A 144,179-nucleotide genomic window follows, 5' to 3' on the forward strand; every position below is an offset into this window, starting at 1 on the left:
TGGCCTTCATAGCGAGAGGGATTGAATATAAAAGTAGGGAGGTCTTGCTGCGGCTGTATAGGGCATTGGTGAGGCCGCAGCTGGAGTACTGTGTGCAGTTTTGGGCGCCGTACTTACGCAAGGATATTTTGGCCTTGGAGGGAGTGCAGAGGAGGTTTACTAGGCTAATGCCAGAGTTGAGGGGGTTGAGCTATGAGGAGAGGCTAAATAAACTAGGCTTGTACTCGTTAGAGTTTAGAAGAATGAGGGGAGATCTCATTGAGACGTATAAGATGATGAATGGGATGGATAGAAGTGGAGAGACTCTTCCCGCTCAGAAAGGACAGTAGGACTAGGGGGCACAGCCTCAAGATAAAGGGGGGGCGGTTTAGAACGGAGTTGAGGAGGAACTTCTTCACTCAAAGGGTGGTGAATCTCTGGAATTCTCTGCCCGTTGAAGTAGTGGAGGCTACCTCGCTAAATATTTTTAAGACGCGGGTTGATGGGTTTTTGATAAGCGAGGGGATTAAGGGTTATGGGGAGAGGGCGGGAATGTGGAACTGAGCCACGACAGATCAGCCATGATCTTCCTGAATGGCGGGGCAGGCTCGAAGGGCTAGATGGCCTACTCCTGCTCCTATTTCTTATGTTCTTATGTTCTTAAAGCATTTGAACTAGCCAAGTTACATAAGAATCAACGCTGCATCAGTGGACTCTTAAAATTGGAGTAAACACTGCTTAAAGTAAATAGCAAAGTCCAAATGGACATCAGCTGAAATTTATTCCAGGCACAATAACATCCACCTTGTTACATATTGTAGCTGAATGGAGTTTTAACTTTTAACATGCTGCAAGATCTTTAATCAAGCAAACCTGATTTTTTGGTTAAAGTTGTTTTTTCACTAAACTAGGATTTCTTGTGGCCAGTGGCCCAGAATTATCAAAGGATAGAAGGAATCAGATTTTAACAGCTTGTCCTTGGCAGAGATGAGTTCTGTACAGTCTCTTGGAGCTAATGATTTCTTATCTGTGCATTGTAATGTAAACAATATGCACTTAAGAGGCCGAGATATGATGAGGCCTAAAGTGATCACTGCCACTGTTCTACCTGCATTTGATTGACCTAATCAAACGATGCATTTAAGCATTTCTGATCAATTCATTGGCTAGATGACAGAGAATCTTCCAGAAGCGAGTGGATAATTATGGATAAAGAGACATGTGAGCCTTTGTTTGGCAACAATAACTCCAAGAGACCAACCTTCGCAAGAAGACTTGTATCCTGAAGGATGCTTCAGAGAAGAAGATAGGTTCTACTTTGAGGATATTACTTGGCCACGTTTTCCTAAACTTGGAGTATTTATTTATTAATAGTATTAATAGTATTTATTTTCAGTTAAATAGTTGAAGTTGATGTTTATTTAAATTTGATGCTGAGTTAAAGTTAATATGCAGTTCAAGAGTTAAAGTTCAGTTGAAAGTCAATGTTCAGTTAGAGTTAAAATTCAGTACAGAGTTAATGAGTTGCAACTGTTTATGTTTGTGTTGGTATTAGAAGTGTTAAATGAAAAAAAATTGAATTACTGTCCTTGTTTATCTCATTAAACTGAAGTGTTTAAATTATAGCTATATAACGATATGAACATTTTTTAAATGGAATTAGTTGTCATGACAAAGTTGTAAAATATTTTAAAAACCTTTCTTTCACTTTCTGTATATTACATACATGTTAAACATCTTTGTAAAACATTTACAAAAATAATTAACCCATCCAAAGAATGTTTGCTGCTTCTACTTGCTGCAGCTAGACCAAAATATTAGGGCAAAAGCTCACCTATCATCAGCGCAAGTGGTGGAAGTTTGGCCAAAATTGCAGTTCAGTACTTCAATACTGACAACTTTCCAAACCCAAATCAGAAGTTCAAACTTGGCACTCTTTCAGCATGCATGCAGATGTGCTGGAACTTCCATGTTGTCCTGAAGGGGCACAATCAGCTTAAGTCAGCATTCGGTCCAGAGATAACCGTCCATAATTTCCTTCAAACTGCATGTTGGACAAGCAACCTGACAAAGAGGTGTTGGGCAATAGAGAGCACCAAGCACAGGTCCTGGTGTGAGTAGGAGGGAAAGCGCTGTTAGAGATGAGCAAACAATGATTATAGGTGATAAAACTGAAACCAAATAAAGGTAATCCCACCCAGCTGAACAACAAAGGAAAGGCATTAGAGAAGGGTGTTATAGGTGACAATATCATAGGTTGCAGAGATGTCAAGGAAGATGAGGGTGAGTCATGTATCATTGTCACAGAAAGGCTTATGAGAAGGGTGAACTGTTCACAGCTAACTAGGGGAATTAAAGATGGTATCAAATTGAAAGAAAAGTTGTTCAACATTGCAAAGATTATTTGCAGGCCAGAAGATTGGGAAGAGCGTGGTTAGACAGATTTTTTATGACAAAGGAGTCAAGGGTTATGGGGGGGGCAGGCAGGAAAATGGCATTAATGCCACAATCAGATCAGCTGCAAACTTATTAAAAGGCAGAGCAGGTTTGACGGGCCAAATGGCCTACTCCTCTTAAATTTCTCATGATTTTAGTCACAGAAATGTGACAAAAAGCTTTTGTCTTTCTAGGTGGTAGAGGTTGTGGGTTTGGAAGGTGCTGTTAAAGGAGCCTTAGCTAGTTACCATAGTGCATCTTGTAAATAGTTATCTCATTGTCACTATGGACTGGTGGTAGAGAGACTGAATGTTTAGGATGGTGGATGGGGTGCCAATGAAACAGGCTGGTTTGACCTGGATAACGTCAAGCTTCTCAAGTGTTGTTGGAGCTGCACTCATCCAGGCAAGTGGACAAATTGTATCAACAAATTATCAAGAGACTGGGGTGCAAAACAATAACACTTCATATTTGCCCTCAGTATACGAGGTATAAAAATTACAAGTGAAATTATATATATATATAATCTGTATATAATAAAACTTCTATGGTGTTCCTACTATAGGTAAGTCAATTTTAGCAGAAAGTTCTTTACGGTTTACTGTTAATTTTTCTGTAGGAGGAAAAAGCAGGTTGATTAGACTTCTAAACAATGGCAGTCAATGTGAAAAGATTTGTTACCTTAAAATTCAATAAATGTAAACACAAGAGTCTGATATGGATCACCTTTGATGGAATTGAGTCTGGTATGATGAGATTGGCTCTGATACGTTGTAAGTTTTTGTTTTATTCATTCATGGAATGTGGGCATCACTGGCTCAGCAAGCGTTTATTGCCTATCCCTGTCTTGAGAATGTAGTGGTGAGCTGCCTTCTTGAGCCACTACAGTATATGGTGTAGTCACACCTACAGTGCTGTTAGGAAGGGTGATCCAGGGTTTTGACCCAGCGACAGTGAAGAGTGGTGATATATTTCCAAGTCAGGACGATAAGTAACTTCCACCTTGTGGTGCTCCCACACATCTGTTCCCTTGTCCTAGATGGTAACGTTCACGGGTCTGGATCTAGAATGCGGTTTATGTTGGAATTACATCTGGTGCAATGGAATATTAAATAAGTGGAGCCTTTGGAAGGAACTTGACTATCTGGGTCAAACATGAATTCATAATGGGAAGCTTCTGAAACATCAAGACCGTGACCTTAATGGCTTGCCACACCAGTCGACCAGCATGATGAGCTGGTAAGATAGGACGAGGAGCGAAAAATTGAGTTCATGCCCAGTTTCTTGTCTCTCACAAGCTTGCCAGCCCCATTTTGCTGGTGAAATCAGTTTTATGTCCAGAAAGGGCACGAGGCTGATTTCAACCTTAATGACATGATTAACAAGCCCCAGGTGTTATTGCCTAGGCTCACTTACCTATCCTGGCACCCTGGCAGTGCCAAGGGGGCAGGACATGCAGGGGGCAGGGCCTTATGAGGGTGGACCCTGACCGGGAGGAGAGAAGGGGGGAAGAGTTGATTGGTGGGGTGATGATTGGGCTGGTAGGGGAGGCAGCAATAGGGGTTGGCGATCAGGAATGGGGGCAGTGATCAGGTGGGTGGAGGGCAATGTCTGGGACAGCAATGTCCAAAGTGACAATCAGAGAGTGTTGTTGTCCAGGGCAGTGATTGAAGGGGTGGCAATGGGTGGAGGGAGTGATAGGAAGTCTCCCAGTGCACTGTGTCCTGGGTGATCGGGGCGCCTGCACAATAGTGCCCCTAGAGCTCAGTAGCCAGCTTCACAGGTTCTACTGGCAAGATTTGCATAATGGTTTCTGTTTTGCACAGAGTGCTGTAAATTCACATTACTTACCTCGCTGAAAAAAAGTGAGAAAATCTACCATTTTCTCACGCGTTTGACACTTAGAATTTTTTTGAGAAAATTCTGCCCCAAGTTTGTAGAATTCATTTTGGAGTGAACTATCTGTGCTTGTGCATCACTTGAAATTCAATACTACATGGAGAACTTCACAATATTATAAAATCCTCATCTAAAAACCCTCTGTACCAAATGTTATAGACATGTATTTTGAATCATTGAATATCACAGTACAAGAGGCTCAGTTTGATATGGCTATGCCTATGCCAACTCTTTGAAGGGACTGTCATTTAGTTCTCCTTAAGTACATGTCCAATTGCTGTTGAAAATTCCTATGAAATCCGATTCTCCCACCCTCTCAGATATTGCCTTCCAGACTTTAATGGCCTTTCATGGGAAAAGGTTTCTCCCAATTTCTGCCCTTATTATTTTGTCAATATTTTAAATCTAAGATCTACGATGGTTACCAATCCACTTGCCAGAGGAAACACATTGGTCCTAATATTTCTATCAAAACCTTCAAGAAGAACAGTCCTAGTTTCTCTAATCTTCCCATAGAACTGATGTTTCTCATGCCAGCTATCATCCTGGTAATCTCTTCTCTATTGTTTCCAATGCTTTGACATCTTTTTTGAACCATGGTAACAGGAATTGTACATAAGACTCCAGCATAGACCAGTGACTTGTAAAGATCTAGCATGCCTTTCATCTCTTTCAATGCCTCATCCACGAAGCCAGATATCCCATTAACTTTCTTAACTACTTTATCAACTTGATAGCATCTTCAAAGATCTGTGAATGTACACCTGCAGACCCCTTTACTTGTGGCCAGTTCTCAAAGTTAATGATATATATATATATGAAATATGTATATATTATATATTGTCCAAAAGTGCATCATTTCACATGTGTTGCCATTAAGTTTTATATGCTGGGCATCTACTTTTCTTATTATCCGCTGAAGCCCTTTTGAAGTCTGAGCCAAACTGCTCCCTATGTAGTACACTGCGAAGTTTTATATAATTTACAAACTTCAAAATTGTACTCCAAATACCCAAGCCCTGACTATTGGTATGTGATGTGGAGATGCTGGCGTTGGACTGGGGTAAACACAGTCAGAAATCTCACACCAGGTTAACACCGTACTGGTATGTAACAGGAAAAACAAAATATGAAATAAGACATGTCCTGCGTGTCCACACAATCTGATTCAAGCCCAGGCCGATTTGAGAATGAGTGGCCAGCTATAATTTTATAGGAACAGATTTCCCCTCAGGGCAGATGCATAATTAGGAAGATTTCCATTTAGTAGATGTGGACAGTACTTGTCATAGGGAGATCATGAAGATTAATACCTGAAAGAAAGTAAGCCTTACCAATCAAACAAGGGCCAGAATTTTATGTTGCTCCGGTGAATGGGTGCCTGACCTGAATTGGGTGAAACAGTACGAGAAGATGTCAGGCACATGTCCCAACATCATTGTGCACTTGTGTAATACTTTGGTTGGGCGCAAGAGTCAGAAGTGCACCCGCGATGATCCAGCAGGTAATTTATTCCATTAAGGGACCAATTGAAAGCAATTTTACATGGCTCATCTAGTTTTACAGTTGGCAGGCAAGCCAACTGGCCATGCAGCCTTTATGCTTTAGCTGCAACCTGGATCCACGGCAGGATGAAATGTTAGGGCTGAAATATGATTGATAAAGGTGAATAGGGACTGAAATTTGTGCTTGAATATGCTGCCTAAATACGGTTTGCAATTTTATACATCAAAATTTATTTTGTACAAGTCTGCAGCTTCCTGAGTCAGCTCCGCAGTGGCTGCCTGAGGAAATGCCAACCTCATCCTCCCTTTTCACAGTGCCCACTCTACCCAGCAGTGCTGAGTCTTGTGTGCATTTCATGCTGGCTGTCCATTAATTGGCCAACCAGTGTGGAAATGCATTCTTTCTAGGGCTGATCAAGGCCGGAAACACATTTCATGCTGGCTTCCAGGCCTGCCGAGTGTGCACCTGGTGGGGAAAAAAATTCAGGCTAGTAATCAAATACCATGCAGCAGCACTGGTTGTTTTAAGTTTCATAAAGTTCCCTCAATGCCCAGCATCAGATAAAATATTCATCTGAGTGCTAGTTAGCCTAACCCTTGCCCTCTAAAAGGAGATAGAAATAAATTTTCAAACTCTCTCTCTGTAATTAGTTTCCTCCTTTTTAAGCTGTAATTAAGCTTGTTTTGTTGTAAAAATTAAGTGACTGGATCTTTATACCATCATCATTTTAATTTGATTTGAATTGTATTATGCTGCAAAAAGATACATTTCATGGAATCTGATTGAGAAAATAGAGTAGAATTTGCTGGACTAGGGCTCATCTCTTCATGTGCCTTAATGTGACTTTTCCCTGCACCCCCAACTGAAAATAAAACTTTTCTCACAAATTTGTTGCAGGTGTGAGCTTACAAGAGTATCGTAAAGACGATAGGGTATCTGGGACCTTGGTAACCCAGACCAATACTGTCTCATATTAACCAATGAGACTTGAGGGTTAAGAAATACACAGAGGAAACAGTGAAGAGGGTGAATTAAAGCAGATGAGTTCAATGTTGAATCAGGTCCACAGAGAAAGAAAGAGAGGGAAATAAAAACTGGATTAAGAGTGACAGAAGCGCTAGACAGAAAGGAAAACTTACACTTTAAAACTTCATATTCTGAGTATCTCCAGCTCAGAAGCAGTAAGGCTCCACACTTTTAATTGTTTACTTACAGGGCTAGGGAAGTTGATTGGCAATCATTAACAACGATCATGTTGATAAAAAGGTTCTGACTATTAATATTGGTGTTGAGTTTAATGAGCAATTAATGTGCAATTGCAGTGACTTCATGACAGTCATGACTAAGTGAAGTGCAAAACGCAGTTTTTGCAAAGTGAACAGAGGGGCCTCAGCAAGTTGTGGTGATTTGTAATTCATGGGCTATCTTTTCCTTGCCAGAAGTCGCTCATTAATTTGCACATTAATCATGAAATGCATTGTTCGCAGGCTGATTTTTTTCAACAAATTCAGGCCTATTCTAATTTTCAATCTATTTTCATAAATTTCAATATCTCACCCTGCTGCTGAGGTGAATAAAGAATGACATCATCACATTCCAATTCCCAGCTATATTGCTAATTAGCAATAACACTAAGTTATTAAAAAAAATCTTTTTTATTACTGATTACAAGAAACACACAAATTCTGAATAGAATGCAGCAGAGAGCGACTCTACAATAAGTTTACCTACACCTGTGAGGTCTGACCATTTTCTAGTGGTGCAGGCCTCCTTGAAGCAACCTTTTATACATAATCATCCCTTTGTCCATACAGAGCACACTATTGAGCACTATCCTCTCAGCAATTTGCATTAATATACAGTATTGAGAAGTAATAAACAGACAACTTGTTAAACAAGGACTCAATTGCCGAAAAGACTGCATTGTACACTGGCTGCTTACAATTCTGTGGGAGTGGGTAATAGAATAACACATTCATCTCAAAATCAAATTGAAGGGATTGTGATCAGTGGCTATGCACTATCCTGTTGGGGATCATTCTGTGTGAGTAGACTACAATGGCCCAATGTAATGAGTAATTAGGGCATATTTCATACATGTGGCATGTACATGCCTGAATGTACACTGGTAATAACTTTCTGTTGCCTTGCAGGCTGTTCTGCTATATACTGTGCAGTCATAAAACAGACAAGATAGGGCATCTGGACTCGAAGGATGATGCCACATTTCAAAGAGAAAGGTGAGGATTTGAACCATGTCTGGTACAATCCCTCACATTGGTCTCAATGTGGCTGGTCCAGTTGAATGCACTAGGCTGCACCTTTGGAGGCAGCCAGAAGGAAACTCTCCATTCCTCTGAGTGGTGGCTCCAGCTGTATAATAAAAGATTATGACCTAGCAAGCTTTTTCAGTGGTTTTTATATTTCTGACAAATGTACAAATGATGTCTGTCACATCAAAAAAAAAGTCGCTCAGAAATATCTTAAAGTGCTTTCCACACGAGATAGTATTGTTGATTTTGACTAAAATTGTATCAGCTGCCTGTCAGATATCTCTTTCAATTTACGTGTTCAATGAAGAGAAGTGAAGACTCTTTTATACTATTGACCAAAGTCAAAATCACTCCCAAAGAATTACTTGCAAGCACACTGGTTGTTTTCGCTTATCAAACAGGGATGCCATCAAGATCCCTTAAAAAAGCAATAAATCTGTTGGTGTATTGGTTGAAGGACAAGAGTAGGTCAAGATTACAGACTGGTTTGGGAGATAAGTGATTATATAAGGGAATATACCCCTGTAGGAGGTCTTGGAGTGGTGCAACCTCTTGTTGAACGCCCAGAAATGGTAGGACTGCTACCTCTGCGTTCTTGAGGGTTTATATCGCATAATCTCCACGTGGTGTGCCTCTACACTCTCCACATTGGTCGTCTAATCTGTCAATTCTCATGCTGCCAGCCTTTCCAAGTCAATCGGTAAGTGAGCAGTGTCTTTTTCACCCAAATGGATGATACCAACTATTTGCTTTCCCAATTCCCACATTTTAAAAACTGATTAAGAGAAGTGTTGAAAGAAAATGATTTGTTTCTTTCATGTCCCTTTTGTTTTTTCTCCTGGTATGTCCCAGAGATTAACCTTCAAGAAACTACAGAACAAACCTGGAAGGTTGACAATCCAAAATGATGGTAAAATTCTACCTTGTAGGAGTTTTCTGGGCAATCACTCATTGGCCAACAAATCTACTTCAGGCACTGTTAAAGGGATGAAAGGAGGTGCTTCTCATACCATCAGAACAATATGGTTATCGGAAACAGGAATCAACAAAAAAATCTTAGATGTGTGTATAAATCAAACACATCTTGGCCAGTAGCAAGATACAATAAATAATGGCTCAGTGAGGTTATTTGGGATACACTTTACAGTCTGGTTCTCCATTCAAGACCTCATCTCTGTGAACAATTTTTATCTCTTGCTCCACACAACTGAGTTGTCCTGCAGATCCAGCACAGAGATAGCAGCGGTGTCCAGTGATTAAAAAGTTTCCTCATTCATTCAGCAGTTTCCGATTTCAATAGTCATTAGGTTGACTCGTAAAAAAAATTGTTTAAATCCTATGTGAGAATCCAAGGACTTCAATACGAAAAAGTGGGGAAAGCCAGTTGGAAAAAATTCAGGAGTATCTGGAAGACAAACAGTTTAAGAAGGAAGACCAATGTTATTGTGCAACAAAGCAGACCGTTGTTCTCTGGTGTGTCTCTGTAGTTTGTTTTACACCAAATCTCCCTGAAAGTCACAATTTATCTCAATTGGTGCCACCCAGACCCTGAGGTGCCAATGTTGTGTGGGGATTGTTAAAGAAATCTCTCCATCTCTGGGTGAAAAGGCAGAGACCACTACCGATATGCCAATTGCGGAGAGACTCTCACAGCTGTTAAACTAAGGCCAGAGTTGAAGAATTAATTTAGGACTTACACTACGAAATAATTAAGTCGTAAAGTCAGGCCAGGTAAGGAACACTTGGTGAGATATTAACAAGTCACAACCCTTCATAATTATGAAAATTAAGGCATAAAGTAAGTGTTTAAGTTGTAAAAGCTGATCCATTCTGCCTGCAGTTCATTGCTTCAACACTGACTTTTAAAGATAATTTATACTGGAAATATAGTGGGCCATAGCAGTACATGAGTCAGCTAAAAGTAGAGTTTTCTTTCTCTTTTTCTGTCTCAGCCTCTGCATTAATTAAAAGAAGACCTCCATACATCTTCTCCAATAACTTTTACTAAAATGCTGTATAACTTATCCTTACAATTACATTGTTCAGGTTAGAAGCTGAATTTGATATAATTCAGTAAGAGGTAGTGCTAAGAGCAGTCTGAGATTGAGAAGTGTGAGAGGGAAGTCAGTTTAGCAATGTTATTTCTTGTGTTAGGTGGAATCAGTTGGAACTGAATATCCAAGCAGAACAGTTAATCCTGTCACAAAGGGTTTCCTCAATTTAACATTCTGGAAGCTAATGCTTGCTTTCCAGTTAAGAAAGAAGATTGATCCAACCAAACCATTTGTGAGGATGAAGTTGTTTAAACTTTGAATACAGTTAATTATAGTTGATTAGTTCAGCTATTTGATTGACTTGCTATTTAAAGCTGTTACTTCAACAGCTATTTAAGGAATTAGGTTTAAGTAACCTCACCAGTTTATAGCCTCAGACTCTGGTCATTGTTATAATTAATATTCAACATTCATTAGCAATGATTTATAGTGGTATATGGTAATATCTGTGAAGTTTATGATGCTTGTTTTGTTAAACAATCTTATATCATTGCCACTCAACTATTAGTTAACTTTGACATGCATGCACACTAAATATGTGTACCCAATTTTAATGTTGTTACAATTTGATACTAATAAAGTATTTAATGTGCAATTTATAGCCTGTCTGGTTCCTTGATAATTTGACCAAAAAGAGCTAACTAACTCTCTTAGCAGCTTAATGGTAGCCTAACCAACAGTAATAAATTTGAGTATTACTGAAACAAAGAGATTTTATGTTGAAGCTTTTCATCAGCTCATCAGGTATTCTGGTGAACTCATCAGGACAGTTCACCAGAATACCAATGTCAGGGAAAACAACAAATTTATATTTGAGAAGAGTGTTGATTAACTGGAAAGTATAATCTGATTGATAGAGACATTGCCATAGAGTGCAACAATTGATGCTGACTGACAGTTAACTGCTAAGCACTATTGACCAAGCTGACAACCAATTTAAGATTGTCAGTCGGGTTTGTATTTGTGTGTACTGGGATGTATGTATGTTAATACATAGGGCCCTGTTCTTTGCAGACAGAAATAATGTGTACACACATAATGCCTATTTCAGCTACAAAAAAATAAGTGACAGCCATTCGCTGGTTCAGTCTTCAGGGCAATGTCTTGACTAATCAGTGTCAAGCTGCCTGACTTAAATTTCAAACAAAGCTTGGTAGCTCACTGTTGATAACCATCAACTGGTGCACTCACCATGGCAACGTCTCTATCAATCAAATTCCATTTGCCAACCAAGCAACACTCTCTTTTCATACAGTATAAATTTATTATTTTGCCTGACATTTGTATTCTTACCTGATGAATGCAAGGTGAAAAGTTTCAACAAAAAATGTCTCTCTTTTCAGTAATGCTCAAGTTCTAATGAAGTTCGAATGACTCGTTAATAAATTCATTTAATTTTGATTCAAACTGAAAATATGGGAAAGCTATATGTCTCTTTAATCTTGATGCCTCAATCACTTAAAACTGTCTATTCTCATTTACCTAGTTCCATCTCTTCATAATTTTAAATATCAAGTTGTGGGTTGAAAATTAATGTGTCAATTTTACTGTTGTTCTGAGATAAAAAGGTTTTTGTTCAATCAGCCCAAGATGGGTTTAACTTCAAGTTACAGAGATGCAATAAAAGTGTGCAAACTCCAATACACCATCCAGTCGCCAATCAGCCAGGGGCCAGATTCTTTACATTCATTATTGAATTCTGGTGCAAACTTACCTAAATCTTGCTTACTTCACCAAGGTCCATTAGCACTGGGAGGCTCGCTAAACCGCCCCCCTCTCCCTGGAGGAGGGGAGTCATCTCTGTTTGAGTTTTCCCTTTTAGAAAAAAAACAGGAATGTCATCTTAAGCAAACACACAATGGTTGATAATTTTTTCAGAGTTGCTTCCACTCTACTGCTCTAGCATCGGTGAAGTACAGTAGAAACGGCATTTATACTGTATATACAGCAAACTACTGGCTGAAGAACAGGAAATTCCAGGTCAATATGTGGTTTATAACATTTATAAGAATGTTGTACTTCAGCAAGTAACACTGCATTATTATTTCACTTATGAACAGAAACATTACACCCAATAACATAGCATATCACAATAATAACAGTAGGCCTGCCATAGCACTGCTCTCGCGTTTTGTTACTTAGAGGTAGCTTCTATTGCTTGTAGCCTGAATAGCTTGCCCATCTTTGTAATACTGCTTATTTACTAATGCAATGCATCACTTACCTTGCACAAGGTCAGAAAATAACAATTTGCTGACAATAAGGCTAATTAACATTTCCATTGGAAGGAAAGCGAGTTCAATGATTTTATATTTATTCATTTAGCAGTTCTGGTCACTGGGGGGTGAGCTTTGTACTTTGGATCCATAGGTCAACATTTATAATATTTGTCAGCTGATTAGCAGACTCCACTAAACTTTGTGGGGCCAGGATTCTATAGCTGGAATATAGTCATAGATTTTACCATCAAAATACATGAAGTCAAGGGACAGATCTGTTCCCCTATTCACTTGTTGCTCCCCATGGTGGCACAGAGGCCCAGTGGCTAGCACTGCTACCTCACAACGCCAGTGATCTGGATTTGATTCCAGCTTGGGTAACTGTCAGTGTGGAGTTTGCACTTTCTCCCCATGTCTGCGTGGGCTTCCTCTGGGTGCTCTGGTTTTCTCCCACACTCCAAAGATGTGTGGGTTAGACGATTGGCCATGCTAAATTTTCCTCAGTATCCAAAGATGTTAAGATTAGGGGGATTAGCCATGGTAAATGAGTGGAGTTACAAGGATAGGGTGGGGGATGGGCCTGGGTAAGTGGCACTGTTGGAGAGTCGATGCAAACCTGGTGGGTTAAATAGCACTATAGGGATTCTATGCTTCTATCACAAGAACTGCAAAAACACCAAATATCATAGCATGCTTTGTCGTAGACAGCAACCTGATGACAACATCAAGGCTCAGGACCAGGTCTTCTGTCTACAGATCATCTACATGAAAATGCCATCAGTAGCACTTCTTTCCTATCAGTATGAATCATTCCAGCAGCATGAAGCCATATAAAGAAGATGGAAATAACATTAAAATGACAATGTTTCAGCATTTAATCATCTAGACACTAAAAGTGTTTTTTTTTCCTTGTCTTTAGATGAATATTTGGTGGGGAAATCATTTTCCATACTTTATCATTTTAATTTGTAGATATTGAGTCAAATTAAATTCACCATCATAAAAATGGATTGCAAATTATGAAATCTGTGTTGTTATATATGTGCTTATTTTTATGTGAACATGAGGTTGAGTACATCGGGCTTATATTCGCTGCAGGGAAAAAAGTGAGTTAATTAAACTTTACAGAACTCTGAATTGGGTCAATGCTGGTCACAGAATCTAAAACACGGGGCACAGTCTCAGCATAAAGGGCTGATCATTTAGCACTGAGATGAGCAGAAATGATTTTAGTCAAAGGATTGTGAACCTTTGGAATTCTCTACTATAGAAGGTTGTGGAAGCTCTATTGTTGAATACATTTAAGGCTGAATGGATAAGGTTTTTGGTCTCACAAGGGAACAAGAGATATGGGAAATGGGTGAGAAAATGGTGTTAAAGCCCAAGATCTGCCATGAACATCTTCAATGGTGGAAAAGGCCCAATGGGCCATATCGTCTATTATGTTCTTGGGCAACATGATGATACAAAGTTGGGTGGGAGAGTGAGCTGTGAGGAGGATGCGGAGATGCTTCATCATGTTTTGGACAGGCTGAGTGTGTGGGCATATGCATGGCAGATGCAGTGTAATGTGAATAAATGTGAGGTTATCTACTTTGGTAGCAATAATAGGAAGACCGATTATTACTTGAATGGGTGTAAATTGAGAGAGGTGGATACTCAGCGAGACCTTGGTGTTCTTGTGCATCAGTCACTGAAAGTAAGCATGCAGGTACAGCAGGGAGTAAAAAAGGCAAATGGTATGTCGGCCTTCATAACGAGAGGATTTGAGTATAGGGATGGCGATGTTTTATTACAATTGTATAGGGTTTTGGTGAATCCACAGCTGGCATATTGTGTGCAGTTTTGGTGTCCTTATCTGAGGAAGGATGTCCTTGCTATAGGGAGAATACAGCAAAGGTTTACAGGCTGATTCCTGGGATGGCAGATCTGCCATATGAGGAGAGACTAAGTCAGTTAAGATTACATTCATTGGAGTTTAGAAGAATGAGAAGGGATTGCATAGGAACTTATAAAATTCTAACAGGTTTAGACAGTGTGGATTCAGAAAGAATGTTCCCAAAGTGAGGAAGTCCAGAACTAGGGGGTCATAGTTTGAGGATAGGCAGTAAGCCTTTTAGAATAGAGGTGGAGAAATTTCTTCACCCATGTGTGGAATTCACTACCACAGAATGTAGTTGAGGCCAAAACATTGATTTCAAGAAGAAATTAGATATAGCTGTAGGGACCAGAGGGATCAAGAGATATGGGCGGGAAGGGGAATCAGAATATTGAATTCGATGTTCAATCATGATCAAAATAATTGGCGGAGCAGGCTTGAAGGGCCGAATGGCCTACTCTTGCTTCTAATTTCTATGTAACATGCGATGTTATTTTATGCATAGTTAATGAAAAAATTAGGTGTAGCGTAATGTATAAACTACTCAGTAATTGTAATGGTGCAATTGTGTGCTATACTTTTAATAATAAGACACTTGCCTCTTTAAAAGTGATTGGTGTTGTTTTGTAGAAAGAGGTTGGGAGCTGATCACAATATTAAAAAAAAGTCAGAGACAGCTCTGGGACCAAAAACCAAATCATGGATCAGCAATTAGAGCCAACAGCCCAGTTCCAACCTGGCTCCCCAAGCAACAATTAAAAGAAAACAAAGCTAGCGGCTTGTTTTCATTTCAATTCTAACCCAGTGAAAAGAAGCAAAGATTGCACTGGAGTCATTGACTGGTTGCAGGAACACGCAGGACACGTTGGCAGATTCTGGGCTGGATGATGGTGGTCGGGTGTAGTTTTTGGGTGGGAGAAAAAGTAATTTGAGACATTGTTTTTATCTTGCGGGGGAAGATATAGAGGTGAGATTTAATTGAAGATACTGCAACTGAAGACAGTATCAGAAAGAGCACAAAAGTTCACCCTTGAGGGCCATTTTGGAAAGAAGATGAGCTCCCGACTCTGGATGCTGTTGAGGAGGATTTCTGTGCATGTGGGAGTGTACCAGCACTGCCTCTTATAGATTGGCAAGTGGGTGGCATTCCAATTCCAAGGATGCACCACAGCACAGGAGTTTTTTTGGGTTTACAGACAGTAAATGGAGCATGATGAAAAGGGGAGGTGAGAGGAAAAGCTGATGTTGTACAAAAGGGTGAAGTCCTGATGGAAATCTCTGATATGATTCATGTAAGACGTTTGGGCAAACAATTCAGACACCAGGATGTTTAACAAAAAACTGAGACCTCTGGCCACCATAGCAAATTTGGCATGGCTGGTTCTCAGTAGCAAGTCCCCAACACTTAGAAACTGCACTGAACTGCTTGTCTCTGAATTTCCACAAAGAATGGCAGGGAAATGTCAGTCACCACAAAGGACTAACCTGAGTAACAAGTTTATTATTTGGTACAGTCATTCACTGAATTAAGCAGCAATAGCAGATGTTGATGTATTCAAATAATACAACAGCTCTGAACCAGTTCAAAGAAAGGTTCAATGATAGAGCAGTCGGTTGAGTTTCTATAACTTTCTTTATAGAATTTTGAAACAAACATGGAATTCTTTAGAATTACAACAGTATGCTACCCACTGCATCATGTCTTGCCTCCACAACTTTTGCAATTCAATCAATAGTGTAACTATTAGTGACTGCACTTCAAAAGTATTTCATTGGCTGCAAAATGCTTTTGGATAAAGTAAAGTTTATTTATTAGTCACAAGTAGCACTGCAATGAAATTACTATGAAAATCCCCTAATCGCCACACTCCAGCACCTGTTCGGGTACACTGAGGGAGAATTTCGCATGGCCAACTCACTTAACCTGCACATCTTTGGACTGTGGGGGGAAACTGGAGAACCTGGAGAAAACTTACGCAGACACAGGGAGAATGTGCAAACTCCACGCAGACAGTGACTCAAGCCGGCAATCAAACCTGGATCCCTGACACTGTGAGGCAGCAATGCTAACGACTGTGTCACTGAGGCACTCTGATGTTCTGATCTGCATGCCTTTCCTATCTCATTATAATTCCTGTTGCTGCACAGAAACATTATTCATGCCCACTCAGCACCCACTCCATCTGCCAGCACATGCATTGCGTCCCGGCCCCTTGCAAACCCCCTCTCACTCTGTTCCAGCACCTAGCTACACTGATTGTCTGATGCAGCAAGAGGCCAGGAGCGAGGCGTTGAGCAGGGCAGTATTGGATAAAAGTCAAAATTTCATTCATCATGTTGATTTTTTTGTAACGCTTTCTGTAATGAATTTTTTTTGTCCTTAGCTTTTACAAGAATACAACATAAGAACTAGAAGCAGGAGTAGGCCATCTGGCCCCTCAAGCCTGCTCCACCATTCAATACGATCATGGCTGATCTTTTTATGGACTCAGCTCCCCTTACCCATCTCCTCACCATAACCTTTAATTCCTTTACTGTTCAAAAATTTATCTATCCTCGCCTCAAAAATATTCAATGAGGTAGCCTCAGCTGCTTCGCTAGGCAGAGAATTCCACTGATTCACAACCCTTTGGGTGAAGAAGTTCCTCCTCAACACAGTCCTAAATCTGCTTCCCCTTATTTTGAGGCCATGCCCCCTAGTTCTAATTTCACCTGCCAGTGGAAACAACTTCCCTGCTTCTATCTTATCTATTCCTTTCATAATCTTATATGTTCCTATAAGATCTCCCCTCATTCTTCTGAATTCTAATGAAAATAGCCCCAGTCTACTCAGTCTCTCCTCATAAGCCAACCCTCTCAACTCTGGAATCAACCTAGTGAATCTCCTCTGCACTCCCTCTAGTGCCAGTATATCAATACTCAAGTAAGGAGACCAAAACTGTACACAGTATTCCAGGTGTGGCCTCACCAACACCTTATACAGCTGCAACATAAGCTCCAACCCTCTAGCAATGAAGGATAAAATTCCATTTGCCTTCTTAATTACCTACTGCACCTACAAGCCAACTCCTTGAGATCCCTACACAAGGACACTCAGGTCCCTCTGCACTGCAGCATGCTGCAATTTTTTACCATTTAAACAAGTCTATTTTACTGTTATTCTGACCAAAATAGATGATCTCATGTTTACCAACATCGTACTCCATCTGCCAGACCCTTGCCCACTCACTTAGATTATCTATATCCCTTTGCAGACTTTCAGTGTCCTCTGCACACTTTGCTCTTTCACCTATCTTAGTGTCATCTAAGCACAGGAATGTTCAGTTTCCTTTTCTTCACAATCCCTGGTCTCCTATCACTAAGAGGGGATTTATAAGAATGTTGCCAGGGCTTGAAAAATGTAGCTTTGAGGTGAAATTGGATAGGCTGGGCTTGGTATTCTTAGAACAGAGGAGGCTAAGAGGTGACTTATTTAAGGTGTACAAAATTGTGAGGGTAGATAGGGTAGACAGAAAAGCCTTGTTTCCCCTAGTTAAGGGGTCAACTACTGAGACATAGATTTAAGGTGATTTGCAGAAGGATTAAAGGTGTCATGAAGGAAATCCACTGCCTAAATTGGTGATTGAGGCTGAAATACTCAACTAATTTAAAAGGTACCTGGATCTAAAGTGCTGTAACCTGCAAGGCTACAGGCCAGGGCTGGAAAATTAGATTAAAATGCATGGCTATTTTATTTTCTCTTTTTTTGGCCAGTGCAGACACAATGGGCTGAATGGCCTCTTTCTGCACGATATTTTTTCTATGGTTCTATTTGAAGTTGTCTTTCTCACATTCAAATTGGATGATCTCACACTTCCTGACTTTTTCATCCCCCGGTGTGCCTCATTTGCTGGTGTCTTTGCTGGTCTCGTGTTCCTACCATGTGCTACCCCAGTGGCTGCTGCCACATGCTTGGTGGAAGCCTTCTGACTTTCACTGGGGGTGCCTACAGATTGCCTTGCAGGAGCTCCTCAAACAACTCCCTGACTTGACATCCCAGCTGTTGACTGCATCACCTTGGAAAAAGTGGCAGTAATATGACTAGCTGACTGATTGGCAATCGTGGAAGCATAAATGTGGGTCATCTTAAGAGATGATAGCAGATTCATGTTCCACAGAGTTACTGGCACTCTGGGGTCAGTGCCTCAACAATCCTCGCAATCTGCTGGAGCACAGATAGGTGGATTGCTGTGAGATCCTGAATGCCGCTTTAAGCACTGAAGCCCACGAGGACAGTACTCACATGGCAGTAAGTATGGATCTACATCTTCCCTCTGTAGCACTGAGATGTTTTGAAGATCTTGCCCTTTTTAATTCATTCATGGGATGTGGGTGTCACTGCAATAGCAGCATCTGTTGTCCATCCCTGGCTGCCTTTGGACTGAGTGGTCTGCTATCCCATTTCAGAACAGTTACAAGTCAACCACATCTTTTTGGGCCTGGAGTCACATGTAGTCCAGTCCAGGTAAGGATGCCAGATTTACTTCCATAAACGGAATTAGTATGGATTTTTAGGGCAATCAACAATGGTTTCATGGTCATTATTAGACCTTTAATTTCAGATTTTTATTGTATTCTGCCATGGTGGGATTTTAACCAGGTCCCCAGAGCATTACCCTGGGTTTTTGCATTACTAGTCCAGTGACAACACTACTGTGCCACTGCCTCCTATACACTGCAGTGAAAGTTAAAACAACAGCCAGTAGACACTACATCATGGTTGGTCGAGCAGCACTGTGTGAACACTTCATGTCAGAAAGGATGACTCCAACCTCTGCTCTTGACCTCTGCACTGGAACTGAGATCCTCAAAGCTCCATGACAGTGACAGGAGGATATCTGGCAGGTCTGTCAATGCCCCAAACAACTTGGTGTGCATCATCAGTAACTTTCTCCTGTTCACTGTCTCATCAATGCTCGAGTCCCCTGCAACATAACTCTTCTGTGTCCTTGGCTCTGGGGAGCTGGCACATGAGACACCTTTTGTCTGGCCTGGCTACAGCCATTAGAGCCACATTAGTGCTTTGTGTCTCCCAGACTGTGTGAAAATTAAAATCTTCAATTGCAACTACAATGCACAGCTCTCTGAGCATCCAGAATTCAAAAGATTCACATCTCTGATAGAAAAAATTTCTCAACTCAGTCCAAAATGGCCTTTTTCTGAGACTCTAACCTTGTGTTCTGGATTCCTCAGTGAAAGGAAAACAGTATTTGTCCTGAGGCCCCTTAATAATTGTATATGTTTCACTTATATCATCTCTCATTCTTTGAAATTTCAGGAAATAAAGGTTCAGTCTACTCAATCGCTCCTCATAATACAATTCGCTCATCCCAATAAACCTTTGTTGCACTGCCTTTAGGGAATGTATATCCTTCCTTTCCAAGGAGACCAAACTACATGCAGTACATTAGGCTTGGTCTCACCAATGCTCTGTGTAATTGTAGTAAGACTTGTTTACTCTTACACTCCAATCCTTTCATGACAAAAACTAACATGTCACTTAGGACTAGGGGGCACAGCCTCAAGATAAAGGGGGGGCGGTTTAGAACGGAGTTGAGGAGGAACTTCTTCACTCAAAGGGTGGTGAATCTCTGGAATTCTCTGCCTGTTGAGGTGGTGGAGGCTGCCTCGCTAAATATTTTTAAGACGCGGGTTGATGGGTTTTTGTTAAGTGAGGGGATTAAGGGTTATGGGGAGAGGGCGGGAATGTGGAACTGAGCCACGACAGATCAGCCATGATCTTATTGAATGGCAGGGCAGGCTCGAAGGGCTAGATGGCCTACTCCTGCTCCTATTTCTTATGTTCTTATGTTACCTTCCTAATTTCTTGCTGTACCTGCATATTGACTTTCTGTAGTTCATGTTCAAGGACACTGCTGAATACATGTCTTTTCAGTCTCTCATCATTTGAAAAATGCTCTGCATTTTAATTTTTTTCTACAAAAGTGGATAACTTCACCATATTCTGTTTCATTTATCATATTTTTGTCCACTCACTCAATCTATCTATATCCCTCGGCAGCCTCTTTGCTTCCTTGTCAGCACTAACTCCCCATCTAATTTGATCTTGTAAGCAAATCTGGATATGTCAATCCACTCATCTAAGTCATTGATATGGATTGTAAATAGCTAAAGCCCAGGTATTGACCTTTGCAGTATCTCACTAATTACAATGTCCTGTTTATTCCTATTTTCTCTATTTTGTCCATTAACCAATCCTCAATTCATGTTAAATAGCACTCCATAAAATATTTTATGTTACAACCTCTTCTGCAGCACCTTATTGAATACTTTTTTGAAAATGCAAGTAAACTATATAAGGGTTTCCCCCTTATTCAACTTATTGATCATATACTGAATTGTAATGGATTTAGAATCCATAAAATCCCTACAGTGTTTAAGAAGGCCATTTGGCCCATCGAGTCTGTACCAACTCTCCAAAGGAGCATCTGAAGGAGGGAGGCAGCAGTGCTAGCCACTCTGCTGCCCGTTTGTCAAAAATGCTTTCTGTTTCATAATCTGTGAGACTTTGTAATCACATTGTGATTTTTTAAGTATCCCACTGCCACGCCTCTAATGATTGATTCTCACCTTTGCCATCTCCTGATATTAGGCTAACTATCCAATAGTTCAGTTTTCTTCTTTCCCTTTGTAAAAGAAAAGGTGAAGGTAAATCTTAAACAGCTGGGTTTTGTTTGTTACCTTTCATTCCTTGGGAACTGTTCTGGGACCTAATGAATTGTGCATCCTTTGCTATTCATAATTCTACCCAGAGTGTTTCCACTCTCTGATCATTCATATTATAACTTTTTGTTTTACTGTAGGGGGCATTTTATCAGAAGTTGTATCCCTTTCTCTTTCTCTATTTCCCTTACCTTTGTAGATCCCAAAGATTGAACTACTTAACACACATTCATACCCAGTTTATTGCTAAGTCTCTGCAATCATTAATGTACTATATTTTAAGCTAGGTATGTTTCTAATTTTCTATAACGAATTTGCTTCCAACACATGTACACAAAGGCATGCCAATAATATCCTGTTGTTTCTAACAAGGACTGCCTATGTCAATGCCACCCTGATTAGATAATGACATTACTTAATAGCTTGGTGAGGCACATTAATTGTTTCTGGCATTTGTGCGTGTTTGGTGATTGTTTTTCCAGACATGTACATATGTTGGTAATCAACAATATTGGTGGGGAACATGCCCAGGGATGATCAGTAGTGGTCTAATTGGGTACGTGAGAAAAGATGTAGCTCTATCTTTGGATGGTTTATTTATTTTCTGGGCACAGAGAGGCTGAGGTTTAAATGAGTCCACAATTCATCTTCATTTAACAACATGTGATCTCATTTATATTCGAGAGGAGTGTCGTCACCTCATGGGCTGCAAAAATATCCATGATGCTGTGAAATTATAAGCTTGTGTGCTGTAACTTGTGAAATATGGTTGGCTTAAGATATACATGTCAACTGAACTCGGAGTCTCTTTTAATGTCATCTGTGAGATTACTTAAAGGACCTTACAGGTACAATACAGCTACAATTTATATGTCTTGTATCACACATTGAGAACAAGAAAGTATCAGTGTAATCTGGGTGGCACAGTGGGTTACTAACATTGCACGCTCAGTCCAGAATAATAGGACGAAAGTCTACAAGTCGATAAGACAGTCCTCATCTACTGGAATATTTTTATCAATATTTTGCTCATAAAATAAGCCTAATTGCGATAATAATAAATAAATTTAAAGTTAAATATGAGTACTGAACCAGGCACACCTAAATCCCACCACTGTTTGGGTCAGATTTGTTGTCCAAAAGTGGGCTTTTATTCAACCACAGGATAGCAACCTCTGCACTAATAAAAAGATCTTTCATGCTTGTATTGCATGTCATTTGATGAGGATGATCATTCAGTGCCATCTTTCAGAAATTTAGACAAGTCTGGTATGGATTACTTAGTCATGATGTGGAGATGCCGGTGTTGGACTGGGGTAAACACAGTAAGAAGTCTCACAACACCAGGTTACAGTCCAACAGGTTTAGTGGGTAGCAAAAGCACTTTTGGAGTGCTGCTCTTTTATCAGGTAAGTGGGAGTTCTGTTTTTGGGAGCCTTTAACCCACTCTTAGAGAATTGGCAAGGATTGACTGCCTTCTGCTGTGTTGTAGCAACTACACTGAAGATTCCTCAGGTAACTGCTTGCTGTAAATTCCCACTTACCTGACCAAATAAACCTGTTGGACTTTAACCTGGTGTTGTGAGACTTTTTAATGGATTACTTAGAACAGACGTGATCGAAGACCTGTTCCACGGTTATTATGGCTGCTCATTGATAGGCGGAAGGGAGAGGAGACACTCATTGCTGAAAACTTCATGGAATTCAACTGCATCTTTGTGACAAAGTATGTTAGGGCGTCAGGTATCTGAAACCATCTGTCTTCCAAGAGAGAAAGGAGAGATCCCATTCCACAGCAAGCTCAATCAACTAAAATAAGACCAAAATACTCTGGATACTGGAAATCTGAAATTAAAACAGAAGATGCTGGAAAATCTCAAGAGATTTGGCAGTACCTGTGGGGTGAGAAGCAAAGTTAATGTTTCAAGTCCGTATGATAGTTCTTCAGAGCTATGACTGTTTCTCCCTCTTCGTTGATGCTTTCTAGAACTTTCTGTTTTTATTAACTGCAATCGACTGTCAGTTGGCCCATCAATTAAAGAGCCAGAAATGTCATGGAGCAATGGGGAAACCTCTCACCATCTGGACCAAAACTTTTTCATTACAATAATATACACCAATTGAGGTGGTTTAGGACCTGCAATTATTCAGGAAAATACGGTATTTCATCAGCCTTTCAGAGGTGCCACACATGAAAAAATAAAACATGACAGGACCATGAATCTTTCCCATTTTCAGCTCTAAAGCATTTCACGCCTCACTGCATACGACACCGTCTCCATGGCAATGGGTATAATTTACAGCAAGCAATTACTGCGGAATCTTCAGCGTAGTTGCTGCAACACAGCAGAAGGCAGTTAATCCTTGCCAATTCTCCAAGATTGGGTTAAAGGCTCCCCAAAACAGTTTAATGACATTTATACCTGCTGTTAATTCAAAAATAAATGATCTTTTTTCATCTTTGTTCCCATCCTGAAGACACTGACTCTTATTGTATCTTGGATGCAGGCTATTCTCAGGGCATCAAGACCAAGTGACCATTCTGCATCTGTTCACTGAGGCAGTGAGAGCCAACCAAACCTGAGCCTCTCCTCACCCTGATCTTAACTTGCCTTCACGCCCACTGGGTCAAAACCCTGGAACTCCCTAACAAGCAGCCATGTGTTAGCATTTCCACCACATGGACTTCAATGATTTAGAACAGTGACCCATGACTGAGGTCTCATGGGTAACTGCGGCAGGCACATAATGTTGGCCTTCCCATTGATGCTCACATGCCGAAGAATGATGATTAAAGAATTGCTTGCCAGTATGACTCACTAGATTGAGACCAAGAACAGGAATTTCATGTGAATCTTCCCCAGGCAAAGGGCACAATGCACTCACCACCACCAATCTCTGTCATTCCGCCTGTGTCACATGTTAAACATAGCACAGACCATGGATTGAAACCGGGAGTGTTCTGATCTGCACAGTTCAGCTACTCACTGGCTCAACTACTCACTGAGATCTCAGCAGAGGGGCTAGTGATGGCTTGTCAGTACGGTGGTGTTCACTGCCCCGAAGTGGGAGCACCACTGCTTCAGAAACTGCCTCCAAATTTCCTCAGACTCTCTGGTGATGTGTAGCTGTAACTTTGTCAGTAGTGAAAGGGGAACACTACGACAGCAGAAAGTCTGAGGGTCATACAGCTTTGCAGCACAGGGGCACAAACCAGTTCCCTGCATCTATCCTCCCTCTGAAGGATACTCTCCGTTTAATCCCATTAGCTTGCAATTTTTTCCAAATTCTTTGAACTTTCTTTCAGGTATTTATGCCCTTCCCTTTTACAAGTAACCATGAATCTGCTTCCTTCATTATTTCTGGTCATAACACATCCCAGCAGCACTCTTGTGCACAAAAAAAAGTTAATCTCTCCATTCATATAATAACACTTCTTCACTGAGTCACCAACCACTGGAAGTGCGATTCTTTTACTTACTTTAACAAAAATCATCATCCTCATCACTGACAGTGAACTAGATGCAGCATTACACACTGACTGAATGAGACCAAACACAGGTAATCACCTTGAACTGGTTAGAAATATGGGATAAATAAAGATTTAGCACAACAAATCTTCAGAGGTGAAAAGTTAAAGCAGTATTGCTACCTTGCTAATGATCTTCCTGACATTTCCATTACATTGTAAAAATAATCAACATCTTCAGAATGAGATTAGAAATGTAATTTTTAAACTGCCAAAACTTTAATCACCTCTCTTTGTTTTAATTCCATTTGCTTTACCTCAGAGGGCAGCCATGACCCTCTTAGTTTGATCAACTCTGCAGTTTATAGAGGGTCTGACTAAGGTTGATGGTATGTTCCTGGCAGATTCCCTGCACACATTGCAGAGTTCCTACTAGAGGCTATGTCATGTCAGGAGAGGCCCTGGATTAGAAGCAGAATGAGTAGTCTCACAGAGTGCAGTAGTGGCTGTTTTCCAAATTGGATAGTCAGATCTCTCTGAGGTGGTGGCCAAACAAACGCTAGGCTTGGTGTGGCAAAATAATGGCTGTTTTTAACTCAGACTCTGATATTTACCATAAAAAAGATAACATTTGTTAGCAAGATAAAATAACGAAATCTAATTGCTACATCTTGCGTATGATCCACTGATTCAAACTCTACAGCCGTCAAGGACCTTGACAATGCTATATTCCACTGTTAAAAGACCACATTATTCTGAAGTGGGGGGATTGGATGGAAGTCACCCTCTCTTTCAGCTCTCCATTGCAGAAGTCTAGGTATGACACATTTAAAAAAACACTGAAATTACAACACAAAAACAGGCCATTCTGCCCAACTAATTGGGTCAGTAATAAAAACAGAAAATTCTGCAAATATGCAGCAGGTGAGGTGACATTAATGGAGAGAGAAACAGATTGAACAACAGCCCAGGTCTTCCAGTCTCCAAGTCATCAGAAACTATGCTCAAGATATACATTAGATCCCAATGGAACTCTGATGCACTGATTTCTGTGGGAATTGCCTTGGAGGTTTCAACTAGAAGTTTCAATGGGCAATTTCCCTCCTTCCCTGGATTCTCCAAAAACAGACTGACTCCGTTGCAGGCTTCAGGTGAATCTGATTTACTTACCCAAATAGTTACTGAGGAAGCATTAGACAAAAATTTCCTAGTCTAACTCCTGGGTGACTGTAGAACTTACCGCCACAAGCACCAATACCAGTACAGGAAGCTAACCTTCCTGACCTCCAGCAATTACCTTCCAACCCGACCTGACTACCTCTCCTATCTGATCAGCATTGGACACAGTGGTCCCCACACTGATCAGAAGATTTGGGTCAACATTACAGTTCTATGATCCCTCATCAAAAACATTAATTCTGTTTCTCTCTCTACAGATGCTGCCTGACCTGCTGGGTATTTTCAGCACTTTCTGCTTTTACTTCCAGAATCTGCAGTATTTTCCTTCTGCCTACAAACAGATCTTGACAGGGAACAGGATTACAGTTGTTGCAGCAAACACTGCTTATGGTCAACAAAGATCTCTTTCCATACATATTCTGGCATAGGAAACCCTTCACTACAGTTGCAATAAGGCTTACAGCCCCCTTCAACAACAACTTACATTTATGAAGCACCTATAATGTAGTAAAACATCCCAAAGCACAGAGCATAAATCAAGTAAAAATTGACACCAAATCAAACGAGACATTAGGACAGGTGATCTAAGTTTTAAGGAGTGTCTTGAAGGAGAAGATAAAGGAAGAGAGACAGAGAAGTTTACATACTACAGTGAGAACAAAGACACACTGATTGAATATTACAGTGCCTGTAAATCACTCACAAGTTCAGGTATTGAGGTTGCATTTCATAATGATTCTAACAACAAGATATGTGGTGCCAAGCTGCCATTGGAGTTACTTGCTAAAACTTTACTTGAGTACCACCCAATGGCTGCAATTGAGTTTGGGCAAAGTAAGGTGTCCTCATAACACTTGCTGCAGGAAAAACTGACCTCTCCTGCTGAATGATTTAACATGAGCTTGTCTATTCTCTTCAGTATAGTCTGATCCTGTTGCTTAGGGTTCTTAGTTTTGCACAGATGTAGCTGCTACTCTGTCTAGGATAGATAATCAGTATCATAGGGAGGCAGAAATAAAGACTTGAGGCCTAATTTTACCATTGTGTAAAATGTGGTAAAGTCGGGTGTGAGGCCATTAACGCAATCCGCGTCCATGCAGATGGCCACGTTACAGAGGCCAGGAATGGCCATGATCCAATTCGTGCCCGAAACGGGTGCAACAGTGATTTAAATGCATTTGCATGTATTTCAATTGAATTAATGAATTGCCCGCCCAACTTTATTAGCATTTCCCCCTTTACCATCGCATTTGTGCGTCCAGGTTGGGCGCAAAACAGACATGCTTGGCAAAATTCTATTTTGGACACTCCAACTGCTGAAGAGGTGATTCAGCACTTCCAATGACTCTCTGATTAAGATTGGTGTGGGGTGTGGGGGGTGTGGGGGAGTGGAAGGGAGGTGGGCCAGATCATTCTATGGTGAGGGGGATGAGGGAGGAGGCAGGCCTGATCATTGTCTGGTGTGGGGGGCAGAGGAGGTGGGTCAGATGTATCTCTGGTGGGGCGTGGGTAAGGGAGGCCCAATCGTTGTCTGGTGAGGGGTGGAGTGAGGGGGGAGGGAGGCGGGCCAGATCATCCTCTGGTGAGGGGGTGGGGAGGGAGGAGGATGTACCGCTACAGAAGGGAGAGAGATGGGAGGCCAGATCATTCTCTGGTTTGGAGTGGTGGAGGAGGGTAAGATGTATCTCTGCTGTTGGGGGAGGGCGGGGGAGGGACCAGGGAGGCCTGATTATTGTCTGGTGGTGGCGTGGGGGGGGGGGGGGGGGGGGGGGGCGGGGGGTGGTGTGATGTGGGTGAGGCAGGCCAGATCATTCTCTGGTGAGGGGGTGGGAAGGGATGAGGATGTACCTACGGGGAGGGAGGCCAGATCATTCTTTGGTTTTGTGGGGGAGGAGGAGGGAGGCTGGTAAGATGTACCTCTGGTGGGTGGGGGGGTGATCGCTCACTGGTGGGGCGGGGGAGGCCAGATGAATCTCTGGTAGGGGAGCAAGGGGGTCCACTGTTACTCTGCAGGTGATTGGTGTGGGGGAAGGGGGCAGGGGTCACAATCGGTCTGGGAAGAGGTGGAGTGGGGAGTGGTGGATAAGGGGGACAGTGATGTCTATGGGGGCCATCGCTCCCGCTTTTCATTCCTGGGCCGCTTTATCTGCTTTTTGCGGCCCGGGAACAATGTGACACGGGCGCACTTTTTCAAATTCTTTTCTTCAGTGTGTATGCGCAGTTCAGAGCTCCAACTGTTTCAGGTGTGCTAAGCCCTGCCTGCAGCGCAATTCGGACGTTGCGGTTTTTTTCAAGCTAAGTGCGTATGAGAGCTCCTGAAAGCAGATTTCCAAGTCAGATCTGAATTGCACCCAGATTCAGCACTTAAAATGAAAATAGTAAAATCAGGCCCTTAGAGTCCTATAGCACCTTTCATGACACAGGGTATCCCAAGGAACTTTCCAATCAATGAAGTGCTTGTAAAATGTAGTCTCTGTTGTAACTTCAGAAATGCAGCAGCCAATTTGTATACAGCAACTTCCCACAAGTAGTAATGCTGAGGGATGAATATTAGGAAGAATACCCTTGTTCTTCTAGTGCTATGGTGCATTTTATTTCCAGCCAATAAGGAAGATTTGGCCTCAGTTTAACCTCTCTTCTGAAACAGGCATCTCCAACAGTGCCACACTCCCTCAGTCCCTGGAGAAGCTTTAAATGGATGGCAATGGGTTAATGCATTGAAAAATGAATTGTGTGTCTGCACTAAACTCCCATAACTGCCTTCATGAAAAGAGTTATGTTACTCCAGAGACACACTGCAGTAATTTGCACGTGTTCTCCATCTGGTATGTCCACCAATTTTGAAAGCCGAAGAGAAAATTCACTATTTTTACAGGCTTGAATCCAAGCTAAGAGCAATATTTACACATGTGTTTTGTAAGGATTGTCATGAAGCATCTGCCCTGGTTATGAAGTTTCTGCACTGTCTCCCATGGGGATTTGTGCTAAGTGAGAACCTTTGGAGAAGGTAAGACCTGCCTTGTCTCCCTGGGATGATTGGTGCTGGTAAGTATCTCTGTGGAGAGTAATTTGGATGTTAAACAGTGTGTTACCTCTTAATTAGACAACATCAATTGGAGAAATCTATGCTTTGGCAATCCAGTATCAATCTTTAAACAGGGTATTTGGCCAATGCACCCAATAAACTTACTGGGAATTGAGTGTGACCATTACTTTGTTAACTTGCCTTTGTGGAATTAGCTTTTGTGCCCATTTCCTATGAATGGTGGCCAGCCCTATTTCTGAACTAAATAAACAAACAAAAAAGCCCCACCAGATGCTGAAAATCTTGAACTAAAACTGAAAAATGCTGAAAATACTCAGGTCAGGCAACGGGCCACAAGTCTAATTAACTGTGTCATCCTAAAATCTCCAAAATTGTTGTTGTGAGATTCCTCTTGACTCTGCAAAAGACAATGGTCACCATCAGGGAGAGCACCATCCACCTTCTATTCTGGCCCCCAGAGTGTAAAAAGAGTACAGTACTCTTTCCTAAACTCATAGGATGAAGATGGGCACATATTGTTTTTCTCTGAGAATGGCCCAAGTCACAGAGGTTTACAGCATGGAAACAGGCCCTTTGGCCCAATTTGTCCATGTCGACCGTTTTTTTAACCATTAAGCTAGTCTCAATTGCCTGTGTTTGGCCATATCCCTCTATACCTATCTCACCCATGTAACTGTCTAAATGCTTTCTAAAAGGCAAAATTGTACCTGCCTCTACAGCTTGTTCCAGACATTCACCACCCTCTGTGTGGAAAAAAATTGTCCCTCTGGAGCCTTTTGTATCTCTCCCCTCTCACTTTAAACCTATGCCCTCTAGTTTTAGACTCCCCTACCTTTGGGAAAAGATACTGACTATCTCGCTGATCTATGCCCTTCATTATTTTATAGACCTCTATTGTCCCTGAGATGAAGAATCTAACATAGCCACTCATTAAATATAGTGCAGTGGCCTGAACTATGTTGACAGGATTGAACAGAAACAGAGTGAAACTCTTATAGGGGTCAAAATCCCTTTGCCTGTAATCAGCACTGATAATTGTCATCCAGCGATTAAAATGATTTGGTTAGATTGAGCATTCCAGTGTATTTGAGCTAAGCTGAATGGATATGACCAGGGTCTCCATGATGATGCTTTAATCTTGATTTGCTCATTCAATTCCCGGTTATATCCAGGGTTTTGAAAGCTATCTGGAAATAAAAGAGGCATCAAAGAGAAAAACGGCACTGGTCCAATTCCTTTAGGACTTGACAAGAGTACCAAACAGTTACAGGTAATCACAACAAGTGATTTGATTGGCTGAGAGAAATGTAACCATTCAATAACATCCTTTACAACAGAAAGCAGTCTCATGCTGTGTTTTATATAGCTGTATGCTCAATAAATATTTCAATGGTTATGTGGAAATATGGGACCTATATCTGACAAAAGCAATCAGCTTGACGGTCTCACTTCTGGCATCAAACACACTGGAATGCTTACTCTAACCATAATACTTTAATCATTGGGTGATAGTTGTCAGTGGTGAGAGTGCTGCTTACAGGCAAAGGCACTGTGGCCTCTTGGATCTTTTGTTCTATTTCTGTTCAATCTGGCAGCATACAATCTGCTGCAGTACATCCTCACTCATCCTGAAGGCTCTTCTCAAAGATGGTCATGAAACATCTTCACTGTCATACATTAGCTCTGCTCATTAACTCAAGTGTGAGTTCATTTTCAAAAATATATAAATTGGTGTCAAATTTTACATCTGCCAAAGTTCATTCTGTCTGCACCTATATACACATTTACCATATCCTCCATTATATCTATCCATTTATTGATATGATCATCTACCTCCTTTTGTCACTTTAGTTTTCAGATGGTCTATCTGCCTTTTCTATGACGTATATTTATGTCTTTTCTCTGACTGAGAATCAATCTGTATGAATAGGTACTTTCTAACTACCTTTTGCTCTTCCTGTTTGTCTCTTTTTAAGTATTTCTGACTCCCTATTTGTCTGTCTCCCACTTGCACATAGGGAATACACCAATAGAGTAAATCAAAGAGCCCTTAATGTTTTTTTTTCATGTCCTGACTATTTCTCCAGCCCCTTCCCTCTTTAACAGCTCTTGAACCAAGGTACCATTCCTGCAATATAACAGTCTTTTATACTATTGCTTGCTTTGTGAATTATCATCATGAGGGGGGACTTAAAACATTGGAAGCAGAGTAGGCTATGAGGAGACTTAATCAGGGCTTCTAACAAAATCATGAAGTGTTTACTGAGAGTGGGAAGGAAGTGAGTACCTCCTCTGCTAAGGAGGTCAGTGACAAGCTGGTCAGCGATTGAAAATGATCACTGAGAATAAAGAAAGGGGTTAGGAAAAACTGCATAATGTCTGTTTGAGACAGAGATCATTGCACTTAAGGAGAAACTGAAGTAATATTTGAAACAGAGCAAGACACAAAGCTATGCACTGACACAGAGTAAGGAAGTGGGACTAGTTTAAGAGGTGGCTCAGACCTAGAAAGCCTTGCGTTGCATTGTGTGTTACGGCCTGTAGATATGTGAAAAGCAGCACTAATTCACTTGCTTCCCTCTCTTTTGGAAAGTACTTGATCTGAGTCTTATACTACCTGAAGTAAATATGGTTTGGGCAAATGCAAATGTGATTCTGTGACTTGTTAGCCTTGGAAGAAGTGTTCATGTCGTATTCAGTGGCTGATAATCAGTTTGAAAGTCCTTCCACCATTTTCTTATTATTCCTCAAAGGGGAAAAAAATGCACGTGTGAAGATTTGCCAAAAGAAAACTGGAATCTTGTTTTGATCAGTAACCTTCAGCCTTCTGAAGATTGAATATCCTACACAATTCATGTAGTCAATAAAATCAGGCCCATGAATGCAGCAACAATATATATAACAGAGTTTGTTAAATATGTAGAGTCCAGAAACAGTTTCTATTTCACACCTGACACACTGGAAACCTTATACATTTGCTCACAGTGCTGTTCAAATGTGAAGGGCCTTTTAGTGTGTAGTTAGAACTTACCTTGTAGAACTGTTTAAATTATTTAAAAGCATTTTCGCGGGCTTTTTGTATTTACCGCTTTAAGAATTCAAAGGGAGTGGAGAGCAGGGATTTGTGGGGAAGCAGGCTTTTAAACAGTGCCAGGTTTAAAAGGAGGCCTGGTGTAGACAGCGGGCAGTGGAGTGAGAGGGAAGCAGAGTGAGCTACTAGGGCTTAGGTTCAAAGGGCTAGGGAGAAAAGGGCCAGGTAAGTTTGCGTTGCATTCGTTCAATATTACTACAGGGAATAATGGAGGGGCATGTAAACTGCAGCAGGCGACGGTGCAGAGGGACCTCGGGGTCCTTGTGCATGAGTCGCAAAAACCCAGCCTGCAGGTGGTCAGGAAGGCAAATGGGATGCTGGCCTTCATAGCAAGGGGGATTGAATATAAAAATAGGGAGGTCTTGCTGCGGCTGTATAGGGCATTGGTGAGGCCGCAGCTGGAGTACTGTGTGCAGTTTTGGTCGCCGTACTTACGCAAGGATATTTTGGCCTTGGAGGGAGTGCAGAGGAGGTTTACTAGGCTGATACCGGAGTTGAGGGGGTTGAGCTATGAGGAGAGGCTGAATAAACTAGGCTTGTACTCGTTAGAGTTTAGAAGAACGAGGGGAGATCTCATTGAGACATATAAGATGATGAATGGGATGGATAGGATAGAGGTGGAGAGACTCTTCCCGCTCAGAAAGGACAGTAGGACTAGGGGGCACAGCCTCAAGATAAAGGGGGGGCGGTTTAGAATGGAGTTGAGGAGGAACTTCTTCACTCAAAGGGTGGTGAATCTCTGGAATTCTCTGCCCATTGAGGTGGTGGAGGCTGCCTCGCTAAATATTTTTAAGACACGGGTTGATGGGTTTTTGATAAGCGAGGGGATTAAGGGTTATGGGGAGAGGGCAGGAATATGGAACTGAGCCACGACAGATTAGCCATGATCTTATTGAATGGCGGGGCAGGCTCGAAGGGCTAGGTGGCCTACTCCTGCTCCAATTTTTCATGTTCTTATATTCTTACGTGATGTGCTGGTTCTGTATGTGCTGGTGGACCCCAGGGTCCTTCCCAGTGACCATGTCTGCAGTAAGTGCTGGTTGCTGGAGGAGCTCCAGCTCAAAGTAGATGAGCTGGCCTCTGAGCTACAGACACTGAGGCTCATCAGGGGGAGGGAGGGTGCCATTGATAATGGGGTGCAAGAGACATCCACCCCCCCTAGACTGGCTAACTCTAAGGTTCAGGAACAGGAGGGGGCTGCGGAGAGGGAGGAAGGTGGGGACCGGAGGAAGGAGGGTGGGGGCCAAATGCCTCGGCCTCTCAATCTGCATAACAGGTTTGAGGTTCTTGCTTCCAGTGTGGACAAGAACAAGGGCGGTGAGCTTGGTGAGCAAACTGCACACGGTACAGTGATGCAGACACAAGTCATAGGCAAAGAGAAGGTGAAAAGGAACATAGTAGTAATTGGGGATAGTGTGGTTAAGGGTATTGACATTATCCTTTGTCACAATGACAAAGTGCACAGAAGGGTGTGTTGTCTGCCTGGTGCTCGGGTCCAGGATGTCACATCTGGGCTGCAGAGGAACCTGGAGTGGGAGGGTGAGAATCCGGTCGTTGTAGTACATGTGGGTGCCAACGACGTAGGCAAAATGCGAACTGAGGATCTGGGGAGGAAGTTTGAAAAGCTGGGAATGGAATTAAAAAGTAGAACTGACAAGGTGGTTATCTCCGGACTACTGCCTGGACCGAGCGCAGACGGGCGTAGGGTTGATAAGATAAAGGAAGTGAATGGGTGGCTCAGGGATTGGTGTGGGAGGAATGGGTTTGAATTTATGGGGCATTGGCATCAGTATTGGGGTAGGTGGGACCTGTTCAGGTGGGATGGGGTTGGTCTGAACCATGCTGGGACCAGAGTCCTGCTAATCGTGTAAATAGGACTGTGGATAGGGCTTTAAACTAATTAGGCGGGGGAGGGTGTGAGGGTAGGTGACATTACGGGGTCTAAAGTAAAGGAGAGGGTGCAGGTAAGGGGGGAGGCCAAGGATGTCCCAATAATAAAAGGAGTAGGGGGCGTGAGTATGGTTGGTGGCATTCTGGCAAATAGGGTACAGGTGAAGGCTGGGATGAACGCACTTTATCTGAATGCACGAAGCATTCGGAATGAAGTGGATGAGCTGGTGGCGCAGATCAGCACAAATGGATATGATCTGGTGGCCATTACAGAGACGTGGCTGCAAGGTGACAGGGACTGGGAGCTGAATGTCCAGGGGTATCAAGTGTTTAGGAAGGATAGGAAGGAGGAAAAAGGGGCGGGCGTAGCTCTGCTGATTATGGATAGCATCAGGGTGGTAGTAAGGGATGATATAGGAACCAAAGAGCAGAACGTGGAATCGTTGTGGGTGGAGATTAGGAACAGTAAAGGGAGGAAGACGCTGGTGGGTGTCGTTTATAGGCCCCCGAATAATGAGCGGGCTGTTAACGTGCAAATAATGCGGCGTGCAGGAATGGGACGGTGGTAATTATGGGGGATTTCAATCTACATATTGATTGGTCGACCCATGTTGGACGCGGTGGGCTTGAGGAGGAGTTCTTGGAATGCTGCCGGGATAGTTTCCTCGAACAGTGTGTGTTGGAGCCGACGAGGAAGCGAGCTATCTTGGATCTGGTGTTATGTAATGAGGCGGGTAGAATTAGGGACCTTGTGGTGAAGGATCCTCTTGGGAAGAGTGATCATTGTATGGTGGAGTTTCTGATGCAAATGGAGGAGGAGAAAGTGGGTTCCCAGACATGTGTGCTTTGTTTGAACAGAGGGGAGTATGGTAGGATGAGAGAGGAATTGGCAAATGTTGATTGGGGGAGTGTGTTGGAAGGTAGGTCTGCTGAGGAACAGTGGAGGACCTTTAAGGAGATCTTTCTTGGTGCTCAGCAGAAATTTATTCCGATGGTTAAAAAGGATCGGAGGAGGAGAGGTAATCAGCCGTGGATAACGAAGGAGGTGAAGGAAAGCGTTAAATTAAAAGCGGATGTGTTTAGAGTTGCTAAGAGTAGTGGGTGAGAAGAGGATTGGGAGAGGTTTAAATGTCAACAAAGAATGACAAAGAAATTGATAAAGAAGGGTAGGATAAACTATGAAGCTGGGCTAGTGCTTAATATAAAAAAAGATAGCAAGAGTTTTTATAAATACATAAAAAGAGGCTGGCTAGGGTGAACGTTGGACCCTCAGAGGATGAGAGGGGGGACTTAGTGGTAGGGGATGGGGAGATGGCTGAGGCCCTGAATAACTTTTTTGTTTCGGTCTTCACGGAGGAGGACGTGAATAATTTGCCGGGTGTTAGCGATGGAAAGATGGTAGGAGTGGAGGGCCTGAATGACATTATTGTTACTAGAGAGGTGGTGCTCGACAGACTGGAGGGACTGATAGTGGACAAGTCCCCAGGACCGGATGGAATGCATCCAAGGGATCTGAAGGAAATGGTGGAGGTGATAGTGGATGCCTTGGTGTTTATTTTCCAAACATCGCTGGATTCCGGGGAAGTGCTGGAAGATTGGAAAACGGCTAATGTTACGCCGTTGTTTAAGAAGGGTGCCAGGCAAAAGGCGGGGAATTATAGGCCGGTTAGTTTAATGTCTGTTGTAGGTAAAATGTTAGAATCCGTGATCAAGGAGAAAATAGCGAGACATCTTAAGGAGAATTGTTTGGTAGAGCAGACACAGCACGGTTTTGTTAAGGGGAAGTTGTGTCTGACGAATTTATTGGAGTTCTATGAGGATGTGTCTAGGGCGGTGGACAGAGGAGAGCCGGTGGATGTGGTCTTTCTTGATTTTCAGATGGCATTTGACAAGGTGCCTCACAAGAGGTTATTGCAGAAGGTCAGGGGGCATGGAGTTGGGGGTAGGGTGTTAGCGTGGATAGAGGATTGGCTGTCAAATAGGAGGCAGAGAGTGGGGGTCAATGGGTGCTATTTGGATTGGCGGTTGGTGACTAGTGGAGTGCCCCAGGGGTCGGTGCTGGGGCCTCAGCTATTCACCATTTATATAGACGATCTGGAGGAGGGAACCAAGTGTATGGTGTCGAAATTTGCTGATGACACCAAGATTGGTGGAATGGCAAATTGTGCGGAGGGGGTGGAGAGTCTGCAGAAGGATCTAGATAGGCTGCGCGAATGGGCCAGGAAATGGCAAATGGAATTTACTGTTGGCAAATGTGAGGTTGTCCACTTTGGTAGGAATAATGGTAGGAAGGACTATTACTTACGTGGCAAAAACCTGCAGCATGCGACGGTGCAGAGGGACCTCGGGGTCCTTGTGCATGAGTCGCAAAAACCCAGCCTGCAGGTACAGCAGGTGGTCAGGAAGGCGAATGGGATGCTGGCCTTCATGGCGAGGGGGATTGAATATAAAAGTAGGGAGGTCTTGCTGCAGCTGTATAGGGCGCTAGTGAGGCTGCAGCTGGAGTACTGTGTGCAGTTTTGGTCGCCGCACTTACGCAAGGATATTTTGGCCTTGGAGGGAGTGCAGAGGAGGTTTACTAGGCTGATTCCGGAGTTGAGGGGGTTGAACTATGAGGAGAGGCTGAATAAACTAGGCTTGTACTCGTTAGAGTTTAGAAAAATGAGGGGAGATCTCATTGAGACGTATAAGATGTTGAATGGGATGGATAGGATAGAGGTGGAGAGGCTCTTCCTGCTCAGAAAGGACAGTAGGACTGGAGAGCACAGCCTCAGGATAAAGGGGAGGCGGTTTAGAACGGAGTTGAGGAGGAACTTCTTCACTCAAAGGGTGGTGAATCTCTGGAATTCTCTGCCCGTTGAAGTGGTGGAGGCTGCCTCGCTCAATATTTTTAAGACGCGGGTTGATAGGTTTTTGATAGGCAAGGGGATTAAGGGTTATGGGGAGTGGGCAGGAATGTGAAACTGAGCCACGACAGATCAGCCATAAGAAATAAGAACATAAGAAATAGGAGCAGGAGTAGGCCATCTAGCCCCTTGAGCCCGCCCCGCCATTCAATAAGATCATGGCTGATCTGTCGCTGCTCAGTTCCACTTTCCCGCCCTCTCCCCATAACCCTTAATTCCCTCTCTTATCAAAAACCCATCAACCCGCGTCTTAAAAATATTTAGCGAGGCAGCCTCCACCACTTCAACGGGCAGAGAATTCCAGAGATTCACCACCCTTTGAGTGAAGTAGTTCCTCCTCAACTCCGTTCTAAACCGTCCCCCTTTTATCTTGAGGCTGTGCCCCCTTAGTCCTACTGTCTTTTTTGAGCGGGAAGAGTCTCTCCACCTCTATCCTATCCATCCCATTCATCATCTTATACGTCTCAATGAGATCTCCCCTCATTCATCTAAACTCTAACGAGTACAAGCCCAGTTTATTCAGCCTCTCCTCATAGCTCAACCCCCTCAACTCCGGTATCAGCCTAGTAAACCCCCTCAACTCCGGTATCAGCCTAGTAAACCTGCTCTGCACTCCCTCCAAGGCCAAAATATCTTTGCGCAGGTGCGGCAAACAAAACTGCACACAGTACTCCAGCTGCGGCCTCACCAATGCCCTATACAGCTGCAGCAAGACCTCCCTACTTTTATATTCAATCCCCCTCGCTATGAAGGCCAGCATCCCATTCGCTTTCCTGACCACCTGCTGCACCTGCAAGCTGGGTTTTTGCAACTCATGCACAAGGACCCCGAGGTCCCTCTGCACCGTCGCCTGCTGCAGTTTTTCGCCCCGTAAGTAATAGTCCTTCCTACCATTCTTCCTACCAAAGTGGGCCACCTCACACTTGCCAACATCAAATTCCATTTGCCATTTCCTGGCCCATTCGCCCAGCCTATCTAGACCCTTCTGCAGACTCTCCACACCCTCCGCACAATTTGCCGTTCCCCCAATCTTGGTGTCATCAGCAAATTTCGACACCCTACACTCGGTTCCCTCCTCCAGATCATCTATATAAATGGTAAAAAGCTGAGGCCCCAGCACCGACCCCTGGGGCACTCCACTAGTCACCATCCGCCAATCCGAATAGCACCCGTTGACCCCCACTCTCTGCCTCCTATTTGACAACCAATCCTCTATCCATGCTAACACCCTACCCCCAACTCCATGTCCCTCGACCTTCTGCAATAACCTCTTGTGAGGTACTTTGTCAAACACCTTCTGAAAATCTAGAAAGACCACATCCACCGGCTCTCCTCTATCCACCGCCCTAGACACATCCTCATAGAACTCCAGTAAATTTGTCAGACACGACTTCCCTTTAATGAAACCGTGCTGCGTCTGCTCTATCAAGCAATTCCCTTCAAGATGCCTCGCAATTTCCTCCTTAATGACAGATTCTAACATTTTACCTACCACAGACGTTAAGCTAACCGGCCTATAATTCTCCACCTTTTGCCTGGCACCCTTCTTAAACAACGGCGTAACATTAGCCGTTTTCCAATCATCCGGCACTTCCCCGGAATCCAGCGACGTCTGGAAAATAACCACCAAGGCATCCACTATCACCTCCACCATTTCTTTCAGAACCCTCGGATGCATTCCATCCGGTCCTGGGGACTTGTCCACAATCAGCCCCTCCAGTCTGTCGAGCACTGATCTTACTGAATGTCGGGGCGGGCTCAAGGGGCTAGATGGCCTACTCCTGCTCCTATTTCTTATGTTCTTATGATTTAAATGCCTTAGTGAACAGTTTTACAGTCAAATTAATGAGGGGAGATATTTTAGTTTTGCTGTCAGGACAAACTAAACAAGTCATGTAATTAGTTAGCCTTTCTGTTTCTGTTTTTTTCTTTAATGCATTGGGTATCAACTTCCGCAGATTGGCAGCGTGATACCACTCTGCTTCTAGTTGCTTACCTCAAACTTCTTTCAATCCTTTCTATTCTGACCTCGTGATTCAGGCTGGGTGAGACTTGTGTAGCGCAGCAGGCTCTTGAGGCCTTCTGCTGATGGCTGCAGATTTGAATGGAGGGAGGCCATGCTTCCTTTTTTATGGCACTAGCTGTAGCGGGTGCAGTTGAGCTGGGTTGAGATTGGTTTGTTGGTCTGGTGGGGTGCACAGAACCCTGTTTGTTGTTTGCATTGGCAGGGAATGGGGGGAGGGGAGGCAGCAGAGTTGATTGGTTTGGAGGAGGGGGGGTGCAGTCAGTGGGGAGGGCGACATGGGGCAGTCTGGGGAGTTATGCAGTTGGGTTGGGTGGAGAGTTGTTGATTAGTCTGGTGGGCTATTCAGTCACTGGTTGGTTGGGGAGAGATGCGTTTGATTGGTCGGGGGTGCTGTGCAGTGCAGGTAGTGGGATCAGTTTGTCCGGTGGAGATGTGCAGTTGGGAGTGGTTACTGTCGGAGGAAATGGGGGCCGAGTCAGGATTTCTGGAATGGCTTGAGGGGTGTCAATACAGTAGTTACTCAGGAGGTAGAAATAGTTATTCTAAATAACTATTGACATAAGACAGTCAGAACCATCCAATGTATGCATTTTAAATCACATTTTCAGATGGTTCTGTGCCATACTGGTTAACAGCCTAAGCAACTAGGCCCAACATAAATTGGACACTTTAAATTAATACACAGCTAAACTGCTTCTACAAGCAAGGCCAGGTGCAACGTGGACAAGGTTACCACACGTCAAAAGCAAACAGGAGCTGGCCCAGAACTGCCCTGCATATTGAAGGAGATGCTCAATCTTAACAATGGGAGAGTTATGACGACCCGAAACCCAACAAAAGGCACTCAGCCAGAACAATAGAAAAATACATTACATTTGTGAATTCTCCAGTTTCAGATGGACTCTTTGGTATTAACCATATCTTGAAAGGGGCTATGTGCACCTAGGACACCTAGGATGACCTGGCCTAAACTCATTGGATGCTGTGACCCCTACCCTGTGACCCCATTGGCTGAAAGCCGGAGAACATTCCAAAACGGCTTGGAGAGGGGGTAAAAACAAACACATGGAGATGACACCTGGTGAAGATTCGACCAGACTGCTGCAACCTATAACCTGTGATGAAGAATAGGCGTGAGTTATCCACCTTTGAACCAAGAAAACCCTGAGTTTATATGTCGATGTGAGGTCAGTAAATTAGATACAACAGCCCAGTCAACTTCACCAGAACGGGTAGTATATGTGTTTTTCAGGCAGTCCGCCTGGTTCAGGGAAAAGTTAATTTATTATGTAAGAGCTGTTTCTTTAACTTGTAAGTGTTTTAGTAAAGTGAACCAAAGTCCTTTGTCTGCCTCATAAAGTAAGTAAAGTGGGTGGCATGGCGGAGCAGGGAAGTTCTTCAGTGCATCTTGATACATTGTCTTGGAGCTGGGAATTTTTGAGCCATCATCTCAAAAACATTCTCCCTTATTGTTATCTGTTGCATTTTCTCTTTCTCTCTTGCCATCTTGCCTTATCCCCTCAGTTTGTGCTTCATGACTCTTTGGTTTTGCCTGAACCACTCTTATTTTTCTTTCTGTGAGTGAAATTTATGCTGTCTTCCAAGATGGGTTGGTGGCAGGATAGGTTACATTTAATCAGGTTGGAAGATGATCGGTAGGAACTACGCCATAACTGTTGCTGACTCCAAAACCTTTCCTGACTCTGAGTCATAATATAAACTAATATGGTCTTGGTATCTGCAAACAACTCTTCTGTGTTGCAGTCTTACATAAGAACATAAGAAATAGGAGCAGGAGTAGGCCATCTAGCCCCTTGAGCCCGCCCCGCCATTCAATAAGATCATGGCTGATCTGTCGTGGCTCAGTTCCACATTCCCGCCCTCTCCCCATAACCCTTAATCCCCTTGCCTATCAAAAACCTATCAACCCGCGTCTTAAAAATATTGAGCGAGGCAGCCTCCACCACTTCAACGGGCAGAGAATTCCAGAGATTCACCACCCTTTGAGTGAAGAAGTTCCTCCTCAACTCCGTTCTAAACCGCCCCCCCTTTATCTTGAGGCTGTGCCCTCTAGTCCTACTGTCCTTTCTGAGCGGGAAGAGCCTCTCCACCTTTATCCTATCCATCCCATTCAACATCTTATACGTCTCAATGAGATCTTACAACCCAAGATACTGGACCACTTTGGTTTAAAATTATTCTCAACAACCACCTTTGGTTAAAACCAAAGTTCTTGATGTAAACATGGTTATCCAGTTTGAACTGCCTCTGTTTGGTATGGTAGTCATGTGGTTCCTTCTGCTTCTCTTGTCGCCTGCTCACTTTTACTCTTGAGATCTAGATGAAGCAAATCTTGATGAGATTTTGGTCTTCTACCTCACAACAGATTTGCTAGAGAGAGCCGGATTGTAGATTATAACATGATGCGATACTGGAATCGAAATCTTCACAACTTTGTACTCAAAAGTATCACCTGCCATTCTCTTCAATCCCACATTCAGAGCTTGAACAGCTCACTCCGTCAAACCATTCAAAGCTGGATGAAACAGCACAGTGTGAACATGGCGGACATCATTCTTTTGCAAGAATTCTTGAGGTAATTCACTGGTAAATGTAGTGCTGTTATCCGAAAAAAGCATATCTGGTGGACCGATTTGCAAAAATTTGATGTAATTTCTCAATTGTTACAGAAGCTGTAATATTACTTATGACATTTGATTTTTGAGTGCGCATCTACGCCAATTAAAAACACGCAGTTCATGACATTTCCCACAAAGTCCACATGAAGTCTGTACCATGGACAATCAGGCCATTGCCAAGGATGAAGTGGCGCTAGTTTATTTGACATTGTCCAACAGGTTTTCATCTTGTTTGGTCTCCAAGCCCAGATCTATATTAGGCCACCAACATATGACCTACCTAGATTTTTAATTCCAGAAGCAGCTGGATGTGGCTCATGAATTTTATCCATGACTTGAGAACAACCAATGAAGAAAATGGTCTAAGGAGGACACATATTTTGGATGGCAAATCCAGTAAAGAGAGATGACTCAATGCATCCACATTTGTGTGGTCTTTCCCTGCTCTGTACACGATAAGCTGACAATGTAAGTGCCTAGCACTGATTGTATTCTTGCTGATGCCATAGGAAGAATATATTTCGACCGACAGAAATTCAATGACTTGTGGTGAACAAACAACCTAGAGGTACGGATGGAATCTTTCATTGAAAAAAAAGCTAGATCTTCTTTGTCCAATTGTGAACATCTTTTTTAAGCCTTTGTCAGTGTCCTAGATTTAAAACTGATGGTTTTTTCCAGACTGTTTCTCATTAAATGAGAAAGTACCACTCCCATACAAGAAGGCGAGGCTTTGCATGACAGAATAGGTTCTCTGTTTGGGTCAAAATGGACTAGCAGAATAGGCAATTGCAACACCACTTGTACATCTTTGAAAGCCTTCTTTTGTGCTGACTCCCCACTTCCATTTAGTTTCTTTGTGCAGAAGTAGATACAGTGTTGTCAGGTCTGGCAAAAACTTTCCATAATCATTTAGTAAATCCAAAAATGACTTGAGCTTGAACACATTCCTGGGCTCTGGAGCTTCCTTAATTGGTCCAATTTTCCCTTCCAAGATACTCTACACTTTGTACTTGCTTTTCTTCAGACGCAGTCCTGCCTCTGAAAACCTTGATCCAGATTGCTGAGGTACTCTTCTTCGCTCTTCCCTATAATTAAGGTGTCATGCAAAAGATTGTCCACTGTCTTATGAAAAATCGCTAGACTGGAGGATACATCAAAAAACTCCTTGTGCGCGTTGATGGTCATGTACTGCTTCAAGTCTTCCTCTAGTAAGAGTTATTGATATACCTGGCTCATGTCCAAGTTTGAAAACATTCTGACTCCTTGCAAGAGTTGAAAACAAATCTTCCACTCTAAATAATGGATAAGCATCTAACTTGGAAACCTGTTTAATAGTGAGTTTGTAGTCACCAAATGTGTGGACTGTACCATAATTTTTAAGGACAGGAATGATTGGAGTTGTCCAATAAGAAAACCATATAGGCTCAATGATTCCAAGCTTTTGCAGCCATTCCGACTCCTATTCCACTTTTGTTCTAATGGCACACTGTAGTGCTTGAAAAACCACAGAGTAACCTGAGGATTTACATATAATTTCATGGTAATACTATGCAATGTATCCAAACCAACCTTGAACAGATCCGGATACTTCTTAACAACACCCTCTTTGTATGCTTGATCAAGACCCAGTTCAATGGAATTTTGCTGGGCCAGTCATGCCTTAGAAAACTCAGCCCCTACCCTTTGATCACAAGGAGGTGTGCCCTTGCTTCTTGATGATTATACATAGTACGGATTTCCAACACCCGAGCAAAAGTATGCAGTCTCCCGTGTATATCCAGAGTGAGGACTGGCCCTCAGCTAGCGTCCCAAGTTGACTTGTAGGTCTCTTCATTAATTAATTACATCCTGTGTCCATCTCCATCTTGATTTGTTTACCATCAACCACTGCTGTAGTAAAAATAGGCTCTGCTTGTGCCTCATTCACATTAAACATGCTGTAAGCTTGCTCCTCTGCCTGCTCTGAGCTGTCCAGATGATGTGTAACTGATTGAGGCTTCTTCAAACTTAAATTTTCTTGCTCACCTTTGCCTTGCTCTTCATGGCCTTGCACCTCTTCGCCAAATGTCCCTTCTTGTTGCACCAGTGACAAAATAACATCCATAAATTTGCAATGATTTACACAGTGTGGCTCACCATACCTAAAACACTCCACTACTTTCACCTTATTGATTGCCACTTCTTTATTTATTTGATGCAGCCTGGGCATCAACATTAGCTTTCTGAATAGTATTACTGGCAGCCATTGCCATGAGCTGCAAGATTTCCAAAGCCTTCTTAAAACTCACTGTGGCTTTCCCCAACAACTGCAGGTTATGGTGATTCTGGAGCAGAGCAACTAAATCTGCAAATGACATTTCCCCTGGTTTCTGTGGCATGACCAGATTTCTCATTTCTCATAAGTCTCCTCCCCACACACTCACGAGAATCCAGCATTGCTTCACCTCATCTTCTATTCTATTTGCTAAAAAGAAATTTTGCACCCTTTCCACGTATTCAGCCCAGTTTTCACTTCTCTCGTTGAACCCATTGACAGCCCCAAACATAGCAATGGTGCTGCTAAGTCGAAATTCCATCAGATAAGCCGATAATGAAAACTAGCTAATCACTGTATGCAATCTCATGTTGCCATGCTGAACATTGGACTAACTTTGTTTTCTTTCCTTGCCACTTTCTCCTTATCACTGAAGAGATGATAACTTAAATTCACAATAAAAGGCGGTCGAATACATTGTCAAAAGAACCATCTTCTTTAAATACTAAAATAACAAAGTTTACAAACAGCAATAACTAATCAACAGTAATTGTAGAATAGGCCTCGCTGGCAGAACACTCTCTGCAGACTGAAAAGCTTCCAAAACCTGCACATGCTCAGAACTCTCAACAAAAGCCAGGGGATTTTCACAGTAACTTCATTGCAGTGTACTTGTGATTCATAAATAAACTTTAAGCCAGTAGAACAATTATACAGGAGAAAAGGTTTTATAGGAACATTCAGTACTCAAAATGGCATTCTGTAACAATGGGAGATTTAATTGCCTTGCCATCTGATTATCTCCCTTGACAGCTCAACTGCGTTTATCCACTTTTGATGCACATTTATGTCTATTTTAAACAATCCTAAAGGGCATTTGACTTCCCAAAGGGCAGCTTATCTCTTCCAAAGATTTCCAGGACCATATACATAAGGTACCTTTCTCTACAAAAGGATACCCTACCTCTCCAAAGGTTGGAGCTAATGTGCACAAATTATGTTTTGGACATTTCACTACTGAAAGTTGGTTCTGAGAAAGTGGAGTCACCTCCATGTAACCCCACCCAACCCAATCTACCTCAACCCCCTCCTACAAAATGGTGGGGGTCAGGGTCAGGGCAGAACTTCTGCATTTGGAATTCTGGCGCCATTTTAACTACAATGGAAAGCCTCTGTCTGCATGGGAAATCAGGCCTAAGTGATCAAGGTTGATTGTTAAATAATCTACAACTCCATTATCATTGTATCATGCAGCTGCCAAGGCGGTAGAAGTTGGTCTATAGATGGATTCTGGTTTTTACTTCTTTAGCAATTCCTATCTTCCTGTTATCTCTCTGCAACTTTCTCTGACTCTCTGGAAATTTGATAATGCCTCTCATGAAAAAGGGCTGCTTGGTCTCAAAGAATGACCAAAGGCTTGTCATTTATTTCCAAATGAATGATAAGGAATTTTCCCCAGGTTTGTTCCTCCCCTGCTGCCAAACAAGAGTAAATAAAAGGTGACACCAATGTAAATACTGTACAGGATTAGCAAAGAGAAAGGAAATCACTGTAGTTAGTCTAGTAGATGCCTTTTGTCTGACTAGAGAAATGGAGAAGGGCTGAGTGGCCTCCTTCACTGATGCATGATGAATAAAAAGCAAGTACTTTGCTGTTAATTCAAATCACACAAGCAATCTTCACAGGAACAGTACTGATGAGGCCCTTGGATCATTGCCAATATAGCCTTTGGTCCTGCGGTAATGCCGGATGACCTCATCTGCAGCTGTGGATAAGGATGGAAGTGACAGACACGGTCAGCTAAAGGACCAGTCCCGCACTGGCAATGACACTAACGCATTCACTGATGCACTTCGGGGCTTAATCCTTTGTCTCTTGTCCATGACGGGTTGGAATTCAGCTTTCATTAGGTAAAAGCTAGTCCTGAAAGGGTTAATTCTTATTGCAATTGCTCTGCACCTTGAAAAAAGCAGCTCACAGCGTTCTGCCTTTTAAACCCTTCTGATTTATCAGTGGTGAGAGAAAAAAAACAATCCCCTTTAACTAGTAATCTACCCTGACCTTTAGCAGCCTAATTAGAGAGGGATTAATACCACTACCAGACCATTACACAGGCAGTAAAAATGAGCTCTCTCTAATGTATTTACAAGTGTAATGCAAAACTCAAGAGTGAGAAAATGATGTGCTATTGTAACCAAGATACCTGGGCTGAGCAGCATACTAATCAGTATGGTGGGAGCAGCCTCCCTCCAACCAGCACTCTCCATAGTTGTCACCCTATCCTGTACATTGCTGGATTTATTGCTCAGCAATACTTAATCCTTTCTGCCATTTGCAAGACATATATTTTTTCTGTTCCCCCCTCAATCCTCCATTGCAAATTCCTTGCTCACTTGTAAATATTTTTTGTTAAAGTCAAACTGACCCCCCGCCCCCCCCCCCCCCCCCCCCCCCATCTAAACCTAACCGGCACTGTTTCCATTTCTGCCAATGGATCTTATATTAAAATCACATTTGGAAACCTATTTTTTAATAAGTTTATAATTTTGTTTTTAAAATCTGTTCAGTTCTATTTCCTCTGTGAGATCTGTACACATGGCTGTTCTGTAACTTGCATGTGAGCCTTGAGAATGAGGACAAGCGAATCTATTGTGGAGACAGCACCACGTGGGGGTGATTCTGTCTTCACTTTGCATTCAGTTTTCACAAAGGTCATAAGAAAGTAAAGCAGTATCACAAACCAGTTCCTCCATCACCCAATTCAACCCAACCAAGCCACACCGAGATCATTTCTTACTTAAACACTGTTCCTCAGAGCTCAGCTGATTCAGCATACATGGGAGACTGACCTTCATGGTTTGTTTGGCTTAGCAATCGTTTTAAAAACTTGAAAAGACATTGGGGGAAAATAAAATTGCTTAACCATCCCTGGCTGGTATTTCTAACCAAGACTACACTAAAGGAAGGATCCTATAAATTTACATTGCCAGTGGTAGATTCATTTACTAAAAACACGTATTACAGAAACACGGTTGTGTTGCTCACATTGACCACAATGAGAATCATGGAAAACACGGCCATCACTTCCCATCGGCACTCACAGTGGACAAGATTCTTGCTGGAAGGATGATTTCACACAACTGTCCCTCCAGTTTATGTTAAAGCGCAGTAAAGCACCTTGGGATGTTTTTCCATGTTTTTTTAAATTCATTTGTGGGATGTGGGCACTGTTGGCTGTGCCAGCATTTATTGCCCATCCCTAATTGCCCTTGAGAAGGTAATGTTGAGCTGCATTCTTGAACTGTTGCAATTCATGTGATGTACGTACACCCACAGTGCTGTTAGGAAGAGAGATCCAGAATTTTAACCTAGCAACTGTGAAGGGACGGTGATATATTTCCAAGTCAGGGTGGTGAGTGACTTAGAGGGGAACCCTCAGGTGGTGTATTCCCATGCATCCGCCCTTCTCAATGGTGGTGCCATGGGTTTGGATGGTGCTGCCTAAAAAACCTCAGTAAATTCCTGCAATGTATCTCATTGACGGTAAACACTGCAGCCTCTGTTCTTTGGTGGTGGAAGGAGTGGATGTTTGTAGATTTGGTGCCAAGCAAATGGGCTGCTGTGTCTTGGAGGGTATCGTGCTTCTTGAGTGTTGTTGAAGCTGCACTCTTCCCACAGGTGAGGGTATTCCATTACACTCCTGACTTCTGCCTTGTTGATTGTGGACTTTGGGGAGTGAGGAAGTAAGTTACATGCCACAGAATTCCTAGCCTTTGACCTGTTCTTGTAGCTACAGTTAAGCTTCTGGTCAACGATGACCGTCATTGCTGGGTAGATTCCAGTATTATAGTTAAAGGTGAAATAAAAATACAAGTTGTTACTGAATACAATTGCTGTCACAATAACACACAAAGTCCCAGCCAATGCAACTTGGACATCTCTTAAATTGTTAGTCAGAGTGACACACACAGACACTGGTATCCTCTCCTCCATATATTCTCCACCCACCTGTTCTCACTTACCACTTTTCTTAGCTCTATCTCTTCTTCGATCTTACTCTCTCTATCTCCATGACCCTATTATCAGCCTCCTGTTTCCCTGACTCCATTTTTAAAATATTATATATATTTAATATATATTATAATAAACCTGTCCGACAAAATCAGGCTGAGTAAATTAGACGAACACCCTCTGGAGTTGAAAAGAATAAGAGGTGATCTCACTGAAGCAGAGAAGACTTTGAAGGTGCTTAAACAGTAGACACTACAAAGTAGTTTACCTTGGCTGGGATATCTAGAATATGAGGCTACAGTCTCAAAATAAAGAATCAATCAGTCACGGCTGAGATAGGAATAAATTTCTTAATAAGAGTGTTGTGACTTTGGAATTCTGTATCCCAGAGAGTTGTGGATGCTCCAGCATTTATATTTATGGCTGGGATGAAAGTTCTCCAGCACTTCTCACTCAATTCTCATTTTCCCTTTCTCTCCAGCTCCACTTTTTATCTCTCTTCTTATGCGGGTTTTACTTTTCCTTCCCTCACTATGTTTTCTCTCTCTTCTCCCTCTGGCTATATTCCTTCCTCTCTCTGGGTATGTCCTCTTCTCCTTCCCGCTGACTATTTCCTCTCTCTTTCTTTCCCTCTTGCATGCTGTTATCTGTCTTTTGCCATTGATCTGTTCTGTGTGTTTCCCTTTACCCTCCTGCTTGGCTCTTTTGTGAATGCTGCTCTCAGATTCTCAGAACTCTTTTTGTCCTCAAACTCATCTCTTTTTCAGTGGATCTTGCAGTATCTCTTCATCATATTGCAATTATCGTCCAGTACAACCTGTGTGCCTGAATGAACACATCTATTTCCATAAAAAGGTGATGCTGTTCCTATATTAAAACAGTGATTTCACCACAAAAGTTGTTGATTGAAAGGGATGCCCTGGGGTCATGAAAGACATCACAGAAATACACATCTTTCTTCCATATGCTCTCTTGCCCTTGATACTCAAGGCAAATTGTAATCGCTCAGTAATATGTGTCCATGTAACCAATTTACATCTGAATCTTAAGATTAAGTGCCACAAATCATTAATATTCTGTTCCGAACAATACTGTTCAAGAACCATTTAGCTAGAACATATTTTGAGTCCGATTCAATATTAATGCAATTTGCATTTGGAAATGGTGACTAATTTACATATTTAATGGTTATGTTGTTGCTAACAGCATAATAGGATAATAATGACACTCCCTGCAATTAAAAATGATTAGACATTTTGATTTAACTTATTCATGAAATGGTAACATCCTTGGCTGCACTTCACTGCCTCCCCAAATCATTCTTGGTGACAGAAGGCTAAGAGGAAATGATAGAAAAATCACAGAAATTAGAATTGCAACTTGAACACACCTTACACACTCAACCCACAACCAGCGCGCTCAGTGCACTCTCAACCCGCAACCAGCGCGCTCAGTGCACACTCAACCCGCAACCAGCGCGCTCAGTGCACACTCAACCCGCAACCAGCGCGCTCAGTGCACACTCAACCCGCAACCAGCGCGCTCAGTGCACACTCAACCCGCAACCAGCGCGCTCAGTGCACACTCAACCCACAACCAGCGCGCTCAGTGCACACTCAACCCGCAACCAGCGCGCTCAGTGCACACTCAACCCGCAACCAGCGCGCTCAGTGCACACTCAACCCGCAACCAGCGCGCTCAGTGCACACTCAACCCGCAACCAGCGCGCTCAGTGCACACTCAACCCGCAACCAGCGCGCTCAGTGCACACTCAATCCACAACCAGCACGCTCAGTGCACACTCAACCCGCAAGCAGCGCATTCAGTGCACACTCAATCCACAACCAGCACGCTCAGTGCACACTCAACTCACAACCAGCGCGCTCAGTGCACACTCAACCCGCAACCAGCACGCTCAGTGCACACTCCGTCCCTGCGCCCCGCATACTCCGTCCCCGCACATTCCTTACAGTATTTGTTGTGGCAGGGGGCACAGCCTCAAGATAAAGGGGGGGCGGTTTAGAACAGAGTTGAGGAGGAACTTCTTCACTCAAAGGGTGGTGAATCTCTGGAATTCTCTGCCCGTTGAAGTGGTGGAGGCTACCTCGCTAAATATTTTTAAGACGCGGGTTGATGGGTTTTTGATAGGCAAGGGGATTAAGGGTTATGGGCAGAGGGCGGGAATGTGGAACTGAGCCATGACAGATCAGCCATGATCTTATTGAATGGCGGGGCAGGCTTGAAGGGCTAGATGGCCTACTCCTGCTCCTATTTTTTATGTTCTTATTTCTTACAGTAAAAAGTCTGACAACACCAGGTTTTAGTCCAACCTATTTATTTGATAATATACTCACAAGCTTTCGGGGTTAGTCCCTTCGTCAGGTGAATGGAGAGTTCTGGCCTCAGACAGAGCATATAAAGCACAGACAGTTTACAGATTACTGATTAGAATGCGAATCCTTACACCTAACCTGCTGTTCAAGACCTGAAGTGGCTGATAATGTGAGTGGAAGGAGCACTGATCACAGTTTAAAGAGATGTGTATTGTCTCCAGACAGTACAGTAAGTGAGGTTTTGCAAACCCAGGCAAGTCACGGGGGTTACAGATAGTCGCACTATCTGTAACCCCCGTGACTTGCCTGGGTTTGCAAAACCTCACTTACTGTACTGTCTGGAGACAATACACATCTCTTTAAACTGTGATCAGTGCTCCTTCCACTCACATTATCAGCCACTTCAGGTCTTGAACAGCAGGTTAGGTGTAAGGATTCGCATTCTAATCAGTAATCTCTAAACTGTCTGTGCTTTATATGCTCTGTCTGAGGCCAGAACTCTCCATTCACCTGACGAAGGGACTAACCCCGAAAGCTTGTGAGTATATTATCAAATAAATAGGTTGGACTAAAACCTGGTGTTGTCAGACTTTTTACTGTGTTTACGCCAGTCCAACACCGGCATACCCACATCATGACTACTTATGTTCTTATGCAGCATTTAAAACAAAAATCTTGGCCCTGTCTTATCAAGCCACCACATCCCGAGATAACTCCTGGCAGCCTTTACCGGAATAACTGCTGCCTTGTCAAGGCTGCTTCATCTGAGCCCACGAGCCAAAGGAAACTACCAGTTCGCCCATCACCTGTCAGGGTGAGAGGGCTTTACAAGTCAGAAAGTGGCCCAGATCTTCCTCTGAGAGGGAGGGTGGGTGTCTGCACTTCCTCTCCTTTCATTGTAGGTAGTACATTATTCTTCATTCTAGACCTGTTGAGCTCAATATGGGACAGCCACTGAGATATAAAGATCAGTCTAAAAATACTTGAGCGATGGTGCATTGGTCAATTATGTCTCGATGCTGGATTGTTTAGAAGAGACAACCCTGACTGAGTTTCTCAACCAAATAGATACAAGTAGCTAAATCAACAGTTGTTACTATATCTGCCTTTACATTATCCTGTCTGTTAACATTAAGGCAAATAAAAGTTTAAACTTTAAAGCTTGAAAGTTTATTTATTAGTGTCACAAGTAAGCTTACATTTACATTGTGCAGAGTCTACACACTCTCCCCACGTCTGCATGGATTTCGTCTGGGTGCTCCAGTTTCCTCCCACAATCCGAAAGACATGCTGGTCAGATGCATTGGCTATGCTAAATTCTCCGTCAGTGTACCCGAACAGCGCTGGAGTGTGGCTACCAAAGGATTTTCACAGTAACTTCATTGTAGTGTTAATGTAAGCCTACTTGTGACACTAATAGACTTTAAACTTTAAAACAAAGTTTTCACAAAACTGAAAATTCTCGAAACGCCACATTCTGGCACCCGTTTGGGTACGAGGGAGAATTTTGCATGACTGATGCACCTAACCAGCACAGCTTTCAGAAGAAACCAGAGCTCCTGGACAGGGGGGCTATGTGCAGACTCTGCATAGATAGTAACCCAAGCTGGGAATCAAATTTAGATCCCTGGCACAGTGAGGCAGCAGTGCTAACCACTGTATCATTGTGCTGCCCAATATTTCACTGTGTCAGTAAAATCTCAGTCATCATTTGACTCGAGTCTCTTCTCTCCCCTTATTGACTCTGACAGATCCATTGCTTTCTTTCTACTTCAGGTCACTTCCTTCAGGTTCTTCTCCCTCCCACATCTTCATTCCTCACTTAGCACTTCACTTAGCTCCCTCTCCTCCCTCAGTTAACTCTTCAGTCAGATTCGTCCTCTTCCCTCCTCACCTCTATTCCTCAGTTTGCACCTCTTACTCCCCCTTCCCTTAGTTTCTGTGGGGACATTGCTCTGTGAAAAGACACAGCATGATTTGGGATTTCATTCTTTCATCTCTGTATGACTAGGCCAGAGCTCTGCCTGGCTACATGCAGTTGAGGAATTCACCAGGTGGGTTTTCAGGTTTACTATGCCTTGCCTTACCAGATCACCAAGTAATTTGATTTTCACAAGAACACAGGAATTATTGGATGAAAAGAAACAAAGCTCCCTCTAGTTTGTCTTCTACTTTCCCAGTAGTTGCATGTTATTATTGTGTCAATATTGTGTCTACAAGAAAAATAACCTGTGTCATATTTCTTGTGAAGAGACTGTTTTATAACTCAACTCTGTTTAAATGGTGCCAATTTGTCCACAACCAGCAGCCCATATCCTAATAATGCAGAACAATAATTGCTCTTAGTTATTACAGTTTTTGTTTTAATCTGAGCTGATGCAATTTAGTTATTATTGGGATTGTCCCCTGGCTTTTCAACGTCTGATTAATTTAATTGACAAGAGAAAATCATATGAATTGGTAGAGCTAAGCTTACAGAGAGAAAAACAGGCAGTTGTTGTTTGAATTTGAAAGGAGCAGCTCTTTCTCTCTCTGGAAATTGAAATCTGGAACGAGAGGCATAGTTTCAAAATAAAGGGGATCAGATTTAAGACTGCACTGAGGAAAAACTTCTTCATTCAAAGGTTTGTGTATCTGTGGAATTCCCTGCCCAGTGAAGCAGTTGAGGCTATTGCGTCAAATGTTTTTAAAGCAATAATAGATAAATTTTTAAACTGTAAGAGTTAAGGGTTATGGCTAGCAGGCGGGAAAATGGAGTGAGTCCATGAAAAGATCAGCCATGATCTTATTGAATGGCAGAGCAGGCTTGGAGGGCCAGATGGTCTACTCAATTATGTGAGTGATGTTCTTATGGTCCCTCACATGATGACAATAGAGTGTTGACTAATGATAGCAATAAATCTCTATCAAATTAATTAACAACAGACCTGGGAAAGGTGAGACATATTCCAGCATTGGACCACTTTGGAAACCATAGGTTCTAAAATCAGCTGCTCCTCTCAAGAATGATTCTTGAACACTACCACTGATTGTACTGTTTCTGGGCACTGTGAAAAAAGGGAAGACATTCAAAACCAAGACATGGTTCAGGGAAGAGCCAGGAGACTGATCCATAACATCACAGCTCTGAGCTATGAGGAAAGGCTGGAGGAAATTGGGTTTGGAAAGGAAGCAACTGACCTGGCAGAGTTATGAGGTGAATCATTCACCGTGCATTTGTGGAAGCAAAGGAAATAATTTTACTCTTTATCTCTGTGCATTGTACAATCTGAGGCCTCTGTTACTTATTGTTATTATGACACGAAGATGAGTGGAAAAGCAAATTGCTTGGAGGGTGTGGAAAGTCTTCAGAAGGATCTGGATAGGCTAAGCGAGTGGGCGAGGACCTGGCAGATGGAGTATAATGATGGCAAGTGTGAGGTTATCCACTTTGGCAGAAATAATAGTAGGAGGGATTATTATTTAAAAGGCGAAAAGCTGCAGCATGCTACGGTGCAGAGGGACCTGGGGGTCCTTGTGCACGAATCGCAAAAACCCAGTCTGCAGGTGCAGCAGGTGATCAAGAAGGCTAATGGAATGTTGGCCTTTATAGCGAGGGGGATAGAATATAAAAGTAGGGAAGTCTTGCTGCAACTGTACAGGATAATGGTGAGGACGCAACTGGAGTAGTGTGTGCAGTTTTGGTCGTCGCACTTGAGGAAGGATATATTGGCCTTGGACGGAGTGCAGAGGAGGTTCACTAGGCTGATACCAGAGATGAGGGGGTTGGACTATGAAGAGAGACTAAATAGACTGGGTCTGTACTCGTTGGAGTTTAGAAGGATGAGGGGGGACCTTATAGAGACGTATAAGATAATGAAGGGGATGGATAGGGTAGACGTAGAGAGATTCTTCCCGCTTAGAAAGGATAGCAGAACAAGAGGGCACAGCCTCAAGATAAGTGGGGGGGGAGGGAGGGGTGCAGTTTAGGTCAGGGTTGAGGAGGAACTTCTTCACTCAAAGGGTGGTGAATCCCTGGAATTCTCTGCCCGTTGAAGTGGTGGAGGCTACCTCGCTAAATATATTTAAGTCACGGGTAGTTAGGTTTTTGATAGACAAGGGAATTAAGGGTTATGGGGAGAGAGTGGGAAAGTGGAACTGGTCCACTTCAGATCAGCCGTGATCTTACTGAATGGCGGGGCAGGCTCGAAGGGCTAGATGGCCTACTCCTGCTCCTATTTCTTATGTTCTTATTGGCAAAGATGGAAATGGAAAATCCAAGATATGCAGCTGCTGGGACTTCTCTTTATTTTGTATTTGTGTTCAAACTGCTTTCGTTCCAATTAAAAGTCAGGTTTTCTGACACATTTCAGTAAAGCCCACTTCCTATTGGCTATGGGAGGCAAGCAGTCCTGTGGTAAACCATTGGTGCTTTTAGTTGACCGAGCTGCAGAACTGAGTTTCACCACCTTCAGATGATTTGTCTTTTATGTATCTTCAAACTCTCTGTTTTCAACAGGTTCAAAGGATAAAAAGAGCTACAGAGAAGATTTCCTTTGTACTGCCTCCTTAACTCTTGATAGCTCAGTTCCCAAATGGCACTGGAAAATGAGTTGTTACTGAACTTTTCTACAACCTGCTCCCTTCTCATTAATAAGGAGACACATCAGGTCAATTAATTAGGCAGTGTAATGGGAAAGGGAGTAGAAGAAAAAAATTACTTAATTGCCCACATTCAATTGAATTGCTTGCAGAAGAGAAAACATTATTTACACAAGGTATATTTCAATCTATATCTTACTGTGTTAATGCTCCCTGGTCTCATACTTCAGTAATCAAAATAATTAATGATAATTTTTAGAATTAAGGAAAATTGAGTCAATTTGGCTGGTCATTATGGAAACTGTGTATTCCCCTGCTCCTGGTGCACAAAGAAAGAGGCACAAGTTAAACCATGCAGCTAATCCACCAGGCAATTGAAGTCAAAATGAATGAAGCCTATAATCTTCAACCTAAACAGCCTGCAGTGGCACCAATTAGTCTCTGCCAAGGTCTGTTATCTTGAATTCTTCCTTGAAACTCTCAGGTACAATTGTAGCCATGTGCCAGGTTCTAAACCAGCTGCAGGTTGTCCCTGAATGAAATGTGGTCAGGAAAATGCAGGAGGCAAATCACTAAACCAAGGGGTGCACTTTATCTGGACAATGTAAACAGTGTAAACTGAAAAGTACATTTCTTCTTTATGATACAACTGAATACAGTGTCCATAAGATTGCAAACTTTCCTTTCAAAGGGGATGGATCAGAGCAGGGAATAAAATCTTCTATTTTGTTTTTCTCTGTAAAATGTAACAGGCTGATTGGCCAAGCCATAAGAATATATGAAGCAGCAGCAGGAAATGCTGAGAAAGAAACAACAAAGTGCTTTGGGTTTTTGTCTCTCATTCTACCTTGCAGCTTTATGCTCGACTTGCGCTGACTGCTGTGCGATGTCTGTGCAGAGAACTAATTGGACGCCAAAGGTCCTTTAAACAAGGTGGAAATGAGCAATATTCGCACAGCTCTGCTAGTCTGTGAAGTAAAGCCACAGGCAGATTTTTGCCTTCCCCATTTCCTTCAGCCTTCTGCCTATCAGAATATCTTTGGTTTAATTCTTTTATCCTTCAGGGAAAATTAATTCCCATAACGGCACTGCTAAGTTCAGCCTGGTGAATCCATTCCTGTGTATTTCACATACACAGTAACACCTACCCCCAAATTGAAAACACAGTAAACAGAATTAAGTGGATCACCTTCATTTCCTTTTTATTAGGTTAACTTTATGATTGCCATTTTATAAAGACTCTGACAAAATTGCATTCTCCCAAGGCTGGAAAACATTAGTGTCTAGACAACAGAAGTCAACTATAATCAAATCTAAGGTATGTATAGTTCATGCGTGTGAGTGTTTCAAGGGTCGATTGCATTACTGTATATGAATAAAAGAAAGAAACCTAATATCAAATAAAATGTGCACTGAGGTTGTGGTTTATGTTAAGCAAGAGAAGCAGATTGAGAGGAAAATAGTGGGACTGAATCTAGCAGGTACAGAAAAATAGAAGAAAGATAGAGCAAAAGGGGTTGGGTACACAAACTGAGAAAGGCAGTTGGGACAGGGTTCGAGGGTGGTAGTGTGAATGACGCAGAGAATGAATGAAGTAGAGAGAGAGCAATAAGTTATCAACAGAGGCAAAGTAAACAATCATGTCAGAATGAGTGAAGAGAAGAGACCATGGCTAGGAATATATAATGGTGATGCACTGAATTTCCTGTTAACTGGTTTCTGTGCTGTCATGGCCATCCTTCAGGGTTTTGACCTGAAGAGCCAATATTCTTTCACAATGGTCTCCAGTTTTGCCCAAGTCCCTGCTCTGTTTGTGATTCTTCTACACTGCCAGTTGTAAGTTGGGGTGGGGTAAGGTTGCAGTCCACTGCCCTGGCATTTTATTTGAGGGATGCTGAAACACTGTCTTGTTGAAGTTCCAATCCAACTCGCACACTATCCTCACTTAAGCATATATCACCAGCAAGAAACTGTAATATTCCACTTCATACCACTGTGGGAGCAAAATTACTACAACTACAGAGGTTTCATGAACAAGTCTTCCTCCATTTTCTGATGTAAACTAAGCTGGGCAGAAAATGCAGCTTTCACAACTAGCTTTTCAGCAGAGATTCTGTCATTCCTCTTGGCTGTCTTGACCTCTCTCTCTAATTTATCACATCTTGCTTCACTTGATCCCTTGCCTTCACTATTTAGTTTAGAAAATAATGGAGAAAAGGGATTAAATTAGGGAAGATGTGATAAACTTAAGGAAGAGGATAAGACAAGGGAACAAGGCTCACAAAATGGGTTGCAGACCACCAGAGTGTGACAGAAAGGGACAGAACTTACAAACTTAATTCTGTGCCAGCAGATAAGGCTAGTGGTTTGAAAAATAGTACAAAGATGGAACTAAAGGCTATGAATACGCACAACATTTTTATAGCATTTAAAAGAGAACCTGAAGGTCTCCTATAAAGCATACAAATAATAAAAGGGTGATAAAAGAAAGAGTAGGGCCGATTAGGGATAAAAGAGTGGGGACTTACATGTGGAGACAGGAGATGTAGCAGAGATATTAGACAAGTATTTTGCATTTATCTTTCCAAAGGAAGCAGTCTGAGGTGGGAGAGGAGGTACACTCAAAGAATTTACAATTGAAAAGAAGGAGGTATCAAAAAGTCTGGGACTGGATAAGATGCATCCAAGGATACAAAAGGAAGTGAGAGTGGAAACTGTAAAGACACTGGTAATGCTGGCCCATAACTTCCTCAGAGTGGCAATCATCAGGCTGAGCTAGGCCCAGGGTGGAGGGTGTTCGGTTTGGGCAGGCGTGGTGGCAGGGATGGGTGTCTGGTGGGGTTTCATGGGCAGAGGTGGGGACCAGACTGAGGGAGGCGAAGGGAGTGGAGTTTTGGACTGGGGCTGTCTAGTGACAGGCTGAGCCAGGGTCAGGGGTGTGAGGGTTGTTCCATGCAGGACTCAGTCTACATCTTTAAAATATTTATTCTGCAGTTAGAAGTGTCCCTTTCCTTTCAACTCCTTCAGAGTAACTATGAAGTTAAAACTGACAGAGTCATCTGAAGTTAGTGATTTAAATTGCTTTGTCAGATAGTTCCCAACCCAGCGCAATTGCCCAAGGGAAGTTAGTCCTTCTGGACAATTGCCAACTAAACCCTGCCAATGACCTCAGAATTTTTTTTTGATTTTGATTTGGTTTTGATCAAGTCCCTTCTTGCTCTTTTAAACTCTAATGGATAAAAACTTGACCTCTCCAATCTTTCTTCATAAGACAACGCGCGCATTTCTGGTCTTGGTCCAGTAACCTTTAACTGAACTGCCTCTGCGCATTTACAACTTTCCTTAAATAAGGAGACTAATACCATTCAAAATACTCCAGATGGGGTCTCACCAATGCACTATATATTTGAATCATTACCTGCCTATTTTTGCATTCAATTCCTATCGCAATAAATTATAACATTCTATTAGCTTTCCAAATTACTTGCTGTATCTGCATATTAACTCTTTGCAATTCATGCACTCAGCCACCCAAATCCTCTGCACCTCAGAGCTCTGCAATCTCTCGTCATTTAGATAATGTGTCTTTTTTATTCTTTGGACAATTTCACATTTGCCCACATTATATTCCATTTAACACATTTTTGTCCCCTCACTTTATATATATATATATATATATCGCTCTGCAGCCTCCTTACATCCTCTTCATTATTTACTTTCCTATTGATATTTGCATTGTCAGTAAATTTAGCAACCATGCCTTCAGTCAGTTGTACAAGATTGAGGTCCCAGCACTAATCCCTGTTACACCACCCATCATATCCTGCCAAACAGAAAAAGACCCATTTATGCCTACTCTGTTTCCTGTTAGCTAGCCAATTTTCAATTCCTGCAAATATATTCCCCCATACACCACGATCTTTTATTTTCCACATATTGCATCTTAGGCATCATTAAAAGGGCACTGAGTACAAGAGTACATGTTGAACTGTTTAAGAAACTAGTTAGGTTTCATCTGGAATTCTGTGTCCAGTTCTGGACACCATATTTGAGCAATGATGTGAAGGCATTGGAAGAATAGAGGATACTTACTATAATAATTCCAGGGATGAAGAACTGTAATTATGAGGAAAGATTGGAGCAGTTGAGACTGTTTCACTTGGAGAAAAAGAAGGGTGAGAGGCGACTTTGTAGAGGTATTCAAGACCTTGAGAGGTATGGGCAGAGTAAATAGTGAGATGCTATTCCCAGTCAAGACAGCATCAAGTATCAAAGTGCACAAATGGAAAGTAATTGGCAAAAGGAGTAATAGTGATGTGAGGAAAGGTTTTATGGTTGGAATCTAGAATGAACTTCCTCACAGGCTGGTGGGGGCAGGTTTGGTTGAGTTGTTCAAAAGGGTTGCTATCTGAAAAGAAAGGATGTACAAGGATAAGGCAGAGGAGTGGGACTAAGTAGAATGCTCTTTCGGAGAGCCAGAGCAGGTTTGATGGGCCTCCTTCTGCACTGTAAAATTTCTGTTGTTCTGTACAAAATAGATAGATTATCAGCTCAAATGGAACCAAATATGCATGATATGATTGTCATGTCCCCGTAATGCCGAATGCTGGTAACTGACTATTCAAAGATACATGACAATTCGAAAGACAAGAAGCAAGAACAAAGTGGTGGGGTAGCTCTGTTAATGACAGTGCTAAAAATCAAGGTGTAAAATTAGTTTGAGTAGGGATATGAAATAGCGAAGGCAAGAAGTCACTTGTATGAGAGGCTTCTAGTCCCACTAACAGTAGTCACATTGTAGAATGGGGTATATAGAATGAAATAATGGAGACCTGAAAAAGATGCAATAATTACATGTGATTTTAATCTACATATTGATTGAACAAAACAAATTGACCAAGGGAGCCTGGAAGATGAGTTTATAGCTTCTCACTATTTACTCTGTCCATACCTCCCAAGGTCTCAGGACAATTTCTTAGAGCAGCACGAGAGCCAACCAGAGAGCAGGCTAGTCTACAACAGGTATATTATGAGATAGGATTAATGAATGGCCTCACAGTAAAAGCCATCCTAGGTGGCATGTGATTATAACATAATTGACTTGCAATCAGTTTGAGGGAGAGAGCAGTGGGACTAAGATTAGTGTTTTAAATTTAAATAAAGGTAATCTAAATGTGGATGGTACTGCAGCAGCATAGCACCAGGGACCCGGGGTCAATTCCGGCCTTGGGTGACTGTCTTTGTGGAGTTTGCACATTCTCTTGTCTCAGCATGTGCTTCCTCTGAGTGTTCCAGTTTCCTCCCACAGTCCAAAGATGTGTAGAAGGATTAACCATTTTAAATACGTGGGGTCTCAGGAATAGGATAGAGGGTGGGATGCTCTTTTGGAGTGTAGGTGCAGACCTGATGGGCCAACTAGTCTCTTCCTGTACTGTAGGGATTCTATGACTCTAATTATAAGCATATGAAGACAGAGTTAGCTAAAGTGAACTCTAAAATTAGGTTAAGCGTTATGTAGTCACAGATGCAGCAAAAAGATATTTAAGGAGACATTTCATAACACTCAGCAGATATATTCCAGCGAGAAAGACTAAGTATTACTTGTGTTTACCAACAGAAGTTAAAGATAGTATCAAATTGAAAGAAAAAGCGTACAATTCTGCCAACATTAGTGGTAAGTCAGAAGATTGGACAGAATATAAAAAAAGTGATGAAATACCTAAAAAAACAAGCGAGAAATTACAGCATATGATAAAGCTAGCTATAAATATAAAAACAGATAATAAGAGTTTCTACAGGTGTTCAAAGAAAAAAAGAGTAACTGAAATGGCCCTCCAGTGAGTGAGTCATGGGAAATAATCCTGGAAAATATGGAACTGGAAGATGAATTGAATAGATATTTTGTGTTTATCGTCACTGTAGAAGACAAAAATAGCATTGCAGAAATAATTAGAACACAACAGGTGAAAAGAGAGGGAAGAACATCGAACAATTAAAATTACCAGAGAAAGGCTTGTGAGTTTGTTCTGCCATTCAATCAGATCATGGCTGATCTGCATCTCAGCCCCTTGTACCTGCCATTGCTCCATGTCTTCTGATGCTCTCATAGAACAATAAATAACTAATCTGACTTGAAAATATAACTGGCCCAGTGCTTACAACCTTCTAAAGGCATCTGTATGAAAACGTGCTATCTGATTTCACTTGTAAATGACTCTAATTGTAAGATTATGTGCTATTTCCTTACAGGAAATATTTTATAGCTGGAACTGTGCAATGGATATCCTTAACCACTTTAAATATCTATATTAGATCACTCCTCAATGTTCTAAACTTGGAAGGAATACAAGCCAAGTTTTTATAAGCTGTCCTGCTAATTTAAGCCTTTTAAACTTGGTATAATACTAGTGAAAATCTGATGTATGCTTACCTAGACGTTACCAGAGATCCAAAGCCCAGATCTGAATACAATACTCCAAATGCCACCTAACCAAACATTATACAGCTGCAGAATAACATACATTCATTGTTTCCAGCCCCCTTGAGTTAAAGGCCAATATCCCAGTCGTTTTTTTAAATTACTTTCTGTACTTATTCACAGGGGAGCTCGTTAACTCAGTCGGCTCAATGGCTAGCTTGTGGTTCAGAATAACAGTAACAGTGTTGATTCAATTCCTGTTCTGGTTGAGGTAGACTTGGGACTTGCCACCTTGCCCTGCCGTTGAGAGTAAAAGACAATGGCAACACAATACTGACAAAAACTGGCAAGAAAACAACTCAGGCTTAAGCATCACTGGACAATAAGCCCAGAATCTGACTTTGGACAGAATACAATGGTTTGCTGACAAACTTCAGTGATTTATGTACATGGAACACTAGATTTCTCTGATCCACCAAAATTCCTACTTACCATTTAGAAAACATCTGATAGATCTTTCTTTGGTTCAAGTTGGATGACTCACATTGAACTCCATCTGCCACAGTTTTTCTCACTCTCAATTTATTAATATACCTTTGCAACTCTCTCATTCTACCTATAATAGTTACTCTGCCAACCAACTTAATACCATCATAAAACTTTGATATACAGACCTCCACTATTTCATCCCCAAGGTATTAGGGATGCAATCTTACCAGCTTGCTATACCGGTCGATCGGTATGGTGAGCCAGGAAGATTGCACTGCAGTAGCGGAGCATAGGTGCCATGGCCATGCCAGGGTATCAGAGGCTATTGAAGTCCCCGGGTGGTCGGGAGCATGGCAGTGCCCATCAGTTGGGCACCATAAGTGTGCCAATGACAGTGCCAAAGGAGCGTGGCCTATGTGGGGGTGTGACCTGAGTGGGAAAAACACGGGGAGTGGCACTTGCATAACGAAAGGGGGGGCCGATGCAAGGGGGAACTCTGCCATGGGCATGGTCGTGCAAGGGGGACATGCAGGGGGTGGATATGCAAGGGAGAAGTGCGTGTAAGGGTGGGCCACAGAGGAGATCATGACGGGGGCTAGGGGCATGTCCAGGATCTGCCGGGGACTCATTGGGAAGTCCTGATGTCCCAGTGCCAGCGGCTTATGTGGCATGAGGGGGATAGCAATGCTGATGATGGGCTGTGGAATGGGAGGAAATACTGTCCCCCACCAGCACAAAGCTCCCAGTTGTGAAAATAACTGACAGAGTGTAGGAAGACTACAGTTCTGCACTCGTCCAAATAACCAATGTGGAACTCCTGTTTTCAAACACTTAGGATTTGTTTGGGAAGATTGTAGATTGTGCCCGTAGGGTGGGATTTTACTGCCTTGCTCAGGTGACACCGGAAATTCCCGCCTGAGGTCATCAGAAATTTTTGTTGTTGGGCACTCACCCGCTCCAATTCCATGGCAGATGAGGTGGTAGAGTTCTGGCCAAAGTGTCCCAGTACAGTTTGCTGGAGGACATTGATTGGCACATCCAGCCAATGGACTGTATATCCTGTCTCCAATCTTCTGACTCATTCTATACTCATGTCATATAGGTTGCCTTCAATTCCAAATGTCTTTATCTTTGCCAACCATCACCTGTGTGGAATCTTACTGAATGCCTGAATTAGTAACATTCCTTGATATACCAATGTTATTTATTTCCACATAAAAGAAAATCAACTTTAGTTGGACATGACTTATGCTTTACAATCCCATGTTGGCCTTCTCTGTTAAGTGTTCATCACTCTGTTCTTAATAACAGATTCTAGTGATTTTGCCAGAACTAATGTTAGAGTTATATGCCTATAGTTTCCTGTTTCGCTCTCCCATTTTTAACTAATGGAGTGTCACTAGCAATTTCTAATCCAAAAGGGGAATTCCAGAATCAAAAGGATTTCCAGCGATCACAACTAAATTAACTACAATTTTCTTGCTTATTTTTGGGTGTGGAAATCATTCGCTCTTGGGAATTTGTCAATCGCCATTATTTTCTCCTTTACCAATATTTTACTGACATTAAATCCAGCAAGTTCTTCTACTTGATTCAATTTTCATTTTCCTCATATCTCTGGAACTCTGCCATATCCTTTAGTGTGAAGACCTATGCAAAAGAGATTATTTAACATCAGCAGTTTAAGACGTTGGCTCACCACCAACTCCTCAGGGAATTAGTGAAGATAAATAAATGCTGGCTTTGTCAGCGATGATGTGGAGATGCCTGCGTTGGACTGGGGTAAATACAGTAAGAAGTCTCACAACACCAGGTTAAAGTTCAACAGGTTTATTTGGTAGAAAACTTCAGTATAAGGCAGTGGCCTGTCCAGCTGTAATTCATTACCTGTTCTGAAAGCTAGTGGAACTCCCCACACATCTGACGAAGGAACAGCGTTCCGAAAGCTAGTGGTGTTTACTACCAAATAAACCTGTTGGACTTTAACCTGGTGTTGTGAGACTTCTTACTTCGTCAACGATGCCCAATGAAAGAATAAAAAATTGTGGCATGTCCTGATTTTCAATGACAGTACCACCCATGAGTGTTAAGTGGTTCATATTCCTTTTAGTCAGTCACTTCTTATTAATTTACTTGTAAAAACATTGAGTATTATTCTTGATATTGCTTCTTGCAGCTTTAACTACTTTCTTTGAATTTCTTTGCTGTTCTTTATATTTCTCCCTGTTCTCAAGATCTCTACTGTTCTCTGCATTTGGATAGCTATGTTCTTTAGTTTGTATTATATAGCATTTTCCTTGTTTGCCATGCATGGTTATTATACAATCGGCACTCTTGCCCTCATGATAACCCTCAGGAGGTCCATGGGGAATTACTGTGGGGCTTGTTGAATCTGAGTTCCTTTAGTATCGTGGCCTGTCCAGCTGTAATTCATTACCTGAGCCTTTTATAAGTCAGGCCCAGGACTGGGCCTGCTGAACAGTTGTCCCGGGCAGGGATTAGTGTGTGTACACCATGGTAATGGTTTTACTATGTATTCTGTAATAAACTATGGGGGTGATTTCCACCCCCACCCCCCCCCCCCCCCCTGCAAAATGTTAAGTGTCAAAGTCACATAAAACTTTTTTCAGCAGGAGTTTCAGAATGAATCTCCCACATTCTGTGCACTACAGACTGCCTCAGTGTAAATCACATGAAAAATCTGTGGGCAGGGCCTATTCCTGCTGGAGAGGCTGGCAGCATAGCGCAGAGTGGGCCACTGCGCATGCGCAGATCTGTCAGTGCCGAGATCAGTGTATGCACAGTAGCTTCGCACTGCTGGCCTCTCAATCTCTTGCAATTCCAAGGTGCCCCCTGGACACTGGCACTTTGCACCTTGGGCAGTGCCAGGGAGCCAAGCTGGGAAAGACCAGGGGCACCCCCCCCTTACCCCCAATCCTCTGGGGGGGCCTGAATTGCCCCTCTTCACTCCAGAGGTCCGGCCGCTAGCTCTCCATTAGTGGGGAGCTATAGTAAACCCCTCTGAAGTGAACCCTCCTGGCATATATTCTCTCAAATACTTTTCTTCAACATCTCCCACTGCAGATAATCAATTTGATCAGCTAATAGCTCTTCAAAGTTTGCTGCGGTCAATCCCTCTCTCAGGTTTCCAAGATTATCCTTAACCACCTTTGGAACTTTGGCTTATGACTCATCCTTCTCCCTATCAACTTAATATTGAATTTAAAAATGTTTTATCACAAAAATGTTGGAAAATCTCAGTAGGTCTGGCAGCATCTGTGGAGGTACTGTGATCCAGACACGAAACATTGGTTCTATTCTCTCTCCACAGATGCTGTCAGATCTGCTGAGATTTTTCAGCATTTTCTGTTTTTGTTTCGGATTCCAGAATCCACAGTAATCTGTCTTTATCTTTTTATCACTATTCGATGTTCTCTCAGTGTAAGATTGTTGTCGAATTCTGGCTATATACTCAAGATTAAGCCTATTTTCAATATATTTTTGTTCCAGGAACATCCTCTATAATGCTCAAGAAATTTATCATCCTTGGAACTTGAGATGTTCTACTTTCTCCAGTCTCTGTGAAAGTTAAAGTTTTCCATTGCTTTTTTGCAACAAGTTTCTCCAGACTCCCTATTCATATATTCTGCTGTTTGAGACATCACTTATCAAAGTCTTGCAACTATTTATTTTCTTCAATTTTACCCTATTTCTTGTTAACCCTTATTGCATCCTTGCCAATGTTGTCACTTCCCCTCCTTTGCCAATTTCTCTGTCTAGTCAAAGACCTTATAACTTGGAATATTTATTCCCAATCATGCCTAGCTTGTAGACAGCACTCAGTTACAGCCACAAGCTCATACTTTTAAGATGAATTTGCCTTTTTATTTCACTTGTTTTATTCCATATACAATATATTCCACTGGGAAATGGGGTGGGGGGGGGATGGGGGAAGAGATGTTAATATTGAATAAGAATGTAACAGATTGCAAACCTCAGACTGTAGGCAATCAGGTCCCCCAGAGAGCCTAAAATTCAGCTGATTCTTCCAAGCTATCTTTTCACACACTCCAGGCTCTTTTAATGGCTTCAGCATGTAATGATTTTTGATTTCCACTACAAGAAAATATTTTTGACAAGAGCTGAAAGAACAAATAGGCCAGAAATTACTATTGACAGGAAAAGTGAGGATTGCTGAATGCATTCGACAGATGCTCCTCTGCCCATTGTATTGAATGGTTTCCACCTCCACTGAACAGTGAACAAAGAATGTTCTATTAATGTGCCAAATGTCTGTCCATTATTATACTACCAGTAATGATGAGCTTGGTATTCTAAAATTTTACAGTCAATCTGCTCACAGCTAATTCCCACAAATAACTATGAAATAATGACCAGATTGTTAATTTTGGTGCTGCTGTTGAGGGATAAATATTGGCCAGGGCACCAAGAGGAAATTCCCTGCTTTTCTTTGAAATAATGCCAATGGGATTGTATAAATCCTCTTGAGTAAGCAGTCAGGATCTGGGTTTAATAGCTCATTCAAAAGATGTCATCTTTGACAGTTTCCTTGGTGTCAGTCTATATTTTGTGCTCATATCTTTGAAGTGGAGCTTGAATCCACAACCTTCTCAAATCACAGCTGACATAATTGCATTGACATAAAAGCAGCATTGCCTGAACTTTGGCCTCATAGATAATTCTGCTCACATCATTTTCACAGCACCAGATTCATCAGTATCTAATTGGGTTCCACCAATTTGGAGCTACAGAGACATGGTGAGGCGATGCTGGGCTACATAGTAGAATATACACATGTGCAGTCACCTTCTCCCCATTTGTGAAATGAACAAGCAGCAAGTCCACGTGATTGCATAGAAAACATGAATTTCCCACATCATTACCTGATTATTGCAAAAGCCACAATGAGTGGGAAAAGTCTGTGAACATATTTTTAAATATACTTTGTGCTCTGTGCACAATTGGGCATAGAGCTGGAAGTAGAGCATGGTCATACACCAAGCAGTCAGCATGAATGCTCCCATCAAATGGCACATATATCTGTGGACTTGAAAGGTCAGATGTTGCTGCACATTGCAAAGTAATGCTGTGAGGATGCAGCAAGAGGCAAGACATTGTCCTACATTGAATTTCACAATGGATACTCGTCATTCAGCCCAATTTAGTATGCTGGTGTTTCTGCTCTCCACGAACTTCCTCCCACTTCTCTGCATCTAACCCTATTAACTTATCCTTTTATTCCTTCCTCCCTCATGTACGAAGATAGCAGTCTCTTAAATGCATTAATGCTATTCACCTTAACTACTCCATGTTGTAGCGAATTCCACATTCTAATAACTCTCCTGGTCCAGAAATTTCTTCTAAATTTTTTATTAGATAAATCAATGACTATCTTGTGATAATTGACCCTAGTTTTGGATTTACCTCTATGTGAACACATTTTCTCTATGTCCACCCTATTGATACTCTTCATAATCTTAAAGGTCATCTATTAGTTTTCATTTTCCTGCAGAAAAGTGCTCAGCCTGTTCAATCTAAGTGTTTTATTCTGGTACCATAATTGCAATTTTTCTTTGCATTTTCTCCAGTGCTTCTGTCCTTTTTGAAATATGGAGACCACAATTGTGCACAATTCTCTGTGCGGCTTGGTATAAGTTGTCGACTAATTTAACATAATTTCCTTTTTGAAATTCAATTCATGCAGAAATTAACCCCAGTGCTTTGTTTCCATTTTTAAGGCTTTGTTGACTTACCACTCTGTGCCGGTTCCTGCTTGGGATACTCATGTAGTAGTGAACCATCTTCCTACATCTCCTTCAGATCACTGTGTAATAATTTTTCATTTATCCTGACATTTTTGAGACATGTGGTATTGATTTTTGACGCATTCCTTTCAAACTAACCTTCAATAAAGGTTTACCGTGTGTTTACCGCATCAGCTAACCCAACAATACTATCTACCCAAGAGAGGCATGAGGCAATAAAATGTTCACACATGCAGCATACCTGGGAGAAGTTAAGAGAAATTGCAGTACACACATTTAAACTGTACACATATACTCTATACTGGAGAGAGGTAGAATTACAATATGTATGACAAGAACACCTATAGTCCCAAGTTGAACAGCACACTGCAAGTGTGATGTGCTCACAGCTGCTATGTATTTACCACAGCGATAGCTCGTGCTGTTAACTGAGAAGAACATCCCAAAGTGCTGCAGAGGCATAATAAAAATATAGTAGCCAAAGGTTCAAGGAGTCCTTTTAGCACACTCTAATTAAAGCTACAGTGCCGGCCACACTCAAATAATCCTTTTAAGAGTTTAACCACATCAACCATAACTTGCTGAATTTAAAATAAGCTTTAACACTAGCTGTGTTTGTTGTTGAAGATTTTCATACAACAAATGCTGTCTCACCCTGAACTTAGCATTTTGAAATTGATTCCTCTGAATGAAGCAGGCTGATAACGTTAACAAGTCTTACTTTAAGAACACACGGCTCTTAAAGTATCCAGCTGATGTCATTTTTAAATCCCAGTGTTCCATGGAACCCAACATCATTGTGGAAATCTCTGAAATTTGGCACAGGCTCCAAGCAAAGAAAGGTGAAATTACAAACAATAATTGCAAACTTTCATGGGAACAGGAGGAAATTGCAACTCACTAGATGCCATCACAATCTGAAGCAGCCTTCCCTGGAGTATTCTGGAACATACAAATGCTCTGATGTTCATGATGATTACATTTTGGTAACTAAAAGCCAGGGGAACACTGAAGTGGAATACTTGTCATCAAGTAAGAATTGGGAAGTTTTAGTAATAAGGGCTCAGTCTTCTTTTGGAAATGAAAAAAATCAAAAAGCAATAAACATATACAATCCTTACAATCCTCCATAGAGCATCATTGCTTTATCTAGGTGAGAAAAGAGTGATATTCAACTTTGTAAAATATTCTGGAGAGATTCAGAATCAAAGCATTCAAACAGTTTCTACATAAATATTACGCGCAGTGGCCATGTCATCACTGAACAGTGATCATCTCTGTCTCAATGTGCTACACAGTCCTCAATTAATGAACATTAGTAAAATTAGAAAATTAGTGAGTATGAAAGGCAGGGAAAACAAAGGCTAGAAAAGAGACAGTGAAGAATTGTTTAGTGATTAGTGATAAAGACTTAACGCAAGGAGTCCAGTGAATAAGACAGATACATTCAGGGCAGAGATAGACACTGGGAAGTATGATATCATACTGAACCATGTCTGAAAGAAAGGTAGGAATAGCAACTCAATATTCCTTGTTACATGACTCTCAGACAAAAAATCTGGGGTTAAGGAAGGGGTGTGCTACACTGTTAAAAGAAACAACCACAACTATGTGGAGGGATGATGTAATCAAAGGATCATCAAATGAGTTGTACAAACTTAATTGTAGAATAAAACAGAGGCAATCATATGCTGCAAGTATGCTATAAAAGAGGGAGATAGAAGAGCAAATATTTATGTAGACAAATTGGGGAGGGGAGAAGTGCAGAGGTATAGAAAAGATGGGAGCCATTTTCCTAAAAGTGCTGAATTGGTGGGAAAATTGTTCTAGATCATGACAGATTTTTCAGTGCAGCTTCTCACTCGAATCTGCCCACTCTGTGCAATGCAGAGGTCAGAATCGTGAATATAATTAAAAACTGTGTCAGCCCCTGTATAACACGCAGTGACCGTGTCAGCCCCTGTATAACACGCAGTGACCGTGTCAGCCCCTGTATAACACGCAGTGACCATGTCAGCCCCTGTATAACACGCAGTGACCGTGTCAGCCCCTGTATAACACGCAGTGACCGTGTCAGCCTCTGTTTAATATACAATGACCAGCTTAGTCTCAATACAACATACAGTGACCGTGTCAGTTTCTATATAAACACAATGTGACTATGTCATTCGGTAAAATGCTGTAAGCATGTGGGAATTAGAGTTCTAAGTAGCTGTGCTTCTTGTTGCAAACAGTAAAATGTTACATTAAAAATGAGAATCACACTAATCACCTACCTGGGTTTATCTTCAATGACCTGCAAAGAAACAATACAAAGAATTAGGTTGCGTTATCTCATTGATTCCAATCACACTGAATATCGTTCTATAAGTTTACACAATGGGACTATGTGCTATCTATCTACTGGGCAAAAAAGGTTTACATTTTTGGAGCTTGGTGTGAATTGGACTGCCATTTGTCACAACTGTCAGTACTCTCTCCCACCCTCTTTCAAATACCATGTCCTTCCAGAGAAGCACAAGTCCCTCAGCAATGAAGGTTCAAATGCATTGGCTCACCCAGCATACTATATCAGCAGAACATGGAAGTCAGTATTGGAGCCATGTCCATAAATGTGAGATAGGTCAATGCATTTCAAACTGGCAGCCAGGATGTTCAAAATACAAGCAAAGTTTTTTGTGTAACTGTATAATTTTAAAATATTAATTGGAATTTCCTTGTAGCGTTAACAGAGTATTTGATGTTAAGCAAGATTTTCAATCTGACCTTTCACCTGAGCAGAAGTTGGTGCTGCTCTCAGTGTTGGTATGGTTCAATAGCTTTGGAGTGGGAGCTTTAATTCAAATAGGATATTCAGCACTATCCTAATGGGTTTTGCTCATTCACTGTTTGCACCTATACCTGCAGTTAGGTAAGTGGGCATCACTTACCTTTGGTTTCAGCAGTGCCAGCTGGTTGAAGGCATTCAGTTGCCTGGTGATCTCTTGCATCTCCTCTGTAAGCTTTTCCATGGTGACATTAATCTCAGCTATTAGCTCAGCTACATGTGCTGTAGCCACTGCCTCCTGCAGGTCTACCAGGTGAAGGGCCTTGCGCTCTTCCTCAGTCACCAGCTGCCTCATTTTAGCAAATTCTTGCTTAATGCAGTCCTCCATCTGTCCCTGAGTCACCTGCACCAAAAAGGGTCAATGAAAAAGCACATGTAAAAGACAATGTGGCAATGAATGAAGATACAATAGATTGGAGAGTAATGCAGCAGGGGAAGGATGTAGAGTATCTAACATTGTTCAGTGAATAAGGGCTGTTACAAAATGGGTGGTACGCTAAATCAGTCAGTATTACACAGAATAAGGGCCATGTTATCTCAAATAAAACTGAATGGGGGTGTGATACGAAATGTGTGCTATATCAGACAGTATTAGACAGTATTAGATCGTTTGAGGGGTGTGCCACAACAGATAATAGCACACTGAATAAGGGGTGTGTTGTATCACAGGAACCCCTTGAGTTTTAAAGGGGCCATGGGAAATAATCATTTTATACATCATCTCAGTCTGCTGTCCTCCTGACCAATAACCTAGTTTAATTCATACTTTTGGGTTAGATGTGAACAGTCTGATTGTTTAATTTATTCGGCATTTTAGACAGGCAACACAAAGCCAAGCAGTGCAGACATTACAGATGGGGTTGGGTTGAGGGACATATTTAAATATGGTGAGACAGAGTGATCCTATGCAGACAGAGATACACCAATAGTCAGACAATAGGGAGAACACCAATGGTTATGATTATCACCAATGGCATCAAAAAGATAGGGATTTCCTCAATTCATTTGATAAGGAACAGCAGCAGCTGAAAAATAAGAAAACATCTATAACACTGGAATCACCAAAGGAGAGCTTCCGCTTTACATCTGCTCACTTCAATGAGCACCAGTAATGCGAGGACTGATACAGGTTATACTCTGTGGTCATTTGTCTCTGACGTGATGATAATAAAAAAGTAAAATTACATCTCATTTTTAGCTATTGTTGAAAGAGGTTATTATTATGATTTAAATTATCTAATAAATGGATTTAATGACCAATACACTCAAGCAGTTCTTAAACTTGCGAAAGATCTTGTTGAATCATAAAATATTGATGAATTATCTAACGTTAGTTTCTGAATTGCCTCCTATCTTAAGTTAATAAGGCCCTAACACTGAAATCACCAACTGAGTAAATATAATGAAGAGCCTGATATATCAGATAATATTGTACTGAATGGGGTTTGGAATGGTAAACATGATGAGTTGTGACATAACAGGCAGCAGTAGCCGGGAGAATTACAATGAATGTGAAATCTAATATATCAGAGTGGTGCAACAGGTTAAAGGCTTCTATGAGGCTTCTAAAGGCTTCTGAGGGACAAGATTTATGAGCATTTGGAGAAGTTTAGAATGATCAGAAATAGTCAACATGGTTTTGTCAAGGGCAGGTCATGCCTTACGAGCCTAGTTGAGTTCTTTGAGAACGTGACTGAACACATTGACGAAGGAAGAGCGGTAGACGTGGTTTACATGGACTTCAGCAAGGCGTTTGATAAGGTCCCCCGTGCAAGACTTCTTGAGAAGGTGAGAGGGCATGGGATCCAAGGGGCTTTGGCCTTGTGGATCCAGAACTGGCTTGCCTGCAGAAGGCAGAAAGTGGTTGTGGATGGGTCTTTTTCTGCATGGAGGTTGGTCACCAGTGGAGTGCCCCAGGGATCTGTTCTAGGACCCTTGCTGCTTGTCATTTTCATAAATGACCTGGATGAGGAAGTGGAGGGATGGGTTAGTAAGTTCGCCGACGATACAAAGGTTGGTGGTGTTGTGGATGGTCTGGAGGGATGTCAGAAGTTGCAGCGGGACACAGATAGGATGCAAGACTGGGCGGAGAAGTGGCAGATGGACTTCAACGCAGATAAATGTGTAGTGGTCCATTTTGGCAGGATCAATGGGATGAAGGAATACAATATCAAGGGTAGGAGTCTTAGCTGTGTTGAAGAGCAGAAGGATCTTGGGGTCCGGGTCCATAGGACTCTTAAATCGGCCTCGCAGGTGGAAGATGTGGTCAAGAAGGCGTATGGTGTACTGGCCTTCATTAATCGAGGGATTGAGTTTAGGAGTCAGGAGGTAATGCTTCAACTTTATAAGACCCTTGTCAGACCCCACTTGGAGTATTGTGCGCAGTTCTGGTCGCCTCACTATAGGAAGGACGTGGAAGCTATTGAAAGGGTGCAGACAAGATTTACAAGGATGATGCCTGGATTGGGAGGCATGCCTTATGAAGATAGGTTGAGGGAGCTGGGACTCTTCGCCCTGGAGAGACGAAGGTTGAGAGGCGACCTGATAGAGGTTTATAAGATGTTGAGAGGAATAGATAGGGTGGATTCTCAGAGGCTGTTTCCCCGGGCTGAAATGGTCGCTACGAGAGGACACAGATTTAAGGTGCAGGGAAGCAAGTACAGAGGAGATGTTAGGGGTAAGTTTTTCACTCAGAGGGTGGTGAGTGAATGGAATTGGCTGCCGTCGGTGGTGGTGGAGGCGAACTCGCTGGGGTGTTTTAAAAGACTTCTGGATGAGTATATGGGATCTAATGGGATTGGGGGTTATAGATAGGTCTATGGCTTAGTGGGTATAGATGTGATCGGCGCAACTTGTGGGCCGAAGGGCCTGTTTGTGCTGTAGTGTTCTATGTTCTATAACTTGGTTTTTTGTTAATATAAATTGGCACTTTCAAGATCGAAGCAGTCAGTGGACGTGCAATCCAAATACGGATACAGAACTGTGGGGGTTCACAATGAGAGATATACTGACTGGCTTACCCCTCTCTTTGACCTCATTCTCTGCTGAAGTTAAATGACTACAGGGACATTGTCGTCTGTACAATAAATATTCTTACATCATCTGACAAACCCCATTCATTATCTTCAGCGATTTCATTATATTCCAAGGATTTTTCAAGGGGAACAGATTTTTGAATTTGAAAGTGATTCTGTATATTTTGATTTTTTTTTAAACAAGCATCTGTAGAAATTTTACAATTATTACAGAGACTGGATTTTGTGAATGAAAAGAATGACCGGGAGCAGACCAGCAAAAAAAATGTAATGAACCGTGAGAGGCTGTCAAGGCTGACAGTCTCTGGAAGAAAAGCTTTAATTGAATGCCATGTAGCGCTTTCTGTTAATCAGACAGTAGCTTTCAGATGACATAATTATACAAAGGCCTTGCTTGCCTCCAAGTTCCTTGCTGCTGTCAAACACAACCGTGTCAAGGGCAAGAGGTGGCCCAGTAAAACCTGAAGCGGGTGGTTGCAGGACCTGAATTAAATACACCGGATGCAGGTGCAGTCAGCTTCACTGGAGCTGACTGCTGATGAGGTAAGAGTGAATGAAGTCAGATTGAAATTTGATGTGCCCTCTGCCAGATGAGCCAATACAAATCAGTGCAACAACTGGGGCACTGACAATGCTTTCTGAAAGATAACTGCATTTCAAAACACTAAACAATACTGTTAGCATGCTCTCCCTCCTGCAAGTTTTCTTCTTTTATATTCTATTTGTTTTCAAAAGACTAGATGGTACTTCCCTTGCCAGTAATTTTAAGGGTCTTCGACCAAGGTGTTATATTCCAGAAAGTCAGTTAATGAAGGATATAACTGGAGCCAATCTTTGCACGCTTTAATGAGCATTTGCTTAGAGTTACAGATTGTGAGCATGCACACTAACTAACAGAAAACAAGGAGTGGGGATAAATGGGTGTTTTTCTGGTTGGAAAACAGTGACTAGTGGTGTGCCTCAGGGATCAGTATTGGGATAGCAATTATTTACAATTTACATAGATGATTTGGAGTTGGAGACCAAGTGTAATGTGTCAAAAATCGCAGATGACACTAAGATGAGTGGCAGAGCAAAGTGTGCTGAGGATGCTGAAAGTCCGCAAAGGGATATAGATAGTCTAAGTGAGTGGGCAACGGTCTGGCAGATGGAATACAATGTTGGTAAATGTGATGCCATTCATTTTGGTAGGAATAACAGCAAAATGGATTATTATTTAAATGATAAAAATTGCAGCATGCTGCTATGCAGGGGGACCTGGGTGTCCTTGTGCATGAATCCCAAAAAGTTGGTTTGCAGCAGGTAATTAAGACAAATGGAATTTTGTCCTTCATTGCTGGAGGGATAGAGTTTAAAAACAGAGAGATTATGTTGCAACTGTAAAAGGTGCAGGGGAGGCCACATGTCTACATTTTTGTTTCTTTACTTAAGGATACACTGGTACTAGAGGGGGGCAGAAGAGAGTCACTTGGTTGATTCCGGAGTTGAGAGAGTTGGCTTAGGAGGAGGGATTGAACAGACTGGGACAGAAGAATGAGGGGAGACCTTATAGAAACATACAAGATTATGAAGAGAATAGACAAGATAGAAGCAGGGAAGTCATTTCCACTGGCGGGTGAAACTAGAACTAGGGGGCATAGCCTCAAAATAAGGGGGAGCAGATTTAGGACTGAGTTGAGGAGGAAGTTCTTCACCCAGATTGTGAATTTGTGGAATTCCCTGCCCAGTGAAGCAGGTTATCTCATCGAATGTTTTCAAGGCATGGATAGATAAATGTTTGAACAATAAAGGAATTAAGGGTTATGGTGAGCACGCAGGTAAATGGAGCTGAGTCCAAAGAAAGATCAGCCATGATCTTATTGAATGGCAGAGCAAACTTGAAGGGCCAGATGGCCTACTCCTGCTCCTAGTTCTTATGTTCTTATGTTCACCCACTAACCCCACAACCACACTTTCAATTGATATCTACTTATAAAGGACTCAGGTGAATCCCCAGGGAATGCCCGACCTACAATTAAACACAATCATCAGAATTACTGAGTGGAACTCTCTGGCTATGCTGGTCTAAAAGCTGGAAATCCCTGCCTGACATCAATGGCGTTTTGCATTCTCTGCAACCTTCCTGCTAAAATTCCAGTGGTGGGCAGGATGAGAGAATTCTGGTCACTATCTTTAAATAAAATTTAGATTTGAGATGTGCAGCCAAAATTGCAAAATAGATTATATCAAAAGCTTCCAAAATCCGCACAAAGCATTAAATTGTGAGAATTCTCCTTCAGACCACCGTACAATTTCCTCATGCGTGCTATTCTTTTTGTAAATAATCAAACAATTGATGACTTGCCTCCACCCATTTAATTTGAGAGATTTATTTTCTTTCTAGCATTTGCTTCAAGTCAGCAAGGTCAATCATTAAAGATTCTCATTCACAGGGCAAATTTAATGCCCTCTGCCCCGAGCTTATTTGGTGGTGAGGACCATTTAATCAGGTGAGAGAATGACAGGTGAGCACCCCACCACACTCCCACCTCCAATCCAATTAAGGCCATGGTGAGAAGGCCCATCGCTGGCCTTCCTGCCACAGTACCAATTGATTTGAATTATTGTCACATGCACTGGGATACAGTGAAAAGTATTGTTTCTTGGGCGCTATACAGACAAAGCATACCATTTATAAAGTACATTGGGGGGAAAAGGATAGGACGCGGTGTTGCAGTTACAGGTAGGGTGAAGAGAAAGATCAGCTTAACAAATGATATGACCATTCAAAAGTCTGATGACAGCAAGGAACAGGCTGTTCTTCAATAAACTAATGCCCACTTACGGGTCTCATCCTGCTGCTACCGGTATTAGAATCAGAATCCCTACAGTGCAGAACGAAGTCATTCGGCCCATCGAGCCTACACCGACAACAATCCTACCCAGACCCTATCCCCATAACCCTCTGTATTTGCCATGCTAATCCCCCAGCTCAAAGGGGCAATTTAGCATGACCAATTCACCTGACCCGCACATCTTTGGACTGTGGGTGAAAACTGAAGCACCCATAGAAACCCACGCAGACACAGAAGAATGTGCAAACTCCAAACAGATAGTCACTCAAGACCAGAATTGAACACAAGTCCCTGGTGCTCTGAGGCAGCGATGCTAACTACTATGCCACCTTTAAAAAACTAGGATTGACTTACATGTGGAGGCAGGGTATAAGGGTATATTAGAAAGTGAGAGTGGAAATTGCTAGCTCATAACTTTCTTAGAATGGCAATCACCAGGCTGAGCTGGACCCATGGGTGGAGGGTGTCTAGTTTGGGCAGGCTTGGTTTTGGCGGGGGCAGGGGGGGGTTGGTTGGTGGTGGTGGTGGGTGGGTGGGTGGGGGGGGTGGGAGGAAATGGTGGTGGTGGTGGTGTCTGGTTAGACTGTGTGGACAGAGGTGGGGGGCAGGCTGAGAGATGTTTTAGACCAGGGGGCTGTCCAGTATTGGGTCAGGCCAGGATCAGATGGGCTGGACTGAGGAGGTGGGGGGGGGTGGTCAGTGTTGTGAGGGGATTTCTGTGCAGGGCTCAGTCTGGGTCTTTAAAACAGTTACTCTGGAGTTCAAAGTGCATTCTTTCCTTCCAACTCTTTCAGAGTAACTATGAAGTTAAAACTGGCAGAACCTTCTGAAGTTAGTGATTTAAATCACTTTGTCAAATGGTGTCCAGCCCAGCGTAATTATCCAGGGGAAGTTAGCCCTTCTGGGCAATTGCCAACTAAACCTTTACATGGGAACTTCATGGAGGAATTCCCCAGTGCTTTATTTACCAGGCAGTGGACAGATGGCTCTCCATGCGGCAAGCAGATAAAAATTGGTGTAGCATTGCCTGCTACTAGGGTCCTTCGTTCAAGGATTCCTAGTGCTTGATCATGGAACAGGGCATTGGGTAGGGGATGGGGGGGCCTGCTGAGACCTACACCTACCTTTGCTGCTGGCCCTGCTCTCTCACAACTCCCTACACTCTCCTGCGGTCTGGGACCCAGAGATGATCCTAGAATTAGGGGGTGTCTTACCAGCAGCAGCAACCACATCCCTAGTGATATTGCCATATGTTACAGCAGCCAGCTGCTGATTGGCTGGTAGCTCTCAGTGGGTGGGACGTACTTCCCTTGGGGTCCTAGATCCTAAGGCCTGCACTGCCAGTTAAATGCTCGAGTGGCACTTAAATTGGAAAGCTTTCCCTAAAACAAATGATATGGAGCTCTTGCCACCTATCAAGACCCATGACCCTCATAAAATTCCACCCACGTTTCATAGAATGTACCTTACCCCACGATGAGACATTATCTTTATAACATTCAATGGTACACAATCTTCAGTATACCTCTGTACAGAATCTTATTTAAATTATTTGACAAGTAGAATCCTACATCCACTGCTAAAACCCTGACTCTTGTGGGGATGCAAAGCACTTACAAGAACCCTTTTTAATTTCTAAGCTTCCCAAGCTAAGGAACACCATTTCCCATTTCCCGGCCATCACACACGGCATGAAAGTAGCTGCATTATGACACCCATCAAAAAGATTAGCACTGCTTCCTTCAGATCAATGACTAGCTTCATGTTCTTTGGGTCATCCAAGGATGAGAATTTAACAACAATTTTTTCTGATATATTTTTATCATGCTTTATTTGCCCTTTAAACATTCTTGACTTTAGTGTTTTTCATCATAGTACTCAATGCCAATTCATTAAAGCTAACGTCTGGTCTAGTCTGAGTGCACAATATTTCAATTGACCAATCAAGCTTCACAATTGCTCTCTCTCTTTTGACATACAGCAACAACATTTTTCTGTGAAGACATATAATTGACCAGGATGAGAATACATTCTCCAAATCGGATTGTTGATTCTAAAGTTATTCCATACCTATTCTGCTTATGTCTAAAGTAACATATTTAAAAGCTTGACTCCAGATTTTGCTATAGCTGAGATGATTTGTGTTCCGTCTGCAATGTGGAATTCATGATCTTCCTTCTTGTCATAGGTTGACAGCCCAATCAAATTTGTCCCTTCAGTATAAGTCTTATGCCATCATATAGCCTTGATCTTACTTTTGAGGGCTTCATTTTTAGGTCGTCATGTTGAACCACTTCCACAAATCTGTAAAGTTCATTATGTTGCTTGATGTACCAGTGTCTATCGGATACTTCTTACTTTCTTAATATTTTTGTTCTGCAGTCCTCATTGTAACAATCAGAAACCAATTGTTGTCATGAATGTAAATGTTTCAATAGGGTAGCAGTTCGGGAACAATGACCACAATTCAATAAGCTTTAAGGTACTGATGATTGAAGATAAGTGTAGTCCTCAAGTTAAGGTGCTAAATTGGGGGAAGGCTAATTACAACAATATTAGGCAGGAACTGAAGAATGTAGATTTGGAGCAGATGTTTGAGGGCAAATCAACATTGGGCATGTGGGAGGCTTTCAAGTGTAAGTTGACAGGGATTCAGAACAGCACCTTTCTGTAAGGATGAAGGATAAGTATGGCAAGTTTTGGGAAACTTGGATAATGAGAGATATTGTGAACCTCGTCAAAGAGAAAAAGGAAGCACTGGTCAAAGCTAGGAGGCTGGGAACACGTGAAGCAAGTGTGGAATACAAGGCAAGTAGAAAGAAACTTAAGCAAGTAGTAAGAAGGACTAAAAGGGGTCATGAAAAAGCATTGGCCAGCAGGATTAAGGAAAATCCCAAGGCTTTTATCACATATATAAAGAACAAGAGAGTAGCCAGGGAGAGGGTTGGCCCACTCAAGGACAAGGGAAGGAATCTTTGCGTGGAAATAGAGGAAATGGGAGAGATATTAAAATGAGCTCTTTGTGTCAATATTTATCAAAGAGAAGGACTTGATGAATCTGGGAAAGGATGTGTAGATAGTTTGAGTCATGTTGAGATCAAAAAGGAGGAGGTATTGGGGAACATTAATGAGAAACATTAAGGTAGACAAGTCTCCAGGGCCTGATGGGATACACCCCAGAATACTGAGAGAGGCAAAGGAGGAAATTTTGTATCCTCACTGGCTACAAGGGAGGTCCCAGAGGATTGGAGAATAGCCAGTGTTGTTCCTTTGTTTAAGAAGGGTAACAAGAATAATCTAGGTAATTACAGGCTGGTGTGCCTTACGTTAGTGGTAGGGAAATTATTGGAGACGATTCTTCAAGACAGGCTTTATTCTCACTTAGAAATAAGTGAACGTATTAGTGAGAGGCAACATGGTTTTGTGAAGGGGAGGTCGGGTCTCATGAACTTGATCGAGTTTTTCGAGGAAGTGATGAAGATGATTGATGAGGGTAGGGTAGCGGATGTTGTCTACATGGACTTCAGTAAGACATTTGACACGGTCCCTCATGGCAGACTGGTGCAGAAGGTGAAGTTGCATGGGATCAGAAGTGAGCTGACAAGGTGGATACAAAAGTGGCTTGGTCAAAGAAGACAGAGGGTAGCAGTGGAAGGGTGCGTTTCTGGATGGAGGGCTGTGACAAATCTAAGCTATGTGACAACAGCATAGATCAATGCTGGGATCTTTGCTGTTTGTAATATATATAAATGATTTGGAAGAAAATGTAACTTGATTAGTAAATTTGCGGACAACACAAAGGTTGGTGGATTTGCAGATAGCGACGAGGACCATCAGAGGATACAGCAGGATCTAGATCAGTTGGAGACTTGAGCAGAAGATGGCAGATGGAGGTTAATCCGGACAAATGTGAGGTGATGCATTTTGGAAGGTCGAATACAGATAGGAAATATACAGTAAATGGCAGAATGCTTAAGAGTATTGATAGGCAAAAGGATCTGCGTGTGCAGGTATACAGGCCACTGAAAGTGGCAATGCAGGTGGAGAGTGTAGTCAAGAAGACACATGGCATGCTTGCCTTCATCGGCCGGGATATTGAGTTTAAAAATTGGCAAGTCATGTTGCAGCTTTATAGAACGTTAGTTATGCTGCACTTGGGAATATAGTGTTCAATTCTGGTCGCCACGCTACCAGAAAGATGTGGAGGTTTTGGAGAGGGTATAGAAAAGATTTACCAGGATGTATGGAGGGCATTAGCTATGAAGAGAAGTTGGAAAAACTTGGTTTGTTCTCAGTGGAGTGACTGAGGTTGAGGGGAGACCTGATAGAAGTCTACAAGATTATGAGAGGTATGGACAGAGTGGATAGTCAGAAGCTTTTTCCCAGGGTGGAAGAGTCAATTACTAGGAAGCATCGGTTAAGGTGCGAGGGACAAAGTTTAAGGGAGATGTATGAGATAGATTTTTTACACAGAGAGTAATGGGCGCCTGGAACTCGTTGCTGGGGGAGGTAGTGGAAACGGATATGGTGGTGACTTTTAAGGGGCGAGTTGACAAGTACATGAATAGGATGGGAATAGAGGGATATGATCCCCAGAAGGGTTGGGGTTTTCAGTTAATTCAGGCAGCATGGTTGGTGCAGACTTGGAGGACCGAAAGGCCTGTTCCTGTGCTGTAATTTTCTTTGTTCTTTGTACCAACCTGTTGTTTTGTGCACGGATTTCCATCAGATCCATTCACTCCAGAGGCTGTCTGTAGAGACTTCTCATGCCTTTTCCTGATCAAGCATGTGTATGCAAAATGATACTGCTTCTTGTAGTTAAAATACTGCTTTTCCCGTTCTAGGCAATCATTCTTTTTCTGTGCACATTGTTCTCCGCAGTACTTGTATCCTGCCCTGTGTCTGCAATTACTCAGCTCCTTTGGTTTGTCTCTCAGCATATTGTGTCTCCTGTTCTGCTGCGCCATGTATATATGCTCCAGCTGACATTTCACAACTTTGTTTTTTGACAGACTCCAACACTTCCTTTCGCATCAGTTCCTCATTTTTCAGCAGACTTGCTTTTATTGAGAGGTCTCTCGTGCCTAAGACCAGTCTTTCTTTAATCAGGCCATTTTTTAGCTTGTCCAAATTCACATGATTCTGCTAGTTCCATTATTACCAACCTGTATTGTTTATTGGTCTTATTTTTTCTCTGAACTCTAGTGCTGAGTACATTTCGTTGACATGTAACATTCATTTGGGGAGAAAAATATGTGTTCAAGGCTTCGAAAATCTGTTCTTTTTTTCACTTATCTGTAGGATAGAAGGTGGTATATGCTTTGCAACTGTCCCCATCCCAATGGCCAGCCCTAATCGGCCCTTCCCCTCTTCTTTCACTGATCAAAAATGCAGAGTGACAGCAGAAACCCCCACCCCATCAACCCTTCCCCCCCCCCAGAAGCCCCACCCCCAATAGGCTCACTCCTTGGCACTGCCTGATGCCTGAAAGGTGTCCTTTGAGCTTTGGTTTGCCCCTTGGGCAGTGCCAGGGGCCAGGCTGGCATTGCCAAGCCAACAATGCGCAGGGAAGACCCCTCTTACTCCCGACCTCCATGGCCTCCCTTCACTCCAGCAGGGTCAGGCTGCCAGCTCCCTGTTAGTGGGGAGCGGTTGTAAACTCCGCTGGAGTGAAACAATTACTAGGGGGCATAGGTTTAAGGTGCAGGGGAGAAAGAGGGCAAGTGGAGTGGAAGAGGCCATTAATAAGATTTAAATTAGAATTTAAATATTCTAATCAGCTCTGCACCGATTTCTGGTGCGGAGCTAACAACACTGGAAATCCGGCAGCCGGAGATGCGCAGAGACTGTGGTGTCAATAGGAAGCCCACTATGTGGTCTCCACTTATGCCTCCCAGCCCACTGTGCTGCTAGAGCAGCTTAGGGGCTGGGACAATCGCCCCTCATATCTTTCGGTCCCAATGTAATTAATTATGCATCTGGGGATTTTACTTCTGTGGTAGGACAGCCCTTGGTGGCATATGTCCCACATTCATATCCACAATGTCAGATCAAAAACAGAGTGATATCAGTAAGGTCATCCATCACCCAGCTCTGAAATTCAGTAATACTTCCCTGCACGTCGTCTGGGACCATGTTAGGGGCACAGGAATGTGCTCTACCTACCTGATGGGAGGAGTATTCCAAGCTGGGAGATCAGTACTGCATGGAGACAGGTGGTGATGCCATCAGCGTCCAGGAGGTATGCAGAAGGTCAGCCATGCAGTGCCAGAAGAGGGTGAATGAGCTTATTTGCTCTGCCAGAGTGAGTTTCGTCAGATTGTTGCATAAACCCCAAAAATTCCAATATGTCAGGATTGAGAAGAGCATGCAGGAAAGGTGTAGGACATAGCCATTGGCAATGGGAAGCTTGCCTTTGGGCACCCAACTGGTAAGGATTCATCCATTCAATGCAAACCTGAGGCTTAATGTGCCTCCATGTTGGGGGTTGCTGATGCTGTCACTTGCACTCTCCTATCTCACTTACAAGTGCCTCCAGGAAGAGGTCTCGGATCAGTGAGCAGATGGAGGAGGACTCCCTATCAGACTTCAGCTCCAGCCTCAGCCTCAGCCCAGAGATGAGCCAGGAGGGATCAGAAGAGGAGAGCTTCACGCCTGTAGATGCCTGTCACAGCAGTCACTTGCACCCTCCGCCAGCTCAGGGATACCCACCTTGCTGGGTATTAGTACCAGTTCAGGAAGGGTCTCAGAATCTGGTGGTCACAGCACAGACACGTGTACACGGCACACGTCTAATTCTGACAGAGAGTCATCTTGAGCATTTCTCTGATTTTAATTGATCCACAGGTGGGGGCCACACCTCAGTTGCTTCAGGTTAAGCTCTGGAATTGCCTCTTTGCACTATTTTGCCTTTGTACATCATTTTCCTCCTTTAAGATGTTCCTTAAAACCTATTCTTTGACCAAGCTTTTGGTCATCTGACCCAATGAGCTCAATGTCACATTTTGTTTTACAATGCCCTGTGAACACCTCCCAGCCTGTGCTTCTATGGTTAAAAGGTGCTTTGGGCTACCTGCCCACCCTTGTTGTTTGGAGGTAAGGATCCAGTAGGTCCAGTACTACCCTACTAGAATCTCCTCTCCTCAGTCTCCATTGCTGCCTCGGGGTAGGTTGCTTGCAACCCCAAACGTGATTGCTGTGATCCCACCGGAGGACATGCCCCGCAGTTTGAGAACTAGATTCTGACTGTGCTCCCAATGTAAATGAAACTAGCGCTCATAGTGAGCTATAGTTGGGGTGTTCTATTACATTAAAGGTGCTATGCAAATATAAGTTGTTTTTATTGTTCTTAGATGATCTTAGAACACTTCAAATTACTTTAGAACCAGTTAAGTACTTTTGAAGTATAATCACTATTGCAGTGTATGAAACAGGCAGCCAGTTTAAACAAAGCAAGATCCCACAATTAGCAACTTGACGGTGACCAGACAATCTGTTTTTGTGATGTGGGTTGTGGAAAAACCATTGAACAGGACATGGGGAAGAGCTTCCCTGCTTGTTCTGAATAGTCCCATGGGATCTTTTACATCCAGATAGAACTTCAGTCTCATTGGAAAGACGGCACGTCAGACAGTGCAGCACTCCCTCACTACTGCATTGGAGTGTCAACTAGATTGTATGTTCAATGGATTACGAACTCTGATCAGAAATGTCAGTGCTACCATTGAATCAAGGCTGACAGGATGTCATTATGGGAGACTAATGTATGAACTCTATTTGAGATTAATAAGCTCAGGTGGGCTAAAGTCAAACTCCCTCACTATATTTATTTCAATAGCAACTTCATAAGTACTGAATAAAGAACAACTTGAAAGGTCTTTTTAAGAACATCTCTAATTGCTTCACATACAACCAATTACTTTGAAATGCCATCAGTGAGACTATGTAAACAAATATTGCACATATCAAAATCACAGAAACAGCAGGGAAATAAAAGATCAGTTAAATTGTTTTTGGTAACGTTCACTGAAGGAGGAATATCGTCCAGGACATCAGCGGAACTCCCTGATTTTCTTTGCAATCTCTATGGGTGTCCACCTGAATGCCTAACATGTTATCTAAAGAATGTAACCTCACATTGCTTCAAATATGAGAAAATATCTATGAAGGAAGAATGTAAACAAAGAGAAGGAAACACTTACATTGGGGTCAGAGCTTTTCGTCTTCAACCGGTCCACCATTTCTAGCATGGCAGCCTTCAGGTCAGTGGGAGGTCGATTCTAAGAAAGAGAAAAGGATTGTTGTTACAAAGAGCTCGAAAAACACCCAAGCTTTTAATGTTACAGGTACAAGACACTAGGGATATCTCAATGCTATTTAACTTTCAAATGTACAAACTCTTTGCATTTGCAAAAAAGATATTGTGATGGATTTGCAAAACTGAGTGTTGATGCTTTTGAAATGGTGAATAATTCCCTGAATGAAGCTGAATAGTGACCAGATGAGAAAAAAGAGGGAAACATTGAGTCAGATAATCTAACTACTGTCACAAGGGGAAGATGGTGGGATTTCTGATGAATAGCTGCTTTTGTTTTGGAAAACTGGGACCTGGTAATTTCTATACTTGCTTGTAGAAATGAGATGGACAATTTCACATCAAGATCATTTTGTTTAGGGACCAAGGGAATAGTGTTTAGGCAGGAGACGAGTAGAAGCTAGCACTTTATTCACTGTGCGACATCGTACAATGAACACACACGAGATTCTATGTACCTGGTGAAAGCGAATTACAAACCTGTCCTTTATAAATGGAAATCTTTCCCCTTTTGTGAAAAAACACCATCATTCTGTATGGACTGTCACAGCGATAAAAAAGACTCTCCAACTTCAGTCAGAGAAGTTATTCTTGCCAGCACTTGCGATCATTTTTCTCTCTCCTTTCTATCCCTGTGAATCACGTACATAAAGTGCGAAACTGATATATGGTTAACAAAGAATGTTGGCGGTCCTGTAAAATAATTCAGAAGTACTATCATTGATTAGCATCCTTTCACACAGACTCTCAGAAACTGTTATTTCTGAAACATCATGAGATTGAAATAGAGTTAAATGCAATTGGTAAGATTGGAAGGATCCATTAATTCTACTATTAGCAGAAAGGGAATAGTTCAGATGAAAGGACCTTCATTTACACTGAGCTTTAATAGATCGCACAATGATCTGAGAGTAATTCACATACAGTGCATTACTTTGCAGCATCACACTATTATTATATGGATAGTAATGACCAAATATATCTCATGGCAACAATGAGATGAATGAGAAGTTCTGGTCATATTGCTTGAGGAAAGTATGTTGGCCAGAACATTAGAGGAACTTCCTGTCCTTCAATTAGTGCCCAGGAATCTTTCAGACCCAACTGAACATGCAGGCAGTGCTGGGTTTGACATCTTATTCAAAAATCAATCTGGCACTCTCACAGAACTCCACTGGACTATTAGTGTACATTTCAAGTTCGATTATTGGAGGAAGACTTGCATCCAAATCTTCTGAATCAGAGGCACGAGTGCTACCAATTCTGCCAAACTGTCACTTACACATGATAGATAAATGGCATCAGGGCCTAGTGTCACGCTCTCACTGTCCCTCTTCCTATTACCTTCTTGTCTATATTGATTATCTTTCTTGCTTATCTTTCTCTTTCCTCCTCCTTCGGCCCAGACACTTACATTTTTTCTTATTCACCTGCCTCCTTCAGTCTCTCTCACTGTTCCCATTTTTACATTCAATTCAAAAGACACATCGATGTAGGTCTAAATCTGTAATCACACAGCTAATGTTATATCCCATAAAGCCAAATGGTTTCTTCTAGTTCTATTATTAGTCTTTGCACACACCTTTGTATTTATATTTTTGTTTAAAGTTACTCACAACATACAGATGCCTCCTAATACAGCAACCATGCAGTTTCAGTCTATTTGTACAGATGAAATTAATCAAAAGTTAATGCTCATTGCCAGCATAAAAAGAATTAATGTCGAATTAACAGATTCCCTTCTATTTAAATACAAATTAGTGAATTAATGTGCTTTTTAATTTATTAATTCATAGGATGTGGGCGTCGCTGCTGGGGCAGCATTTATTGCTCATCCCTGACAGCACTTAACAGTCAACCACATCGCTGTGGCTCTGGAGTCACATGTAGGCCAGACCAGGTAAGGACAGCAGATCTTCTTCCCTAAAGAACACTAGTGAACCAGATGGGTTTTTCCGACAATCAACAATGGTTTCATGGTCATCAGTAGACTTTTAATTCCAGATTTTTATTGAATTCAAATTCTGCCGTGGTAGGATTCAAACCGGCTCCCAGAGCATTACCTTGGGTCTCTGGATTACTAGTCCAGCGACAATATACTACAACATTGCCTACCCATAACCAAAGCTTCAAAACAAATTAAATCAAACTTCCTTTATTCTGCACAAAGCACTGCATTGTAGGACACCCCTCCTGGACAATATCAACTTATTTGTACTAGCATTTTTTCTTGTAAAACAATCAGGCAGATGATGACTTGCACCCACCCATTTAATTTTAGATATTATGTTTTGCTCCAGGGTTTATTTCAAGCTTACAGGGTCAATCCGCCTGCCACCGTTTCTCACTCATACTTTTTGTGGAGAGTACATTCTTACACAATGAGCAATTATCTACAGAACATTCAGTACTATTTTCATTATACCCATTGTATAGAATCTCACTTATATCCAATTCCATATCCAATACCTCCAGCAGTTTCAGCAGTAAAAGGGTTTTCTTAGTTTCCAAAGCTAAGGGGCATCATTTCCCATTCTCAGCCACGTTTAATATTATGAAACCAGCTGCACTTGAATATCCTCAGGGAGATGAGCATGTGAAACATGATCAAAGATGACCAGTTTTGGGAATTTTTGGGTCCTATAGGGATGGAAACACATATTTTCCAGACTTTTTTTTCTAAATGTTTTATTTGCCTTTAAAACATTCTTGGCTTTAGAGTGTTTCATTGTGGTACTCCAACACCTGGCCTAGTCTGATTACACAATCAGTTCCACAGACCAATCAAGCTTCAAAATTGTACTCTTCTTTAGATGTGGATCATCTTTCTATGATGAATAGTATGACTAACCAGGATGTGAGTATCTCCCCGGGAATCTTTTCAACATAGCAGTTAACTGATCAGACAAGGTCCCTATCTAAGAAGGGAACAGGAGCCAGAACCGTATGAGATATCTTTGCACAATCCACCAAATTAAACAATAATACTGATTCAGAAATCCCAACTTGAATTCCAACAAACTGGTACAAGTTCATGATATCTTTACCTGGAATGACAATCTATTTTCTGAAATCTATTTAAGACAATTAGCAGATTAGCTTTTTTGTAAATCTCATTCTAAAACTTCAATAGAAGACCTAAACCTTCTTCATTGTTCAACTGATATGCATTCAGCTTACCAAATACTTTATGTCTGACTTTTCTTCTTGTAGGAAGTGATAAGGTCAAAACCACACCTTGTTTCCTTTTTGGTAGGGATGTAACCCATGTCCATATATCCACTTCATTCTTCCTCTGGTTGAATGGTTCAGACTCAGCAGACATCCGAGGACAATCACAACCACAGCAATTTAGAACACAGAACATTACAGCGTAGTACAGGCCCTTCGGCCCTCGATGTTGCGCCGACCAGTGGAACGAATCTAGTGACCCTTTAACCTAAACTATTCCAATGTTATCCATATGCCTATCCACTGACCATTTGAACAGCCTTAAAGTTGGTGAGTCCACAACTGCTGCAGGCAGGGCATTCCATTCACTTACTACCCTCTGAGTAAAGATACACTTATTTTTTACCAGTTTCCACAATGGCTACTGGTATTATGGTTTTTTGTCTGATTTTTTTCTTAAGTTCCAACTTTCACCAGTAAGCAGTCGTTCATTCTCTGTCACCATGAGAAATCCAAGGAAGCCAGGTGGTGAAGGATAGAATTGGAACCAATTTTTATACATATGTAGAAATATCAGTTTATATCTCCTAGTCTAACAACCACAGTCTGTATCTATTTGCAGGTATTCAAGTGAATCTCCAGTTAATGTTCACCATCTGCAACCAATTAAATCCAATTAATAGCTAATTCTCAAAGTATCTATATAACATAAAGTTTACTTTTTAATAATTAATTTTGGTATCTCTTTTAATTGAGTACAGAGTTCCTGTTTATTCAACAACATTGGGCTAAAGGTGCCTTCATAAGAAGTGTTTGGTAAACGAATATTCAATTTTTCCATAATGTAATATATTGTGCTGAAATGCATCATTCTTTCTTTCAAATTGACATCCTTATGACAATAATACAATGTAGCTCTACTTCTTACCCAAACATAAAAGGGTTGCTACATACTTTTTATTGAATCAGTTCTCCTTTAAGGCATCAGTAACACATTTCAGATAATTGGTCATAACCAGAGGATTAGCACAGAAGGTGGCCATTCAGTCCATTGTGTCTTTGAAAAAATTAGTCAGTTGGTCCCACCTATTCTTTTTCACATAGCCATGCAAATGTTTCCTTTGCATGTTTCTTTTGAAAGTCACAAATGAATCTGCTCCCCCCACCTTTTCACTCTAAATCATAATGTGCTTTGCAAAGAAATGCCTCTGCTCCTTCTGACAATGATCTTAATTCTATGTCCCCTGATTACCAACCCTCCTGTCAGTAGAAATGCTTCTTTTTTATTTAAAAAAATTGCAATTTTGAACATTTCTATTAAATCATTAATCTGCTCATTTTTCATATAAGTGATCATCGGATGGGTTAGAGTGCAGATGACCAATCTGCTCTGTCAGTTTAACATCCTGATGCTTTAGGTGAAGATTAACCATTTGTTCAATGTGTACAGTCTGTCATTATTCAGTAGGTTGATGTAAAACCCAGGTCACAGCAATTATTATATGCAGAGGGACAGTTAACAAATGGGTGATATATCAGCAATGACAGATCAGCCATGATCTTATTGAATGGCGGGGCAGGCTCGAAGGGCTAGTTGGCCTACTCCTGCTCCTATTTCTTATGTTCTTATCTGTAGTCTCAATCACACACGATGGGCTTGAGGAAAGGCAATTACGAGAGATCAAGTGTGACACTGTAATGTTAGTTCATATTTAATTTTGACTTTTTAGCAAAATATCCCCATTCTGCATGTTTCCCTCGGATACGATATCACTGACTTCTAGATCTCACTGAATATGGCTGCCAAATTCCACTGTCCTCAGTCACTTGTCTAGTGCAAAGAGTACTTTGTGGTCCAGTGCTAACTCCCACAGCTAACGGGCTCAGACCCAAGAAAAGCAGACGCATGTGCAAGACTCTACTTGCCCTGCAAAAAAAGGAGCTATTATTGAGCTTTTCATACCCTGCATAAATTAACAAGTAGTTACTGAGAGATGTATTGTTACAATCTGCATGTAGATGTGCAACTGAGACTAGAAATAAAGACTCTTTTCCAGCCCACAGAAATTTGTGGAAAAAACATAAATAACAACACGCTGTATCTTAAAAGGCAATGTGTAGTAGCATTGGCTGCTACCGTGTTGCCATGGGTTCTCACTCTTCATTAAAGGACATATTAGAGCCACTGAGGTACAATCAGTGTACAGGATCAGTGGGTAAATGGAGTCCCAGTGTTTCTAGTTAATGACTTTTCATTAGAACTGACAATAAGTCATCAGCCTGAAAGTTAACCCTATCCTTCCTTTCTTTGCTGGTACGGCCTGAGCTCCGACGTTCCCAGCATTTTTACTTCAGACCTCTGGAATCTTCGGAATTTTGTTTCCTGTCCACAATTAGCGCCTTTTTATTAGTCTCTAGTGGTGGTTCTAAGCTATGTTATTTGTTACTGGACTGAAACACCGATGGCCGTGGTGACTCTGAATACCGCCTAGGCCTTTCCTATACCCTAACTCTTGGGTCTCCAAAAAGTTGTAGTAAGTTGCTTGTCACTGTTTCTCTGACTGGGTTAGTGTAGCTTACAAGACTGGTAAACAGACATGGGGAACACCCCACCTGACATCCACAAATGATAGGCAGGAAATCGTCAGTTGGTCCACCAAGACTGCCCACACTAATGGTGATTGGAATGTCATGACTTAACAGTTCCTACACACCCCCATCCACAACTCTTCATCCTTATTGCCATGTAATTACCTGAGGGAAGCAAAAAGAAGAAATCCCAAGTCAATGGGAAGAAAATTAACTACGTTCCTACCTCCTCAGGTTATTGAAACTCAATGAATTTAATTGTCTCCTTTACTTTATTAGTTTTGTTCAGCATTTAGTAGACATTATCCTCCATGAAAACCCAAACACGAATGCCAGGTTACATTGATGTGGCTGAGACCATAGAAATTGCTGGTCTTCAGTAAGTCAGCTCCAACTATGGGGAATATTGTTCATGGTTTTCTCCAGGTCCCCAATTTACTTGTTTTAAACACAACTCCTCCCACATCCAGTTGTTTCCCTTAAGGTGTTGACCCATTACTGGGATAATTAAGTCTCTGATAACCCAGTATAACTCACCCAAGCAGCTTATATTTGGTTCAAGTACATGGCATATAGTGTAAATGGTCCATTTAATCATTTAACTTCAATCTTAGCAGATATAGCAGTACTTGATGCTGACACTTGAGTGATAAAAACTGGAAAATACTGCTTTATGAGCATGGACATATATAACACCCATCACCCTGCTACCCCTGTCCAGAGTACAAAATGCAGCCAAACAATAAAGATAAATGAATGAAATCTCAGGAGTTATTGAGTCATAAAGTCATAAAGGTTTACAGCATGGAAACAGGCCCTCCGGGCCAATTTGTCCATGCCGCCCAGTTTTTACTACTAAGCTAGTCTCAACTGCCCACATTTGGCCCATATCCCTCTATACCCATCTTACCCATGTAACTGTCTAAATGCTTTTTAAAAGACAAAATCGTACCCGCCTCTACTACTGCTCGTTCCAGACGCCCACTACCCTGAGTAAAAAAAGTGCCCCTCTGGACCCTTTGGTATCTTTCCCCTCTCACCTTAAACCTATGCCCTCTAGTTTTAGACTCCCCTGCCTTTGGAAAAAGATGCCCTTGTTATTTTATTGACCTCTATAAGATCACCCCTAAGCCTCCTATGCTTCAGGGAAAAAAGTCCCAGACTAACCAGCCTCTTTTTATAACTCAAACCATCAAGACTCAGTCCCAGAAACAGAGATGGTAACATTTCAGCTGGTTCTTCCCGCAGCAGATCATGGCAACTGTTTAATCTGACAGTCTGGCATCTCAGCAATTCATTGGAGGGGGTGAAGCCAAAACTGGGCTTGCATTCTATACTGCTGTTACCCCCACCCACCTCCCTGCCCCCATGTGGAGATGGGGTTGCTCTCCTGTGCTCAATAACATACACTGGGTTGTTGGCTGACAATTTTAAAATCCAAAACCCTCCACAGCTTCACTCACTCTCTCACTGTAATCTCTTTCTACAGTTCTCCAATATCTCTGTGCCCCTCCAATTCTGGTCTCTCACATATCCTTGATTTTCTTCACTTCACATGCCCTCAACTGCCTTGGCTGTAAGCTCTGAAACTCCTCCCTAAACTTCACCATCTCTTTCTCCTCCTTAAGACATACCCATCTATTTGGCCAAGCTTTCTTAACATGGTCCAATATCTTATGTAGTTGTGTCAAATTTTGTCCAAAAACACTCTTTAACTGTGGTCTGTTTTAGTATGCTAAAGGTGCTCTATTAATGCAGGTTGTTGTTGTTAAGGTTATTGTGTCATGTTATTACATACAAACGAGATTGCCTTTGAGATTAAATCTAAAAGTATCAGAATATTGGATTGTATACTGGAAACATTTCAATACAAATAGCTTCAACAGTGATGTAAGCAGCTCATACTGACTTACTATATTTTTAAAAGCTGTAATAGTATTGGGCATATGATTCTTCACAGTGACCAAGGCGATCTCAAGTCTGAGTTAGACCCTGACCTTATCCAAACAGAGGCCACTGAACATTCAGCAGGAGCTTGACTCCTGAAATATATTCACCTCCAAATCAAAAGGTGCCTAAACAAAATTCTAGTGCCCCTGCGACAACTCCAGCTGAGGTGGGATACTCAACACAGGGCTGGTATTAAATATAGGAGCTTGAGTGTCTGACTGGCTGAGCTGTTGACTGGATAAAATTGCAGAGCCATTGGGAGAGCTGATTTGTAAAGTGTAACAAGAAAATGGCAAGGGTAAAGGCTTGTTGAGAGCAGATGTGTGCATCTGATATGGTAAAAGACTAGAAGTGCCTTCAAGAAGAAGAGATATTCCTATTCCTCCCATCACCACACCCTCCTAGAGATACACACACTCAAAACCTCACCTACACACACCACCTCCACACACACAAATCGCACACATACTCAAAAGCCCCCACCCATACACACAAATCCCATCCAGACACCAACCACCTTAACACATACAAAGCCACCCACACACACCACATCTCACTTACACCACTACCATCACACACACATACACAAAACTTCCCACACACATTATATTCCATAAAAACACCTGACCACCTTCTTTGGAAAGGATTTTGACAGATGAACTATCCACAAAATGCCACTGTATTTGCCTCACTTTATTCCTTCTGTACCCCACTTCCTAGTGTTTATAGCCATCCTTCAAAGTAGTGGGTGAAGGTGGGAAAATACTGTTCTAAAGTCAGCCTTGGAAAGAACCTTATTTCAGCAACAAGAAAGAGGCTTCCGAGAGCCAGAAAAAAAGTTTGGTCTGTTCATTGCCCTGAGAAACAGGCCAGGGAATGGATGGGGACAGAGATTGAGGCACGGCTTTGAAATTCAAACATTGTTCTCTGATTCTAGTGCAGCTCAAAACTGTTTTCTTTTTAAACTGTGACATGCTTTTGTTAATCAGCATTGCCTTCAGAGTCACTAATATTGCAACCTCACCACAAAATCATCCATTCTGTTCATCTTAATTAAATTGAGGCCTTGCTGTTCCAATACTTTCGACCTCCAACATTGCCACAGGGTGGTAATTAAATCAGGCTGAATGAAATGTACGCAGGATAAGTTACAAGTTGTAAATCTTTTCCACATGTAACAAATACACACAGATTAACATGCAGGCTTGGGAAACTTAAAAACTGGGATTCTCCCAAAAAAATTCTAAGTCCCCAAAGTGCAGGAAAATGGGGGATAAATCCTGTTTTTGTTTTAAGTGTGACTTCCAGATGAATCTCTGACACTCCATGTATCATGGACTGCCCGAGCGTGATAAACTCTGGAAACTTGTGGGTGGGGCCTATTCCTACCTGAGAGGCCGGCAGCATGCACAGATCTGTCAGCGTGGAGACTGGCACATGTGTAGTGCCCCCACCCCCCCCTTTGCTGGCTTCCAGATCTTTGACGTGGAGATGCCGGCATTGGACTGCGGTAAACACAGTAAGAAGTCTCACAACACCAGGTTGAAGTCCAACAGGTTTATTTGGTAGCAAACGCCACTAGCTTTTGGGGCTCTGCCCCTTCGTCACCTGACGAAGGGGCAGAGCTTCATCAGAGAACTCCCCACTCACCTGATGAAGGGGCAGAGCCGCGAAAGCTAGTGGCGTCTGCTACCAAATAAATCTGTTGGACTTTAACCTGGTGTTGTGAGACTTCTTACTATATTTTCCAGATCTTTGGCCAGCGGAATCACTGGCCAGCCTCACAATCTCCATCAATGGCCTTCTAACCTTCACTCCTCCCTGGGCCAGCTCCTATGTGACCCCGCCCCTCCAGTCAGCCCCAATCTCCTGACTCCCCACCCACCAGCCCTGATCTTGAGATTCAATCCCCACCCCCAGGCAATCCTGACCCTCTCCCAGCAGCCCTGACTCCCTGGCAGCCCCAACAATCCCCCACCCACAACCAACCTGGATGGCCAACCCTGATCTTCCTCCCTCTATTTACAATCCCAATGCAGAGTGGCAGCGGGATCCCCCCTACCCCCACCAATCACCCAATAGGTCCCCTCTCCTCTGGCCCTGCCCCCTTGGCACTGCTTGATGCCCAGTGTGCAGTGCCAAGATCCCCCAAGGGCATGCCAGTTTGCAGAAGTAAGAACATAAGAAATAGGAGCAGGAGTAGGCCATCTGGCCCTTCGAGCCTGCCCCGCCATTCAATAAGATCATGGCTGATCTGTCGTGGCTCAGTTCCACTTTCCCGCCCTCTCCCCATAACCCTTAATCCCCTCTCTTATCAAAAACCCATCAACCCGCTTCTTAAAAATATTTAGCGAGGCAGCCTCCACCACTTCAACGGGCAGAGAATTCCAGAGATTCACCACCCTTTGAGTGAAGAAGTTCCTCCTCAACTCCGTTCTGAACTGCCCCCCCTTTATCTTGAGGCTGTGCCCCCTAGTCCTACTGTCTTTTTTGAGCGGGAAGAGTCTTTCCACCTCTATCCTATCCATCCCATTCATCATCTTATACGTCTCAATGAGATCTCCCCTCATTCTTCTAAACTCTAACGAGTACAAGCCTAGTTTATTCAGCCTCTCCTCATAGCTCAACCCCCTCAACTCCGGTATCAGCCTAGTAAACCTCCTCTGCACTCCCTCCAAGGCCAAAATATCCTTGCGCAGGTGCGGCGCCCAAAACTGCACACAGTACTCCAGCTGCGGCCTCACCAATGCCCTATACAGCTGCAGCAAGACCTCCCTACTTTTATATTCAATCCCCCTCGCTATGAAGGCCAGCATCCCATTCGCCTTCCTGACCACCTGCTGCACCTGCAGGCTGGGTTTTTGCGACTCATGCACAAGGACCCCGAGGTCCCTCTGCACCGTCGCCTGTAGATCATTCAGCCCCTCAAGCCTGCTCCACCATTCATTATCATGGCTGATCTGTTTGTGTTTCTAATTCTACATTCTCTATCTAACCCTGATAACCTTTGATTTCCTTAACTGATAAGAATCCATCTAGCTTCACCTTAAAAATTTTCAATGATCCCACCTCCACTGCCTTCTGAGGCAGAGAGTTCCAAAGTCACGCAATCTTCTGAGAGAAAACATTTCTCCTCATCTTTGTCTTAAAGGGGCAAAGCCTAATTTTAAAACAGTCCTCCCTAGTTCCGGACTCACCCACGAGAGGAAAAGTGTTTTCCATGTCCACTTTGTCAAGATGATTCAGGATCTTACATACTTCAATCAAATCACCCTTCCCTCTTCTAATCTCCAGTGAAAACAAGCCCAGCCTGCCCAACCTCTTCTTCTAAGATAACCGACTCAGTCCTGGTATCAACCTAACAAGCCTTCTCTGAACTACCACATTTATATCCTTTATTAAATAAGTAGACCAAAACTATACAGTATGCAAGATGTTGTCTCACCAATGTCCTGTTTGGCTGAAAGATAACATGCTTAATTTTACATTCAAATCCTCTCATAATAAAGGATTGCATTCCTTGAGCCTCCTTAATTACTTGCTGTACCTGCATGCCAATTTTTTTGTGACTCATGCGCTAAAACACCTAGATCCCTCTGAATTCTGCAGTCGTTCACCATTTAAATAATTCTCTGCTTTTTTATTCTTCCTGCCAAAGCAAACAACTTCAAATTTTCCCACATTATTCCTGCCAGATTTTTGCCCACTCAACCTATCTAAATCCATCTGTAACCTCATGTCCTTTTCACAACTTATTTCCCTAATTATCTTTGTGTCATCTCCAAATTATGCTATATATCCTTATGTATGCCTAGTTGAACAAAGTCCTCTTTTTCTACCACCCCTGTGTTTGCTAACCAAATTCAGCTCCAGGTCTGGCAATACCTCAATTTTAAGTTCTCACCTTCCCCCCCCCTCACCTCCCCAAGTCCCTCCATGGAGTAACCATTCCCCATTTCTGTAACCTCCCCAGCTCAAAAACACATCAAGATATCTACACACTCTCATTATGGAATATTTCCAATTTTCATCATTTCACCACTGACTTTCAGCTGCCTAGGCCCGAAATGTAACCCTCTCCACTTTTCTCTCAGCCTTCCTTTACAGCCCACCTTAAAAACCTTTTTCCCCAAACTTTTAGCCACTAGCTCTAATATTTCAATTTAGCACATTTTAAACTTCTATGAAATGCCTTGAGACAGTTTATAAAGGCACTATATGTTGTTTTTAAGGGTATGGTTTAACATTTTTCAACTCAATTCTATATAATACTAACCATGGTGTGGAGATGCCAGCATTGGACTGGAGTGGGCACAGTAAGTAGTCTCACAAAAACAGGTTAAAGTCCAACAGGTTTATTTGGAATCACGAGCTTTTGGAGCATTGCTCCTTTGAAGTAGCAATGCTCTGAAAGCTCATGATTCCAAATAAACCTCTTGGACTTTAGCCTGGTGTTGTGAGACTTCTTACATATCATGTTAAACGATTCCCCAAGATGTTGCTCATCCATGCCTTGGTTGCTTCTAGATTTGATTATTTTGATGTTTGGTTTGCCAACCTTTCCCATTCTACCTATGTAAACTTGACATTACACCTCTGCCTGGCATGTCCTTACAACAAGTCCCATTTCCCCATCAAGTTTTGCTCACTGACAGACAATTGGCTCCCAGTTAAGGAAAGGTTTTGATTTTAAAACTCTCATCCATGTTTTCTAACCCCTCCACAGCCACATCCTTCCCCATCTGTGTTATTTTCTGCAGCTTTATCCCCACACTCCTCCAATTCTGGCTGTTTGAACTCTGCCCATTTTCATTGTTCCACCATTGGAGGCCACAATTGCCAAGGCTTTAAGTTCTACAATTCGGTCTCTAAATGTCTCCTATCGCCTTCTGAAGGTGCTTCTTCAAAATCCACTTTGACCAACTTTTAGGTTATGTCATATGTTGCTCGGTGTCACACTTTATTTTACAATATTTCTTGTGAAACACCAGGGGACGTTTTGTCATCCTAACGGTGATCTGTAAAGACAGATTGTTTCTGCTGGATAATTGGGGCTGAAGGGAGAAGGGAAACTTGTGGAACTGCTTTGAATCCGTTTTTTAGAGAGAGGGTTGACACAGGAGTGTTTGAAGTGGAGGTAGTATGATGTTAACAGGGCAGACATTTGAGTGCAAGGGTCGAAAGTTTAGCAACATTTTGTGTTTATGGGCCTCCGGAGAGAAACCGCGAGGCATTTCACTTTCAGTTTAGTCGCACCGCTGTGGACTTGCATGAAACTTACTCTCAGAGCGAGATAGGCTTCGTCCAATGTGATCAGCTGGTGCTGACTGTGGGGGCCCATGGCGCACAGCACGCAGATAATCTTCTCATCGTCTTTGCAATAAAGTGTGATCTCCTGGCCGTGATCCACACATTTCTTCCTCTCGCCCTGCTTTCCATCTCCTTCGGCTGCTTCCTGGTTTGCGGCTGTTTCCTCTTGCTGTTGTTGCGGCGACTCTGGCCTGTGGCTGGCCGCCTGGAAGTCACGGAGCCGGTGCTGCAACCGGCTCGGTTTCGCATCGTGCTCTTGGGCATGCAGTTGACAGAAGGAGAGACAACAGACGTCGCAGACCTTGAGGGCAGGTCGTGCTTCGTCCGGCTCACACACATCGCAGGAGCCGTCTGGAGCAGGCTCGTCCATGCATGATGGCAGGCTGCTGTCACTCGCCATACAGGCCGACAATGCAACTATGTATCAGCTCCACAATAAAATTGCAACCATATATCAGGTCCACAATAAAAAAGTGCAACAATATATCAGGTCCACAATAAAGAAGTGCAACAATATATCAGGTGCAAAGACCTCAGCGGCAGCAATGTATCCGGGACAACTCTCTCTGCTCACTCCCAGTTAGATAGCTCGACCTCCTGTTTGAAACCTTTCTCCGGGGCCCAGCAGAAGATTTGTTAGAAATAATCCTGACTTATTTTTAACATCGCTGTGCAGCCACAACAGGAAGCGGAAAGGTTGACTGTACCGAAGAACAAGAGATCGCGTTCTCAGGCAGAATATTCGCACAACTTCCTGGTTTGACGGCACCTCGATAAACTGTGCAATCAGAAGGCCAAACAGCGCCCTAATCTCAAAAGCAATTGAAATGACACGCGAGGGGGGGGGGGGGGGGGCGGAAATGACCCGCTTTTGGATTTAAATAGTTAATCATGTAAATTGATCTAAGGATCATTCAGTGTTATAAGGCAGATTATTACTTATTGGCCACTTATGTTATGAACATCTATTTTATAGAAGTAGTAAATTCCTAAATACTTCTCTTCATCTCTTGTGTTAAGCGGTAGTTGGCTGGGTACAATTCCAGACGTTCTGACAGCTCGCTAGTTTTCCCTTAACTGAGACGAGTGGTAAATCTTCAGGTGTGACCTTTCACACTGCTATTTTAGCATCAGATATGGGAAAATTACTACAATCCATCATCAGAGACAGAGTAACTAAGCACTGGCACGGGGTATCTATTGATCAGAGTCGGTATGGATTTGTGACAGGTACCTCATGTTTGTAGGAGGTCTTGTAGTGTAATGGGTAAACATCCCTGTCTGATCCAGAAGCTTCAAGAGCCAAACGTTAACACTGGTCCTCTCCACAGATGTTGTCAGACCTGCTGAGATTTTCCAGAATTTTCTGCTTTTGTTTCAGATTCCAGAATCTACAGTAATTTGCCTTTATTTTACTCCACAATTTATTTCTGTCTCAATGTACTGGTATGATTTGTCTGATCCCACAGCAGCTCCACATCACCCCATCTGCTCTAGATATCCCATGCAAATGTGAAACTGTGAGAATTGGTCAAGTTGAAAGACAATGCAGAAGCAGCAGAAATTTATACTTCAGCTTAGGTGAGTGATTTTCTGAAAGAGTTGCATGGGCTCAAACTTAACTCTCACTGAGATCTTGCTGCCAATTATGCCAGCAGGATCTTTTGGTCTGCCAACAGCACACCCCAGCTGTGGGTTTCCCAGTGGCAAGGTGTCCATTCAACGGGAAACCCAATTGATAACAGCAAGATAGATCCCAGCCGCCACCTCTCACCGCCATGAAACACACTGCGGAGGGGAAGGAAAATGTTGCCTATTCTTTGTTTCTCCATCTACATTTTCTGCTGCCTTGGAAAAGCAACCAGCATAATCGAGGACGCCATGCATCCTGGACATACACTCTTCCACCAAGAAAAAGATACAGAAGTCTGAGGACAAATGCCAACCACTCAAGAACAGCTTTTATCCTGCTGCCATCAGACGTTTGAATGGACCTACCTTATATTAAGTTGGTTTTTCTCTACATCCTAGCTATGACTTAACACTGCATTCTGCATCCTATCCTTTCCTTTTCTATGAACAGTATGTTTTGTATAGCACAGAAGAAACAATACTTTTCACTATGTACCAATACATGTGACAATAAATCAAATCAAATCAAATCAATGTTCTGCCAGACCTGCTGAGTTTATCCAGCATTTTCTGTTAATATTTATATTAGTGATTTTCTAGCCAGGAACAGATGAAAAACCAGTAGAGCCAGTGGCCAGTCACAAGCTCAGCAAGAGACTGTAGCCTCCCAATCACAGCAATAGGAGGGGAAGGACAATAGATTGATTAAAGTTACTTTCAATATCGCACAACATCATTGTGCAGGAGGGAAATCCATGGTCAAAATGGGGTTCATGATCACAAGATAAATCAGTGAGCATGGGGGAGATCAGTTATCAAATTCTCATTATTACACACCAAAATTGGCAAAGAAAAAAATCATGCAGCTCATTATTGTCCTTTGAACTTTGTTAAATGTAAACTGCCCCAAATTTTAAGGAAGCAGATATTGAATTGTCTTCAGATTGGAAGCAAACCATAACGAAGAGGAGGCGATAGTCCAGTGGTAGTACTCAGTGACTATTCTGAGGACCCAGGTTTGAATCCTGCTACGGCAGAATTTGAATTCAATAAGAAAAGTCTGGAATTGGGCAACTGGGGATAGGCAGTAAGTGCTGGCCAGCCAATGCTGCCCATGTCCCATGAATGAATAAAAAGAACTGAGATATAAAATTATGGCAGATGGCGCTCATGAACTACCTGAGCATTTACTGCTATATCATGTATATAGGCAAGATCATGTGGAATGAATGATTCTTATTGCTTTGAGCTCATCCCAGGAGTGTATGAACATAAAAAGTGTTGCAGAAAGCTAATGATAGTCACGATATAGAAAATTACTGACAAAAATTAACGGTAAATAGAAATTGTGATTGGGGGATGGAATATAACAATGATGTAATGACAACATTAAAAAAGGGTGTATTAACAGCAACAACTTTCATTTAACAGTTGCAGGAATGTTGTAAGACACAATTTGACACCAAGCCACGTAAAGAGACATTAGCATCAATAATTGAAAGTTTGATCAAACAAGCATATTTTAAGTTTCGTCTTAAAGGAGAAGAGAGAAGAGTCAGGGAGGGACTTAGAACATAACTGGCTAAACATCATCAAGAATGGTGAATCCATGAAAGAGATGCACAAGAGATCAGAATTGAAGAAATGCATAGATCTTGGGGACACACGCATAGTTGTTTAGCAACATAGAACTTGAGTATTGCTGAGATATTTTGTGTTGAAGCTATTCATCTTGCACTCATCAGCACAGCTCACAAGAACACTAATATATCACAAAAAAATATATCATAAAAAAGTTGATTTGTTGGTTAGGAAGAAGAAGGAGGCTTATGTTCGGATGAGGCTTGAGGGCTCGGGTAGTGCAGTAGAAAGCTTTAGATTGGCTAGGAGGGAGTTGAAGAGGGAGTTAAGAAGGGCTAGAAGAGGGCATGAGATGACTTTGGCTGATAGGATTAAAGAGAATCCTAAGGCGTTCTATAGGTATGTCAAGAACAGAAGGTTGGTTAGGGCAAGATTAGGGCCAGTTACAGACAGTAGGGGGAAGTTGTGTGTGGAACCGGAAGAGATTGGAGAGGCATTGAACCATTATTTCTCTTCGGTGTTCACGCAGGACGATATGAATGTAGCTGAGGAGGTCACTGGGGTGAAGGGGTGTAAAATAGAAAGTATTGCAGTTGATACAGAGGATGTGTTGGATATTCTAGAAGGGTTGAAAATAGATAAGTCCCCTGGTCCAGACGGGATTTACCCTAGGATTCTATGGGAGGCAAGAGAGGTGATTGCAGAGCCACTGGCTCTGATCTTCAGGTCGTCGTTGGTCTCTGGTATAGTACCGGAAGATTGGAGGACAGCGAATGTTGTCCCATTGTTTAAGAAGGGGAACAGAGACTTCCCTGGGAATTATAGACCAGTGAGTCTTACTTCTGTAGTGGGCAAGGTTTTAAGAACATAAGAACATAAGAAATAGGAGCAGGAGTAGGCCATCTGGCCCTTCGAGCCTGCCCCGCCATTCAATAAGATCATGGCTGATCTGTCGTGGCTCAGTTCCACTTTCCCGCCCTCTCCCCATAACCCTCAATCCCCTCTCTTATCAAAAACCCATCAACCCGCTTCTTAAAAATATTTAGCGAGGCAGCCTCCACCACTTCAACGGGCAGAGAATTCCAGAGATTCACCACCCTTTGAGTGAAGAAGTTCCTCCTCAACTCCGTTCTGAACCGCCCCCCCTTTATCTTGAGGCTGTGCCCCCGAGTCCTACTGTCTTTTTTGAGCGGGAAGAGTCTTTCCACCTCTATCCTATCCATCCCATTCATCATCTTATACGTCTCAATGAGATCTCCCCTCATTCTTCTAAACTCTAACGAGAGAAAGAATTTTTAGAAATTTTTAGAAAGAATTATTAGGGATAGGATTTATAGTTATTTGGAGAGTAATGAATTGATTAGAGATAGTCAGCATGGTTTTGTAGCGGGAAGGTCGTGCCTTACTAACCTTATTGAGTTCTTTGAGAAGGTGACCAAAGAGGTGGATAGGGGTAAGGCAGTAGACGTGGTATATATGGATTTTAGTAAGGCGTTTGATAAGGTTCACCATGGTATGCTTCTGCAGAAAATGCAGATGTATGGGATTGGTGGTAATTTAGGTACTTGGATCAGGAATTGGTTAGCAGATAGGAGACAGAGGGTGGTGGTTGATGGTAATTATTCATCATGGAGTTCGGTTACGAGTGGTGTGCCTCAGGGATCTGTTTTGGGGCCACTGCTGTTTGTAATCTTTATTAATGATCTGGATGAGGGTATAGTTGGGTGGATTAGTAAGTTTGCTGATGACACCAAAGTCGGAGGTGTGGTAGATTGTGAGGAAGGGTGTCGAAGTTTGCAGGGTGACTTGGACAGGTTGCAGAGCTGGGCTGCGAGGTGGCGGATGGAGTTTAATGCGGAGAAGTGTGAGGTAATCCATTTCGGTAGGAATAACAGATGTGTTGAGTATAGGGCTAACGGGAGGACTTTGAATAGAGTGGAGGAGCAGAGGGATCTAGGTGTATGTGTACATAGATCCCTGAAAGTTGGGAATCAAGTAGATAAGGTTGTTAAGAAGGCGTACGGTGTCTTGGCGTTTATTGGTAGGGGGATTGAATTTAGGAGTCGCAGCGTCATGTTGCAACTGTACACAACTCTGGTGCGGCCGCACTTGGAGTACTGTGTGCAGTTCTGGTCCCCACATTACAGGAAGGATGTGGAGGCTTTGGAGAGGGTGCAGAGGAGGTTTACCAGGATGTTGCCTGGTATGCAGGGGAGGTCCTATGAGGAGAGACTGAGGGATTTGGGGTTGTTTTCACTGGAAAGAAGGCGGCTAAGAGGGGATCTTATAGAAACATATAAGATGATTAGAGGTTTAGATAGGGTGGATGGTGATAGCCTGTTTCCTCGGATGGAGAAAGCTAGCACGAGGGGGCATGGCTTTAAATTAAGGGGGGGTAGTTATAGGACGGATGTCAGGGGCAGGTTCTTTACCCAGAGGGTGGTGAGGGACTGGAATGCCCTGCCTGCTGCAGTTGTAAATGCGCCTAGTTTGGGGGCGTTTAAGAGATTGGTGGATAGGTTTATGGACGAAAAGGGATTGGTTTAGATTAGTGGGTCAATGTTTTTTTTAAAAATAAGACTGGTCGGCGCAACATTGTGGGCCGAAGGGCCTGTTCCGCGCTGTAATGTTCTATGTTCTATGTTCTAATGTCAGGGGAAAAAGCAAATTTATATTGTATGAGAAGAGAGTTCTGATTAGTTGGCAAGTGGACTCTGATTGGTAGAGGTGTTGCCATGGAGATTGCGGCAGTTGATGGTGACTGACAGTTGACTGACAAGCCTTATTTGAAATTTAAATCAGGCAGCTTGATTTTGATTGGTCAAGGCATTGCCCTGAGGAATGAACAGTGAAAGACTTGTCACTTATTTTGTTTAACTTGTTGTGGGAAATTCACCACTTCGTAGCCAGATTTGGAAGTTCAACAAATAGTTATATTCGGACAAAGCTTTGGGAGAAGTGCTGGCACTCCACAGTCCAGGGAGCCACTTTTTCAACTACACATTGGTTGTTGAGCATCTTTTATACTTTTTAGATAATAGATAGTAAGGACATCAGCCATTAGCACATCATTACAAGTTTTGTAGACAGTATGAACATCGACAGTTAACACATCGTTATACACAGACAAGTACAGACATTGACAGTTATCACATCATTGTACATAGAGTAGATACATTTATGCAGTTATGTCCTCTATCAATGGCTGATCTTATTATATACATTTATGCATTTATGTCCCCATCAGTGGCTGATCTCGTTATCAAAATTATTGTTCTGGGTCTGCTTTTATCTCAAGTTTAAGGTGTCTCAAGGTCTGACCTGTTTCCTGCAGTAATTTAAACACTACAGGTTTTAACTTTTTGTGTAATGTCTGTGCCCAAAATCAGTGCCTCTTAATGTCTCTTCCCAGAGTCCATTTTGTGTGCCAGGTAATCATTTTGTGTCCTTTACTTTGATTTCACCCCAACAAACTGAAACAAGTGCAATGTGTGTACATGTTCTTTCTCTGCAGGAAGAGCTCAAAATCAGTAAGGCCCTATTTATTAATATATGCAGCTTCCAATAGATACAAATGTGCCACACAATCTGCGCTTGCGAAACTCAAAACACAGTCCAACATTAAAGCTGATTATCAGCTGTTGTTATAAATGCTCCTTCTATGGCCAACAAGTCCAGGCATTGGACTTGAATGTGGAGTTTCTTGAGCAAATGTAGGGTCACTACCACTCTGTGACAAGGTCTAAACTTAGTAAACTTAATATACCTAAGCATGTCTTTCAGGTATATTCTGTATTTGTGTTTTGGACTTTGTAATGCCAGTAATGCCTTGCATCTTGGGCATTGGTATTTTACCTTGGTTTCTCATGGCTATAAACCACATATAATTTTAAGCTGAATTTAAGTTTTAAATTGTTTTGGTTTCAGTTAGGCTTTGTTTATGAACTTTGGTACTTGTGAGTCTGGATTTGAGTAAAAGGTTTCAGGTCTTTTGGGTTTGTTTGTGTAGTGTGTATATATGTATATGTATGTATTTTTTAATGAGGTCTTACAATCCTAAAATTTAAAGAGGTGGATTGAAAGAAGTTGAAAGTTCAATGAATCTGGAAAAAATATACACAAAACTGTTGCCTAGTGATGGTGATCCAGTGACACAGATATAAAAAAGACAGGAGTTCAGAGGGTCTTTGTTCAGTGTGTATAAGACGGGGTGTTAACCTCGCTGAGAAGAAAAGCTACAAAGCTGGTGGGACAGTGGTTATCTGAATAATCTATTATAGGAGTTAGTAAAGTGATCAGTTTGGCAGAGGTGCTACTGGAAAACTCAGTTCAGGGAACTCATTTGTTTGTACTGCAGTTGAAGAAACAGTGAGTTTAGAATGTGGTCTCAAGAGAGACATGAGTTGGGTGAGAAGCTTCAAGTGACTACTTAGAATTCAACAGAAGAAAACCATTTGGAACTATGCCAATCCTAAGCGAGAAGCCTTGGTGTGAAGCTAGTGTTATAATTTAGGTCAGAAACTCCAAAGTGTTTTATGAGGCCTGCCTGGATCATAAGTTTTGCACTTTGAATTTAGCTAAGGTGAGCATGAGATGTTTCACTTCAGGTACGATTTAAATGACCCGCTAGGGAGCTTTTATCAAATAAAGTTTATTTAAGAATATAGTTAACCTGTATGGAAAGAAAATTAGCAAGAACCTTTATTAAGTAACAACAAAAGCAAAACAACCATGATAATGTATAACCCTTTACAAATATATCTAAAATGTTCCAATAAAGTAAAAACTCAGAACAGTTTGAAGTCAAAATAGCTTCCTAGAATGACCAGAGAAAAAGATTCTCTAGACAAGCTAGCAACAGCAGATTTTCTACTCCAGGAAGGAAAGAAGCCGTGCTTTCAGCTAACCAGCAGAATTTCCACAAAACAGGGAGAACAAGAGAGAGAGAGAGAAAAACACTTTTATCAGCTTGATGTCTCTTCTAACTAAAACTGTAGTCAGCCAAAACAGAAAATTCACTAAGAAGGAAAGAAAACTGTCCAGAACCCGTGAGCTACCAACCAGCCTTCCTCCTGACAATGCAGAGTCACAAAAGATCCCAAAGTAAAAATAAACAAACCCCATTTAAACCACTGAAGGATCAGTAAAATGACTCCTACAGATAACTTAGCAACAATGACATAAGCTGAGGCTGTGAAAGCTGCAGAAAACATGATTTTTAAAAACAATTCTTAAAGGTACATTAATGTCACATCTTCCCCTTAAGAAAAAATGAATCATCAACATTGAAAGATGGTTTCATTTTTCAAACCCTTTCAGTTTCACACCATTAGTACATACATATGTATGTACTATGTATACACACATTTTACGAATCAAAGCATGCAGACGTAACAGTAGTATCATCCATTTCAGTCCTTTTCTCCCACCATCGAACACTCCTTTTATCACATTTGTGACAAACTGCCTCCTCTTCAAAATTCTCCTTCAGTCCTTAATGCTGTGTTGATTCCAAATTCAAGTTCACTTCTGTTGTTACAATGATAAATTAGTTCTGGTAACGTCTTCACAGAACTAGGAAGGATAACACATTACATGTGTGTAGTCAGGCCATTCAGAAAGCTCATTTTATCTCTGTCTCCTTCATTGTTAATAGGCCTTAGCTCCTCCTTTGCCGAGCAATTTGACTCCTTTGTTTGCTCTGGATCTGCACTATCACTTCCTGCACACTCTTTGGCAAAGACACACGGCAGATTGTCTTGGTGTCAGAACCCATTTCAGCCGTGATTCCACAGGTCACTGTGGCAGTTACTCTGTTGTGAAAACCACCATAATTCACTCAAACACCAGTTGTGTACAGTACACTGAGCGTCCACATCTCTGCACAGTGTATAGAATCATTATGCTAGCAGTTCATTTTCGATGATGGTACAATTTTAGCAAACAGTCAGATCTCACGTTGTAGTCTTTTCCATTGATCCACAGTATTCTGACACGTCCACTCCTCAATCTCCTTTTTGAGATTACGTATGACTGTTGATTCATCCACACTTTCCTGTGCATAGATAATGAATTGTCTTTGATAGTACTGCAATTTATGGTCAGGCAATTTGAACAATTCAGGAACATGTTCCAAAACAGTCAATTTGATTTGTATCTCTGGCCATATCTGGTCACTTTCTTTGTTCACATTATTGGCCATTAACTGGTTCTCCTTCTCGACCTCCACCAGTTCTATGTGATTGATCAAGACTTTTGAATGCTGCATCTGAGACTGAGTAAACATCAGCTTTTCCATCTGAACCTGTGCCAACTTGAAAAGGTCATGTTTACAAGACTTGTAGGATCCTGCAAAGATAAATATTTCCCAGCTATTCACAATCTCTATCAATGAGTTGGATGTGGGGTCAAATAGGGGAGGTGATGGCCTAGTGGTATTATCACTCAACTATTAATCTAGAAGCTCAGCTAAAGCTCTGGGGACTCAGGCTCGAATCCTGCCAAGGCAGATGGTGGAATTTGAATTCAATAAAAATAATTGGAATTAAAAATCTGTTAATGACCATGAAACCATCGTCAATTGTCAGAAAAACTCATCTGGTTCACTAATGTCCTTTAGAGAAGGAAATCTGCTGGTCTGACTGGCATGTGACTCCAGAGCCACATCAACGTGGTTGACTCACAACTACTCTCTCAACTACCGTTCATGGCCAGTGATGTCCATGTTCCATGAATGAATAAAAAAAAATTAGTGAATAAAAAAAATAATATTTCTAAGTTTGCTGATGGCATAAAACATTTGTGGGAATGTGAGTTGTGAGCATGATGTAAAGAGACTTCAAGGAGGTTTAGACAGACTAAGTGAATGGGCAAGAACATGACAGATGGAAAATAATGTGAAAAATGTGAAGTTATCCACTTTGGTAAATAAAAGATCAATGGGTTCTTCAATGGGGAGAGGTTGGGAAATGTTGATATCCAAAGAGACCTGGATGTTCTTGTTTGTTCATCACTGAAAGTGAACATTGTAATGATAGTGTACTTTTAAAAGAGGTTTTTTTAAAAAAAGCATGATTACAGGATTAGGGAAGTGTGGGAAGATGGTATTGAGGTGGAAGATCAGCCAAGGTCTAGTTAAATGCTGGAGGAGGCACAAGAGGCCGAGCGGCCTATTTCTGTTCCTATCTTCTTATGAGAGGGAACCACATTACTAGTTTTGAGTCAGGTCTGTGAGGTTATAATAGCACTTGTATTGAAACATGTGCTTCAAAACTGTGATATTTTGAACACAAATTTGTGTATAAATGATTTCCAGAGTAAATTATGTATTCTTCTTGACCTTATTTCTTCAATCTTCCTTCAGTACATGGCAACCATATGTTAGAAGGCAGCCAAGTGAGCTGTTCAAAGTCATCAAATGTCTTGAGTCAGTGGTGGTTTTTGCACCAAAGACTGAAGGTTTTTCAGAGACTTGAGAACCAATCCCATTCTTACCATAATTATACTGGCCATCCATGTCGGTCCACCTGTAAAGTTCCTGGCCATAACTAAATCATCAACCTGAATAATTCTGTCCCTTTTTTTTGAGTCATGGTTTTCTTTCTGAGAGGTTTGCCTGATCCCCTTCCCCACCAAATCCAACCAGGTTTGTACGAGGTGTTAGTAATTCAGCTGATGTAACCCCTATGGTCGCATTTGGAGAGTATTGTATGTAGAGAAACTTGCCAAGCATAATGGCAATGGCCCGTGAGCTTGCTTTTTCATTGATGATTTGAGCATATGTATGGCTTGTTCTGATAACCCATTGGCAGCTGACTGAACATGGCTAATATTGTTTTCAAAACTCCTCTGCTGTAAGTGCTGTGCCATTGTTTGACATTAAGATCGCTGGGATGCCATAGATGGCAAAAATCTGCTTCAACTTGTCAACAGTGGCTATGGCCATTGAAGACTTCATCAGTTGGACATCCAGTTATTTAGATTGCGCATTGACTAGGATGAGGAACGTATGGTTCATGGATGGTCCTGTGAAATCTATGTGCAGTTTTGACCACAGCTGACCTGCTACTCCCAAGGATGCATACTTGCCAGTGACAGCAATAACTGTTGGGCTTCACAAATCGGGCATTGACTAACCATTCTTTTGATTTCTTTATCAATGCCTGGCCACTAAATGTAACTGTGGGCTAGTGTTCAGCGTGTGCACTGTGCAATTCCTGTAATAAAAATTGTTGCTCTGCAGTGGCATTAAAACATGAGTCCCCAAAATAACACACTGTCCTCACATGTTAACTCCATCCTACACTGCAGGTAAGATCTCATTTGGTTTGACTTGTCATATTGCCATCCTTGCATCAAAATCCTCTTAACTTCTGACAACACCGGGACCCTTTCGGTCCAGATTTTTATATGAGTAGCTGAAACTAGCAAAATCTCTGTCAGACGCAGTGGCAACACTATTTCTTGTGGTACAGGTGGTGATGGTACCGTTCATGGCAGAGGGAGATAGCTGAACATATCTGCATTTGATATTTGCATCCCTGGACTATGCTGGAAGGATTACCTGTACGCAACTGGCAATAGAATCCATCTCTACAACTTCACAGAGGCAACTGGTGACATTGGTTTATCCTTTCAGAATAAAGTAACAACGGCTTGTGATCTGATACTATGGGAGCGATTTTCCTATCCTGTTGCACTAAAACGTTAGCGTAGTGGGCCGGGAGAATCCCGTGGCAGGCGATTCGTGGGATTCGCGCATGCATTTGCGCTCCATTACCATCTCCCAGTACCAGATTTCTGACGGCATCTGTTCCATGCCAGAAATCAACAGGGAGGCACAAAAAGTATTTAAATGGTTATTTGAATGTAATTTGAATGAGATTAGCGGGCCTGGGACTGAAGTCTCTGGGCCTGCTAGCATCTCCCTCCCTGCCAGAATGATTTGCTCCAACAGGGATTACAGTAGCTCCCCATCTGTGGGGAACTAGTTGCCTGACCTCATTGGAGTAAAGGGGGGCAATCAGGGCTCCTCAGGAGGTTGGGCGGTGAGGAGGGATGCCCCCTGGGCATTGGCACCATGGCAGTGCCAGCCTGGGACCTTAGCAGTGCCCATAGGGCATAGGCCAGTGCCAAGGGGTAGGACATATGGGGGCAGGGCCTAGTGAATGGGGCCTGATGGGGGCAGGGTCTAGGGGGTGATTGCTCGGGGTGGGAAGTCCCATTGTCACCCTGCATAAGGATTGGTAGAGGAAGGAGGGAGGCCAGCAATCGGGGTGGGCTGGGGATGCGCTGTAACTGTCCGGGGTGGGATCTATGGAGGGGATGGAGCTAGAGATCGGGGTGGGCCAGGTGTAGGGTTTGGGGCTGGGCCCAGAAATGGTCAGGTGCAGTGATCAGGATGTACGGGAGTAGAGAGCCATCGTTGCGGGGGTTTCAGAGCTGGCCAGCGATCAAGCAGTGTGAGACCACTATACATGCACCGATCTCGGCACTGACAGATTGGTGCATGTGCAGTAGCCCACTCAGCACACTGATTTCAGCCTCTCTCACAAGAATAGATCCTGCCCCCTAGTTTTTAATGATATTCATGCCTGTAGCCTTTGCAGCACACAGACTGTGGGAGATTCTTCTCGAACTCCCACTGAAAAAAACAATGTGAATTACTCCAGTTTTCACCCAAATTCAACATTTAGAATTCTTTTGGGAGAATTCCAGCTCATATATATTGATGAAACTTCTTCACTGCTTAAATTACCACCAAGCTTGTTTTTATCTATCTGAGAATACTTTTGCTCACATCTGATAAGGTTCTTCATGCAAATACAATTGAACTTCCTACTTCATCTGACATCTTGTGGGATAAGACTGCTCCCATTCCATATGGTGATGCATCACAGGTAACTACTGATGGTTTGGTTTTATCAAAATGTACAAGAAGTGTTGACAACAGTAAGTCTTGCTTTACTTTTGCAAATGCTTCTTTTTGTGCTTCTCCCCATTTTCATTGCTGATGCTTCTCCAAAAGCTGGTGAGGTGGGACTAAAATTATAGACACGTTTTGTAAGAAGTTGCCGTAATAATTCACCACTTCTAGGAATGATTTTAACTCCAATACATTTTTAGACTGTGGTACATCTTTATTGCTTTAACCTTATTCTCCAAAGGATGTACACCTTTAGCGTCTACCCTGGAACCCAGATATGTATCTTAGTCTGCCTGGCAAGTGCATTTCTCTTGTTTTAAATGCGACGCTGTTTCTTTAAATCTTCTTAGAATCGTTTCTAAATTTGCCCTGTGCTCCTTAGGCCACACACTTGTAATTAGGACGTCATCCAGGTACACCACTACTTTAGGAATGCCAGCAATAAACTTTCCATTGTATGCTGGAGAATGGCACAGAACGATGAGACTCTAAAGGGAAAACGTCTCTACTGGTATCACCCTTCGTGGGTGTTGATGGTAACTAACTGCTGGGAATCATCATCCAGCTCCAACTGCTGGGAGGCATGACTGAGATCTGTCTTGGTGTACTTAAGGCCCCCTGCTAATTGATGTAGAGGTCATTAATTCTTGGACTAGGGTATCTATTTGATTTGATTTGATTTATTAATGTCACATGTATTAGCATACAGTAAAAAGTATTTTTCTTGCGCACTATACAAAGCATACCATTCATAGAGAAGGAAACAAGCGAGTGCAGAATGTAGTGTTACAGTCATAGCTAGAGTACAGAGAAACATCAACTTAGTGCGAGGTGGGTCCATTCAAAGTTCTGACGGCAGCAGGGAAGAGGCTGTTCTTGAGTCAGTTGGTTCATGACATTAGACTTTTGTATCTTTTTCCCAATGGAAGAATATGGAAGAGAGAATGTCCAGGGTGCGTGGGGTTCTTAATTATGCTGGCTGCTTTGCCAAGGCAGCGGGAACTGTAGACAGAGTCAATGGATGAGAGGCTGGTTTGACTCCCCTGCGCTCTTCAGTTAATTTCTAATCCACACAGATTCTTACAGTGTGATCTGGTTTTAAAATAGCAGGAGTGAGTATCTTTCAAAGAGGAAATAGAATGATGCAGGCCAAGTTTCAGGCTCAATAATGCCCGAAGCAGTCAACCACTTTAGGGCAAAATGGGTGGGTGTTGGAGTATTTGACTGATTTCGAGGAGCCTCCTATCTCCTTTTCCTTATCTGTCACTTCCCCAGTCGATCAATACAATGTTACATCAAGCTGTTCAATTTGGATTGATCCAAAATTCAGCAGATCAGAGCAGCTGGCGCTTTGTGCTATATGTATGCTGCATGATACCTGAGCAGAGAGTGCCTAAATGATGACAATAAACTGGAGAACTTATGTCATAGAAGCAATCTTCGTGCACTAACAGGAGGCATCATCAGAATCACACATATGCAACAGTTACCATTTATTTATTAGTGTCACAAGTAGGCTTACATTAACACTGCAGTGAAGTTACTGTGAAAACCCCCAACTTGCCTGTTTGGGTACACTGAGGGAAAATTTAGCATGGCCAATGCACCTAATGAGCAAGTCTTTTGGACTGTGGGAGGAAACTCATGCAAACATGGGGAGAACATGCAGACTCCGCATAGACAATGAGCCAAGCCAGGAATCGAACCCAGTTCCCTGCCATTGTGAGGCAGCAGTGCGAACCACTGTGCCATGGTGCTGGCCTTTGCAACAAGCAGATAACTTATGTTCTCTTTCACTACGGATACTTTACAATTGGAATGCATTTACAGTGCAAGTGTAGCATTGATGTGAAGCGGTCCTATAAAATTAGTTTCATAACATGGTAGAGCAATTTTGTGTGCTTCAAACAGCTTTGGTTTGTTTAGATCTAGTGGACCTTGACACAGAATGCAGTTACACTGTGAGGATAATTTTCTGAATATGTGCCAATTCAATGTGTGATCTTCTGGCATGTGGTAGTAAATGACAAAATCCCTGGTAATCATTGCTTACTCATGTCAATTGAGACTCAGTTGGTAGTAGACTTATCTCTGAATCAGATAGCCACAGGGTTCAAGTTCCACTCCAGGGACTTGAAAACACAATTCAGGATGACACCTGATTTGTTTAGAAAGGTGTCTGACACATAATTCGGGAGGACAGCATTGAGGGATTGCTACAATGTCAGTTGAACAGTTTTTCAGATGCGATTTCTGATCATAGGTTTATCTGTCCTCTCAGGTGGAAGTTAAAAGATCCTACAACATTGCGGCCAGGATTATGACACTGTGGCTGGATTTTCTGGCCACCCATCCACTAAACAATGCCCCTCCCCACCCCCGTGGATTGGCAAGCCTTTGGCTGCTGGTGGGATCTTCTGGTTAGGTTATAGCAAAGCAAAAATTCTTCACACTGATACCATAATGATAATTATAAAGCATTTCCATCCAAAATTTTATTTGGTTTTGGCTTTTAACATTAATGTACAGCTTCATTTATAGAAATTATATTCCAGTACTGTTGCAACCATTGATTAGTTTAGTTAACAAGCAGTTTGTTTGAGGTGGAAAAAGACACTCAATTGAAATACAAGCATGCTGTGTGATTTGTTTAGAAAGGTGTCTGATTAATAACTTTTAAAATTTAATCCTTTAAATTACTGATTTGTTCCAGTCTTTTTCACATAACTGCAGTCTTCAAATACTACATGCAATTTCTGAAGAGAATTGGTTGAGGTAAATAACTCTGCTGGTCGATTGAAGAAGGGGGAAAAAAATCATTACATGAATTTTAATTATATTGTGATTGTGACATTCAATTTATGAACTGCTCATTATTTTCAAATACGCAAGAAGTTAGCATAGCAAAGTAGCACAAGCTGTACTCATTGGTGGAACAAAGGAATAGAAACAATGTTTCATAAATACATTTAGCAACTAAAAACCAAAAGGAGTTCTCTGCAGGTTATATATTATGAAACCTGCCTACATAGCAAAGGAAGTAAATCTTGAGGTTGTAGAGAGTGAGAAATCACCCACAAGAGTATTTATTTAAAAAAAAAGTTAGAAATATATAGAATGATACAGATAAAATTATGCAAAATTATGACAGCTGCAGTTGATCATCCAACACCCATATGGTTGCTACATTGACTCCTGGTCCATCAAAGCCTCAAATTTAAAATTAACATTCTTGTGTTCAAATCGCTTCATGACCTCACCGTTCCCTATATCTGTAACCTCTTTCAACTGTATAATCCTCTTAGAACCCTACGTTCCTCTAATTCTGACCTTAGTACCGTCTGAACTTCCCCTATTGGAGGCTGTGAATTGGGGCATCTGAACTCTGAAATTTCCTGCTGAGATTTTCCAGCATTTTCTGTTTTTGTCACCTTCTTTGGCTTAGGATCAAGTTTCCTGTCTGATATCATTCCCGTGAACCTGTGAAACAGCTTGTGATGTTTTAGTACATTAAATGTGATGAATAAATGCAAGCTTTCATTAGAATGTAAATTTATCTTAAGGTTAACACCAAAATACAGAATGCATTAGAGAGGTAGTTCCAATTTTTTTAATTCTATGGTGCACCCTAACACAGTAAGAAGTCTCACAACACCAGGTTAAAGTCCAACAGGTTTATGTGGTAGCAAAAGCCACTAGCTTTTGGGGCACTGCTCCTTTGTCAGGTAAGTGGGAGTTCTGTTCACAAACAGGGCATATAAAGACAGAAACTCAATTTACAAAATAATGGTTGGAATGCGAGTCTTTACAGGTAATCAAGTCTTAAAGATACAGACAACGTGAGTGGAGAGAGGGTTAGGCACAGGTTAAAGAGATACGTATTGTCTCCAGACAGGACAGTTAGTGAGATTTTGCAAGCCCAGGCAAGTCATGGGGGTTACAGATAGTGTGACATGAACCCAAAATCCTGGTTCATGTCGTGGAACTTGGCTATCAGTTTCTGGTCAGACACTCTGTGTTGTCGTGTGTCATGAAGGCCACCTTGGAGAATGCTTACCCGAAGATCAGAGACCAAATGCCCGTGACTGCTGAAGTGTTCCCCAACAGGAAGAGAACACTCTTGCCTGGTGATTGTCAAGCAGTGTTCACTCATCTGTTGTCGTAGCATCTGCGTGATCTCCCCAATGTACTATGCCTTGGGACATCCTTTCCTGCAGCTTATCAGGTGGACAACATTGGCCGAGTTGCAACAGTATGTACCGTGTACCTGGTTGATGGTGTTCTCACGTGAGATGATGGCATCCGTGTCGACAATCCAGCATGCCTTGCAGAGGATGCTGTGGCAGGGTTGTGTGGTGTCGTGGCCACTGTTCTCCTAAAGGCTGGGTAGTTTGCTGTGATGTGGATACGCCAGCATTGGACTGGGGTAAACACAGTAAAAAGTCTGACAACACCAGGTTTCAGTCCAACCGATTTATTTGATAGTAAATTCATTAGCTTTCGAGTTAGCCCCTTCGTCAGGTGAATGGAGAGTTCTGGCCTCAGACAGAGCATATAAAGCACAGACAGTTTACAGATTACTGATTAGAATGCGAATCTTTACACCTAACCTGCTGTTCAAGTCTTGAAGTGGCTGACAATGTGAGTGGAAGGAGCACTGATCACAGGTTCAAGAGATGTGTATTGTCTCCAGATAGTACAGCGAGTGAGGTTTTGCAAACCCAGGCAAGTCACAGGGGTTACAGATAGTGCGACATGAACCCAAGATCCCTGTTGAGACCGTCCTCATGTGTGCGGAACTTGGCTATCAGTCTCTGCTCAGCAACTCTGCGCTGTCGTGTGTCGTGAAGGCCGCCTTGGAGAATGCTTACCCGAAGGTCAGAGGCTGAATGCCCATGACCACTGAAATGTTCGCCAACAGGAAGGGAACAGTCTTGCCTGGTGATCGACAGTTCCGATGCGCCACAGCGGAAAACTGCACCGATCTCCTCAGAAGACAAACACAGGACACAGTGGACAGAGTACCCTTCGTCGTCCAGTACTTCCCCAGAGCGGAGAAGCTACGACATCTTCTCCGGAGTCTTCAACATATCATTGATGAAGACGAACATCTCGCCAGGGCCATCCCCACACCCCCACTTCTTGCCTTCAGACAACCACGCAACCTCAAACAGACCATCGTTCGCAGCAAACTACCCAGCCTTCAGGAGAACAGTGACCACAATACCACACAACCCTGCCACAGCAACCTCTGCAAGACATGCCGGATCATTGACATGGATGCCATCATCACACGTGAGAATACCATCCATCAGGTACACGGTAAATACTCTTGCAACTCGGCCAACATTATCTGCCTGATACGTTGCAGGATGTCCCGAAGCATGGTACATTGGGGAGACCATGCAGACGCTACGACAACGGATGAATGAACATCGCTCGACAATCACCAGGCAAGACTGTTCCCTTCCTGTTGGCGAACACTTCAGTGGTCACGGGCATTCAGCCTCTGACCTTCGGGTTAGCATTCTCCAAGGCGGCCTTCACGACACACGACAGCGCAGAGTCGCTGAGCAGGGACTGATAGCCAAGTTCCGCACTCATGAGGACAGTGTCAACAGGGATCTTGGGTTCATGTCGCACTATCTGTAACCCCCGTGACTTGCCTGGGTTTGCAAAACCTCACTCACTGTACTATCTGGAGACAATGCACATCTCTTTAACCTGTGATCAGTGCTCCTTCCACACACATTGTTAGCCACTTTAAGACTTGAACAGCAGGTTAGGTGTAAAGATTCGCATTCTAATCAGTAATCTGTAAACTGTCTGTGCTTTATATGCTCTGTCTGAGGCCAGAACTCTCCATTCACCTGACGAAGGGGCTAACCCGAAAGCTAGTGAATTTACTATCAAATAAATCGGTTGGACTGAAACCTGGTGTTGTCAGACTTTTTATTAGTTTGCTGTGGACAAGGTTGTGCGATTGATTGAAGGCAAGAAATGGGGGTATGGGGATTGCCTTGGCGAGATGTTAGTTTTTATCAATGACATGTTGAAGGCTCCGGAGAAGATGTTGTAGGTTCTCTGGTCCAGGGAAGCACTGGATGATGAAGGGTATTTATTCTGTCTGCCGTGTCCCATGTTTGTCTTCTGAAGAAGTCAGTTCGGTTTTTTGCTGTGACGCCAGCATGGAACACGACACGGGACACGGCAGACAGAGTACCCTTCGTTGTCCAGTACTCCCCCAGAGATGAGAAGCTACAACATCTCCTCCAGAGCCTTCAACATGTCATTGATGAAGACGAACATCGCGCCAAAGCCATCCCTACACCCCTACTTCTTGCCTTCAAACAACCGCACATCTTCAACAGACCATTGTCCGCGGCAACCTATCTAGCCTTTAGGAGAACAGTAACCACGACACCACACAACCCTGCTATAGCAAACTCTGCAAGATGTGCCATATCATCGATATGGATGCCATCATCTCACATGAGAACACCATCCACCAGGTAGACGATATCTAAGCTTGCAACTCAGCCAATGTTGAATACCTGATACGCTGCAGGGAAGGATGTCCCAATGCATGGTACATTGGGGAGACCATGCAGACGCTACGACAATGGATGAATGAACACTGCTCGACAATCACTAGGCAAGAGTGTTCTCCTCCTGTTGGGGAATACTTCAGTGGTCACTGGCATTCGGCCTCTGATCTTCGGGTAAGTGTTCTCCAAGGCAGCCTTCACAACACACAACGCAGAGTTGCTGAGCAGAGCCTGATAGCCAAGTTCCGCACACATGAGGAGGCCCTCATCCGGGAACTTGGGTTCAAGTCATACTATCTGTAACCCCGATGAATTGCCTGGGCTTGCAAAATCTCACTAACTGTCCCGGCTGGAGATAATACACATCTTTTTAGCCTGTGCTTAACCCTTTCTCCACTCATATTGTCAGTATCTTTAAGACTTGATTACCTGTAAAGACTCGCATTCCAACCATTATTTTGTAAATTGAGTTTCTGTCTTTATATGCCCAGTTTGCAAACAGAATGCCCACTTCCCTGACAAAGGAGCAACATTCTGAAAACTAGTGGCTTTTGCAACCAAATTAACTAGTTGGACTTTAACCTGGTGTTGTGAGACTTCTTACTATTTTTACCCCAGTCCAACGCCAGCATCTCCACATTATGACACCTTAACATACAGAAACCCACACGTACACACATCAGTTTGCAAGAAACAGGATTGATTCCTGGCAGATATGGCTGAAATCAGCTGTGTGAAAGCTGTATACTACTGTGGAAAGGACTTGCACCAATGACCATTTGCATTGCAGAAATGATTGCCTGCTGGATTGCATTATGCTGAAACAATACTTCCAATTTCTTGACTACTCAAGTGGGGCGACGTGTAGTACAATATGGAGTGCTTTAGTAGAAGAATGGCAGTATTCTCCTTGCTACACAACATAGGAGGCAATGCTTGATGAGGCTGAGCTGAAAGGAACAAGTAACCAGCTGGATATGAAGTAAAAGATGAAGCACCACACCATAGCAGGCTGGAGCAGCACTAAACCACACTCGACTCATACAGAAAGCACTCATCTGAGGGTTGTTATTCTGGGACCTGTCCTCAGCATCTTCTTCAATAAATCTGATTTCAATGCTGGCATGATTGCAGTTTCCCTATGTCTTTTCATCTGTTCTTGAATTTTCTTTACTTTGCCTTGAAAATAAAAATAATATTGCTCTCTATTTTCTTAGTGATTTGCATTTAATCAAAGAAAGTAGTATCCAGATCTATAACATGTGGTGTGCATGGATTCTTCCTTGTGTGTAACAGTTTTTCAGCATCCATTGAAGTGATAGTTTCTAAGAGACACTATTGACTTTGCTAGAGCTCTTGCATAAGTTCCTATGTATTCAGCATACATAGTCCTTTGCGTCTTTGTCCTTTGTGTTACCATTGTGAGGTTTATTGATTATTATGCTTTGAGACTGTCTCTTTTGGTTGGAAAATTACTAGATTTTGGAGCTGAAGCTTTAAATTTATGGTGAATGTCTTGTTCTGCCATTTGCCAGACAGTATGCCTGTGTGGTTTTGTTGTTGTGATAGAATACTCTTCATCTGCCTGGATGGGTGAAGCTCCAGCAACACTCAAGAAGCTAGACACCATCTAGGACAAAGCAGTCTGCTTGATTGTTACCACTTCCACAAACTTTCACACCCTCCACTACCAGTGAATAATGGCAGCCATATGTACCATCTACAAGAACTCACCAAGACAACACCTTTCAAACCCACGACCACTACCACCTAGAAGGACAAGGACAGTAGATACCTGGGAACACCACCACCTGGAGGTTCCCCTACAAATCACTCACCATACTGATTTGGAAATACATCACCATTCCTTCACAGTCACTGGATCAAAATCCTGAATTTCCTCCCTAACAGCACTGCGGGTGTTCCTACATCTCAGGGCCTGCAAAAGTTCATGAAGGCAGCTCCCCACCACCCTTCTCTAGAAGGGCAACTAGAGATGAGCAATTAGTACTGGCCTCACCACAAACAGCCATATCCCATAAATGATTTTTAAAAATCAAAAGGTTATGTTTGGTTTCCTGAGAAAAAAGTACAAAATGTATTTACACTTAGAGACAATGACAGCAGTTTCTGACTAAACCATGATTTTCCAAATGTCCTTAAATGTTGTTGGTATTGGGTTTTAAATAATTCTGGTAAAAACTGCCCACTTATTTCTGAGATAAAATGGAGTTGGGATCAAAAATAGCTAACTTACAATTCTATCTAGGTACAGGGCTAGTAGGTCTTATGTTGCCATAAGAAAGAAGGCAAAAGAAGCCATTTTTAAGATGAGGTTACACATTTTCCTACAAGTCCATGAATATCACAGATAGCAGTTTTGTTTGATGTAGTCCACAGTCAACTGAGAGGAAGAGAGCTTCTTGGTCTCTTGGCTAAGATCCTGTGATTAAGTGCAAGTGGTTGAGAGCTTCAAGTTTCGAGGTGTCCAGATCACCAACAAACTATCCTGGTCCCTCCATGCCGACGCTATAATTAAGAAAGTCCACCAATGCCTCTACTTTCTCAGGAGGCTAAGGAAATCTGGCATGTCCACAACGACTCTCGCCAACTTTTACAGATGCATCATAGAAAAGAAGTATCACAGCTGTGAAGTTGTACGAATCGAGTAGTGGCATGATGGGAAAATTGGTCAAGTATTTGGTACAAAGTAAGGAAAGCTGATCAAGCTATTCCAAAATGCCAGACCCCTGGAAGACTTGATAAGACTGACTCCGCATAACTTAAGACATGGATAAGACCAGAGAAGGTCAAGTTTTGCCTGGCTTCTGGAAGACCTGATAAGGCTGACTCCACATAACTTAGGGCTGGATGAGTGAGACGAGATAACGTCAGAGATGACAAAGTCATCAGCCTTCTTCTGTTCTATCAAAAGGACAAGATAAAGGTATGAATGATGAGGCAAAGAGTTTTAGGAGGTCAGCAGGTTGTACCATTATTTATGACATTACTTATGATGCCTCTATTTGATCAAATTCCTGAATAAGCTCTGGTCATGCAAACTGATAATGATTATGTATAAATACTGAATTGATTCCTTATGTCAGCGCGGACTTGAGGAGGAATTAGCAAGTCATAACGACGGCTCTCTGAACTCAAGTTTTTGCCAATATTGCATGCAGTCTTTTGGAAATAGAGACATTATTTTGTTGGAACGAACTTTGTTGAGTTTTTCCACCACAGTCAAGAAGCAGGAAAATTTCCACTTCAATACAGTTTGGTATGGCTTCTGCTCTACCAAGACCACAAGAAACTACAAAGGGTCATGAATGAAGCCCAGTCCATCATGGAAACCAGCCTCCCTTAACTCCATCTACACTTCCTGCTGCCTTGAAAAAGCAGCCAGCATAATCAAGGATCCCTTGATTATACTCTTTCACCTTCATCTGTAGGGAAAAAGATACAATAGTCTGAGATTATGCATCAACCAATTCAAGAACAGCTTCTTCCCTGTTACTATCAGACATTTCAATGGACCTACCATATATTAAGCTGATTTCTCTACACCCTAGCTATGACTGTAACACTACGTTCTACACTCTCTCCTTTCCAACTACCCCATATTCTCTGTGAACAGTATTATTTGTCTGTATACATTTCACTATCCCAATACATATGACAATAATAAATCAAATCAAATCAAACCGAATCAAGCATTGTCAGATCAAGTCCAAGATGCAATGTCCTATCTTGTCAGCATGGATCCTGATTTGATTTATTATTGTCACATGTATTAACAGACAGTTAAAAATATTGTTTCTTGCACGCTATAAAGACAAAACATACTGTTCATAGAGAAGGAAACAAGAGTGCAGAATTTAGTGTTACAGTCATAGCTAGGGTGTAGAGAAAGGTCAACTTGATGCAAGGTAAGTCCATTCAAAAATCTGACAGCAGCAAGGAAGAAGCTGTTCTTGAGTCAGTTGGTACATGCCCTCATCTTTTTCCCCAGAGGAGGAAGCTGGAAGAGAGAATGTCCAGGGTGCTTGGGGTCCTTAATTATGCTGCTGCTTTGCCGAGGCAACAGGAAGTGTAGACAGAGTCAATGGATGGGAGGCTAGTCTGTGTGATGGATTGGGCCATATTTGCAACTTTTTGTAGTTCCTTGCTGTCTTGGGCAGAGCAGGAGCCATACCAACCTCTAATACGATCAGAAAAATGCTTTCTAAAGTGCATCTGTAAAAGTTAGTGAGAGTCGTAGCTGACATGCCAAATGTTCTTAGTCTTCTGAGAAAGTAGAGACATTGGTGGGCTTTCTTAACTATAGTCGACATAGCGGGGACCAGGACAGGTTGTTGGTGATCTGGACACCTAAAAACGTGAAGCTCTCGACCCTTTCTACTTCATCCCCATTGACGAAGACAAGGGTATGTTCTCCTTTACGCTTCCTGAAGTCGATGACAATCTCCTTTGTTTTGTTGATATTGAGGAGAGATTATTGTTGCTGCACCAGTTCACCAGATTCTCTATCTCATCCATGTACTCTGTCTCGTCATTGTTTGAGATCCGACCCATTACGGTGGTGTCGTCAGCAAATTTGAAAATCGAATTGGAGGGGAATTTGGTAGCATAGTCATTGGTGTACAAGGAGTATAGTAGGGGACTGAGAACACAGCCTTGTGGGGCACCAGTGTTGAGGATTATTGTGGAGGAGATGTTGTTGCCCATCCTTACTAATTGTGGTCTGTAAGTTAGGAAGTTCAGTATCTAGTCGCAGACGGAAGTGCCAAGGCCTAGGCCACGGAGTTTGGAGATGAGTTTAGTGGGAATAATAGTGTTGAAAGCTGGGCTGTAGTCAATAAATAGGATCTTGTTTGTCTCTCTAGTGAGGACCACAAATTGGATTCAATTGGAATTTGAATTTGCTTTTTGGAGCAAGCGAGGAGTGGATTTGGGTTTGCCCAGATCGTTCTAAGCATTGGCTTTGTAACTTTAAGAATGGAGTTAAAAAAAAGGAAGAGAGCAAGAAATAGAGGCAGTCTGCTCTACACCTGAACAAGATTTAATGCTGACCCTATAGTTCACCATGCAGAATGCAGGTGGGAGCTCACATTCAAATTGACTGCGTGAAGATTTAAAGGAGGCACTTAGCTTTACCAGCGATGATCTACAATATAATGTTCACAGTGAAAGTCAATCTAGAATCAGAAGTCACCCAAATGTGAAAATAAAAATGAAGCAATCCACTAGAATAATTTAGACTCATTCCTGGAGGATGAAATGTCCACTCAAGGGACAATGTAACACATAATGATGGTTCAAAATTTTCAGTTGTGCTAAAAGTTAAACAAAGAATCTGTTTTCTGTAGTTGTATAAGTATAATTTTTTTAGTCATTTGATATAGTATAATTTTTAAAACATGCAACTGTTAATTGAAAGTTTTAATTTCTCTTTAAAAGTTATCACTCTTTATGAATCTAATAACTCCATGGAGGCGAAAGTCCTGTCACCAAATTACTTTATTTACACTATACATCTGTATACAGCCAGCTCTCCAGTTGCTCCCTGCTGAATGCAGGCTGGGAGTCTCACACAAGTGCCTTAAATAGGGAGCATGAGGCTCCCTGATTTAACTATCAATTAGGACACATCAGGTGGTTCGTACTCTAATAAGCCAACCTCGCCTGGCTGAAGTCATCACATTCCTCCCTCCCAAAGTCCGAGGAATCCCCTCGGTTTGCTTCCCTCAGGGGTCTTTTCCTGTGCTTGAATGCCGGGTCAGGATCCTCCAACTCGGTCACTGCTGTTGGCGGTGTGTAACGGTTGGGCACCATCTCTTCTGCCGTGAAGGCCGGAGGTCTGGTTCCTCGTCCACTTAAGGTGGTAGGGGAAATCACTGCAGCTTCATCTCTTGTCCATTTTGAAGTCTGAGGTCCCCATCAAGGGTGCAAGGGAGGCGGTACTGGATTGGCGAGGGGGACTCAGGCTCATTCCTAGGGCTCCAGGGTGGACTTGGCTCCAGAATGGATGGAGAGCTTGAGGCCTGGATCTGGTACAGGTGTTTCCTTACCACTGCCTCGCCTATGCGTACTCGGTAGGATACCAGTGCTTATCTGGACTCGACTGTTCTGGTTACCTAGGCAAGTCCATTTGCATAATTTCTGACCCAGACTCTCTCCCCTGCTTCAAAGACCCTCTCTCGATGAGTGTTGTTATGGCCCCTGCATTGGGCTTCCCACTGTCTTTCCACCTTTCCTCCCAGGTTTGGCAACAGTCTAGTGCAGTGCCGTCTGCCCATCAGTAACTCTGCTGGTGCAGTTCCCGGTGGTGGTGTGTGGAGTTGTCCTACAATCAAATAACCACCTTGAGAGTTTTGGCTCTAATGAGGCCGCTGGCTGTTCTTTCAACCCGACCTTTAGCATCTCCACTAGCCCATTTGGTGCCATTTTGATGTGCCAGATCGCATTTCATAAATGTAGTGAACTCTAGGCTGGTGAACACTGAACCATTATCGGAAACTAATACCTCTGGGATACTATACGTTGCAAACAAGGTGCGCGGTTTCTCAACGATTGCCGTCACGTTTGCCGAGTTTAGTTTACAGACATCTAACCACTTGGAATGGGCATCTATTATCACCAGAAACATGGACCCAATAAAGGGCCTGAAAAATCGACATGGAGTTGCGATTGAGGTCTGCCTGGCCGTTCCCATGGCCACAGCGGTGGTGCTTTCTGCCCCTGCTGGCACTATCCTACCAGTTTCCATGTCCAGACCTGGCCAGCATCTTCAGTTTTGATACTCCAAGTGCCCATGGTGTAGTTCGGCCAGTATGTCCCGACGGCACTGCGTTGGGACGATGAGACTTGCTTCCCCACAACAGTATCCTGTCTTCCACCATGATCTGCTCCCTCCTGCTCCAGTATGTGTGGAACTGTGGCTAGACCGGTCTTTCCAGCTGCCCTGTTAGCACAGGTGCTTTACCTTTGCCATACAGGGTCTTTCTGTGTCCACTGCTGTATATTGTGTGCATCCATAAAGTTTCATGTCATCACGGTCTCCTTCATTCTGGGTACTAATGGTGGGGCGTACGGTAACGGTAGCTGGCTTAAGGCATTGGCATTTGTCATTCAAATCCCTGTTGGTGCTCCAGTCGCTCCTGATATGCCGCCAGCAATAATGCCCAATGCTGGGTCCGGTCTGACACTATCGGCAGCACTGCTTTGACTTCCTTCAGTAGACCCAGCAAGGGTTTATGATCTGTTACGATTGTAAATTTTCACCTGTATAAATACTGGTGAAATTTTTTGACTGCGAAGATTACCACCAGTCCTTTTCAATCTGGGCATATCTTCGCTCTGCCACTGCCAGGGTCCTGGAGGCATAGAGTATAGGCCGCTCTTGTCTGTTCTGCCACCTGTGTGCCAGGACTGCACCCACTCCATATGGGGATGCATCACAGGCGAGTACCAATTCCTTTTTGGGGTCATTAATGTACCAATATATTTTCGGATGCGAGTTGCTGTTTAATTTTCTTGAAGGCCCTGTCCTGGTGGGCCCACCATTCCCAAGTTTGCCCCTTTGTTAGAACTGGTAGAGGGGATCCAGAATGGAGATCCTATTCTGTATGAATTTCCCATAGTACGTTATCAATCCTAAAAATGACCATAGCTCGTGGATGGTTGTGGGAGCCGGGACATCTTTTATTGCTCGCACCCGATCCTCCAGACGATGCAGGCCCACCTTATCCACTTTGTACCTAAGGTAGGTTACTTGTGGTGCTAAAAAGAAGCATTTCTCTCTTTTCAGATGCATTCGCATCTGCAAATCTCCTGAGAACTTCCTTCAGGTTCTGCAGATGTTCCGCCCTTGTTTTTTCCATAATGAGGACATCGTCTCGGTAATTGGCAACATGTGGCAACCCCTGTAGGATGCTCTCCATGGTCCTTTGGAATATGGCACAAGTTGATGAAACGCTGAAGGGCAATCTTTTATACTGGAAGAGGAATTTCAGCGTATTTATTGTGGCAAACTTTTGCGAATCCTCGTCCAGCCATTGTTGCAGGTATGCACGGCTCATGTCCAGTTTTGTGAATAGGAGTCCTCTTGCTAACTTTGCGTACAGGTCCTCAATCCTGGGAGGTGGGTATTTGTCTAGCTCAGTGTAACAATTTATCATCTGTTTGAAATCGCCGCAAAGACGCACCAAACCGCCTGGCTTTAAGATAGGAACCATGGGTGCCGCCCATTCCGCGAACTGGACCGTTTTATTATTCCTTCATGCTGTAATCTTTTGATTTTCACATCGACCTTTTCCCTTAACGCAAATGGTACCAGTCAGGCTTTGCGAAACTTTGGGGCAGCCTCCGGGTCGATGTGCAATTTTGCCCTAATTCCCTTGATTGTCCCTAGGCCCTCCCAAAAAACCTCTGGATATTTGTTCAGGGTTTCACTCAGATGACCATTTTCTAGCTGGAAGGTATTTATCCAGTCTAGCTGGATCTCCTTGAGCCAATTTCGCCCTAATAGGCTCGGTCCTGAGCCTTCCACTACCATTACTGGGAGACTAACTAATTGTTTCCTGTAAGCAACTGGCACATGGGTTGTACCCACCATTTTCAGTGATTCCCTGGTATAAGTTCTCATCCTTGCCGCAGTTTTGGTCAGGACTAAGGCTTGGAGTCCAGTGCGTATCTTGTTAAACACTGTCTTCCTTACTGCTGATACGGCTGTGTCTGTGTTGACCTCCATTAAAATTGTATATCCATTCAGTCTCACTGACAATTTGATGAGTTCTGATTTTGTCATCACTACGCACAGTAGCTGTTCCTTGTCAGAGGTAGGGGGAGCTTACAGGTTGTCTTGTCCCTCAGCCTATGTGTTCTTTTAGGCCATGTTGGTTTAGGAGACTTGCTCTTCCTCTCTGCATTCTCACACTGGCAACCAACACAATGTCGTGTTGGGCGAGGCTCTACAGGAACTGTTGTCCCTCTAGGCTTAACCTGACCTTGTCTAGATGCGGTTCTATAGGCGGACTTGGCTGCCTCATATCTAAATCCTTCCGGAGGGCTGCTATGTAGTGGCCAGCCCCATAGCGGTAGTCCTCTAACCTAATCTCCTGGGTCATCAGGATATCCTGGAGCTTACGCACTTCACTTGCTGCTTTTTCTAATGACAAGGCTAGCTTTACATGCCTGTTTACAGTCCAGCTGGGCCTCTGCCAACAGGCATTTCTGTAGTCATATCGTTAATTCCGCACACCAACTGGTCTTGGAGCATCTCATTTAGGATCTCCCTGAATTCACAAGCCTCCACCAGAAGTCTTAGCCTTGTTAGGAAACTGGTGATTGACTCCCCTTCTCTAAGTGTGGAGTAAAAATGGTACCTCTGCAGGATCAGGGTGGCTTAGGGTCATAATATTCTTGAACTAAGTTTGATAATTCTTGTGTCTGGTATCTCCGGGAAAGTTAATTGTGCAAAATCGCAAGAACTGCTGGTCCACACACATTCAGTAAGATAACCTTTTGCTTCTCATCTGAGGTTATGTTGTTTGCCCTGAAGAATTACTTCATCAATTCCACATTATTGGGCCAAGTTCTCCACTGTGGGGTCAAAAGAGCCCAATTTCCCAAACAGCACCAAATTTTCTTAACAATGGCTTACCCTCAATACGTGCGGTGGTTCACCAAGTTCCTTCAGGTCACTCCTTTTTCCTCATCACCACTGTAATAAGTACACAGAGGCAAAAGTCCTGTCTTTAGTTACACCATTCATCTGTACACAGCCAACTCTCCAGTTGCTTCCTGTTAAATGCAGACTGGGGGTCTGACACACGTGCTTTAAATAGGGAGCAGCAGGCTCCCTGATTTAACCATCAATTAGAAGTCACCAGGTACCTTTGTGTACCAACCAAATAAACTAAGTCAAATTAACCGAGGAACAACTCAAAAAGGGCAGCTCCCTAAAAGGAGGGGGAACAGCCTGAACCAAAAACCAGAATAGAAAGGAAACTTAAAACATAAAATTAAATTGTGGTTATCGGGGCCGATAATACACCACAGCCCCTGCGGTGCCAAGCGGGCACAATGAGCATCAACTGTGCCCCCAGACATCGCATGCTCCCTCTCCAGGGACACCTGACTGCGAGTGTAGCCACAGTGGAGGGCAAGAGAGTCAGGGCGGACAATCCCATTGATCGCCTGCTGCTTGGACCTATTAATGGCTCGCCTTGCTAGGCCCAGGAGCAGATTCACATGGAGGTCATCCTCCCGACCTGCCCCCATCTGCACCAGGTGTCCGTAGATCAGGAGCGTGGGGCTGAAGTGCAAACAAAACATCAATAAAAATTTTTTAAGAAAACTGAAAAGGGTATGCAACCTATAACATAAAACATAGACTCCACAAGATTGCAAAAAGGACATGCTTGGGAACCTCTGAATTGTAAAAACCTACTGTTGTACAGCGTTACTGCCTCCACCCCAGATCCCCAAGGTAGTGGAGGAAGATCCCTCCATAGAGGGACCTTCACTGGGGATCTCTGCTGCCCGGCGGCAACAAGGCCCGTCAAGGTGTATCTGGGTGATGGGTGAGGATATGGTGGTGGAAGGTCTGCAGCACCAGCTCGTACAGGAAATGCCTCTGTGCAGTGGCAAAAGGCACAGAGGGCATTTCCATGAGGCGGCTCAAGTTATGGGGCACCTGACCCAGGAGAGAGATCTAGGCTTGAGGCCAATGTGAAATTCCGTCCGAGCAGGGGCATGTTCAGGAGGGATCCCACTGCACAGTTGTGTTACCTCGAGACCACATGTACACTTGAATCTGACCACGACCATCCTAAGGTCTTGGATGGTTTTGGCCGGGTGCCAGACAGCCACCCTTGCGCACTCAGCCAGTTCGTGGGGGCTCATCCAGCCCACTCCTTCACCACTCAGCACATCCCTGATCCTGGTCACCCCAGCATCCATGGCCTTCGAGAGCTCACCTGAAGTTATATGGTTGGTGGAGCAGATTCCTGAGCAGCAGCTTTCGGCTCTTAGGCAAAAGGGCAATGATGGCCCTGCGCTATGAAAGGGGCATTTCCCCGGTTGCAATGCTCTTCCCCAGAACCTCTGTATAGTGGTTCCTCAGGACGTCCCAAAATGCCGTGAAGAACCCCATGGTCAGTCCGTCCAGCCCTGGGGCTTTGACCTTTTGGACAATGTCAAGCACGCCGGTCAAGTCCCCCAGGCTTATAGTGGCCTCAAGCCAAAACTCTGTGGACATCCTTGTTGGATGGATCCGGAGAGAAAAAGGCAGTGTAATAATCTCAGGCGATAACCCTGATGCCCTCCGGATCTGAGATGGGGGAATCGTCGTCAGCCAGCAACGTAAGGAGCTGCTGACAGTTAGCCTGCCCTTCTTCCAGTGAGTAGAAGAAGGGAGAGTCGCGGTCCAGGTCCACATGGAACTGGAACCGTGACCTCACGTACACGCCATGAGACCCGATTAGTTGCAGGTCCCGCAGCGCGCCCTTCTTCTCCTTGTACTCCAGCCACAGGACCAGGTCCACGTCGGATCGAACGAAGTGTGACCCCAGGTCGGAAACCTTCTGCTCCAATTCCTCAACCCTGGATTTCCACCACTTTATCGACCCCCCTTCATCAGATATGTCTTTTTTGACACCAACCAAATAAACAAACTCAAATTAACTTAGGGACAAATTAAAAGGGGCAGCTCCCCAAAAGGAAGGGGACGGCCTGAACAAAAAAAGCAAAGTCGAAAGGAAACTTAAAACATTAAATCAAAATGTGGTTATTAGGGTTAATAATGCACCCCGGCCCCTGTGGTGCCCAACAGGCGCAGAAGGCATCAGCTGCGCCCGTGGACACTGCATGCTCCCTCTCGAGGGACATCTGGCCATGAATGTAGCCGTGGTAGAGGGCAGACAGGTGGGATGGATGACCTCATCGATCGCCAGCTGCTCGGACCTATTGACGGCATGTCTTGCCAGGCCCAGGAGCAGTTCACGAGGAGGTCACCATCCCGACCTGCCCCTCTCCGCACTGGGTGTCCGTAGATTAGGAGCGTGGGACTGAAGTGCAAACAAAATATCAGCAAAAGATGTTTAAGGAAACCAAAAAAGGTGTGCAATCTATAACACAGAACGTAGACATGGTCCACAGACTCCACAAGGCCACAAAAGGGGCAGTCTTGGGAGCCCATGAACCGGAAAAACCTACAGTTGTATGGCACCGCTGCATGCAGCATACTCCACCCCAGGTCGCCAAGGTAATTGGGGAGATCCCTCTGTAGAGGGACCTCCATTGGGGACCTTCGCTGCCCGGCAGCAACAGGGTCCGCCAAGGTGTATCCGGGCAACAGGCGAGAACACGGTAGTGAAAGGTGTGCAGCAGCAGCCCGTACAGGAAACACCTCCGTGCGGTGGAAAAGGGCATGGAGGATATTTCCGTGAGGCAGCACATGCAGTGGAGCACCTGACCCGGGGGGAAGGTCTCGGCTTTGGGCCAATGTGAAATTCTGTCCAAGCAGGGGAACGCTCGGGCAGGGTCCCACTGCACGCCTGCGCCACCTCGAAACCGTGCGCACACTCAGGGCCGAGCACGACTGTCTTAAGGTCTTGGATGGCTTTGGCTGCGCGCCAGACAGCCACCCCAGCACGCTCAGCCAGCACGTGGGGGCTCAGCCTGCCCGCTTCTCCACCATCCAGCACGTCCCCAATCCTGGTCATCCTGGCGTCCACGGCCCTCCTGAAGTTGTAGGGCTGGAGGTGTGGATTCCTGAGCTCTCGCACGAGAGCCGCTACTCTTGATGGGGGAGAGCTGCATCGCGAGATGACCGGGTTCCAGACCACGAGGAGATCCTGGTAAAAGACAGGCAACTCCTGCAAGGAGGTCAGAATACGCCCCAGATTGATATGCAGGAGCTGCACGTTGTAATTGATGCTGTGCAACTGGCAGAAGAAAGACATCACCTGGGCATGCCATCATGGAGAAGGCTTGACATAAAGGTATCTCTGCAGGGTCTGAAGGCAGAAGGTCGCTACCTGCATGCAGAGGCACACCAGACGTTGGCCGCCCTCTGCAAGTGGGAGATGCAGATCTTCGGCAGAGGCCCAGTGCAGTCGATTGTCTCAGAAGAACTGCATGAGGGTCTTCTGCATATTTGTGACAAAGCCAGGGGGAGGGGTCAAAGTGACCAGCCAGTAGCACAGCATGGAGGCTGACCAGCTGACTTCACTCGGAGCAGTCCTGTCCAGCGACCCTGGCCTCCAGTTCCCGCCAGTTCTCTGGCCAGGATTCCTTGGCTGGGCAGAGATAGACCCCCAGGTACAGGAGGTTGGTCTTGCTCTAGGTGAAAGATCTGAGGTCCTCTGGAAAGGGATCCGTCTCTCATGGACCGACCAGGAGTCCAGGACACTTGGCCCAGTTGATCCTGCTGGAGGACACGGCAGAGTACACCACCTGGCATTCTCGCATCCTCCGCAGGTCAGCTGGGTCCACGAACATGCGGGGCATGTCATCGGCGTAAGCCAACAGGACCACCCCTATGTCCGGGCTGTGCAGAATCAACCCTGACAACTTCCTCTGCAAGAGACACAGGAATGGCTCCACGCATATAGAATATAATTGGCCAGACAAGGGGCAGCCCTGCCGTACTCCTCTCCCAAAGTGAAGGGATGCTGTCAGCGACCCATTAACCTTAATTAGACACTCTGTGGCAGAGTATAGTAATTGGATCCAGGCGACAAAGTATGTCCTGAACATGAATGCCTGCAGAGTTCCGAGTAAATACTCGTGCTCCACCCTGTTGAACGCCTTCTCCTGATCTAGAGACAAGAAGGCGCTCGACAGACCAGCCCACTGGGAGTGGTGGATCAGGTCCCGGATCAGATGGATGTTGTCATGGATGGACCGGCCCGGGACTATGTAGGACTGGTCAGGGTAGATCATGTAGTCCAGCACAGATCTGAGGCGTGAAGCCAATGCCCTGGCAAAGATTTTATAATCTGTGCTGAAGAGGGAGACCAGACGCCGGTTTTTAAGGTGCCGGAGGTCCCCCTTCTTCAGCAGCAGGGCTATAATTGTCCTGTGCCACGAAAGATGCCACGGCATCTCTCCGGTGACTATGCTTTCCCCCAGGACCCCTGCGTGGTCATTCCACAGGACATCCCAGAGCACCCTGAAGAACTCTATAGTCAGCCCGTCCAGCCCCGGGGCCTTGCCCCATTGGAGGCTGCTGAGGGTGCTGGTCAGCTCGGCCATGGTGATGGGGGCCTCAAGCCTGCCGACAGCCTCTGGGCTGACCTGCGGAAGGTCCTCTCACAGAACTCTGCAGGCATCCTCGCTGGACGGATCCGGAGAGAAGAGGGAGGTGTAATAATCCCAGGCAATTGCCCGGATGCTCTCCGGATCCGAGACGGGGAAACCGTCATTGGCCAGCAGCGTAAGAAGCTGCTGATGGCTAGCTCGCCCTTTTTACAGTGAGTAGAAGGGGGAGCCTCGGTCCATGCCACTTGGAACTGGAGTCGCGACCTCACTATGCACCATGGGACCCGCGAGTTGCAGATCCCACAGCGCACCTTTCTTCTTCCTGTACTCCAGTCATAGGGCCAGGTCCACGTTGGATTGACCGAGGCGTGACCCCACGTCGAAAACCTTACGCTCCAACTCCTCGACCTTGAATTTCCACCTCTTAGTCAACCCCCTTCATCAGGTAGTTTATACTTTAGCAAGCCAACTTCATTAGCCAGGCTGAAGTCATCACAATGGAAATAGTAGCATTTGCTGTGGGAGGATATGTCACGACTGTGTAGATATTGTGGACTTTTAAAGAAAATTGTTAGAAGTCGATTCCTGTTCTAAATTAAACCTTTAAATTAAATTTTAAAAGTCCTTTCAAGATGGAAGTGACAGCAGGCAACTGTCTCCACCAATCATTGCTTAAACATTGTTGAACTGTGTTATCTCTGCATCAGTCACCAAGAAAGCCATCAATAATTCAAGATTGCCTTGGACAACACAATTGAATCTTCTAAAGGTTTGAGAATTCACAGTTTCACTGTTGTGGCAAGACGGATTTCTTCAACGACTCAATCTGAATACCTTCCTGGTCTTGTTTAAAACAATTACTTATCAACAATAATATAGCAGCAATGTTTTGTGTCTTTGAACTGTAGAGAAGAGGGTACAAGAAGCCATTTTTGTGTGGCAGCATGAGAGACAATATCAACTCTCAGCAGAATCAACAATGAGCCATCTGAGCCACACATGAAAGCTGGGGTTCCATGCCATTGGGAGTTATAGAATAAGGTATCCAATTAATCATCCAATTTGCTGAGATGAAACCAGGCAATCATCAGGCGTTGCTACCTGCAGTCACCAGTAAGGGAAAGAGTCTATACCCTCCCCAAGCATCTACTCTACTTATCAGGTCCACCTGCAAAAAAACCTGACTATTCAACATCATAAGTCATTGCAGTTGCTTAACCAAACTTAAAGCCTCAACCCCTTCACTTCAGAAAGAAAGAATTCAAGTAAGTTATATTTCACTGATTTGACATCTCATCTTTAAGTATCTTTCTTTATCTGCATTTTAATCTTTATATATATATTCCAGTTAGTTAATCACATTTACTTAAGAAACTTTTAGCAGTAGTTTTGTAATAGACTAATCTTTATCTTGTTTAAAAACAAAGCTTGACTCTTGGTTGTTATTAAATTGGACCACTCACATATTAAAAGGGGACGACATACACACACAAATTCTTGGCTTAAGTACCACATTGAGAAAATGCCTTTTACATGGTTGTGACAGTATGGAGATAATTTTTCTATACTATAGATGCTAAAGAGTCTCCAAGATGTCAAGATGGTGCCTAAAATGAAATACTAGGTTTAGCCCACCATTAATGTTGAAGAACAGGAGAGTTCTCCCCAGTGCTTCAATCATTATTTAGCACTCAATCAATATCAAAGAAAGTAATTGAATCATTATCTGGTCAGTTATTCATTGCAGTGGGACCTTGGGTTTGAGATTCTGGTCCTCACACACTTTTTTCTTCAGTTGGCCAAAGGCTGAACTGGCACAATAGAGATGATGATGAATTTCATAATCAATGTCTGCCTTTGATGAGGGGAGACTCCCAAAATATGGAAAATCGTTTACATTTTTCAGAATTTTGCCATTGATCTTAATCGAAGGAGGAGAGGTGTGTTATGGGAGGTGGTTGGAAGAGGACCTTGATTTTCTAGGTGTTTCGTGAAAGGACCATTTTCTCAAATGCTTCAGAGAAGGAGTCAATGAGGTCAGCGAAGGCAGCGGTGGATCCTTGCTCTGATACAGTTTGGTGATTTGGTCAATCACAAAAGCCACCTCAAAGCACTAGAGAAGTCCCACCAACAGAGCCTTTGCAAGATGCTCCAAATCTGGTGGCAAGAAATGTGTTCCAACTACAATGTACTTTCCCAAGCTAACATGCCCACCATTGAGATCACTCAAAAGCAGCTTGGTTGGGACAAGCTGGTCATATATCTGACACCTGATTCCTGAAGCAACTGCTCTACCCAGAACTCAGTCATGACGGGAGACTCCTAGGAGGACAGCAGAATTGCTTCATGGGTGCCCTCAAAGCATTCCTGAATAAAATCAGGATATCCAAGAGACCATAATTACAAGGAGCACACATTACTCAAAGAGCTTGTAGGTCTGGGAAAATTTATAGAGATGGGAGGGAGGTGAGGCATGGAGAGATTTGGAAATAAAGATGAGAATTGTAAAATTGAGACATTGGCTCTTATTCTGCCAATGTAAGTCTGCGGGCACAGAGGTGATGGGCAAATGGGATTTGGCACTGGTCAAGACATGGGCAGCAGAGTTTTAGATGTCCTTATGTTTGCAGAGGGTTGAAATCATAGAATCCCTACAGTACAGAAGGAGAATTTGATCCATTAAGCCTGCACTGTCAAAGTTTTTAAAATTTATTTAGTAGTGTCACAAGTAGGTTGTAGGCTATCCCCTGCTGGCTGACCACCCCCTCCCCCCCACCCAGCAGACTACACCCCAGCCTACCCAGATCACTGGCCTCCCTCCTGCCCACCCCAATCCCTATGCAGAGTCGCAGTGGGAACCCTTCCCCAATGATTACCCCCTAGGCTCTGCACCAAAAGGCCCTGCCCCTATAGACCCTTACCCCTTGGCACTGCCCTATGCCTAGTGGGCAGTGCAAAAGTGCCCCTTGGGCATAGGTACTTTGTCACATGGGCAGTGCCAGGGGCAAAGTTGGCACTGCCAGATTGCCCATGCCCAGGGGGCACCAACCCCGCCACTACCCAATCGTCAGGGGACTTCAATTGAACCCCCCCCCCGCAACCTTCACTCCAGCAGGGTCGTCTGATAGTTCCTCTGAAGTGGGGAGCTAGTGAAACACTGACGGGTTGGGAGGTATTAGCAGGCCTGGAGAATTCAATCCCGGGCCCACTAATTACACTAAAAACAGATTAAAAATTTATTAAAATTACTTACCTGGACTTGCCGCCGGTTTCCAGCACAGATCGGATGGCGCCAGAAATCTGCGCTGGGAAATGCGCTTGCAGCGGAAACACATGTTGAATTCCGTGCATGCCCAGCTACAAGATTCACCCACCCCGCTGTGCTCGGAAAATTGGTGCAGTGGGTCAGAGAATTGTCCCCCAGCTGATTTAGGATCAAGCAAATTAGAGAATTAAACAAGTGGCTCAAAGAGTGGAGTTATGTAAAGGGGTTTTGATTCATGAGCCACTGATATTTAAAGCTGAACATCCATTTACCAAATCAGGCAATAGAAATCTTTCTGTGGCACACAACTGATTTGTTACTTTAGTCAGTACAAATACCGGTTTCTACTCTTTTCTACTGGATCCACTCCGTGTCTAAAGACAACCCCCAAATGGGGAAAAAACCTAGCTCTTAAATACAGGTTTCAGTGTACATCACCTGTTCTCAATTCAAAATTTGCCCTGGTTTATTCTTAAACGTTGTCAACCGACACCAGTATTGTAGAAGGAGGGAATTATTTTAAAACTATTCCATTTAAACTGGGCTGGGACCAATGTCCTGGTGAATTGCATAACCAGGACTGTGGTTAGAGCTTGAACCAAAAGGAGGTGTGGGTGGGTGAGAATCAGATGAAGAGAGATATGGAAACGTAAAGAGAAAAATCAAGGCAATGCAGTGAGCAATCTGGGTAAAGGCAAACAGAGACCAGAAGGGAAAAAAGGGAAAGAGAGTTTAACAGGATCAGTAAGTAAGGCCCAAACAAAGAATGCACAAACTATTCATAACAAGATAGATGAACTATCAGCATAAACAGTGATGTTAAGAATTGGGGAAAATTAAGATAAAAAATGAAGTTGGGATAAAAGAAAATGTGGGATTGATAAGTGCAGCTGTCAGAAGGGGTGTTTTGATATGCAAATTAACATACCAGTGACAAAAGCAAGTGTTTATTTATGTGACTAGGGAAAAACAATGGGGTATTGAAAAGGTGACTTTAAAGTGGAGAGATAAAGGAATTGGCACTTATACTAAAATAAGAAGTCTCACAGCGCCAGGTTAAAGTCTAACAGGTTTATTTGGTAGCAAAATCCACTAGCTACCAAATAAACCTGTTGGACTTTAACCTGGTGTTGTGAGACTTCTTACTGTGTTTACCCCAGTCCAACCCGGCATCTCCACATCATCATTTATACTAAAAGCAGGGTCCACAGGTTGGGTAACATCAAAGGGAAATAATGATATATCCATAGCACAATAACTGGAGAAAGGGACACAGTAGAGGCAGCTATCATCATAGCCACACCAAGCTGCAGAAAACAGTCTCTCTCTGAAAACTTGAAGAGAGAAGATTTTGCCTTTGCTGAAACTGAAGATGGTTTTCCCAAACATAGACAAATAACGTGAGCATGGTAACCATCTGCTGGATTTAGCTCAGAGTTATATAATATTGGATATTGTTTGGGGTGTCTCAGAGTTCAGGAAACGTAGGTAATTGGGAACAAAGGGGTAACTTCATGTGATGCTGTGTATGTATAGCCATCAGTGCAGTTAAGCATACTGTGTTGTATATTATAGTCTTATGGTGTGTTTTAAGTTAATAAATATTCTTTATTAATTGCTCACAAAATGACCGGACTGTTCCTCCCTGGTTTGCATATATTTTCTCACAATATACCGAACTGAAAATATAAAGCACTAAGAACTGGTGTTCCAAGTCACCCTTATTTGTTTTGGTTTACTTCCGCATTTAATATCAGCGAGGTTCTTAACAGTGGTAAGTGAGTTTGATCTCATTTTTAATATAGAGACATGGTTGTAAGGTAACCAAAACTGAGAATTAAGTATTCCAAGATGCACATCATTTCAAAAAGATAGTCAGAATGGAAAAAGAGAGCAGCCCTGATAATAAAGAATGACAAAAGGACAGTGGTAAGGAAAGATCTTGGTTCAGAGGATCAGGAAGTAGAGTCATAGATATCAACATTCAGAATAACAAGTCAGATCTGATGAGAGTAGTTTACAGGCCTCCACCTCATACTATTGGTTAGTGTATTAAGAAGCAATATAGGCAATTGTGACAAAGATAATGGGTGGGCTTTTCTGGCTGCACTTGGCCCAAAACCAGAAAATCGCCCCCAAGGTCAACATACCTCTGCATGATTCACACCTCCTCGCCTGCTATGATTGCCATGGTGGGTGGGACCTGAAAATTCTCTCCAATGCAGTAATTGTGGGGGAATTAATCTACTTATAACTGGACAAACCAAATTGGCAAAGGTTGTTTAGAAGATGAGATTGCAGAATGCTTTCATGACAGCTTATTAGAACATTATATAGATCTAGTAGTGTGTAATGAGGCAGGGTTGATTAGTAATCTCATAGTAAAAGATCCTTTGTTAAAAAGTGATCATAATGCAATTGAATTCCATATTAAGATTGAGAATGACAGACTTGAGTCACAACAATCTTAAACTTAAACAAAGCTATTTACATAGCTGTTAGAAGACAGCTTCCTCTGGTCATTTGGGTAAATAGACTAAAAGATATAGTTGAAAGTAAACAGTAGAAACCTTTAAAGAAATGATTAAAATGTTTTAACAATAATACATTACCAATAAAAATTAAAAGCTCAGTGAGAAAGACCTAGCAATGACTTACTCAGGAAGTTATGGGTAGTATTAGATTTTTTCAAAAGTTTATAATATTATGAATAATAATAAGTCTGAGGATTGGAAGTTTTACATGTTAGCAAAGCGTGACCAAAAAGTTGACGAAAAAGGAAAAAGTAGGATGAGAGCAAACTAGCTGACAGAAAACTAACCAGGAATCAGATTTTTTACAAGTATATGAAAAAGAGAGTAGCTAAAGTAAACATTGGGTGGAATTTCATGGCTCCATTGTGGCAGGAGTGGTACCGTAAAATGTGGCAAGCTGTTCAAAAGTTCATTGACTTCGACAGAATCAGAAGATCTCAGCAACAAGTTGGCCAGTAAAATTTCACCCATTTTTTCCTTAGAAGCAGAGAATTTATCGTGGGAATGAGGAAATGTCAAAGACACTGATCATATTTGTGTTTGTCTTCACTGTCGAAGAAACAAGAAATTGAAGGTGATAAAGAGGCTAATAAGTGAAGAAATTAGATATCAGCAGAGATATATTGGAGAAACTTAGGGAATAAATGCCAAGAAGTCCCCAGTTTCTGATGGCCAGCGATTCTAAAAGTGGTAGCTACAGAGATAGTGATATGCTGGTTATGATTTTTCAAAGTTCTCTACGTTCTAGAATGGCCCCAGTGAATTGAAGATTTGCAAATGTAACATCACGATTTATAAAATGAGGGAGAAAGAAAACAGCAAACAGTCCAGATAGCCTGACATTAATCACAAAATCACAAAATTGTTAAAACACAGAAGGAGGCCATTTGATTCATTTTGTCTGCACAGACTCTCCGAATGAGTAATTCCCCTCGTACCATTCCCCTGTCTAACCCCGCACATTCTTCCTTCTCAGATAATAATTCAATTCCCCCTTGAATGCCTCAATTGAATCTGCCTCCATCACACTATCTGGCAGTGCATTCCAATTCTTAATCACTCACTGTGGGAAAGAAGAAACAGTGAAAACGTCATCTTTTATTGTTTCATTTGCCAATTATTTTAAATCTGTGCCCTCTTATTCTCGTTTTCTTTCAACAGTGGGAACAGTTTCTCCCTACCTACTCTGCTAAATTACTCATGACTTTGAATAAGTCTCACAAATCTCCTCTTAAATTTCTCTTCCTGTTGGAAGAAGCCAGAATCTACTATTAAGGAAGTCGTAGCAATGCACTAGAAGGTGGCAGTGGTGCAGTGTTATTGCCATTGGACTAGTAACCCAGAGGCCAAGAGCAAGGTTTGGGGACTTGAGTTCAAATGCTACCATGCAGGTGGCGAAATTTGAATTCACTAAAAATCTGGAATTAAAAGGGTGATTTTCCAACCTTGTCACACCTGCCACAGTTTGCGCTGATTCTGGAAAACAGCATGTGGGCCGAAAAATTGGTTCTGTGCCCAGCACAAACAGTTTGCAATCATCCTGGCCTCTTTCAACTGGCATAATTGAGGCAGATTAGCGAGAGATGCCTAGATTTTAATCTCGTTAGTGAGTTTGGACATTCCTTCCGGAATGTTCCCACCTCTCCAGCAAGATGTCACATGGGCGCAAATCAATACTAGTCTCCACCAGGTGCAATGGTCACACTGGGGGTGCAGAGGCCATTGAAGCCCCTGGATCGTCAGGGGCATAGACAATGCCCAGCGTCACCTGGCACATGGCAGTGCCCACTGGGCCAGTGTGCCAAAGTAAGTTGCAAGAGGGCGGGGCCCAAGTGGGCACTATGCAGCAGAGGCCTTAGTGCCATAGAAGTCTGAAAACAGGAGTGTTCCACACCAGTTTTTTGGGCAAGTATGGCACTGCAATCTTCCCATAGTGGCAACTTCTATGACAGCTGGGAACTTGCACTGGTTTGGAGGTGGGGACAGAGCCTAAGTAAAGTTGGTAAAGCTGGGGGCAGAAACTCGAGCGCCATTGCACATGGTGCCTTGATGTCTTAGTGAACTGACAGACCTCCACCCATCCCCCTCCCAGCGGACATCGGACCTCCCATCCCTATCATCAGTGGCATTGTCACCCCCATCCCCCTTCACCAACACGGATCCTGATGAATCCCCTGGCAGACGCCTCCTCTTGCAAGTCTCCACCAACCACTCCCCCCCCACCGTATATTATCGAGCTCCCCCCTAGCATAAGTGTCCCCACCTTTGTGCATAATAATCTCTGGATTACTACCTGAATCATGTGCTAATTGGTATGGGATATATAAAATTACACTAAGAAGTCTCACAACACCAGATTAAAGTCCAACCAGTTTATTTGACAGTAAACCCACAAGCTTTTGGAAACGCTGTTCCTTCATCAGGTGTGTGGAACGTTCTGATCAGGTTTACTATCAAATAAACTGGTTGGACTTTAACTTGGTATTGTGAGACTTCTTAGTGTGTTTATCCCAGTCCAATGCCAGCATCTCCACATCATAATTAGACAGATGACTGCATGGCTCAAAGGATGGTGTGTTTAGAAGTGGACTCCAGTTTGTGGGGCACTGGTGCAATGATAAAGGGCTTATTAATAATCTTATTGTAAAGGAGCCTTCATGAAAGAGTGACCATAATATGATAGGATTTTATATTAAATTTGAAAGTGATGTAGTTCAATCAGATACTGAACTCTGAAATCTAAACAAAGGAAGCTATAAAGGTATAAGAGGCAAATTGACAATGGTTGACTGGGAAAATATGTTGGCTATTATTTAGAACCATAGAATCCTTACCATGTCCATAAAACCACAGAATCCTTATAGTGCAGAAAGAGGCCATTCGGCCCATCAATTCTGCATTGAATCTCCTGATGCTCTACATCCCAGAGTGTTGAGGTAGTAGGTGCATTTGTGGTGAATCTACATATTTCTATAGATTCTGGAATGGTTCCTGCAGATTGGAAGCTGACAAATGTAACCCCATTATTTAAGTAAGGAGAGACAGGGAAAATTGGGAACTAGAGGCCTGTTAGCCATCAGTAGTTGGGAAAATCCTGGAACCTGTAATAAAGGATGTGATAGCAGGACACTTAGAAAATCCAGGAAGGTGTAATGAAGGATGTGATAGCAGGACACTTAGAAAATAATGTAGGATTGTGTAGAGCCAAAATGGATTTCTAAAAGAGAAATTATGCTGTCCAAACCTGTTGCACATATTTGAGGATGTAACTGGCAGAGAAAAGGGGGAATTGGTGGATGAGTTAAATTTAGAGTTTCAGAAAACTTTTGATATGCTTCCACACAAAATCAGAGCACATGGAATTAGGGGGATGGATTCAGCATAGATTGAGAACTGGTTAATGGGCATAAAACAGCAGGAATAAATTATTCCTGCTGGATTGACTAGTAAGTTTGCGGACGACATAAAGGTTGGTGGATTTGCGGATAGCGAGGAGGACCATCAGAGGATATAGCAGGATATAGATCAATTGGAGACTTGGGTGGAGAGATGGCAGATGGAGTTTAATCTGGACAAACGTGAGGTAATGCATTTTTGGAAGGTCAAATACAGATAGGAAATATACAGTAAATGGCAGAACCCTTAGGAGTATTGATAGGCAAAGGGATCTGGGTGTACAGGTACACAGGTTACTTAAAGTGGCAATGCAAGTGGAGAAGGTAGTCAAGAAGGTGTACGGCATGCTTGCCTTCATCGGCTGGGGTACTGAGTTTAAAAATTGGCAAGTCAGGTTACAGCTTTATAGATCCTTAGGTCGCACTTGGAATATAGTGTTCAATTCTGGTTGCCACACTATCAAAAGATGTGGAGGCTTGGAGAGGGTACATAAAAGATTTACTAGGATGTTACTTGGTATGGAGGGCATTAGCTATGAGGAGAGGTTGGAGAAACTTGGTTTGTTCTCACTGGAATGACGGAGGTTAAGGGGAGACCTGATAGAAGTCTACAAGATTATGAGAGGTATGGACAGGGTGGATAGTCAGAAGCTTTTTCCCAGGGTGGAAGAGTCAATTACTAGGAAGCACAGTTTTAAGGTGCGAGGGGCAAGGTTAAAAGAGATGTACGAGGCAGATTTTTTACAGAGAGTGGTGGGTGCCTGGAACTCGCTGCCGGGTAGTGGAAGCAGATACGGTACTGAATTTTAAGGGGGATCTTGACAAATACATGAATGAGATGGGAATAGAAGGATATGGTCCCCAGAAGGGTAGGGGGTTTTAGTTAAGTCGGGCAGCATGGTCGGTGCATGCTTGGAGTGCTGAAGGGCCTGTTCCTGTGTTGTAATTTCTTTGTTCTTTGTCCTAAATGGGACCTTTTCAGGTTGGCAGGCTGTGACTACCACAGGGATCAGTATTGGACCCCAGCTATTCAGTCTGTATCGATGTGAATGTGGGGAATAAAGCATAGTGGCCAGAATTCTCATGCTACTGCGATTCTTTAGTCCTGGTGGTTTCCCAGCAGCATGTGGTGTCTTCAGAGGGAATTCCCATTAACAGTGGCGGGCCAGAGGATCCCACCATCAGTGAATGACATGCCTCCTCTGCTGAAAAATATACTGAGGGAAGGCCAGAAAATCTCAATCAATATTTCCAAGTTTGTACAAAATTAGGTGGAAGTGTAGGTGGTGAGGAGAATGCAAAGACACTTCTAGGGAATTTGGAAAGGCTAAACAAGGGGGCAAAAAAATTGGCAGATGGAATACAATGTAAATAAATGTGAGGTTATCCACAGGAAGGTACACGGCACATACTCTTGCAACTCGGCCAACGTTGTCTACCTTATACACTGCAGGAAAGGATGTCCCGAAGCATGGTACATTGGGGAGATCATGCAGACACTATGACAACAGATGAATGAACACTGCTCGACAATCACCAGGCAAGGCTGTTTCCTTCCCGTTGGCGAACGCTTCAGCGGTCACAGGCATTCGGCCTCTGATCTTCAAGTAAATGTTCTCCAAGGCGGCTTTCACGGCATACGATATTGCAAAGTCGCTGAGCAGTAACTGATAGCCAAGTTCTGCACACATGAGGACGGCCTCAACTGGGATCCTGGGTTCATGTCACACTATCTGCAACCCCCATGACTTGCCTGAACTTGCAACGTCTCACTTACTGTCCTGTCTGGAGCCAATACACATTTCTTTAACCTATGCTTAACGCAGGCGGGGTCATGGAGGCAGAAATCCTGGAATCGTTCAGGAGGTGATGAATGCTATGACAGGGAACTGTGTCTGCACCTTTAAGACTTCAATAGCAAATTAGTTGTAAAGACTCACATTCTAATCAGTATTCCGTAAACTGTATGTGCCTTTATATGCCCCGTTTCTTCAGAACTCTCCACTCACCTGACGAAGGAACAGCGTTCCGAAGGCTTGTGGCGTTTACTATCAAATAAATCTGTTGGGCTTTAACCTGGTGTTGTGAGACCTCTTGCTGTGTTCTCCAGATAGGCCAGGATAGAGAGAAGCGTGGAGGAACAGAGGGTCCTTATAATGTATATCTTCAAATCCCTGAAGAAAACAGGATAAGTAGAGAAGACATTTCAGTAATAGGATCCTTTCCTTTATTTGTCTTGTCACAGAATATAAGAGCAGGGATGTTATGTGTAAGTACAAAACAAAAAGTCACAGCTTGAGTATTGCATATAGTTCTGGAAGGATATGATTGCACTAGAAAGGGTACAAAAGAGATTTACAAGGATGTTACCATGAATTGACTATTTAGCTATGAGGAAAAGTCAGACAGGCTCTGGTTTATTTATTTGGAACACAGGAACAGGAGGGGAGATTTATTTATGTCTCCCCCTCCCAAGGCAGACATCATTTTGGCTTCGAACTATATCACTGTTCTTTCACTGTTGCTGGGTCTAAAACTTTAATTCCTCTCTCACAGCACTGTGGATGGATGTACACCATAGGGACTGTCGCAGTTCAAGAAGGTGGCTCACCATCAGCTGCTCAAGGGATGGACAAGAAATGCTGGCTAAGAAAGAATCAACTGTATAAAATTAAGAGGGGCTTAAATAGAGTGATTAGGAAGGACCTTCCCTTAACAGAGAAGTCAATATCTAGGGAGCAAAAATTTAAAGTAATTGATAGAAAGATTAGAATGAAGGAGACTTTCACTCAGAATGTGTGGGACTCACTGCTTGAAAGGGTGATTGAAGCATTTAAAGAATACTTGAACATGTGCTTATATGCTGCAAGCTACAATGACTGAGAGCTAGAAAGTGGGATTTGATAGGATAACTCATTTTTGGCCAGCATAGTCATAGTGGCCAAATGGCCTCTTTCTGTTCCATAAATATTAATGATTCTATGAGGATCAATAAGTTAGTTTGAATATGCTTTCAGCTCTGTGGCACAATACATTTTTTAAACTTATTGAATAATGCAGACTCATGTCTGGAAAGAGTAAGATAGACAGGCTTTTCTTTCCCAAGAGGAGAAAGGTGAGCAGTTGGGGAGCATGGCCTTGATGAAGACAATGATTTACAAAAGGCAGCTAAAGAGGTGAGCAGCAAAAAAAAAAAATTCAACTAAGAACCTAATTAGTGTGGCTCATTTGGTAGCACTCTTACCTCTGGCTCAAAAAGTTCTGAGTTCATGACCCACTCCTGATCAACACAACCAGGAGTAGGACATGAACCAAAAATTTAGCTTGACACAGTATTGCAGCACTGAGGGGATACTGCACAATCCCATCTCTCAGATGAGATCTTTCAGATGAGATATTAAACCAGAACGTGGGCCCCTTTTTCCTCACTGATCTCAGGCAGAGTAGCAGCGGACCCTCCCTTCCCCCTCACTGATCTCAAGCACACTGTCCATTTTGCCCCAAATCTGGATGGGCAAATGCTGTGGTAAAGGGGGAAGTGCCAGCAAGGTTGGGCGTGTAGCCCATTAAGTCAATTTAAATGCACAAGAAAGCATTTAAAAGGCCGTTGCGCCTGTTTCAGGTACGGACCCGATCACGTCCATTTTCGTGCCTTGGTAAAGGGGAAACCAGCATGGAGGCGGGCTCAGATTGTGCTACTCGTCAACTTTATCAAGTTTTCACCCCCGAAAACTAGCGCAACTTGATGGTAAAATCAGGCCCTCTGCCTGCTCTGTATGGCATTATTTTGAAGATGATCAGGTAACTTATCTGCAGGGTCCTGGCCAATACTTACTTTTTAATAAACATCAGAAAAACATCTGGTCATAATCATATAGCTATTTGTGGGAACAAGGGCATATCTCACTACTA

The 144,179-nt window shown here is 42.9% G+C and overlaps 1 protein-coding gene across 3 annotated transcripts; it reads right to left on the minus strand.

The window, feature by feature from the left end:
- Nucleotides 1–652: 652 nt before the first annotated feature.
- trim44 (tripartite motif containing 44) lies at nt 653–97,611 on the minus strand. 3 transcript variants are annotated; one of them, XR_013886822.1, is made up of 7 exons: nt 97,091–97,611; nt 83,987–84,064; nt 70,020–70,259; nt 69,366–69,385; nt 65,298–65,445; nt 11,862–11,962; nt 7,457–9,498 (listed from the first exon to the last, which is right to left on the minus strand). XR_013886822.1 is itself a non-coding variant. In XM_080190521.1 (6 exons), the coding sequence occupies exons 1-5, from the start codon at nt 97,517–97,519 to the stop codon at nt 11,878–11,880; spliced, it is 852 nt and encodes a 283-aa protein (XP_080046647.1). In that variant the 5' UTR covers nt 97,520–97,611; the 3' UTR covers nt 7,457–9,498; nt 11,862–11,877. The 3 variants fall into 3 exon arrangements, 2 of the variants coding, with proteins under 2 accessions (XP_080046648.1, XP_080046647.1); XM_080190521.1 differs by lacking the exon at nt 65,298–65,445; XM_080190522.1 differs by lacking the exons at nt 7,457–9,498; nt 11,862–11,962; nt 65,298–65,445 and adding an exon at nt 653–1,956.
- Between the last annotated feature and the right edge of the window lie 46,568 nt (nt 97,612–144,179).

Source organism: Carcharhinus amblyrhynchos, chromosome 6 (genome assembly GCF_965287045.1).
Source record: "Carcharhinus amblyrhynchos chromosome 6, sCarAmb.v2.hapA, whole genome shotgun sequence".
Lineage (NCBI taxonomy): Eukaryota > Metazoa > Chordata > Chondrichthyes > Carcharhiniformes > Carcharhinidae > Carcharhinus > Carcharhinus amblyrhynchos.

Coding starts and splice junctions, on each gene's coding strand:
- trim44 (XM_080190521.1), bottom strand. CDS start 97,519: ATGGCGAGTGACAGCAGCCTGCCATCATGCATGGACGAGCCTGCTCCA. Junction 70,260..83,986: donor CGAAAAGCTCTGACCCCAAT/GTAAGTGTTTCC, acceptor TTTTTGGTGCAG/GTGACTCAGGGACAGATGGA. Junction 11,963..69,365: donor GTCATTGAAGATAAACCCAG/GTAGGTGATTAG, acceptor TTTTTCTAAAAG/GGAAAACTCAAACAGAGATG.